Genomic DNA, 144,179 nt, shown 5'->3' on the forward strand with positions numbered 1-144,179 from the left:
AGTAGAGAGATTTAAGCTGGGAAATGATATTTTTATGAAAATCTGGTCTTATGTGGAAAAGAAAACCCCAATTAAATGAAATTTAATCCATTTTGAAAATTTCAAGTTTTTTTCACCAAAAGTGGCGCCTAACCGTGAAATGGGCCATATGCAAAACAAATCCTCTGGTAATTGTCAATAAAATCCCCCAGTAAAATCCACCAGGGAGTTTTGCTGAAATGTAAATTACCTGGAATGGCCCATTGTGCAATTTTATGATCAAGCTTATCAGCTCCTAAATATTTTGTAAACATCATAACTATTATTTGTGTTTTAAAATAAAGCTTTTTTTAAGCTCCTAATTTGGAGCTTCTTTCGGTTGAATCTGTCCAAACTAGCCCTGTAACGTAAACATTATTTTAAGTCCTGCCACTCTCTGTGATTACCATGGAGTGGTTTACCCCTGGGTGTTCATCAATCTGGTAGTGAAAGCAATATTGTATATTCAGTTACAAATAATAATATAGTAAATCACACTGATTGTTTGACAAATTGAAATATGAAACTCACTGTTTCTCTTTAAAGGGACATTTGGAAATTTTGAGCTGAACATTTTTTGCACAATTGTTGTATAATTATGGAGACCAGTACATGTATAAACATTTAAACAGTTTAGGATGAAAACAGATCATTTTGACATGTTACGGATCATATTTTATGTATAGGGTTGTAACTACATTATATATCATCTTTGATTTACTTTCAACTTACTTCAACTTAAGCCTAGTTTCAGGGTCTGCCAAGGTGGCAGCCATGGCTGGAAGTTCGCCATCCACGGATTCCAGTCTCTTGGGCAAATCTCTGGGCATCGATAATGCCTTCCATGAGTCAGTCCAGTACTTATGCCTATGGTATAGCATTAATACAAAGTTTGGGGAATCTGATGTCATTGATGAATGTGATGGATGTGGCCATAGTCAAGAATTGATGTACATGTACGTATTAAACCAAGCCAAGTGTTTTCTGAATGTGGTCATTCCTTATCCTGTCTCTGCGACTAACTCCAACGATTTTTCATTCAGTTATTTTATCTAGCATCAGAGAAAGCTTGTAATACTTAAAGTAGCCAAAAACCTTTTATAGACCAGTATACCTTCACATTTGCTTGCGTAGTGTGTAGGACAGAGATGCACAACTAGCGGCGCACATCACTTCTGGCACATGGGTGCAGTAACGCATTCCTATGGGCGCAGTACTGCATTCCAAATGGCTCACAGGAGCTACATTGTAGTACATTGTAAGTGGACAAAAGACATCTTTTTTGATTCTTGATTACTTGAGAAATCATCTTTTTTTAACCTTGGTTAATCAAGAAATCATGTGCAAGGAGTGTCATCTTATTAAGCCATATAAAAATGCTATTAATCCAAGAGCTTCCAGGGGCATTGCCCCCTGGACACCCACTGGGGAGTTACCCGTGCACACCACCAGAGGCCCTAAAGTTGCCCCATGAACCCCATTCTTTAGTCAATCCCCTCTGCTCTCATCATGTAGTGTTGCTTTAGAATTCTCTGCATTTTAAAGCAGCACTTCAAGGAGTTTAGTTTAAGTGTGTAGGATCTGATGAAAAATTATCAGATACAATAATTTTCACAAAGCTTGCCGTTTTGTGCTTTTGTTATGTTTTTGCAACTTGGTATTTTGTGATAAAATATGTACCACATCCTGAAGTCAAAATAAAGGTATACAAAAATTCAGATGACCACCTGTACATGTCAATGTCCCTTTAATACATGAAGCAGTTGGGCAAAAAATACCACTTTGTGATTTGAAACGGAGCTGATAACACCATGGGTAGATACTCTGGGCATTGTTGGTTGTGTTGTAAACTCCCATGCTACATGTATGTAGGAATAGCAATGGTTTTATATGTGGTTTTCTTTGATTGTAATAATCAAATGACTGTTAGTGGACAAGACTTTACTGAGGAGGTTGAGTGTGAAGGAGAAGTTAATGATACAAGATGCCACATGGAATGCTCATCCAACTGTACCTGTGCCTTGGATAATGTCACCATAACCAGTAATTGCATGGATGGAAGTATCTTTGTGACTCAAGTGTTGTATCCATACGATGATGTGAATAGTCTCAGCTGGGCGGGCAGTACTTTACATAGTATTAAAGCGATGGCATTTGCAAGGTTTGCTGAATCATTAGAAGAATTGGATCTGAGTGATAATTCGTTAGGTGAGTTACAGCCTGGTGTGTTTGAAGGACTGACATGTCTGGAGAAGTTAAACCTGGAAAACAATTCATTGAGTGAGATACAACTAGGCCTGGCATTTTCGGGTAATTTTGTACCCGGGTACCCGCCGCAATTTTCGGGCGGGTAACCAGGTACCAAATTGCAAAAAAAAAAAAAAAAAAAAAAAATTTTTTTTTTAAATTTTTTAAAGTTTTTATTTTTCGGTTTTGTAGTGTCTCTGGACCTAGACCTAAATGCCAGGATCATTCATGGTTGACCTAAAAAAAAAAAAAAAAAATTTCAAGATATTTTGTTATTTTTTTTTATATGAAAATTGATAATTTGTATTCATGTCATAGTCTATTAATGATTTCAAAATGTATTGAATTTGAATGCATTTTGAAATCATTAATAGACTATGACATGAATACAAATTATCAATTTTCATATTAAAAATAACAAAAAATATCTTGAATTTTTTTTTTTTTTTTTTTTTTTTTTAGGTCAACCATGAATGATCCTAGCATTTAGGTCTAGGTCCAGGGACACTACAAAACCGAAAAAATAAAAAAAAAAAAAAAAAAATTTTTTTTTTTTTTTTTTTTTTTGAATTTCAGGTACCCGGGGAGGTATTTCCTACCCGGGTAATGTTATCTCGGGCGGGTACCCGTTTACCCGACCGAAAATGCCAGCCTTAGATACAACCTGGAGTGTTTGAGGGACTGACAAGTCTGCAGGGGTTAGACCTGGATAACAATGTATTACGTGAGGTACAAACTGCAATTTTCGATGGACTGATAAGTCTGAAGTGGTTAGACCTGGATCACAATACATTGAGTGAGATACAGCCTGGAGTGTTCGACGGACTGACATTTCTGGAGGAGTCAGACTTGGATAACAATACAATACGCAAAATAGCTGTCAATGCCTTTGGATCATTGAGAAACCTAGAAATGTTGTGGTTATCCTATAATGAGCTAACCTTTCTCTATCCGGACACTTTACATAACCAAACCAGGCTTGAAAATCTGAGACTTGATCATAACCAGCTTCATAATCTTCCAGAAACCATATTTTACTCCCTCACTCACTTAAAGTATTTAGATCTGTCTGAGAATAATTTGCACCAAATTCCAATGTTATCAATGTGTACATTGTTGAGAACTATTAACTTGAAAGAAAATCCACTGCTGTGGCTACAGAGTGAAGCATTCACAGGCTTAAATGAAACAGCCAACTTGACAGTGACCACTGCTGCGATATGTTGCTATGCGCCATCTATTCAATGTAATAGTGATGAGCCACCCTCTCCATTCCTGACGTGCAACCACATGCCAAATCTGAAGCTAGTGATTGAGCGTGTAGTACAACAGCTCTCACACCTCCTCATTGTTTTTTGTTTCTGTGCTGTTTCTGAATGGAATTTTGAACTAATTTTGGAACCAGTTGCTCACTATAACATCTAGCATCTACTGGACATTTTATATGTGATATTTACAAGTGGATTTGTGAGTTTTTTAGCGTTTTTATGTACTCTTGTATAACTTTGAGACTATAATACAGTAATTTTTTAAATCTTACCATCCTCACCACCTCCATTCCCAAGGAGTGGAAAAAGGCAATTGTTTCACCCATATTTAAAGCGGGGAAGAAGTCAGATTGCAGCAATTACAGACCTATTTCGGTCCTTCCTGTCATCTCTAAAATTCTTGAGCGTGCTGTCCACACCCAAGTGTACGAATATCTTCAACATAATGGGCTCTTAACAACTGCGCAATCTGGCTTCAGACCCAAACATTCTACACTTACTGCAATAACTGATGTTACTGACTATATTTTTAACAACATGGATAAAGGTGAAGTTACTGGGGCTGTATTTTTAGATTTAAAAAAAAGCATTCGATACGGTGTCTCATACTGTTCTCCTTCGCAAACTCTCCTGGTATGGAATCAAAGACACTGAGTTGGGATGGTTTTCAAATTATTTGAAAGGTCGTGAGCAAACAACTCTAATTGATGGTGTGCAATCTGATCCGCAACCAGTAACAGTCGGTGTGCCTCAAGGCTCAATATTGGGGCCCCTTCTTTTTATTTTATTCATAAATGATCTTCCCAACGCAATCAACAAAAGTAAGGTTGTCTTATATGCTGACGACACTGCAGTTTTGTTTAGTTCAAACAATAAGTCTGAAATTGAGCATGGTTTAAACCAAGATCTAGACCATATTTCTAAATGGATGAACACCAACAAATTAACACTTAATGCCTCTAAAACAAAGGTTATGACTTTTGGAACACACCAAAGAACTAGAAAAATGGGTGACTTGGAAATAAAAATCAATAATGAAACTCTTGAGAATGTGAATGAATTTAAATATCTTGGTATGTGGTTTGACCCATAACTTAAATGGGATAAGCATATTGAAAAAATGGCTGGCAAAATATCACAAAAACTTGGTGTTTTAAAAAGGTTAAGTTGGTATATTGATCAATACACTCGTAATATTTTATGTAATGCTATCATCTTGCCTCACATCGACTACTGTTGTACAATTTGGTCAACTGCCATGAAGTAAATATATTAATCAGATTCAAGTCTTACAGAACAGAGCAGCCAGACTGACTCTTGGGTGAACAGTTAGGGATTTACATGTGAAGGATTTGTACAAACAACTCAATTGGATGAAGGTAAATCAGCGGGCTGATTATTTTAGAATTATTCTCATGTATAAGTGTATTAATAATGTGGCTCCTGAGTACCTGAGGGACAACATTCACTCACAAATAAACATTCACTCATACAACACTAGATTTGTTGCAAATAAAAATGTTTTTCATTCTTCTGTTCATACTGAAACTGGTAAACGTTCCTTCAGGTACTCTGGAACAACAGCATGGAATAACCTCCCTGACAATTTAAAACAAATAAGCAATATTATTAACTTTAAAAAGTCGCTCAAGGAGCACATTTTACAAACCTAAACCAGTCTATCCTGTTTATAGTCTCATGTGTTTTAATCTTTTAAATATTTTATGGTATTACTCTGTATATATTATGTAGTTTGTAATTTTATAATATTTATTTGTTTTATAATTATCTTGTATTATTGGTGCAATGACTTTCTAAGTGTATTTTACATTTATTTCCTTGTAAATCATTTGTTTATGTTTTATTGTATCGAGGGCCCCTGTGGAAAGCAGTGCTTGCACTGATCAGGGTTTACCCTCGTTAAAGATGTCATTAAATAAATAAATAAATAAATAAAAATGCTGAACCTCAACATCCTTCGTATTATTATGTGGTTCATGAGTATCTTGGGCATTCTTGGAAATGTATTTGTTCTCTATGCAGGATATAGACATAAGAAACAAAGCAATGAGGTCCAGTTTCTTCTTATCACAAACCTCTCAATATCTGATCTCACAATGTGCTTATATCTGATCATTTTACTTTCAGCAGATGTGTATTATGGAGATTTTTTTCCAGCAAATTCAGAATCCTGGCGAAGAAGTGCATTGTGTAGATTTGCAGGAGCCTTATCTGTATTATCCTGTGAGGCTTCAACTTTCTTGATAACACTGATAAGCGTCGACCGTTTTTTTCTTTTAAGTACCGGTACCCATTTGGAAGCCGCCGCTTGAGTCCATCTCTAGCTCAATTACTGTTAGCCCTATTGTGGTCAGTAGCAGTCAGTTTCAGCGTTGCTTCTTTTGTATTAGCAGGAACAAATTCAGATTTATATAAAGTTTCAGAAGTTTGTGTGGGACTTCCCATCACAAAAAGTAAGCTTTATAATGAAAGCAAAACATTACGCAGTTTGACCTTTAACACTGAACATGATTACTCATACATATTAGAAGAATATATATCAATGAATACATATGATCATAGCAAGATTTTCATGTATCTATCCATTGCTATGTTCGCTGGTCTTAACCTTATCTGTTTCATAGTGGTAGGTTTCTGTTACATGGCCATTTTTATTAATGCTAGAAAAACCACCAGGAACTCTGGACAGTCTCGAAAATCAAACACAGAAACACGAATGGCAATAAAAATGTCTCTCCTTGTCCTTTCAGACCTATGTTGCTGGGTACCAATTGGGGTTTTATCAATTCTTGTCCAGGCAGGTGCAGTTGTTGTCAGCCCTACTGCTTATGCCTGGATAGCAACATTTGTGTTACCTATCAATTCTACCCTCAATCCATTTCTGTATACTTTTGCTGGGTTTTCGTTTGACAAAGTAAAATGCCGATGTTGTAAATGTAATGAAACTCAAGAAGAGAACATCCCAATGAGGGAAATTGTTGGACAGAGAGATTGAAAGAATCACAACTCACAGACAAGGACAAGGTTGAGGTCACGGTGAACAGTTGTTTCATATTTTGCTTAAAGGGGTATGACCTGATCAACAGCCTCATTCCCCAATTTTATTCATCAAATTTGAAATTTTTGTACCACAAGAAAGCTCTATATTTTCTCATTACCCTAGTAAAATTAAATGCCCCAAATATGTAAGGGTAAGGGTCAGTGTTGTAGGGTGACGCGATGGTAGCGTAGGGGTGGGGTAGGGTGTGGGGTAGTATGATGGGGTAGGGTGGTGAGGTAGTGGGTTCCTGATGTAGTGGGGTGGTAGGGTAGTGATGGGAGTAGTGGAGTGGGGTAGTGATGGGTGTAGTGGGGTTGGGTAGGGTGGTGAAAGTATGGAGGTGGGGTCAGGGTGGTGGAAGTAGGGATGTGGGGTCAGGTTGGTAGGGGTAGTGGGGTCAGGATGTGGTCGAGTGGTGAGTGAGATAGGGTGGGGTAGTGGGTAGGGTTGGGGTTGTAGTTTTAGTGGGGTCTGGGGTGGGATGGGTGATGTGGGTGGTTAGGGTGGTGTGGAAGGAGGTAGGGTGTGATAGGGTAGAATGGTGGGGTATTGTGGTGGGGTAACGTTGTGGTGGGGTAGTGGGTGGGTAGGGGTGGTAAGGTATGAGGATGGGGTAGGGTTGTAGAGGTAGGGTGGTGGGGATAATGGGCTGGGGTATGGTGCTGGGGTGGTAGGGTGCTGGGGCAGAGGGTGTTGGGTAGGGGGATGGGGGTAGTAGGACAGGATGTGGTGGGGTAGTGGGCAGAGTATGGTGGTGGGGTATAAGTGTAGTACAGGGTGGTCGGGATAAAGGTGGTGAGTAGTAGGTCAGGGTGTGGCTTGGTAATGTAGTTGGGGAATGTGGTAGGGTAGGGTAGGATGGAGTATGGTGGTGTGGTAGTGGGGTCAGGGTGTGGTGGGTACATGTAGGGTGGTGGGGTAGTGGAGGTAAGTTGGTGGGGACAGGGTGTGTGTTAGGGTAGGGTGGTAGTGGAGGAGGGTGGTGGGGTAGTGAGATCTGGGTATGGCAGGTAGGATGATATGGATAGGGTGGTGGGAGTAGTGTGGTAAGGGTATGTTGGGTTGGAGTAGGGTGGTGGGTTAAGGCTTGACCAAAATATTTAGTACAAGTCATCAACACAATATATACCACCTTCACATCTAGAAGAATAAGACTGAAGGTTATCAATCGAGAAAGTGCTGGTTATCAATCAAGAAAGCAGGTGATTGCAAAAGCAGACGAGACTAGTGGTCCGAGAACTGCCTTGTTATACTCCCCTGTATACAAAATTTGAGGCTTCAACTTTCAATGTTCAAATATTAAATGTATTTTAATGTATGTATTTGATTGTTAATATTTGCATGGGCTTTTTACATTTTGCTAATATCTATTCTTTAAAAGACGAGTCGGAGTGGTGCATGAGGTAGCGGTATTTGTGCTCATTTTGCCTTTTGGCAGGGGTAAATTTACCCCTTGCTCCTGCTTATTTCAATCCTTGATATTGAGATAAAAAGATTTGTAAACCCCAACTGCATTTTTTGATAGATTTTATTTCACTATTTCACTTGTGTTTGCAACTCTTTGTTGAATCAGTGGGGCACACACCCCAACAATGCATCACACCAATATCAAACATTTTTTTTATGTTTCAAAGAAACAAAAAACATACAAAAAAATTTGGAAAAGTATTTTTTTGTTATAATGTACCAAATAAAAGTTGCAAAAAATCACTTTTTTGTTGTTTTCTCCATAGTTATTGTTTTTACACCAAATCTATATTTATATTTAGATTCCTTGAAATTTTTCCCTTTAAAAAATCTACACTTTTATATGTTTTCCATGAATAATTATGAAGTTATGACACTTTAAGTTGTCTGAGAATGCACGGTTGCCTTAATGTTAATAATGCACATATATTCATTCATGTATTGTATTTATAGTTTTGATGTTTTTCGTTTGAACCGTATCGTACAGTGTCGTCACTGAGGGTATAAAACAACAACTAATAAATGAGCAATTTAAAATTAAGAGGACAAATGGTTGCATAAATGTTTTTGACTGATTGACCTCTTTCTAGGGCTTCTCCCTCAACAACTATTCTTGATATATTAGATTGATAGGTTGCATGGCTGTGATTCCAAAAACATATACCCAAACTAATTTGTGATTATATTTATGTTCCAAATTATGGGAAATTCGCCCAATTGTGGTAAATGTTTACAAATTGTAATTAAAGGAAGTCTCCGGTAATCACGACATTATGCCTTTTATGTTAGAAAAATAATTATCAAGCATGAATCACATGGTTTTATTTTTAAATCAAACTCATATTGACCATAAAAAAGTAAATAAACACAATCATATCTCAACTCACGATATTCAAAATTCCCTTGTCGAAATTGTCTAGTGCAATGACATCATGTTTATTTGTGCTCAAATGTCGCCACCCTCCATTGTATTAAGTACTGGGATGCCATTGCACTAGACAATTCCATTGCCTGGGAATTTTGAATACCGCATGTTGAGACACTGCTTTTTTTAAACAACACTGTCAAAGAATCTGCATTTTCTTGAATTTTTGGAAAATATTTTCTTAAAATACCCCATCTCTAAACCAGTTTTCTGAAAATTGCAACCCAACATCATACCAAAAAGCCTAAAAATGCACGCCAAATCTGCCGCACATCCCCATATCCACCTTTTCACCATCATAATGAACCACTAAAGCATCAGAATAAAAAAACTAAGTGAATATATATGTAACACGATGGGGGCCAAAGGCGGCAAATTTGAAACTGAGATAAAGGTAAAAATGTGGAGCAAAAAACAAGAAAATATATAAGAAAATAAAACAGTAAAAAACTTCATAACTTTAGAACCAAGTATGCTATACCTTGGGTGTTTTCAGTAAATGATAGCCTATTGTATGTATAATGTAATAATTACAGTAACTCATTTTTCAAAAGTGCCTCCTTTGGCCCCATGGACCAGGTCGTGTCACATATATAGACAATAATTGCCTGCTATGGACTCCACTCCAGTGGTGTAGCTAGGATTTTTTACAGAGGGGGCAGCCTGTGTGGAGCAGGGGCCCAAATCCACTGAAAGCTACCAAACAGGGGGGAGGTAGTTGTGGGTGTTGCTATGATCCCCCTGACAAAAAAGTCCACTTTCCAGAGTGAATCAAAGCATTCAAAGAAGAATTCAAATGAAAAATTAGTTATTTTTTAGTGTTACATAAAGACCACTGATGGAAATTGTCTTGTGCTTTCACCAGCGGGATCATCAGTTGATTGCCACCTGTCTTGGGGAGTTTCAGCCCTTATAATCAAGACACCTTCGAGGTGGGGGCCGGCAGTGAAAAACACCACCTCCCACTGGTGAGCTAAAACTAAAACTATGCTTCTAGCATCTGCTAAATAAAAAATCTGCATCTCAGAAAATGTAACAGGCACAGGCCAGCCAACCAAAAGAAGAGATCAAGCACCAGTTAGCACCCATACTATGTCAGCTTGTCAAAGTAAAACCCTTTGCCCATATTGGGATACGCCATCATTGATCAACGTCAAAAGGGGAATCTGTGTATTTGTACCCCAAGAAAAAGACCTAAATTATTATGTCACCCTAGTGTGACCCTCATAAACCAAGTAATTTTTCAGTTTTTTGCCTTTTTCTCAAAACTGCAATAAATGATTTTAAAAGTAATTCAGGGTGATGATATGTTCATCATCACCATATGTTATTCCAAAATTGTTTGGTGGGGAAGGATTATGTTAAAGAGGAACATTGAGGCAACGTGCAAATACTATATCTTAGTTTCAAATACATACATATACATACATACATGAGAGCTTTTGTAACATGCCATTTCTAAAGATCACAGCGTGAAAAACCAAAACATGTAAAATATATACAAGAAACAATTGAAAAACAAAAGAAAAATGAAGCAAGTAAAATTATGTTTGCGGAAACAGGTGAGTTTTAAGGCCATTTTTAAAAGCCGAGACTGTTTGAGCACTTTGCACAGAGGACGGTAAATTGTTCCAGATCAAAGGTGCATTGTAGGTGCCTTGTCGGCAGTGGATTTGAAAGTCCAACCAGTGGCGTAGCGTGGGGACACGTGGGGGGCAGGGCGTGCCCCCCAATCGATCTGAAATTTTAAATGGCCGAAAAATGGCTTGTGCCCCCCAATCATACCCGGTGCCCCCCAATCAGACCTGTTGCCCCCAATCGGATGACCCACACTACGCCACTGAGTCCAACAACATACAAATGACTTAAGTAATACATACATTTGTGCAGCATGGTAAGAATTTTGTCAGAGATTATAGCTACGATTAATAAAACAACTTTTGCACACGGTGTAATAAAAAAAAACATTAAAAAAATTTGTAAATTAGTAATAGATATTTCATATTTTTTGTTTTTTTCCAGGTGCTATGTTTCTGAAAGGAAAAATTAAATGGTGCTTGATAGGCTTCCTTTTGGTTGCATTGTCACCATGCAAGGCATATGAAGGTGAGTAGATTGAATCATTAAATGTAAATTTTGACTTACAGATACTTACTAAATAAATATCTAAATTGATTAGAAAATGCTGTATGCATGTACATGTATGATAAATTTCTGTTTGTGTTTAGAGGGGAATTATTATCACTTGTTGGGGATAGTAGCAGACCTGCCAACTGTCCCTCATTTTGGGGACTGTCCCTCATTTGGGGTTTACCGAAGTGAAAATGAGGGACAGTCCTGCTTCCTGAAAATTTCAGTAATGGCAAATTTAAATGTAAAAACTTGTAAGAACAGCAGAAAATGATGCAAATTTCACTTTAAAATTTTGCTATAGCATTCTCTTTAGTCTGTTTTGATAAATTTAGACCTGCAAAACCTTCCCTGAATTCTGAAAGTATCGCACATCTCAAATCTTTGAAGGGTACCTGGTTTGTGTACATGTACAAGGTTTTGGCCTCAATGTCCCTCTTTCTGACTTCGGTAGGTTGGCAGGTCTGTAGTAGGGGTGAAAATAGTGCCCAAGTCACAGGGAATAAGACATCTGGCTGGCTTAAAGAAGCAATCTGGATAAGGAGCAGAGGTCATAACACCATGAATAAAGACGAGGGGACATACAAACTAGACAAGATTTAAAATAAATCAGCTCATAAATTAACAGGAACCAGGAAGTTTGGCTATGTCATTAAGACCGGACAGTGTTGCTGTTTCTACTAACTTCTAGAAACTCCAGAGTGATCAAGATTCCTATGATACAAATTGAAATATTTCGAGTATCAGTTTTTGGATCTGTTTTCTACTTAACAGTGAAACAAGCCTTAAAAGCTGAAGCGCTTAAATTTTAATTTTTTTATTAAAAAATTGCTTTATTAAACACGTTAACTTGGATTTTATGAAGAAAAAATTATATGGTTCAAAAGAGGAGATGGTAGGTATGATTTCCAGGTATGATTTTTTTTATTATTTTTTAATACCTTCCCCTTCATGACTATTTTTGGGCATACAGTAAATTTGTAATTGCTAATGTCAGCCTCATCCACTGGCGTTAAGACACATAAGAAATACTCCTATAGAAAACCGATATTAATTGGCCTTCATTTTGTGATTACAAGCTCTGTTATGATAGATAGCAGATACATGGTGTATTATTGCTTTGGGAAATGTACTGTGAAAATCATTTCCTGGCGCAGACGCCACCATGGGTAAAATCAATTCTTGTATTTCCATTTGACATTTTCTTGCCTAGATGCTAAAAATTCTATTCAAATTATACAACAGTTGTGGTTCCTGAGGAGCTCAGGAATCAGTGATGTTAATTGTGCAAGAACAATTTATCTCAAAAAACACAACAAAAATAAAGAAAAATAGAAAAGAGAAATCACTTTTTGCTTGATCATACAGGACGCATTATTTGATTCTATGGGGGGTGGATTTTTTTCAATTTCAATGTATACCTTTATACAGAGTTGTGTGGGGGATTTTTTTTTACTCATCATAGTTAGGGGAAAAAGTTCACTTTGGTGACCACTCTCTGGCTAGTAAGGTTTGACGATTGATTCGACTTCTATGGACCATTTAGACAAAAAATAGCCACCATGTCCCTCGCGAAAATCCCGGCATTTTTCGCTAGAGGCCAAAATCCAAAATGGCCGCCACCACCATTTTGAAAATTTAAGTTTTGAACCAGAGCACCTATAATCATGTACAAAGACACTTTTTCGGATATGTCGAGTACAAGGATTCCGATTCTGACATTAGTTTGACATTACGGCATCATTTTCACCCAGAAATCCAAGATGGTGGCCGGCACCATCTTGAAAAATTTAGTTTAGAACAAGAGGACCTTAAATCGTGTACAAAGACACTTTTTTGGATAAGTCGACCACGAGGATTTCAAATTTGACATTACTTTGACATTACGAACTCATATTTACCCAGAAATCCAAGATGGTGGCCGCTGGCTACATCGTGAATAACTAAATGTTTTGAACCTGATTACCTAAAATCGTGTACAAAGACACTTTTTCCGATAAGTCGACCCCAAGAAATCCGAATCTGACATTAATTTGACGTTACAAAATAATTTTTGCCCAGAAATCCAAGATGGCCCCATTTGGTAGAGCGTAAATGTGATTTTTGAATGAAAGCAGAAGCATAAATGTGTCATTTCCGCCTTATCTGGGGTTCATGTCCCTTATATGGGGTTTAAACTGCCTTATCTTGGGTTTACATCCCTTATCTAGGGATAAGGCGCCTTGCCTGTGGTTTAGACGGCCTTATCCTGGGTTTACGTTCCTTACATGTGGCTAAGATGCCTTAACCTTAGCATATCGCAGTCTAAACCCAGATAAGGCATCTAAACCCCAGATAATGCGCCGTAACCCCAGATAAGGGACGTAGACCGCCGATAAAGCAGTCCAAACCCCAAACAAGGCGATTTAACCCTAAATGAGGAACATAAACCTAAGATAAGGCATCTAAACCCCACATATGGTGCCCAAACTCTAGATACGGGTCGTTAACCCCAGATAAGGGTCGTAAACCTCAGATAAGACATCTAAACCCAAGATAAGGCGCCTTAACCCCAGATAAGAGACGTAAACTCAGATATGACAGTTTAAACCCCCGATAAGGCACCGTAACCCCAGATAAGGGACGTACACCTCAGATAAACCAGTCCCAACCCCAAATAAGGCGCCTTAACCATAAATAAGGAACATAAACCTAATATAATAGAAGTAAAACCCAGACGGCGCCTTATCTGGGGTTTAAACTGCCATATCTGAGTTTACGTCTCTTATCTGGGGGTTAAGGCGCCTTATCTTGGGTTTAGATGCCTTATCTGAGGTTTACGACCCTTATCTGGGGTTAACAACCCTTATCTAGAGTTAAGGCACCTTATGTGGGGTTTAGATGTCTTTTCTGGGGTTTATGTTCCTTATTTAGGGTTAAGGTGCCTTATTTGGGGTTTAGACTGCTTTATCTGGGGTCTACGTCGCTATCTGGGGTTATGGCGCATATCTGGGGTTTATATGCCTTATCTGGGTTTAGACTGCGATATGCTAAGGTTAAGGCATCTTAGCCACAGGTAAGGAACGTAAACCCATGATAAGGCCGCTAAACCACAGATAAGGCGCCTTTATCCATAGATAAGGGATGTAAACCCAAGATAAGGCAGTTGAAACCCCATATAAGAGACATGAACCCCAGATAAGGCGGAAATGACACACTTATGCTTCTGCTCTCATTCAAAAATCACATTTACGTTCTACCAAATGGGGGGCCATCTTGGATTTCTGGGCAAAAATTATTTTGTAACGTCAACTTAATGTCAGATTCGGATTTCTTGGGTTCGACTTACCGGAAAAAGTGTCTTTGTACACGATTTTAGGTACTAGTAATCTGGTTCAAAACTCATTTTTTTCAAGATGATACCATGCGCCACCATCTTGGATTTCTGGGTAAATATGAGTTCGTAATGTCAAAGTAATGTCAAATTTGAAATCCTTGTGGTCGACGTATCCAAAAAAGTGTCTTTGTACACCATTTAAGGTCCTCTTGTTCAAAACTAAATTTTTCAAGATGGTGCCGCCACCATCTTGGATTTCTGGGTGAAAATGATGCCGTAATGTCAAACTAATGTCAGAATCGAATCCTTGTACTCGACATATCCGAAAAAGTGTCTTTGTGCATGATTATAGGTGCTCTGGTTCAAAACTTAAATTTTCAAAATGGTGGTGGCGGCCATTTTGGATTTTGGCCTCTAGCAAAAAATGCCGGGATTTTTGCGAGGGACATGGTGGCTATTTTTTTTCTAAATGGTCCATAGAAGTCGAATCAATCGTCAAACCTTACTAGCCAGAGAGTGGTCACCAAAGTGAACTTTTTCCCCTAACTATCAGTGAGGCAAAATGATTTTGTCCTCTCACTAGTGGGCTAGTGCAAATTTTTCAGATTTTAAGTTTTTAACAGCTCACATTTTTGCAGGGTTTACTGTGATTACACTAGGAAATCACAGTAGTGAAGCTATGTTTTTATAAAAAAAATGGTTATATAACTTTGATCAGCTCGTAATCGGCAGGAATTATTAGGCTTTTACCACTACGCTGTAAAGTAGACCTTGATTTGCCTGATCTATATTTTGTGTGTTAAAGAAAGTAGACAAAGTATAGGACTTAATTTGTAATACTTCTGGAGAGATGTTGCAAGACAATTCTCCAAATAAAATATAGTGATATATTTAATCCGCGATGTTATTAAGCCCGCCGACTACAAGCTGATCAAACTGTAGGTTAATGATAGGCCAAATGGTCATTAGGCTGAAAACCCAATAACTTAATTATAAACCCTAACACCTCTCCTAACCCTAACCCTATAAACTTTACCCTAACCATAAACTATAACTTAAACCCTAATCCTAACTGTAAACATACCTTAATGCGAAACTCAACTGATAAACTCTAATCCTATCTCTGACACTAATCCTAATGCTAACTCTATCCCTAATCCTAAACATATCACTAATCTTAACATAAAATGCCGTAAACCCTAACTTAAACCCTCTTTGGAGTAAAGATCCTTCGGACTAATGGGCTATTCCCAAAGCTATGCTCTTCTAATTTACACTAGCATGGGCTGCTATTAGGAACTACATTATATTTCTTCTAAAATCTTACCAATATCTGTTATCATTGTTGTGTGTGATGTAAATAATTTCATGAAAAGAAATTAGATCATTATAAGATTATAATTTTTATCATGGAAAGAAATAAGAATTAAAAAAAAAAGATATTGAAGAGTTACCGCGAAAAGGTCCTACCTGCAACAGCTGCCCTATAGACATTTGACAATTTCTGCATTCTATATTGTACACATATATAAAATATGACAACTGGCAGCTATTTCAGATGATGGAATTTTTTGGCACTAACCGCATGATACATGCATCTTGTAAAAACCAAACAATTCAAAATTTTACTTCTCCTATTTTAGCATCATTATCACTGGTTTCAAATATACTTGATGATATTTTTAGGTACACGCAATACTTTGGTGTCTATTCGACACAAGCCATGCAAAAGATTTACCAGTAAAATTTGCCAAATAAGAATTTATGGTGAAATGAGATGGAAAAATTACCACAAGGTTTTAACTCAAAAAGCTTAAATTCTATTCTAAGCCAAGTAATAAGTGGAAGTCAATAGTCAATTTCACCTGCGGTAAAAACATGTGACTTAAGTCTGGTTCACACAGTGGTTGTGGGGTTGCTAATCTCTAGGTTAACTATGGCTTAGGCATAGCTAAACTTGAGTGTTACTTTGGCTTAACATGTGTTGATGAATGTGTGCACAGTGTTTAGCTTAACAAAGCCTGACTTTGGGTTTATTTACAGACCCATTCAGTGATCCCAGTGCAAGTGTAAAAAATATATAATTGTTTATAAATTGCTTAAAGGTGAAGGATAAATCATTCAAATTGTCATTTGGTATTTTTGAAATGAAAAATTTAGCAAAATAAAAAGAATACAGCTGTTTTATCTGCATAGTCAGCATATAAATGACAGTATATAAATTACAGATTGCATGTAAATGCCTTATTTTATCTTAAATACACAGCTTGCGGCGGAACCACTAGCAGGCTATGTTAGCACATCTATGACAAAGACAAAGGTACCAAAATCTGAATTTGCTGAATCTGAGCAAATCACTGATGGGCCTTTAAGGCAAAGACTGCAACCAAAGAAATAAAGCGCTTACCCAGCAAACACAATACATTTCACAGAAAATGTTTAAATATTGGGTAAAGAGGCTATAAAATGTTTTAATAACATTACTGCAAAGCATGCTAACATAATGTTATTCCAGTATTGGCAAAATATTTTGCAAAAACGTTTGCCAAAATACTAAGTATATTTTACAATTTGACACCATTTAAAAAATTTTGTTGTAGTGTTTTTCTGCCGAAAGCAGTATGTATTCGAATTGGAACATGAAACACGACTATTGGGCGAAATAATGGCCGGATTGCCATGACAAATCATTCTGTCAAGTACATTTGGGCTACGTTTTCCATGTTGCCACGAAGTTCTTACAGTACAAAATGCTCAATGAGTCTGCATTTCGGCTAATGAATTATGCATTAGAAAAAAAAAAATGACAGGGACGGTCATAAATTCTTTATAATGGGTTGTAGTAAAATGTTTGCCTTGAAGAGTGATTATAAAAATGTTTGACTTGATTCTGGACTTTGAAAAGAATATAAAGCTTTGAATGTGTAAAGTTTTTATTGTTTTAAAGAAGTTAATCTGAAATAAGGTATCTGTGAAGGATTTTAGGGATATTTAAAGGGCCTGCACCCCGTCTTACAAAAATGTCGAATTTTTTGAACGGTAGCTAAATAGTTCAGCCTGAGACGAATATTTAGGGAGATCGGGGCAAAGTGGAACACGGGCAAAGCGGAATCATCAGTCGGCTGCGGAGCAGGTGACTACAAGCTCCTATCTTTGGCTGCATCCTTTTTGTACTTTGTGTACTTAACCCTCTCTCTCTTTAACCAAATATTCCCCAGAGTGGTGCGAGATATGTCAAACTTTTCCTCTGGTCATAAAGAACAAAAAAGTCAGTGGTCACATCTCTGTAGGATCATTGGTTGATGAGATATAGTCACTTTTTTTCTACTTTGTGCATTTAACCCTCTATCTTGTTAACCAAATATACCACAGAGTCGTATGCGATATGTCATACTTTTCCTCTGGTCATAAGGAACAAAAAAAGTCAGTGGTCGCATATCTGTAGGATCATTGGTTAACGAGATATAGTCACTTTTTCTACTTTGTGCATTTAACCCTCTATCTTTTTAACCAAATATACCACAGAGTCGTGCGATATGTCAAACTTTTCCTCTGGTCATAAGGAACAAAAAAGTCAGTGGTCGCATTTCTGTAGGATCATTGGTTTATGAGATATAGTCACTTTTTTCTACTTTGTGCATTTAGCCCTCTATCTTTTTAACCAAATATACCACAGAGTCGTGCGATATGTCATACTTTTCCACTGGTCATAAGGAACAAAAAAGTCAGTGGTCGCATATCTGTAGGATCATTGGTTGATGAGATATAGTCACTTTTTTTCTACTTTGTGCATTTAACCCTCTATCTTTTTAACCAAATATACCACAGAGTCGTATGCGATATGTCAAACTTTTCCTCTGGTCATAAGGAACAAAAAGTCAGTGGTCGCATTTCTGTAGGATCATTGGTTTATGAGATATAGTCACTTTTTTCTACTTTGTGCATTTAGCCCTCTATCTTTTTAACCAAATATACCACAGAGTCGTGCGATATGTCATACTTTTCCTCTGGTCATAAGGAACAAAAAAGTCAGTGGTTGCATATCTGTAGGATTATTGGTTAATGAGATATAGTCACTTTTTTTCTACTTTGTGCATTTAACCCTCTATCTTGTTAACCAAATATACCACAGAGTTGTGCGATATGTCAAACTTTTCCTCTGGTCATAAGGAACAAAAAAAGTCAGTGGTCGCATATCTATAGGATCATTGTTAATGAGATATAGTTACTTTTTTGTACTTTGTGCACTTAACCCTCTATCCTTTTAACCAAATATCCCAGAGTCGTGCGATATGTCAAACTTTACCTTTGGTACGTGAAGACGGCCCGATTGGCGCGAGGTTCATATTGGTGCGTATGCACCAAATATGTATCTTGTAAACCTTAAATTTTGCCTTGCCTTCCTTCGTAATCCTGATTGGGCCACAAAAAAAAATGTGTTCCACTTTGCCCCGGTCTCCCCTATACTAGGTATATTCGTCTCGGGCTGTCTCCGGTTTTAAAGCATCCCTCGATGGGTTAAGCTTTACTGATTTTCTTTATTTTAATACTAGTATATTGTAAAAAACCAAGTAGCTGTGGTGTTAGCTCAATATGCTAGGAAAATATTATAACCGATGACTTCATGTTCACTTTGGCTAAATCAGCTGTATTTTTGCTGATAAGGGTGCATAAATTAGCATTCGACATGTTGGAGAAATTCGCGTCAACTGTTTCACTATTGAAGTAGTAGCACTGACAACGTTCTTCTTCTTCTTCTACCGGTGAGTACGCGAAATGATTGCAAATTTACACATTTGTAATCATTTTGACCACAAAATATGATGTGAAAATACCGGGAAAATACAGGTACCCCGGTAGGCCTAAGCAATGAGAACAAGTCCTCAAACATTTGAAATTTGTAAGCGTTACTATAGGTATGCCAGGCAAACCTTAGTTAACACATTTGCTAGTCAGCCAAATTCGCCTAGAACACACTACATATATTTACATAGAAATATAAAAGAACTGGCCGGTCAAGGAAACCTACATAAATATGTTGTCTATATTTCACTTAACCCATATATATGATTTTTTATGGTGATAAGTCACTCGCACATGGAATTTTAGAGGGATTTTGATAGCAGTTCCATTAAAAAAGCTGCTATCAACATGAGGTCTAAGATCTAGAAACACCACCGGGAATTTTGCTAGATGAATCTTTTTGATGAAAGTCAATCTTTGACAAGATGTAACTTTACTATGGAAAGTGCTATGAAAAAAAGGTTTTCAGTTTTGGCTTTCTTTACTCAAGGGCTTTAATTTGATATATAAATTGATGCAGTTTGATGGCAAATTTGAATTCACCTGGCATACCTACTTACTACAACCGGAGGCTGAGGCTTTTGAATGAACGCAGGTTTCAACAGCTGCACTCGATCCAACCGCGATCGTATATCGCGTATTTCAAACTACAACGCGAACGCACGACCTTGGATACAATGCTAACCAATCACGAGTGCATTCCCAGACAAACGAGCACCTAGACCAGTGACTTTGACTCGCGTGAGTGAAGCGGACACTGCTTAGCAACGACTTTGACACGGACGCATACCTGGGCGCAAGCAAGCAGATATGTTCGCTCTGGAACATGTTATGTATTTGATGCGAGCGATAATGGCGCTGGAATCACACAAACCAGCGCGCTTTTCTCTCCAGTCGCGTGTACAGAACATGTTGCATTTGACACGCAGTGATAATGGCGCAGCAATCACGCAAAGCGCCGTCTTTCTCTCCAGATATGAACGCTTTTTTTCTCCGCAACCGACCAAAATCACCTTGGATACGTGGCTTCACCTACTGCCCTGGTTAGGGATGGGCACTCATAGGTCTAGGTGGTATGTCTATGAGTGCGTTGGCATGGTTGGATTCACTTCGCGATACTCACACACAATCGCACACGCTGGCGTATATCGCGCAGTGTACGCAAAAATTCGTCACGCTATTGAAAGTTCATTCAATTGGAATTCCCTCAGCCGAATTCCTACTGAAGACATAAATCATCTACACATGTCAGATGTATATATTTTATTAGCAAATATCCACAAAAGCATTCATTATAAATTTATTTTGATGATTTGTCATATTTTATGCCATATATTATATCCCTAAAACTAAGGCCGTATAAAATTAATGTTTTGGTTCTCGTCCAGAGGATTTTCATGAATTGATGAGGGAGGGAGGTGTTTTTTTTTTTTTTTTTTTTTCAATGTAAAATTAGCATTGTCAGTAGTTTTCGGACTTCTCCAACAGTGCTCGAGGAAACGATGAGGCCCTTTTTTTTTTTTTTTCAAATGTGAGATTCTGAGGATAAACCCCTAGAGTACCACAAAAAAGACTTGGAAGTGATGCTTGTTCTCTAATAAACTTATTTATATGTATGAAGATTTCATAAATCATTCCAAAGTCTAAAAAATTGAAAAATCTAAAAAAAAAAAAAATCTGACAAATCCCAGAAATTGAGGAGGGAGGGGACGAGAACCAAAATATTAATTTTACACGGCCTAACCGGTGGATTTGCGAACAATTTGTCGACATAAATGACGTTATTTTTAGTAATATGCAGACGAATGGCCAAATTACCTGTTGTGATAAATTTATCTGTACAAATTGTCGCACTCTGAGTGACATATAGTACGGTATATTTGCAACCCTGCTGTGGATATGTGAACAATTTGTCGACATAAATGACGCTTTCGGAGAAATTATTAGAAAAAAAAGGTTTTTTTTGCCTAGGCCTGTCCTAGGCCTATGCTAGGTATGATCATCAAATTTCTAAGTAGCCTTTTTAGTACTTTTTTTGGTCCTGGTGACAACCCTGCAAGTAGGATATTTCACATTGAAATTGTTTTGTTTAGAAAGGTGATTATTTAACTTGGGCAAATGTATTTTTCCCAATTCTGTGACCATCATTGATGGTACCTTACAATGAATACCTGTACAAAAAAGCAAGTACCCATTATGCAACATTTTTTTTCACAGCAATCAATTTTACAGAAAAGAGATTTTATTTGAAAAAATCTTACTATCACTGTATGATAACTTCTGCTGTATAAAGGTGTACCAATTGACACTTTTTGACTTTCAACCTTAAGTTTCTGGTGTCCAAATTTCAATTTGTTTGTATTTCCTACACAGTTATTAAGCTATTTCTGTGGTCACAAGTTGGGAGTTGAAGGAGGCCCTCTATTATATATAAGCATCCGGGGCTCATGATACGTGATTATAGCCTAGTTTCCTTGTGTGTAGCCTCAGTACGAAGGCTACAGCATCAATGTATTGAAAAATGCAGGGTCCATCGATCATGTCAGTAAATGAATAGGGCCTAGGCCTATTTTGTTTTGGGACTGATTATTCGGACTACCACCCGGCATGCAGGTATTCCTACATTAAATACAACAGAATTATTACCATTGCAAGATGGCTTAAAGCTAGCATTTCAAGTATCTCTTATAAGCTTATAACAAATGGTGCCCGCTGGAATCTCTTGAGGCATTGTCTTTTTTAAAGACATTTCTTGTTTCATATAACATTGTCATAATTTTATATCTTAAATAGTGATTAGTCTCAGTCATCCAGTTGTTATATGTTAAAATGTTTTGACCAAAAACAAAACAATGACTTCAGATGCAGACCCCCACAATATTTTTCTTGCCCCCCCCAGTTTTCCACCCACTTTGGAGGCAAAACCCCGAAATCACATCAATTTCCACTTTTTATGGCAATTTTGCCCCCCTGAAATTCACTTTGCCCCCGAAAAAAAATCCTGGCGCCGCCACTGCATTCAGCACTGACACACAACATGCAAGCTCATTAATTTTGCTCAGTGGTAAATTGCAAAGTAGTTAATATATTTAAATTGGAGTATGAAGCATTTGATTTTTATTTGCTCTAAATTTTAGTGAAATGTCACATTTTTAAAATTATGCCAAAAAAAATTGTCTCATCTCCCATGGGAATTTGAAATCGAATGTGGTATGCATTTATTTTTTATTTTTCATTTTATCAATAAATCAGGTGTTCGGGGGGGGGGGGGCACCCCTTGAAAACTTACCAGTTTGGACCCATTATGTTTTGCCAATGGCAATTTTTTGAAAATGAAATAAAAATTGTGAAATAAAATTTTATTTTTGAATGTTTTCACCATCAGAAATCCAATGCGCGGGGGACATGAGAAAAATCTATTTTTGGGGGGCCTGATAATCCAATTTACTCTGAAAATTGTACAAAATCTCTCAAATAACATTTTTCAAAATGAAATTGTACTTCCAAGTCATTTCTTACATCAAAGTTTTATTTCCCCTTCTTTTTTTTTTCAACAAGCAATCTCTGTCTCACTTTCTCTTCAGTTTTAAATTAAAGATAAAAGTGCATGCAAATACTTCTTTAAATACATCCTGATAAACAACTAAAGCAACAACCATAGCAATGATATGGGGGGATAAGGCTATTTTCTGAATAAAATTAAGAAAATTGTGAAAAATGGACCGAACCATTTAATAAAATTGGTTTAGAAAGAGGGGTCTTTGATATATCCAAATGTTGAAAATGCTACCCATGTTTGCAGCATGTCCTCGTATGGTCATTTGTACTGATGAGTAGCCACCCCAACAATCTACAGAAAATTGGCATATTAATCAATTAAGGTAATATTGGTATAGATTACATGTCATCTCACCCCATCCCTGGTTATATGAGAGGCAGGTCTGATTAGTGTAATTTGAGGACTTGATGGAGCATGTAAAATGAATTACCTGTTGACAAGTAGGGCTGAAAGTGATCATATAATGCTATAAGCATGTTTGTACTGTTTTCCTGACACTTCTGTGGGCTCTGGAGTTGGTAATTTTTATAGCCATCAATTTTTTCCTGTTTTTGTGCCTACATTTGTTGTTTGGGTTATATGCAAAGGTCTGAAGGATAAAAAAGCAAGAAAAACTAAGGGCTATTCCAGTTAAAATCTAAACACTCCATATGGAACATACAACCTAATCTTCCATACAGGGAGTGAGGTTTACAATTGGAGTTACCTGAATGGCTGACTCCCGGTACAATTACCGAATAGGGTGCAACTTTCTATACTTGAGTCCAGTCCTCGTTTACTGAGTTTAGGGTTAGGGTTGGGTTAGGGCAATCTTGTAATAAGACTAGATAGACTATTCAATCACAGGATACCACAATATGCACAGGCCTTCCTTTAACCCTAATGCTAAAAGTGGTTTTTGGCTATCCGAAAGGAAAGAAGGAACAAAAAAGGAGAGAAGATGAACAGAGAAATTACTTGGCACACCCAAGGATTTGAACCTAGACCCCTCGGGTGCCAAGCAGACAAGCACAAGATCAACGACCGGTAGCCACAGGCCTTTCGCTGGCCCGATCAATTTACGTAATTGTGAATAAGGCCATTCACAATTAATTTTTAGTTTACTATTTAAGATTTTATTAAATGCACAAGGTAACTTTTAATTATTTATTATTATTTTCTTTATTTTGAAACGAGTGGGCTCAGCCCAATATCAACAGTACATTTTGGCACTGAGGTTTTAATTATATTGCAATTATGGTTGATTTTATACATTGATAGTAATGCAGGAGTGTTCTTTGTTTAAATTAATGTAATTAAAATGTCATTTTACAGAGAAAATGCCAAATAAAAAGCAAATATTTAAATATTTTGCAATTCCCAATTTTGGATGCAGGAGGGAAACAGTAAACTAAAAATCAATTGTGACAGGCCTAAACAGGAACTATCAGGACATCCTCCTGGTCATCCTGTATTTGTATTATAGCCATATTGGGCTCTTCCAGAAATTAAAGTCACCCCCTAAAGAAGACATGGGATTCCCCAAAATTTTTCACCATTTTTGCTCTGGGAATTCCCCCCAAAAAAAATGGTCATTATTTTCACAACCCTAAAGAAGACATGGGAATTCCCAAGAAAAAGACACCTTTTTATTTTAGGCTTGGGAATTCCCAAAAATGTTGGCAAAAATTTGCCTGTCTTCTTTAGGGACACTGGGAATTCCCACTTTTTTAATCATTTTATTGTCAAAATGGAAATTCCCATTTGTTTTTGGATAACATTTTGGTCTTGGAATTCCCAAAAATTTATGGTACAAACTTACATGTCTTCTTTAGGGGGTGGGGTGCCATTAATTTCTGGAATAGCCCATTGACCACATTTGCTGTTGTATAGGGCCAGTCCACACTTTGATAGTCAACATGTTCGAGTCCACAATAGGGCAAAAATCACACATTTGTGTTTGCAGGTATATTGGAAACTGCAAGTGCCCATGATTAGGCCCAAAAAAAAAAGTTGTTTGTTTGTCCTCCACCGCCCGCTCCTCAGATTAAGGCCTGACCAATATTTTTTCTTTCTATTTTTTGTTTTTTTAATAAAAATAAGTAAAATTCAAAATTTTTTTCAGATCTGGAGTATCTCTGGACCTAGCTAGAGCTAAATACTAAGATTTTTATGGTTGAAAGTAAAAAAGCCCCCCAAAAACATTGTGTGTCTTCAATATGCAAAGTTATAACTTGTGTTCATGTCATAGTCTATTATTTTAGTGACTTCAAAGTACATTGGATTTTAAATCATTAAAAGACTATGACATGAACACAAATTGTAACTTTAACTGCATATTAAAGAAACAAAATGTTTGTTTTTTTAAGTCACCATGAATGATTGTAGCATTTAGCTCTAGCTAGGTCCAGGAATATGCCAAATCAAAAAAAAAAAAAAAAAAAAATCACATTTTCACGTCCTCTTTCAAAGCTGTGGAGGACAAACAAATAATTATGTTTTTTTTGCCTTAGTGGTGTGTGGGGTGATGTGTGCTACCTTACAGGGTTATGAAAAAATATGTATCCTATATTTCTTTTGTCAATTTGCAAAATAACTTCGTAACTTTGAACAAGACTGCTAAATGAAGGTACAATGTATTTAAGCAAATTTAAGCTCATCAATTGCTTTTGTGAAAAGTACATTGATGGAACTTAACGTTGGTATAATTTACAGTCCAACCTTCTTTTATGTGGCTATGACAGGAAGTATTACATGGCTAGATTAAGTGTAAAATCTGAATAAAGTGAATAAGTGAAATATTAATTTTGAAGTGTTTGAGACAAGAAGAAATCCCTTCATATGGGGTGATAACACTGATAATAACTGGTATTTCAGTATAATGGTGTACTAAGGGGGTGGGACAGGGTTATAGCTAGCCCAAGTTGAGCGCCTGCTAATTTTACTATTCAGTTAGAGCGCTGGTTCGGGGCACAATCTGTTTAGCGAACATGAGGAATCGGGGAATAGGCTAAGGGGTATACCCCCAAATTTTTTGTTTTTGTTTTTTTACTCTTTTTATGATGAATAAATCATTTGTGAGGAAAAAAAGAAAACAAAATTGAATTATTTTTTTAATGCCAGTCGGCGCCTGTCCGTGCCGGTTACCCCCAACCAACGTGGCTATAGGATGTGACATTGAGGATTTGAAAATGGACCCATCTATATACAAATTTTCCCAAGAAATTTGACCCAGGCATCACTATACAAAAAGTCAATTATTTGGTTCAAATTTAATTAAATTGCCAACATTTTTGGCACATTTCGAACACTTTGTCTACAGTAGTTCAAATTTAATTAAATTGCCAACATTTTTGGCACATTTCGAACACTTTGTCTACAGTAATGCAAAATTGGGGTATTTGGCAGAAAATATCAGGGAAAGTTTGAAAGTATTACCCATCCATAAAATACTAAAATTGGCCCAGGCAAAATGGTGTCACAGCATTGAAAAGTATGTTTTCCTTTGAAGATTATTTGGCTGATAATGAAGAAATCTGTATAAAAGAGGTAGGTCTGGATAAAGGGGGTTGGACTGTATTCTGTTCCTGGCCCCCACACTCCGTGCATCCGCGGGTATTCATGCTCGTCGCAAATTTAGCAAGTAAGGGGTGTTTTTCAGATGAAGAAACGCGATTCATGAAACACACAAAAAGGGGTGTTTTTTCAAACCATGTTCAATCACGAAATTGAAAAAAGGGCATTTTCATCGAGCATCCTACGTGTTTCTGCCAGAAAAGGGTATATTAGAAATATCGTTTCGCGTTTTAGCAAAAATAGGGGTATTGTTGAAGGGCAAATAATTCACGAAATCGCTAAAAAAAGGGTGTTTTTCCCCTAAAAACTTCGCGAAATGAGATGCAAAAGGGGGTGTTTTTAAAGTTCACTGAATACCTGCGGATGCACAGAGTGCGGGGGCCAGGATTCTGTTCTGCTCAAATGGGCAGTTAATGACATTGGGCTATTTATTCCATTTAAAATCTACACTACCCCTGTGGAAGATTTAGCTAAAGCCTTTCACACAAGGAGTATGAGTTTTGAAAAGAATAGACAATTTGGTAACTTTCATTTGAAATACTCACTCCAGTTGTGGAAGATATAGGTAAAACCATAATACAGGGGGGTTTCAAAATGACCCTGACCAATTACATTTGAAAAATATACTCCTCCTGTGGAAGATATTTCCAAAATATTCCACAGGGGTAATGTAAATTTCAAGTGGAATAGCCCATTCATGGTCTTCAATAGGACTTAAGGCCTGTTTCAAAAAGACTACTCTTGATCTTACGATTGAATTAATACTAGGGGATTAAGGGGTACTACACTCCTGCCCAATTTTGTGCCTATTTTTGCATTTTTCTCAAAAATTATAGCGCATTGGGGACAAGTAAGATATGTATATTATAGGGGCAAGGGCTACAACTACTGCACTGGACATTTTATTTAAGCACAGACAACAGTTGTGGAGTTACAGTCAAAAATGAGGGAAAACCAATATTTGATCAATAAATCAATAACTACTTGCTTTGAGTTGCTGAATTTTCAGTAAAGTAGTTGTAGTCCTTGCCCCTATAATATACATGTGCTATAAATTTTGAGAAAAATGCAAAAATAGGCACAAAATTGGCCAGGGGTATAGTACCCCCTTAAGTGTGGTAGATTAATTGTAAGATTGATCACAAACCGGCCCTGTTTTGTCAAATTTAGAATAGTCAACAATAATTATAAAATAATTTACACCAATTCACAATAAAAAAAATACAAAGAACAATATTGAGCCAATGCACACTATACAGAATCAGCCATTTTTATTTATTGATTGGTGACTAAGTATTGATATAAATAAATAATCTGAAGTAAAAAAACACCAACAAAACCAACAACAACATCACATTAAAGCGAATCACTTGCTGATGTGGCATCTACCAAGGAAGCCACACCACCTAAAAACTTGTTGTATTGTCATCGCTGCATCATGATTGGTTTATTGTCTTGTTGTGCACTCATCTTTCAGCCATTCAGGAATTAACACACACACAATGCAATCACTTGTCCTCGCTACTTAACACCATGCCCCTGTCATTTACTCACTACTCAGCAGCAAATAAGTTCTTGCTTTATACCATTCTCATCTATGCAGTATACTTGGTTTGTTCTCAGATCCGCCCTTACCATTGTGCGGTGGTAATGTCACGTCAGCAGACTCGGACATTGAGTCCCCTGGATACCCTCATCCCTACCCAGGGGGCATTAAGTGTGTGTGGAACTTCTTTTTGGATGAGGGGACGCGGGCGTACCTGACGTTTGATGATTTTGAAGTGGATGGTCCGGAGGATGTTGTGGAGGTGTATGATGTTTATAATGAAACTGTGACGGACTTTATTGGGAACTTTACTGGAAATAAAGGTGAGAAAATTTGCTTTTGTATGTTTGTTTCTTTATTTGTTTCTTTCTTTGATTTGTTTCTTTTTTTCTTTTCTTTTTTTTAATATATAATTTCTTCAATGTGTTGCAGTTCAATTCAATTTGAAGGATGTTCTTGAATCATTGCCTTGCAGTGAGGTGAAAATAATGCAAGAAAGGATGGAAGCATATCATTTTGGTGTAGTTGTGCTCTTGAGTCTCGATGATCTGCTTATGGGTAGACGAGGTATTGTTGGTCAAAGCAGCCAACAAATTTATTTTCATTATCTAAATATATTATTGAAAAATAACACTTTGATGTTTTGCAAAAGTTCATTCTACAAATCATATACTTCAAAAACTTTGATTTATTGTTGTTAATAAGTAATGTATGTTTTAGAAAAGTGTTGTTGTTTCAGCCCTCTTTACAACATAACTCAAGAACCACAGGACCTACAAAAGTATATCTATGATATTTGAATCTTCTACACACTCGCTATGAAATGATCAATGCAATATTTGCCAAAGCTCATTACCATTGGCAAGATGCTGTGAACTACCAAATCACAACAATTTACCAAATCACAACAATTTAAAATAGATACTATTAAACCTTAACAAGCTTAAGGGATCTAGAATGAGCGTTTATGGCGTTTTGACGGTATTATTTGTGGGACATGAGAGCACCTCAGACGTATCGAATTGCATTCTGAATACGAAGCATGTCTTTCTGATATCAAATAATTGTCATTTTTTGAAATTCACGATATAATACAAATTTTATGACAAATTATTAAAATTTGATATTTTTCAAATTTTGATATATAACAGTCCTCGAAATAAATTTTATAAATCTAATGATATATTCTTAAAGTGTATGTAGCTGGGAAGAAAAGCTGACGATCAATTGAAAATTTGGACCTTTTATATTGAAGATATGGATTTTTTCCCAAAAAGACCTATTTATTTTTGGGTGTTTTCGGAAAAAAATCCATATCTTCAATACGAAAGGTCGGCTTTTCATCCCACCTACATACACTTTAAGTATAAATCATCAGATTTATAAAGTTTACTTCAAGTACTGTTAAATATCAAAAATATCAATTTTAATGATTTGCCATAAAATGTGTAATTACATTGCGAATTTCAAAAAATCAAAATTATTTGATATCAGAATGACATTCTTCGTATTCAGAATGCAATTCGATATGTCTGATGTGCTCTGATGTCCCACAATAAATACTGTCCAAACCTTCATACCCCTTCCCTTAACATTTTCTCTATGCAGTTAGCAAGCCTTAACTGTTGATGTTTATGTTTGATATTTCAGGCCGATTTATCATAATTTCTAGTGGGACGAAGATGCAAGTAACATTTGTCAGCAGTAACACAAGCAGTGACAATCTTCAGAGACGGTTTCATGCTATACTTTCAACTAAAGGTAAGCCTTGGGATGAATGCATTATATACGGTCCACAACTTATAAGTTCCCCCCCTAATACTTTTTAGAATAAGTCAAGAAATATTTTACAAAATGTAAAAATGTAAAAAGATATGTATAGCCCTATTTGTTTTACACATGTGGACCAATTTATAGTGTCACACATCAGGTTTTCTTTAACAAACACATGAATAGACCTGGCCTACTGTATTGTAAGAGCTGACTCCTATGGACTCAGATGCAACTTTTAACACTGTTAAAACGGTCTCTTTTTTTACATAATGAACCATTGTGACTGAACGCAATGACGTGTGACGCTATAATTTGGTCCATATGTGTAAAACAAATACGGCTACCCATACCGTTTTACACGTTTGCATTTTGTCAAATATTTTCCGATTAATTTTAAAAAGTATTTAGGGGGAACTTATAATATGTGGACCCTATACTTTGTATATCACATCAAGTTTAATAGTGATGTATTTTGCAAGTCCCAGTTTTGAATTGTGCACCCTAGCCAAATCCCACAGAGTGCATACACAGTAGCATTGCCAGGATTTTAGTGTGAGAGGGCAAAGAGAAATTTTTATCCCCCATTTGTAATTTTTTTTGTCCCATTTTTAGTCATTTTTCGCATTTTCTCTTTGCTGTCCCCATTTTCTTCCTGAAAAATTTCTGTTGGTCAGCTTGCTCCCCCTGACTACACTTCTGTGCATACACACATTTAGAAGGGCGGTTTGTGGGATACTTGGCTTACAGTGCAACCGCATAAAAGCACTAACATCACTACAAAACATGAGGTAAATTGAGTAGTAGAGGTGATTGTTTGTAGGATTGTATAGGGTGTCCCAAAAGTCTTGTTACCATTTTGAACCATCATATCTTTCACCAGGATTGGCTACAGGGAAATCAAAATACATACATGGAAAGAGGGAATTCATGCAATTATTTGGATAATATTTTCCTTCGTTATTACGACAAAAAGTTTATCAAAAATACACTTTAAATGCGAAATTTGCATTTCTCGTTGAGAATTGTGAAATCAAATTTAACACTTTGCTCTTCACCTTCTTTACTAGTGAAGTGTTATGATATGGTTGAATAGACGATGATAGATTGAAATCATTTCTTCATAGAATTTCCAATCTAACAACGGTTAAAATAGTCAAATAGCACTTTCGCCCCTGGCCCTGGTCATACTAATGATGAAGCACCAACTGAAGATCAAATTTGACATTTAATCTTTAGAATATGCCTAGACTTTTGAAAACATTTAATGGAAAACAACCGATTGTATCCTTGAGCTTGCAGCTACAATAAGAAGAATGGCGATATGTTCATTGTTGACATCCTCCTTGCCCACTACAAATTATTGAGAGTTATATCTTGACAGTTTTAGTGGAGAAGTCTTGTGACAGAGCAGAGAATTGAAGGATGGAATATTACACAACTTCAGAAGATAGTTTTTCTGGCTTGATTTCTGAATTAAATCAAAGCATTTAAGTACATATTTCTTGGTGATGAATATCATCTTGGTAGTCTGTTATTATAATATGAGAACTTTTTGATATTGAAATTGAATTGAATGAGGGGGAATTGGTCTAGATGTTGAGAGTAGTTAGTGGATACTTGGATCGGAGATGTGTTTTAAACTTATTTTATGGTTTTGTGTGTAATATGGCCCGGGAGGGGGGGTACTCAAGTTTGGTTTTGGTAGGGACGTGCCGCTGAGATTTTGGAAGTGGACCCATAATATACCAATTTGTCAAGAAATTTGGACCCATTGATATATCAAAAATCAAAATTTTCGGCCGAATTTAACCAAAATTGTCTTAGTTTTTACAAAATTTACAAAGTTTTTACAAAAATCACCGTATGGTCATTTGTACCCCCCCCCCCAATATGGCCAACTCTTTCACCATAGATTGTTTATTATATCTCTGGGCTTATATGTCAAATTTGTTGTCAGAATAATTGCACGAGTTTTCTCTGTGCAAATATATACCTTCATGTTTGTGGTCGATTGCTGTATAGTACGTAGAGTTATGAACATTTAAAATGGTAACAAGACTTTGGGAACACCCTGTATGTGTCCCGGTGGGGTCACTCAACTTGCAATACTGACCGCACGATCGTTACCAAAATCAAGGAAAAAGGGGTCGTTTTTAGGGCATGTCCGCGGACAAAATTGTCCGTGAAATTGAAAAAATAGGGGTGTTTTATTGCACAAATGTCTGCGAAATTGAAAAAGGGGTTCTATATTATTTTCTCCTGATCCCGTGGCCAGATAAAAAAATCACAGGAATAAATTTGGTTTCCTACTTTGTACTCATCCCGTGATCAATATTGTTCTCGGTTCTGATTTATATGCAAGGAGTACTACTTGAATTCTGTGATGCCCTTGTTAATTACTGAAAAAAAAACCATTCATAGGCCTAAAAATCCCTTCCTTGAAATGTTGAAATAGGGTCAAAATTGCAAATGTGTCCTCGGAATCTAAAAAATAGGGATGTTTCAGAGTACCATTTTGTCCTTGTTTTGGAGTAAAAAAGGGGGTAAAATTTCATGATTTGTCCTTGAAATCGACTGCAAAAGGGGTAATTTGTACTTGTGGTAACGGTCCTATGCGTCCCCCCTGCCAGGGAGTGACCCCACCGGGGTATGTGTATGTGTGATTTAAACTAAAGTAAGACAAGCAGTGCCAATGCTCAAAGATGGTTCCATGCTATTATACTAATGTAATCCTTATGATGACTATTTAGTTTATTTTATTGTTCATATGTATATGGCTCAAAATATGCTAAGGTGTCATATTATAGCCATATATTTTGACATCTTTTTTTTAAAATAATAATTATAGAAATGGAATATTTGCTAGTTTAGTGGCAAGTTTAGGTAGTAAAGACATAGCATACACAATTTAAGTAAAATCCTTTCACTCTAAATAAAAAATAAAATAAAAAATAGCTGTAAAAATGCCTATTTTTACACTTTTATTTGTAACATGCCAAGAGACGCCTTTTTTAAACAGCTTTTATTTTTTTTATGGATCCTTATAGAAATTCATGTGACCTGTTTCCCAAAATGGTGCAGTAAAAAAAAAAAAAAAACAGAAAGAGGCATTATGAATTATAAGTTAACAGATCAAAAAAGGATTTAAAAGTTTGCCTTTATGTATGTTACTATTGTCTGTCAAACTTTTGATTGATTTTGAAGTCCCTCAGTGTTTTATAAACAAAGACTTGAAGCATAAACTAAAGGGTAAATCTATTGTAAATAACTTCATTTCTCCATATTATAATCAATTTGTAAGTGGCTGCCATCTTTTTTGAACATATAACAATTTTAAAATTTTTCTTGAAATGTCTGTCAAATAGTAACATACGCAAGACGGTGCTGTAATTCCTGCTAAACTAGGGTGATACAGCTAATTATGCTACATGACATAGCATTTAGCTCCACCTAGCTTTGTGGCACTATCACTTTGTGAGGAGAAGCTTTTTGATGACACAATCCATTGTTAAGTGTTGTCTGTCAAACATTTGTACGCAAGTAACATACGCAAGATTTGTATGTGTCTGTCAAAAGTAACATACGCAATACGTTTAAAAAAATTAAAAATCACTTGATGTTCGCATTATGATGATAGTTTAGAGTTTATAAAAGTATTTTAAAACATGTGAATTATAAACTGCATGTGATCTTTATTCAATTTCCCATCTTGAACTACTGTTTTTGCCAAATTATTATTCTGTATGTTACATTTGACAGACATATTATGTATGTTATGGCTTGACAGACACACATATTTTATTTATAACAATTTATCCTCCTTATTGTAATATTTGGACACATTTTTTTCCACAATCAGTTGCTGTAGGTCCTACACCTAAATAACCACAAAATACCTTATGTAATACTTTATAAATTTTATTTGATTGCAGAAAATCATCAAAATTGTGTCTGTCAAATATAACGTCACATAAGGGCTAGAAAATTAAATTTGTGAAGTAAATGGTCTATAACTTATCTTTCTTTTAGTGTATTATGAACGATATATGTGCATACTATAATTTAAACCTGGTTGGAGACCAAAAGAAAAGAGCTGGAAAAATAATTGTGTGTTACACTTTTATGACACCTTAGCTTATTTTGAGCCATATGATCGTGCACGTTAGCATTGGTATACTTTCGAGAACTATACTTGAAGGCATTCCAGGAAACCTTTAACCACCATTAGAAGACACACAATATGAGCAGTCAAAGCTGATAACTACATTGTATACTGCGCAAAAAAAGTATCCTTACACTTGGAAAAATAATCACAATTTCAAAACTGAACCATATTGGGGTAAATTTGATGCACTATTTATTTCTGCACATTATGACACCATGTTTAATCCAATGTGACCTCAAGAAGTAAAGTTACAAGCAATTGAATAGATGAAGGTCCAGTTTCAAAAGTGACAAATTGGCCTATACAAGGCGCAAAAAGATGCCAACAACTGCAACAAAGAGACAACACAGTTTCTTCAATGAAGCTTTATTTAAAGCAGTTTTTATTTCAGTTTTTACTTCTCTGTACTTTTCATAACTTTCATTTTATTTATCAGTTCTTTTGTTTCGGTTTTCTTTTGTTCCGTTTGTTTTAAATTAAAGCCATGCATAAATTAGCCATTCACCAGTCTCAAACCAGATGTCTAGTCTGTGGAGTTTTGAATAGGCCAGTTTGTCACTTTTAAAACTGGACCTTCGTCTAATCAAATGCTTGTAACTTTGCTTCTTGAAGTCACATTGGATTCAATGGGATCTCATAATGTACCAGATTAGATAGTGCATCTATTAAAATAAGAAATTTACCCCAATATGGTTTTGAAATTGTGATTATTTTTCCAAGTGTAAGGATACTTTTTGGCGCAGTATATTTACAAAAGTAGTTATTTGCATTGTATCATGAAAAAACACCATAATTTATTCTGAAAAAAAATGACTTATTTGGGTAATTTTATCAATTTGTGAAGCAGACTGAAGCAAAACTGATTTTTGATGTAAAAACTCATTGATAGTGTCTTTAATTAGGCTAATTGACCAGTATCAAATTATGCGGATCAAATGTGCTCGCTTGAGCGCATTAATCACACTCGGGATTACCCATTGTGAGAGTAAGTTGATCTCAATTGAGATCAGATTTATTCCCTTTGGATACCATGTTTTCCATTTTCGCTAATTGGTGTATATCATGTTTTATATTTATTGGACATGTTTTAAATGAAGATGGATCAAAGGTTGTTTGTAAAAACTACTTGCCATGAAATGTTATGATATGATGAAAAGCAAACTAAACAAATGTATGTACTCACATTTTGGTTGGAAACGTTAAAGGGAAATTAAAATAGACATTTTGTGAATTTTAGAATGTAAAGCGTTGGAAAATAATCCAAAAAATAAGTTTGGTCACTTTTAGCAAAGTTAAAGTCCTATTCAATGATTTAGCCCATCCAGAACACTCTAACATTCATAAAATTTCAGATTTTGGCATTTTTGTAACATACAGCGTGTTTATACTGAGCATACGGCTTTTTGACCCGCTATTTTCCGGGCACAAAATACCGATCACAATCCGGCCACCGTTACCCAGCTTGTTTCTACTGAGACCAGAAAGCCGTGTCTCGCATACGATGCACGGCATTTTTTCCTGTAAACCGAAGTACGGAAAACAGATTTGACGGTTGTATCCTAAATTTAAATGTCTCACGCATGGCAGCTCATGGCATATGACCTACAATCACAATTTAGTGTTTTCGTAAAATCCAAATTGCATTAATTTACCAGTGGATCTAGTAATTGGCTATTATGATAATTAATTTACAGCCAAAATATAAGCAACTCATTAACTATAAAGTAGACCTAGACTAAGTAAAGTCATATCCATTTTATTTCATCAAGTTCATGCGAGTCACACATGAACATGTGGCCAGTGTATATAATATCAGAAAGAAGGAACCTACTTCTACATTATAGGCCTAGGCTAGACTATAATACCGCAAGTAGAATATAGATCGCGTTATTTTTGCAACACGCATGACCTCGACCCGGCAACCGATCACACGGCTCGTTTCTACTGCGCGGATTACACGCTTTGACCGGCATGATCCACCTCAAGAGGTGGATCACGAAAAAGCGAGCACATGACCCGGCATGACACGGCAACCGATTACCCAGATCGTTTCTACTGGGCTTGTTACCGGTATGACCCGCACGGCACGGCATGGCACAGAATTTGGCCCTCAGTAGAAACACGCAGAATGTTGTGTTAATTAACACACATAGCAAGCATGAATGAAATCCAGAGCTCTGAATCTATCTGGTTTAAATCCGGTATAATCAAATGTAAGTACATGTAATAATAAGTACATGTATTTCTACAATATATACACAGTGAAGCCTTTCAGTATTTTACACTTGCTTGCAGTCTTCATTAATGTATTCAATTATTTCCAATACCACCGGTATATGACTGGTTGCAAGCAATCAAAATCAGTTTCACAGGTTAAAGATAGAACATTTTTTGTTATAATAATTGCAATGATTGTGCAGAAAGCTGTGTATAAATTGGTGTGCATTAGTGGTTATACAGACAGATATTTTTAGTCTATCAGCTATTTGGGGTCTAAAGTAGAGATGGTTGAAAGGAAAGAAAAAAAGGGTGTTTAAAATATTTGCATTGATTTTTTTAAATAATGAAACAAATGAGTTCTTTATGGCATAGGGTATACCAGCATCAAAATAGTTCACTGTTAAGTTCAGAGATGTAAGTTGTGGCAAAAAAACAAAACAAAAATCCGGAAATGTAGAATTTTTTTTTTTTTAAACATTTTCGGAATTGGATGATGATAATTTGTCATAAAAAGAGCAAAAAAACCCTTTTTTTGGTGGGGGGTTGATACCGTGCAGCCTATTCCCCGGACAAGCCCCCTTGCACCCCCGGAATTCCAGAAATTTGGCGAGGTGCTCGCCTTAGGCTCGCATGTTTTTCAGGGAGTGGATCATTACCTCACTTACATCTCTAAGTTGGTCTTGTGCTTTTTGCAAATGGCTTCAGGATCTTTTATCTTACTATAAATAGGGAAATGTTGTGTGTTTGTGAGGGGGTGTACTCGTGTGTTTGCCCATCAAAAGGGTTTTTTATTTTGATCTAAACATAACGTAACACACACAAGAAGAAAGCTTATATTAATGGGAGTAACATAACTAAGGGTGTGCAATATCGCACTAGGCAATAATATTGTGAAAAATTATTCATTATCGTGATGCTATAATTCTCACTGCTACATTGATGACCCCACAATAAACTATAGACTCAACAACTCCCAAATAAAAGCTGAATAAAGTTGCCAATTTGGCAATAATATTCCAAGTTTGTTGTCAGATTTTACCTTTCTAAATATAATGAAGCACTTTTGATGTACCTAATTCCTTCCATGAATCCATTTAATATTATTTCAATTATTAGTTTTGTCGAAAATTGCATTCACATGGACACCGTTCGGGTTTCCTGGTCTTAATATTTATCACAATATGATCGATATTGTGATAAATTTTGCTGCAATATCGCGACATGGAAAGCCTTGGCGATGCCCACCCTTAAACATAACATATATTCGGTTGAAATCGGTAAAGAATTGGAATTTTTTGAGAAATAATGAGGGCCTACAAATGTGTTGCTATTCATATACATGTGTCAAATGTTCAGTCATTCTTCCCATTTTAGTGATCGCTCCCATTTTCTCAGCTAGCGGGCATTCCGCTAGTTATAGCAACATAACAATCTGAGGGAACTAACTAGTTCTACAATCCTGGAAAAATAGATGGTACACTTGTACTAAACAATTGAAATGTGTGTCCTATCAAAATTGGAAAGGCAAGTAAAACTTGCATGCAATATGTGCACACATAAAGCACAGACTCCCCCCTGTATCTCACCCAATTCTCACTCCCATCTTTCAATGTTGGAGGGTCTCACAGATATGTTGGCAAGTACAGCTTTGTCCAACGTTGAATTGGGGGAGCGGGGCAGAGATATACCAAAAGACAGGCAAAGTGTGCCAACTTTTTTTTCCAGGATTGTAGGCCCTTGGGCGACGGGGGGCGTACACATTTTACAAGCTGGCAACTGTCCTTTTTGATTTACAAAGCTTCTGATCATGCTGATATTTATTGTACATTACTGCCACAAAGAGGGCCTTACTTATGAGTGTCTGGTATATAATAACAATGACCCCCTTTTGTTGGTCAATTTTGTAAAAAAAAACCACCCAATTTTACTTAACCTAACTGGAGTACAAATTAAAAAAAATTGTGTTAAGTTTGGGCAAAAAGATGAGCCCTAAGGCATAAATATGAGTCCATTTTCTTGGAAAATTGATATAACATGGGTCTACTTACAAATTCTTGCTCCATGGGCAGTCAACATTAATGGGTATATTTTCACAGGAAAATTTTCTGGACACATGACCAATGCGTATCAATGTGAGTGTGACCTCGAGCCTGATCTCTGACCCCCGCCGGTGACCTCCCTATTCAAGTCTTAGTAATTTTGAATTGGAATAGTATTCTTGGCTGCAATTTCGATAGAAATTCGTGTATTGCAAACAGGGTTCGCAGGTTTTTTTGCCAGTTTTTGAAGGAAAAATGGCAAAACTAAAAAAGTGATTTAAAGTTCAGATTTTTTATCTCAAAACAAATTGTAACAAGGCCATATTTTGTAATTATAAGTAACATATTAAGAAATTAAAGGCATGCGTTTTCATTGCTCAATGGCGCATAACTGAAATGTGGCATATCAAATTCAAAACTTTTTTATTTTAAGGACTTGATGAGACAAAAAATATGTTGAATGATTCATTAAAAGTTGTATGTTTACTGTTATGAGCTTTCTGTGTACTTGTAACTATTTGAGTGACTATATATGACACGGTTTCAGATTTGAAGCAGGTTTGACTGCCAAAAATGGCAAAATATAAAGTTTCAAAAAATATTGTTTTAAATATGTTTTCTAGACTGAAATTTTGTGCAGAATTCATTTCGAAGTCAGAAATGCACAATCTGTCATTGTTTTCCTGATATGAGCATTACAGTAGAGGCATATGCTTTTGACGGAAATAAAAATATGAGATCCATAAGTGACAACATCATCACAACATATTTGAACTCTATTGGCACACTTATAAAGGCTCTGCAAGGCTCACATCATGTTGTAGTGCAAGTCTGACATCTGATTGGTGCACACACATTGAATATAGGTCACATGATTGTGCAATATTACAGGTACTAATTGTTCCCGATTTTGCTCAAAAATGGGGTGGCGAGTCAATTTGATAAAAAATTAGAACTTAAAAATATGCATTTTAGCACAAGTTTGATACTATATCCCTGTAGTACTGTATCATGGGAATAACTGATTAGTTTTTCTGAAGTCAGAAATGCAAAATCTGTCATTGTTTTCCTGATATGAGCATTACAGTACAGGCATATGCTTTTGACGGAAATAAAAATATGAGATCCATAAGTGACAACATCATCACAACATATTTGAACTCTATTGGCACACTTATAAAGGCTCTGCAAGGCTCACATCATGTTGTAGTGCAAGTCTGACATCTGATTGGTGCACACACATTGAATATAGGTCACATGATTGCGCAATATTACAGGTACTAATTGTTCCCGATTTTGCTCAAAAATGGGGTGGCGAGTCAATTTGTTAAAAAAATTAGAACTAACCAAATATGCATTTTAGCACAAGTTTGGTACTATATCCCTGTAGTACTGTATCATGGGAATAACTGATTAGTTTTTTAAACATGTCGCCTCATATATTTTTTTTTTTGCGATTTTTTTGAAATGCCGAATTTTACGTAATTTACAGATGTCACAAATTGTTAAAAAAATTAGAAAAGAAAATTGAGAAGGAATGGAAAGATATTAATGTCATACCCAAGTAGGAACTTATACTGTGCATAACTGATTAGTTTTTCAAGCCTATAGCTCTTGTAGTTTTCTTGTAATCCCGATTTTTATAAATGGCGGGAATTTTTACACACATCAAAATGTTAAGGGGTAGGGGAAACATTTTTACATTTTGCAAGTTTTTCCCTTAGTTAAAATGAACAAAGTTAGGTATCAAATGAAAGCCCATTCAATACTGCATAGACTGATAGGTCAACCATCACTGTAGCTCCTTCCTATCAAGAGTTATGATTTTTCAAATAAATTTTTTTTGCCGAAAACAGCTTATTTTGGCATGTCAATTGTCACGAGGCATGTCATATTTGAATGATTCTGGCACGCAAATGATTAAGTCAATCACAAAACAAATACCTGAATCCATCAAATAGTACCCTCAGCTGATATGTTAACATTTTAAAGGGCCATATTGTAGACTCTATGAGTATACAAAGTTGGCATGTGAAAATTTTTGTCACCCAAAAAGTGCATTTTTCGGGCAAAATCGGCCACAAATTAACATTTTGTAGCAAAACGATGTACGATGTACGCGTTTTGACAAAAAAATCATGTTCTACAAACAATTTTACCCTAGAAAAGACACCTTAGAAATTAAACATAGCTATTTTTACTCTGGAGTGAATTTTTACACACATTGGCAGTGAAACCTGCTTCAAATCTGAGACCATGTCATATATGAGTTTTTGCCATTTTTGCCGGTTTAAACCAGGCAAAAACTGGCAAAAACGGGTTTTTGCCAGTTATTGCCACTTTTCCGGCAAAAACCGAACCCTGATTGCAAATTTATTGAATATCATGCAATATCATGCAATTTATTCACAATATCATCAAAACGTAATTCCAAAAATATCTACCTACGGAAAAAAATATTTATCTACGGAAACTCTTACCATAATATTATCAACTTGCGACAAGTTACTTATTTTGCCGCAAGGAGGGATTCTTCCTATTCAAATACATTGGTAGACCCGCCGCTGTGCTCAGGGTTACATTCGATAATGCTAATATGTCTGTGCCCATGGGTGTCATGTGTCCAGAAAATTTTCCCGCAAAAATTTACCTATTAATTCCGACTGATGGGGACACCACTATTCTGTCAATTGACAGAAATGCATGGCTAAATATAACCAGTATTTTGTCATTTTGTTCAGAAATATTATGCAATTTTTTCAACAATGAGTAATTTTTAGATGCTTTTACTTTCTTACAAATATAGAATCCCTTAATCTATTACATACACTTCGTTGATTTCAGGCTGCGGCAGTACTTACAGCGATTCAAAATCAGGAGACATTTCAGCACCAATATACAACAAGCAACGCATGCCTGCAGAAGAGGTGATGTCATGTTCATGGAAAATAAATGGAGATACGAAACACAAGGTGGCGCTTTCCTTTGACGATGATGATACCAACCTTGGTAACAGGAGTTATCTGGAGGTGAGAGACGGGTTTAACGAAAAAGCGCCACTGCTGGCAAACTTTTCAGGTATGTTGTATGTCAGTAAGGTTAAGAAAATAACGGTAGGCCTTATGTCTCAAAGCCAATGGCAGTTGAATGCGGATTGTGATTTTTTTAAAGATTTTTTTGTAAAATATTTTTTAAACTTAATATTGAATTAAGGGCTTTAAAAAAAAAAGCGCAGTGATTTATAGTGCGCTACGCACAGGCACAACGCCTAAACGTTGATCCACAAGCCTCAGCACAGGTTGTCGCTGACCACTACGGCCCACATCATTCCACAAACCATTAAACAACAAATCGGGGACTTTGCTGCTTCAAGAGCGCACACCCTAGACATTCCACAAATAACCATCGCAACCAGGATCAGCTCCCGAGTTTAAATGAGGGTTACAACGAGACAAATTAGCAGTGAGTTCCTTGTCCAGGGGAATTTCAAGCTAACTCAATTTTCTTTCCACGTGAGCGTACTAGGCACCGCCAGGGTTCGAACCCACAACCTCTCGCACCACAGTCGAACGCCTTATCGATTGAGCTAACTTGACTGATAGCAACGTTGGCACAGTAATTTTTCTAGGACATCAGACATATCGAATTGCATTCTAAACACAAGGAATGTCCTGATGATATCAAATGATTTAGATTTTTTGAAATTTGCGTTATAATACAAATTTTATGGCAAATTAGTAATTTTTTTAAATTTTTGATACAGGGTCTTAGGCAGGGTTTGAAGGTTTGGGTGTGTAAATTCAAAAAACTGGGTGTGTAAATGTAAGATATGTGTACAAAGTATAGGCCATGTGGGCAAAAACTGGGTGTGTATTTACAAATTTGGGTGTGTAAAACACTCCCTACATGGCGGGCTGCCTAAGCCCTTGTTTTGATATTCAATAGTCCTCGAAGTAAACTTAATTAATCTAATAATATGTTCTTCAAGTGTATATAGCTGGGAGGAAAAACTGACAATCATTTAAAACAGGGGTAGCGCTAGGTTGCTTTTTGGGGTCCCGGACCCACCAAAATAGAGTTCGGACCCCCTGTTTTTAAATTTTCTGCAAGTTTAGGGGTCCTGGAGACCCTCAGTTTTTCAATCTAGCGCTATTGCAGACATACTATTTATGTTGCATTTGTGCAACCCGGACTCGCCAAACTCTACTCCGGACCCCCTACTTTTTAATTTTCTGCAAGTTCGGGGGTCCCTGCGGACACTGGAGTGTTTAGTTCTAGCGCTACCCCTGATTTAAAACTTTTGACCTTTCGTATTGAAGGTACAAATGTGTATCTACACTGTATGAAAAACCTACCCCATTTGGGCAGCATGAAAGTAAACCCCCGGTAAACTGGCTTAGTCAGTCATAATCAATTATTGCTATTAATTAAGTTTTCAAACCTGTCATACTCAGTTCACTAAGCTTATAATGCAATGAGAAGAGACGAACAGTGAATGGAATTTAATGAAAGGGAAATGGGATCCAATCATGCAAAAGCATGATCAATTCAAATCTAAAGCACAAAAGATAAAGTCTTTCAAAATTATTTTTTATCAATAAAATTCACCTATGACGTGTTGAAGTTGACTATTGTCCACCTTTAAGAAATTCATCTGCCAAACTTCCATTTTGAAGATTTCAGAATGACATTTTCCTGAAAAAATCTTTTTGAAATATTTCATTTTAGTGTTTCAGATTTGATCATGTTCAAACATAAATGGGATGTCAAGAAAATCAATTGTCATATACTTCCAGAATAAGCATATAGGTACTGCGCTATTCCACATGGTGTATCCTTAAGGGGGTACTACACCCCTGCCCAATTTTGTACCTATTTTTGCATTTTTCTCAAAAATTATAGCGCACTGGGGACAAGTAAGATATTTATATTATAGGGGCAAGGACTACAACTACTGCACTGGAAATTTTATTTCAGCACAGATAACAGTTGTGGAGTTACAGTCAAAAATGAGGGAAAACCAATAATTGATCAATAAATCAATAACTACTTGCTTTGAGTTGCTAAATTTTCAGTACAGTAGTTGTAGTCCTTGCCCCGATAATATACATATCTTACTTGTCACCAATGTGCTATAATTTTTGAGAAAAATGCAAAAATAGGCACAAAATTGACCAGGGGTGTAGTACCCCTTAAAAGGATACGATACACAATTTACCGACAAGTGACTCATTTCGGAATGCGATTGTGAATTTTGAAGAAAAGAAAGAGCGGTCTTTTCCGCTCGGCCACGGAGGCAGATGAACAGAATAATGTAATAATAAAACATAAATCTCATAATGCCATCTTTAGCCTTTTGTTTACATAAAAATGATGCATTTTGTAAAGATAGATTGGCCGTTTTATGCATAAATAGCACGGACGTTTGGAAAAGGTCTCAAACAAATAATAAAGACACTGATATGGTGATGAAATTACATAAGTCAGGGAATATCTGCGTCCGAATATTTTGTTTTGATTTTAGGAACTTGACCTTAAAATTTACGAAGTCAAGACATTATCATTCAAAATCAACAAAAGATATTTCAGCAGTATATGACCTAATTCTTTCTCTAACAGTGTTTTGAACATGTATATGAAATAGCTTCAACAATGGTTCGCTGCATAAAGGTAAAACAGCCTTGACCTAAAAAAGGGCGAGAGGTGCCATATTTACGGATTCAAGCTAAATTCAAAATTGGTATAAAACCTTTGGTTTTTGATCGATTACAAAAATTAATTTTTGTCATTAAAAGAAATTGTGTCTGCCGTGAATTACACTACAGTTTTTATTCCTAGGGCTCTTTGATTTCTTCAAATATTTTTTTATAATGATAGAGTGAATCCCCTGGCCCTCTATAATTATGCACAAAAGATCACCTCCCCTTAATCTTCAATGCAGGAAGTATATCAAATAGGGTTATCTGAATGGGTGACTCCATTTGAAATCTAACATTCCCTGTGTGGGAGATCATAGACCCTAGAAAGAACTTTCTAGGGCCTATGGGGAGATTAATGTTATGTCTTCCATAGGGGGTGTATGGGTTCCAACCGGAATAGTCCATTAGTTGTTGACATCTTTGCTTATTTATTGCTATAAAAGATGCTAAAAATGTAAATATCTGAGACACTTTTGCTTCAATTTTTTTAAAACAAAATGTAAGTTTGTATCAGTCAGTGCAACTATAGACGAATCCAATTTCACGCATTCCTACACCTCAATGGCAGCCATATTTGGGTCCCCGTCGGCTCCGTCTCACCTAAGACAAAAGAATGCTGAAAGTTTACAACACAATACAATATAACATCGATTTTTAAGCGGCTTTAATTCACGCAATTGGGCAGTCATAACACCAATTTGGTGCTGCGGGGACCCAGTCATGGCCGACCAAATCCTGACCATTGGCTCGTTGGATTTGTCTATAGGCACAAACCCTAACACTGCATTTTTTTTGTGATTTGCTTTGCTTTTTTTCATTTAAAATTCTAAGACTGTAAATATCTGGACTGTTGAATATCAAAAATATCAAATTTTAATAATTTGCCATAAAATTTGTTTTAGGCCTATATCACAATTTCAAAAAATCAAAATTATTTGATATCAGAAGAACATTCCTCGTATTCAGAATGCAATTCAATATTTCTGATGTGCTCTCAGGCTAGAGGCCCCACAAAAAATACTGTGCAAACATCGCTATCTGATTCATTAAGACAAACAAACTAAAAATATGTGCAAATTAATTATGTAGAAAAGCAGAACTTGAATGGGATCAATATCTGATTAAAGAGAGTCTGAACTGCATTTGCTGAAGATCCCATAACAAAAAGTTTCATCCATATCATGTGTTATAGAGCATGGCAGAAAAGAATTAATTAAATATATAATTTCCAAATGCAACACTCATCATCATGATATAAGTGAATTGTCAGTTTACAAGTGCAGACATTTCTATTCAGAGTACATCTATGTAATGCACTCTGAAATATACCCTGCAATTCTAAGAATAGGTCCCATTAACTTTTTGTTTTGTTGCTCATTTCAAGAAATACCAAGGTCGTACTTTCCCGATGACATTAAAACAAAAGAATTCATCAAAGTATTTTCATGGCTATTAACTCAGGTCAATATTTGGTAAATCATGTGTAAATTAGATGGGTTCTTAGCAACTTAATGATAAAAAATCATGGTGGAATTGTATAATAATATTCTACATTTGGGTATGAGGTTTGTTAGAACCATTAAATCATCTGTAAGTATAATAGCAAAGTATAGTGGGTGCCTCAGAACAAAATTTGCTAAAACCTGAGCATTTTTTTTTCAAGATAGTATTAGGGGGAAAAGGTCAAAACCTATAATTTTCTCATCCTTTTATAAAATGGCATGTGATTGGTGTGACAAGTGCAGTCTGCAGTTCTGCTGCTATCCTCTATTGTGTTTTCCTCTAGCAGTATACAGGTATAAGACTGATGCTGAGACTAGTTGGTTATGTTATATTCACAACTTTCTACACCAGCCATTTTTTACATCCATGATCAAATAATCTGATTTTTTAGTGTAATATTAATAGATGATTTGGTGAATAAAAAAGTGATAGGACTAACCAAAAACCATGCTATAAAGGTTGAGTTTTTCACAGCATGTGCAATTAAAAGAATGAATCATTCTAGCTAACAAACTTTGGTATATGCAATATGCTTGAATATATGCCTTGTAAGGGCAATACTATATATGCACTGGTGCACATTGGTGAAAATCCACTTTCACTTGCACTTGCAATAAAATCAAGGAAAACAAGAAGAGTCTTTCAAAAAGACACAGTTCACGGATCAGGTGTATAGTAATTTGTTCTATAACTTTCCATTCTGCACTGATCTTACAATAAATTAGTGATTTGAGGCATAATGACTCCTACATCCTGACTCCTACATAACTCTCCATCCAGCAAGAAACTCATTATCACTATCATAGGCTTATTGAAATTCAATTAATATACCATGCAGATAATAACCTTGGCCCAATAATTATTTGGGATCCAATTAAGATTAGCAAACATTACTGGGTAGATAACAGGAATTAAGTTTTGTCAGTTGGAAGGAATTGAGTAAATCGCCTGTATCAAAATAGCAGTGTATTTTTCATATATGCAGTAAGATGCTCAGCCTTATCACAAAATAAACAATAGCATTGACCTTACCCACCAATCAGTAAAGCATATTATAATCATGTGATGACTCAATCCAATAGTAAACATGCTTAGAAAAAAGGCAAAAAAATAGTCCTGACTGCCATTGTCTCAATACAAGATAAGATGTGCTAAAAAGTCATTGTCATGTGGGGCCGGATTAGATAAAGGGATACAAACCTGGGTATGAGGCATTAGGAATTATTTCCTAGCCTCATAACCACAATGTTGATGGGCTGCAATAGTTATTCAAAACACAGTGTATGTAAGGGATAAACTGTGCATATGAGATATGGGTTCAAGTGGGGGAAATGTTCACTGCCGTGAACAAAAAGAGTGCCACTTTAAGCACAATTTGCCAATCAATCTTCTGCATGCCTGGCTGTGTCATCATTGATATTTATGATGAAGTATAAAATTACATTCAATTTAGGGTATCTTATGACGAGGTTAATTTGTGATAATGGAGATTAAAATGTGTCAATTTAACTTTTATCGTAGATTGTGTTTCTGGAATGATCCGGCTTGTGAATATGGCAAAGTTATAAAATAGCAATTTCCTATTCTTTCAATCCAGAGTATCATAGTCTTAAGCTGAATTTATACTACATTGCCAAGCGCTTTTTGTTGCGTTGGGAAAAGCACGCTACCTCATTGGTCAAATACCAATCGCTCGTCGCTCATGGAGTATAAGTTCAGCTTTAGTCTCTTTCTTTCAAGAGTTAATACTTTGTGTGCTGGCCATAGACTTTAACATAAAAAATGTTTGAGATTCCTCAAAATTTCAAAAGCTATTTCAAGAACCACTGAACTAATGCTGGGCTTGTTTGTACTCATTCTAATGCATTTTTCCATTTTGATTCCCAATATAGTTATGTAAATGTACAATTTTGAAATTTTTGATTTAGAACTTGTCGTCTCTGCAATAGACACCCGCGTGGACAGGGTTAAGGAGACTAAAGGCCTTCCACTTGTTATTTTAAAAGTAAAAATAGTGATAAGAATGAATTTGAAGGATGTTTTGTTGGCAATAAACATGATAAATGAAACGATAGCCGTGTCTGTAAGTTCTAAAAAAATGAATGTCATTAAAAAAATGTAAAAAGGAGAGGGAATTTATAAAAACACTAACTTTTCATTTTTGTATCACTATATTTTTTTCTTACCAGGTGACTACCTTCTTCCAGATGTCATATCAACGCAAGATGATGTCTTTGTAAAATTGACCTTTCAACTTGGGTCACCACCAAAAGTTCAAGCTACTTTTGTTGAGATATCATGTGAGTGCTCTTATATTTTGCCGCTTATTTTTTGCCAGATCACCTCTCTTTGTTTTCGCATTATGATCCCGTGTAAAGAATCATGTCTTCCCAGAGAAGATATCTCACACATCCCACAATGCATTGCTTCCATATCAATGTTCTGTACTGATCCAGTGCAATGTGGGTCAATAGTAACAAAAGGTACCTCAATGAACAGAGCACATCCAGAGCTTGCAAATTATGTTTATAGTATGACTATCAACCCATGTTTAGCCAATCTATTCTCAACTTGAAAACAACTGGAACATGTACAAAGTAGGAGTGTCATTTGCGATGAGGTGACACGTCATGTTTCAAAAGGATTCTGGGAAGGGTATGATATCTTCTCTGATGTCTTCCCATCATGCCTAGAGTATCTCTATAAACATTAAATTTCAGGTATATTTTATTAAATGTCATAGCAGTATTAAAACACTGAATTGCGACACAATTTACAATTTATAAACATCAAAATTTACACATTAATTAATACAACATAAAAATATATATCTATGTACAATTTCAAAGTAATATATTACTACATCAAAAAACATATTTAAAAGAAAAAGGGATTATAAAAACACAATTTAAATCAAATTCATAAAAAGTCAAAAGAGATAAGAGTAGTGCACTGGTAGTGTTAGGCCTCGTATCCATAGGCTGTTCCCTTGTGGCGTGTGCCCTTGTTCCGTGTTTACTTTTGCCCATGTGACCTGCCACACAGACAACCTATGGATACGGCCACTAAGCAAAACAAAGGTTCGTTGTCTGTGTGGCAGGTCACATTGGAAAAAGTAAACACGGAACAAGGGCACACGCCACAAGGGAACAGCCTATGGATACGAGGCCTTAGGGAGCTCAATTATTGCACAAAAACATTTTATATTGATTGAAATGATACATGAATATTGCACTGTTATGGTGAAAGGTTTTCACTGAGCATATACATTACAAGCTAAACTGCACTTTAATAAAATTTAAAAAGACATGGATGAAAATCATGCAAACAGCTAGCACAACAAAAATGAGTGATTTAGGAAGTATAGGAGGGTAGTTCATTTAAAAGACTGGTAAGATAGGGCAGTGGGCTGTTCTTGAATCTGTCAGTTTTGAATCGGTATGGTTTGAATTTTGCTTGTTTCCGGAGTTGCATACTTGATCTGAACTTAGAGCAGGGGAACCACCTTGAGAATCTTTCAGAGCTGCTAGCTTTGATGGCAAATTCCTTGCAGATATGAATTCTGCGGTCCACAAGAGAAGGTTGAGAACTTCCAATGCATCAGAGTAGGTTGTATAATCTGATGAAAGGATGCAACGGCATACGCGCTTCTGAATCTTCTCAAGGTGGTTCACCTGCTGCTGAGTGAGGCCAGCACTCCAGAGTGGTGCAGCATACTCTAGACATGGGCGGACATAACCTTTGTAAACGGTAAGGAGATCTTCTTTGTCAAGCCTGGCTCCTTTCAGTTAAATTTGAAAAACAAGACAATTATTGGTTTGACTGTTGCGTTTATACAGTAGTAACATGCACAGCCTATTTGAATTGGTTGATGTTCAGTAAACAATGGGTATCCTATTTAGCCGAACTTAATATAACGAGGCTCTGACAGGGTGTGGTTTAACCATTTCGCCATGCAGCATTGGTAGGCACACTTTTCTGCTGTGGATACCAGTCCATGATGGCACCAATTTGTGTCACATGAAAGTGAACCATTTTGACATTCTGCTGACCATACATGGTAATTTGGTGGGCTGGGCTGAGGACCCATTAGGACACAACAATGGTTCAAATGGGGCTAATTTTGTATGATATGATGATTTTGACAAAAATGGGGCGGGGAGGGAGGGGGACTCTCCCTGGATATGCGTCTTCTCATATGCTACTTTTATTACCTCCCCTGCCCAATATTCAAATTAGTGCACTGTGATTTGTTCAAATGCATCATGTAAGGATACATTAATTTCAATAATATATCCCTATTGTGTCTCAAAGACAATAAAGCATTCTCCTCAGAGCATAATTTATGCGCAGTTATGCACACTATTTTTCTACGATAGGCTTCTCATTTACCATATTGTCTGTAATTCTTTCTCATAAAAAATAACCAATATGCAGTGCATGGCATATCATGTGAGCATGAAGATAGTATAGAGTATGGACCACAATTGCCTCATTCCAGTGGCATAGTTCAATAACCTCAATTAAACAATCATAGTGCAAAATTTGACCTCATGTTGCAGAGTATGAGTTTTTGAACTCAAATTTTCAAAGGTCATTCAATGAATGTATAAATGTATTGGGGTTAAAGAACTGTACCCCTGATAGATGAGCAATGAGCATGTTGTGGATCCTAGTGATAGTAGCTTTATGTTGTGAGTATGGTTAAAACTAGCATTTGCTGACTGTAACAATCACATAAAACATGGCATGGACAAAACGTATTGTAAAACGTCAACTTCCAGTTCATTGCCAAATTATTGCAGAAATTTCATTTAAAGAACTAAGCGAATTTTTGCATGAAAATGCATTTACAAATGCATTTTCTTAGTGATGACGTTTGGGTGTCAAAGATATTGGAATTTTCAGACAGTGCAAACAAAATAGTTTACTACCCAATATAATTGCAGCAAAAATTAATTAAGTAACATAATGTAAAAACATTTCAACAAAATTCACATGAATGTAAAACAAATGTAATTCTAACACTCTTAGATAGCGATAACCAATCAGAGCAAGTGTTAGTAAAATGGAAACCATGCTTTGATTGTGTCTACAACGCACAGTACTTTCGGACGTGTTTAATTTTTTTTGCAGGTTGATGCATTTATATTTGCTTGTATTTTTCAACACTTTAGTGACAATTTTGGTATAAAAATAGCAGAAATCATGGGATTTTTTTCTTGTGTATGAAATAGGTTAATAAATGCGTATCACTTGTTGCTTGAGAAATTGTACAAAATAATGCACCTTCGGGGCTTGTGCATTAGACGCATCAATAGAGTTGGGCGACTATCACTTTTTTCCTAGTCGACTAGTCGGCAGCAAATAGTCGCGACTACGACTATAGTCGCGACTATCTGTGGTTAAAATTGGACTGAAAAATCGGGTGAAAGATTGGTGGCAATTTAGTATTTATGCATGATTACAGGACCCGTGATTGCCGGCATCGCATCACAGTTTGCTACACAAACCAGCACTGTTGCGATACAAATTGCTACACTGTATCGCACGTTTGCGATGCAAATGTTTGACTGTAAAATGCTGTAATATAGGCCTAACTTTTCTGTTCAATTAAATTCACTTGCCACTTTCCAGCAACAGCACAAGAAACTTCATATAATTTCTCAAACCTTCAATATTCCAATAGCGATCTTCGTTCGTTTCCATGTTTTGCTGTGCATGAAAATATGTAAACATGCCGGTACGGCAGTGCATATTTTCCATGGTATACTCATGCATGTACGATTAACTTTCACCTCCGACCTCGCCACCTGACTTCATCTAGACTACTGCATTTGTCGCTTCTGGGGTGGCATTGCAACATTACGACTGTTTGTCAGCTAATTTGTTTATTTTCCTGTTGCTTTCTAAATATTCTGTTACCACAATAAGCATAGCTTTTTGAAATTACGTGAAAAGTACTTTTGGAAAACACTTCTCGGAAGTTCTCGCTGTTTCTTTCCAAAGTTAAAATAATCTCATACCTTCAGTAGTTGGTACAAACACCCAACCTGGGTCTGTACATGCACGCTATGACACTGCTACACCTGTTATCGCTGCATAGATTATAATCATAATGAGATGTTCGACAGTTCTAAGTAATTTGAGTTTTTTGACGGCTTTTATCTTGTGGGAAAGTTGTTCGACAACAAGTCAATAACACCAATTTAATGATGATTTATGGACTTTATGATTACTTGTTGGTTAGTGTTACTATTGGTAAGACAATGACTAACATTTTTCACATTTTTCGTAGTTTATATGTTAGTATTTGGTTGGTTTTGGTGCGAATAACTGGCACTTTTAAAGCAATTTTTTAACACAAAAATATACTTGCATTAGTCGACTTTTGGTTTTCAATAGTCGTAGTCGCGACTATCAGTAATAGTCGCGACTAACGACTATTGGCGACTTAGTCGCCCAACTCTACGCATCAACATCTCAGTACGCATGCATTATTTTGTACAATTTCACTCCCAACAAGTGAAACACATTCACTAACCTATAAATATAGCCACATTTTATGCAAATGTTTTTATGTTTTTTATCAGGTCCAGAGGATGTTTAAAGGCATTCCCACAACCCAATGGGGTTTCTGACCTTGTATGTCTGGCTTTTGTACACATGTGGTACAGTTGATCATACCTTGCATTGGGCTTGTGTGCAAATATCTGGTGTTTTCATCCTATTATTTAACATTCAAAACATCGAGACTTAGGAATAAAATTAATGCAGTGGGACAATATGAATGTTTGCTGTTAGAAAATCAAATATCAGTCATAAGTCTCAACTATTAACTCGTTGGCTGCAGTTTCAAAATTACCATTTTGTGTGTGTGGCAATGGGGACTTTGCCTTTAAAATTAGGTTATATTGATCAAATTTCCCAATCATAGTGCATTGTAGGAATGCCTTTAAGCCTCCTCTGATCAGGTCATAGCTGAAATATGTATGATCATAAATTATTAGATCTAGACATGGGTTACTCTATTTAATGATCACTTGCTGCTGTGAGTGCTTTTATGGGAGCGCATAGTAAGAGTAGTGTAGATACTAAACCTCATAATTCATAATTTATGCTATTATACTAAGATTGCTTTTGCTAAAGTGGTAGTAGCATATACCCTTCACATACATTGGGCTATTAAATTTTATATCCACACTCCCCCATGGAAGATTTAACAATTAAGTCTTCCACAGAAGGAGTATAGTTTTCAAGTAGAATAGAAAATTAGGTAATAGCGTCCATGTAATAGCGTCCATTTCCGTAATCAATTCAAAACAAAACTGATCTCTAAATATAATTAATCTTTTTTGTGAGCACCCCCCCCCCTTCCCTTGTCTTTTGGTTATGTTATGTGATGTTGATTTATTTTGTTAATTTCATTTGATTTCAGGGAAAGGCTAACTTTCAGACCTTTTTGGTCTTCCAGCCTTTTCCTCCATATGTACCGTGTTTATATATGAAGAGCTTTGTTTCAAAATTACATCCACTTGCTCATTTTTGAGAACACAAAAAAAATCATCAAAAAAATCACTGATATATGGGGGTTTGCAACAAAAGCAGTTTTTGGCGGGATGCTTGGGTAGGATGAGCATCCTGCCAAAACCTGCTTTTGTTGAAAACACCTTATATCAGTGATTATTTTGATGATTTTTTGATGTGTTCTCAAAATTGAGCAATTGGATGTAAGGGGTTTTGAAACAAAGCTCTTCATATATTTTTTATGTAATGTCGTTGATTTTGATGGAAATAAAATATGAATGAATGTAAAATGCTTGCTAAAGTTAGGGAATATATAAAAGTAAAGCCAAATACAGGGGATGGGTTTCAAAACAATTAACCCTAGCCAATTCCTCCTCTGTAGAGGACTTTTGTTTAGTCTTCCACAGGGGGGTGGCAGATTTTAATTGGAATAGCCGATTACTTTTAGGAGTGTCAACCTGATGTGATTTATAACCAGACACGTTTACAAAAAACATCAGGTTTTTCAAGTTGAAAAACAAAACGTTTATCTCTTGGGTGATGAAACATATCATATGAAATGCATGAACTGCTTGGACCAATCACAGGCTTCCACTACTTTGTGTAATTTGAAACGTTTGAATCAAATTTTCATCAAATTTGCACAAAGCTATGGTCCAATGAATGGCTGCTTAAGCAAGTGATTGCAGCCTCTTACAACCAACATTGACCACTTTAGGTTTTCCAGTAGTGTAATTGGAAATATTTAATCATGCATACACAAAGCTGTGCTGTGGTCTCTTGCATTGGTAATTGAAAAACAAAAACGATAAAACACTCACATGTTTGTGGTCACTCTTAGTGAGTTTTGTTAAAAAAAGAACAAATGCGTTGTTGCTTCAGTGGGTCAAAGCAGCCACTCAAAGGACACATTAAGAGAATAAAAGATAGAATTTTGTCTTTTGCCTGTCCAATATCATGTCACTACAATATTCTCATTCTCATTCAGTTTAGTACAATTTTTATAAGTAAAACTGCCCTTTTTTCAGAAAAAATAAAGTTACTTTTGTGAGGTCATCCCCGTTGTTTTAAATGAATGAAACCATCACGAACATCTAAGCCGCCGAAATCTTAGTTCGCGCACATATATTACGTGAACGCATTATCGTTTAGGATCTATAAGCGTGCTGCCATTGCGTGTCGCAGTGTCGGCGCACGCTGTCTTATATGGCTATCCACTATCGTGTCATAATGCATAGGTGAAAACCAATCAAATTGCATGTATTCTTGACAAGACCACCAACTGAATTAGAATAACCAATAATACCCCCCCCCCATAATATGTCTCAAAGCTTTTGCAGTGCACATTTGCCTCAGAGTAATTAGCCGATTTAATTTTTTCCATTTTGTTTTGCGCAAATGTTGGTAAAACATGTTTTAAAACCATTTGTTAGAGGAATTGTGTCATGAACACTTTAAATAAGTAAAAATATTTCATTACAATGTATGTGTTTAAGATGTAAGTTTGAAAGTTCCAAGCATCTCAACTTTTTTCAAACTAATTTGGACTCGCTTTAAGTTGGGGGGCACATTTCACATTGGATTTTCAACAAGGTTTCAGACATACTTTTTAATTTGCCTAATGCCTTCTAATACTTGGTGTAAATAGTTTATTTACAATTTTACAAAGTTATAATCTATTGCATTTACAAAAAAGCAGAAATAACGAGTTTCATCATTCATGGTAAGTGTTGAATTGAAAATAGTGAGTGGTTGCTTGAGCAAGTGATTGAAGTCACTCAAGAAAATATTCACCAATCATGTCCTCCAATATCATTTGAATCACATCTGTACATCTACACATATGTGTAGTCTGTTGTATTGGAAATTAAAAATACCAGCAACATGTCATGTATGTTTGGTGTCTCTTAGTGTGTATATTAGTTATTGACAAATGATGTAGTTGCAGGAGTAAATGATTGCAATCATTGATCAATCAATGCTTCTCAGTACATTGTGTAATATTTTATTGCATTTGTGCAAAGCTGTAGGCAATTGTATCAGAAAATACAAAAACTGTTTGGGTTTCTCATAGTGAGTGTGTGAAAGTGAGAGCTCACTTCCATGGTGTAATAAAGATGAAAATAATCAGTGATTGCTGCCACTCAAGAAAATATTGACCTATCATGCAAATAAAAAAGTAAGGGGATAATTTTGCATTGACTGTCATCAGTGTGTGTAATTTAACATTTTTTATAGCATTTGCTCCATTTTTTTCACTTTTGCACCATATTTTATCAGTTTAGTTTCATTATGGCTAAATTCTTTGTGTGCTTCATGTGCATTTGTGCCATAAACTTATTCTGTCACCAAAAGGGACTGGATTCACTATATTTCAAGAATTTTTTTCCAACCCTATCCCCCCAATGTCAAAAAGAAATCTACACCGCTGCATTCCACTAAAAATATTGTTTGTGAAACCATTTTTTTAACCATGTTTATGTGTTTTATCTCAATACCCTTAAACAGGAACTACACAAATATTGTTGTATTAAGTGATCAACTTGACTTGTTTTTCTTGTTGTTGTTGCTATTTGCTTGTTTCACTGAAATTGAAAGTCTAGTATTAAGTTACACATACTAACACTTCGTGATTAAAATTGTGCATTTCAGTGTGCAGTGGCCGCATACTTCTGACACCAGCCAACTCCTCCATACAAATCCAGAGTCCACTCTACCCATCTCCATACCCTAATAACCTGGACTGTAGATGGCTGATAGAAAGCAACCCTTCGGGATCAACATTAGTTGCCATAGCAACATCATACACAGTTGAAGATATAAATGATGTGTTGGTGGTACATGATGGAGTCAGCAGATCGTCCAATCAGCTGTGGGCATTCAATGGCAGATTGAAAGAGAAAGGTAGGAAATTACCAACGAGGTAAAATCAAAGATTACCGACTTTGCCGTGTCTATGCGCCTGTCAAATTTTCATTCAAGATGAATGGCTGCTTGGGTGCACACCGGTATTTAATAGTCCCCATTGACTTTCTGTACAAACAGGGTCCAGGAAAACATCATTTTCTTGACTTGAGGGCAAGTCAACTCTTCAAAACTTACACTTTCTGCAAGTTGAAGGTCAGATAAAGATAGCCAGTGCAGAGAAAACATTCAGAGTCCAGTGACTTTTTGCAGGAAGTTGCTGACTAGCATACAAATAATGACTGCTATGAGGGGCATGATTAAAATTATAGGCCCAAGGTGATCTCAAAACCATGCTATGCATAGCATGGTTTTGAGATCACCGCGGGCCTATAATATTAACCATGACCCGAATAAAGCAGTCAATATTTGTTTTTATATACCTCATATATAGATTCCTCTCATCTGATTGGTTAAAAGTGGAGTCATTAAAATAGCTGTGCCCCTTTTTCTATCAAGATGACGTCATACAACAACTGTGCCCGGGCACAGTTGATTCTATGCCGGAAAATAATTGGATATTCGCAACCCGAATACACAGATCGCTCAGATACATTGCGCACCCACTATACGGCCGGCGTTGATTACGAGTGTTGAGACTATCGCGGTCACAGTTCGCAATGAATTTGACCTCTCCTTGACGACGATCTTTCACCGGCCGCCGTGAGTGCAGTGATTGTTTACATTCTGTTACATGTCAAGGATTTATACCTGCCAAATGTCACTTTTTAGACAAATTACTACGACCTGGAGACTCGGCAGTGTGTGATGTTAGCACAGAAACGGTAGGGTTGTTTTAGATATGAAATCGGTAGATATCGGTCCAAATTCTGCACCCTTGCTCTTGCATGCACTGTGTGCATTTAAGCCTAAGGCCTATGCAGTTACAAAGCTTGTAGGCCTTGTCAGTCAGGAAATCTTTTAACCAATCAAATGAGAAGAATCTATATTATTCGGTATATAAAACAAATATTGACTGCTTAATATTCGGGGCACAGTTTAAAATTATAGGCCCTCGGTGATGTCAAAACCATGACTATGCCCTCAGCTTCGCTTGGGCATAGTCATGGTTTTTATTCACTTCGGCCTTTATTTTAACTGTGCCCCTCATAGCAGTCAATATTTGTATAATATACCTCATTAATATAGATTTTTGTCATCTGCTTGGTTAAAAGGCCTATTTTATTGTTCATAGGCCATGGTAAAATTTACAAAGAAAGTTTTCCGTTATGAACCGATCGCGTCACCGCAACTGGCAGGCAGTGCGTTTACGCCACGTGCGTAATGCGAACACGCCATCGCGCGCATAGAGTTTGATCGGGACGCACACCAATGATGTGAAAATGACTATGCCCGGGGAATAGTCTATTTAAAAGACCATTGCCCGGGAATAGTTCAGTTTATACGTAATTCTTAAAAAGGAGGGCATAGCTAATTCAATGACTGCACTTTTAGCCAATCAGATGACAGGAATCTATATATGAGGTATATAAATCACTCTATATGCCATACAGCTTACGTCAGCATGAAAATAGCATGGTGTTTCTGAAATGTAACACATTTTGAAAGCTTAGCCAAATCTTCATAAAAAGTCAGATCCTGCTCATTTTTCATACACAATCTGATTGCTAGGCCTAAATAAGGCTTATATAAGAACCAGGGTCTAGTAGTTGGGTTTTAAGCTTTTTCTTATGTATTACATTAAGTTCCATGGTACATATCCTCATTTGTAACACTGATTTTTCATACAAAGGTATAGAAAATTCCTATTTACTGATGTGCACTCGTTTATGTTCTGCATGTAATACATTGTGCCAAGTTCTATGTATGCAAACGTTTGTAACGTTCAAGCTTAAAGAAGCAAATTATCATTTGATTCAGGCTTTTGCCAATGAATACTGGAGGTACATATCTCCATGAGTGAAAAACCAAGAAGGCAGATTTACCATAACGTTACACATGGTGCAATGGTAATCTTTAGGTATAACATATTTGGAAATTACTAATTTCTCATTTTTTGTCCCAAAGGCTGACAGTGACAATGTTCATGTGATTTGTATGGAGTGACTGTGACATTGTTTAAGATCCTTGCTCTTCATCTTGTGTTTCATGCTATAGACTTTTTAGCCTAGCTGGAGGATTTTGCATGAGCCTAGTCCGATCAGGACCTAAGTGTGTCTCCGGGGGGTGGGGGGGTACTCAAGTTTGGTTTTGGTAGGGACGTGCTGCCGCTGAGATTTTGGAAGTGGACCCATAAATATACCAATTTTTCAAGAAATTTGGACCCATTGATATACCAAAGGTCGAAATTTTCGGCCGAATTTAACCAAAATTGTCTTAGTTTTTACAAATTTTCCCAAAGTTTTTCCAAAATTTTGGCTAGATTAAGGAAAAATTGGGCTGTTTTGAAAAAAGGACCCATTCATATACCAAAATAGGCTTTGAAAAGGGGGTCATTGATATACCAGAAGGCTGAAAATGCTACCCATGTTTGCGGCATGTCACCGTATGGTCATTTGTACTGGGTCCCCCTCCGGGTGTGTCTCCAAATTTAGAGACCCTTCAAACAACATGCAACATACACTACCCTGTGTTATTTTCCTATTTATATTGTATCATTGTTAACAATATACAAATACTATACATGGTTTATATCAGGGAAATAGAAATGTTAATTTTGGTCATTTTGCAGGAGAATGTTTTTTGATATTTCAATTTGAAATTAAAGTTTTAACTTCAACATTACACTATTTTACGCTCACCTGGAACGTGATAGTGTAGTGTTGAAGTTAAAACTTTAATTCATTTTATCTACCACTACGTATGAATATCCACTCGTATATGTTTCAATTTGTTTACTTTTTTTTAACACTTTAATCATTAAGTTAAAAAATAATCAATTGCTTCTAAAACTTACTAAAAATGTGCATTTACCTACAGTTTAATAATCCATTAATAACTCAGTTTTGCTAAAAATGGTGCATACAACTAAATATTACACTCACCCATCAAAATAAAAGAAAGAAGGATAGGATGGAAAGAAAGAAGGAAGGAAGAGCAATTTTTTATGCATCAAATCCTGTCACATAGATGTGCTAAATAATATGGTATTTTTTGTATAATTCCAGATATACCTTGGCTGGTTTCCAGTGGTCAGTCTCTGTGGATCAAGTTTGCAACTGATGAAACAGGGAACCAAGGCTATTTGAGTCTCAATATTAGTATGCAAGGTAGAGTGACAATTTTGAAAGTTTATCAATGATAAAAAAATGTTTTATTATTATTTGTCTTACAGGGTTAAAATATTAAAAGATCTTCAAAATAAAAGGTTCCAAAATTCAAGTTTCCTGGCTTTGTCTCCATTTTGGTTGATCAAGTGACAAAGAAGGGCCACCACTTTTTAAGAAGTTAAAAGACAATCAGCTTTAAGATAAAATCAGAGTCATTAGTGAGCACCTAAAGATACAGACTACTACATAGGGCTATTCCAGTTGCAATCCATATACCCCTATGGAAGACATGATCATACTCTTCCACACAGAGAATGTGGTTAGACGCTATTAGAATCTACACCCCCTGTGTGGGGCCATGTCTTCCATAGAGGGTGTATGAGTTTCAACTGGATTTAGCCCATAACAGTGAACAGAAAATCTATCCTCAAGAAATTGGAACTAATCCCACTGACAACACCAAAATTGCCACTTGGCCTTACCACTAGCTAATCCTGACAAAACTTCAGTGTTTTGTACTTGTGTGATAGCAAATCCTAATTATGTAGCATTAACCCCCTGAGCACTACCTGTCGATCTAACATTGCCTCTGATTGGTCAATTGCATGATATCTTCACTTTAATCACCAATCAGAATGGAGCTTTGCAAATAATTCACCCCAATTTTTTGGTGTGGTGAAATTATTCTAACAATGTTGCTGATTGGTACATTTGATAATGAAAACTTCTTTTTAACCAATAGGCAGGTAGTTCTCATCCGGTTAAAACCTGTTATGAAAGACTCATCCAGCAATTTCCTTCACAACATTTTGATTTCAGAAAGTGGTGGTCTTGTCACCAACCATACCGATGCATACTTCCCATCATCAGTACCAATGACTGTCTACCAGTGCTTGGCACCTGCCGGTCATCAATGCGTCCATTTAAATGTTAAATACTGGAATTGCACCTTCAACAACGCAGGTGCTAGAGTGTCTTTCTATGAAGGTCAAAGGCCAGACGAAGATAATCTTGTCCATCAATATTCTGCCAAATACACTGCGTGGAAAGAGGAAGCCACACCCGCATTTTCTAATGGACGAATGATGCTGGTTGTTGCTGAAAACTTGGGGTATGGTGGCAACTGTGTTGGATCAGAGATTGTTATGTTAAAAGGTAAGAGACAACATGGATAGTCAACATTAAATGGGTAAATTTTCTCGGGTAAATTTTCTGGACACATGACCAATGCGTATCAATGTGAGTGTAACCTCAAGACTGACCCCTGGTGGTGACCTCGCTATTCAAGTATTAGTCGAGGAAGAGCAGCGTCACCAAGATGAAAAAAGACCTCAACTGGCCTGACTTGGCTACACGTAGGAAAGTAGCCCGTCTTAATCTATTTAATCAGGCTATTGGGGGTCACCTTGCCATACCAACTCAAAATATCCTGCGTCCGGTCCAACGGTCAACTAGACTAACTTCACCAAACTCAAGAAACTTCACACCAATTCAAGCAAATAAAACAGTTACTGTTATAAACAATCATTCATTCGAAGAACACTGATTGATTGGAATAACCTGCCCAAAGAAATTACTACCATAGAAGAGAAACAAAAGTTCAAATCACCAGTCAACAAATTGTATAACAACACGGAAGAATAGCATCAAATAGCACTATACGCGCCCACCTAAACCTGCTTGAGTGACTCCTGCAAAGGGGTGTTAGGCAGTATTCATCAAGACAAGAAGAAGTCATTTTGAATTGGAATAGTATTCTTTGTCGCAATTTAGATAGAGATTCATGCCTACCAAATTTATTGAATATTCAGCAATCTTAATTTTTTTCACAATATCATCAAAATGTAATTTCAAAAATATCTATCTACGGAAAAAAATATTTATCTGTGGAAACTCTTACCATAACATTATTAACTGGCAACAAGTAACTTATTTTCCATCAAAGGAGAAATTCTTTCTATTCAAATACATTGGTAGACCACCCGTTGCGCTCGGTCACATTCCATTATGCTAATATGTCTGTGCCCATAAGTCTCGAAATTTTCCCGAGAAAATTTACCCATCAATGTTGACTGATGGAGCTATTCCTGTTGAATTCCAAACATTATGTTAGATTGTTATCCAGCAAGTTTTCAAAAATATTATTAAAATGTTTTATATACCCTTTATATAGGCGACCATATACATTAAGGTTGTGTTTTCTATAGGGGTGTATGGATTTCAACATGTATAGCTCTGTACGATTAAAATGGTTTATTGTTACCTGGGATCCATCATTAAGAGAAAACCACAGTGATATCTTTCATGTTGAACAAAATAATTGATTAATGTTTGTAGCTATTTTTCTTATCAATGAAGTTAAATGTTAAATAAATGTTTTATATAATATATTCTCTTTGTCTCTTGCAGCTAATAGTTTTCAGCATTCATATGGCACAAGTGGTTCACGTATACAGCTTTTTCCTGTGGATACTTTATACAATGGCTGGGTTATCCATTCTGATCAACTTATAGGTAGGTCATCATTAACCCCATGAGAACTACCTGCCGATTGGCCAAAAAGAAGTCTTCATTATCAATTAGCCCAATCAGCAATATTGTTAGAATAATTTCACCACACCAAAACATTGGGTGAATTATTTGCAAAGCGCCATTCTGATTGCTGATACAAATGAAGATATCAAGTAATTGACCAATCAGAGGCAATGTTAGATCGGCAGGTAGTGCTCAGGGGGTTAAGTAAGGATGAGATGGGGTCATATGACTTGGTCACATGAGAGGTTTTTATCACCATGAAACGTGTTTGTGTTACAATCATATTATGGTGCACTTTTTTGTTGTAATATGCACCCCCATCTGGTCCACATTGGTCAAAGGCGGCAATGAAGGCAAAAATATGGAGTAAAAACAATAAAACACATAAGAAAATAACATCACAAAACAGAACCAAGTATGCTAGACCTCTGGTGTTTTCAGTATATGATAGCCTAATATTTGTATAAGGTAATGATTATAGTAACTCAATTCTTAAAAATGCCTCCTTTGGCCCCCATGGAGCAGATCGCGTCACATATGATCATGTTGCAATCATGCTATGACAGAGGTACAATAAGCCATCAGGAATAGTAAACAAAAGCAATTCAGGCAACCCCATTTGAGATTCACACTACCCTTGGGGAAGATTAAGTTCATGTCTTCCATGGGGGTGTACAGGGTGCAACTGGAATAGACCAATGGCAGCCATGTTGGCCCAAGTATTTCAGAATGACGATTTGCCGTTAGACTTGAGATGTTGCCATTTGATGCCGTACAGATGTGCACATCGATTGGAGAACATCGTTGCTGCACTTTTGAAAGCTGTGAAGTGTACAGTAATGATGTGTGCATCATCTTATTGTATACAAAGCACAAAGACTTTGACTGTTGGTGCACTATATGTAGCTCTTTCACATGATTGTGTCTTATAATAAACGAGTGAATGTTATTAGTCATCCAGTAGTTTTAACAGAGTTTTGGAATTAAATCTAATACTGGAACTTACTTTTTGCAACTTTCTACATTGCACCTGGAACCACCAGACTTCATCAGGCAACTGACCTGATATCTAGCTGCAGTGTTCGAAATATGCCTCAAAAAGTTACAGGCCAGCCGGGCTTGACCTTAAAAAGTTACCGGCCAGCCGGGCCGGCAACTAGATGCCAGTCAGAAAAGTTACCGGCCAAGCTTAAAAGTTACAGGCCAATGGCCGGCTGACCGGCCCTATTTCGAACGCTGCCTAGCTGTTCATCACATGACCAATCTAGTCGCCTGATGAAGTCTGGTGGCTCCAGATGCAAAGTTACAAAAAGTAAGTTCCAGTATATTAGATTTATTTCCAAAACTCTATGTCTCATAATATTCACTTTATAATCCTTTCACTGTTTGCTGTTTCAGGATCACTTGTGCAGATTTCTATCCTCAAACTGGATTTAATAGATAGAGAATGGCTCAGTTTAACGCAAATGGTTGGTAACATGCTACAAGAAGAAATCAGCATATACGAGGAGTGGAATGGCGCCCTCACAGCGTATATGACATCAAGTTTACCAATCACAATAAAGTACTATGACATGCCAATTTTGGAAGGCAGATCAGTGGTGTATTCAATAAGCTACATGATGTTACCAGGTAATGACAATAAGCCCAATCGGCATTGGAAGTTTGCAATGCATTGTAGGACAGTTTTTGCAGTTTTGGGACACTTTGTCCTTTGACCTTTCAGAAAATTCAGAAATATTGGGTTTTTGTATGCGTACAAAATATAATCTAAAATGTTTTACAATATTTAAAACAAATATGAAAAATATTATTATTTTATAAATTAATTATTTGGTATTTTTAATGATCAAAATTATGACAATAATAAGAAAATTAATAATAATTACGTCAATTTTCACGATATGTCAGAGGTCAAAGTGTCCCAAAACTGCTCTCAAAAACCGGAAGTTAGAATGGCGATTGGGCTTATTGTTATAACTATTTTATAAATTATTTGAAATTAATGTTTGTGTTGTACATAAGAAGCACATACAAGCCATGATACATAAAAGTAATTATTTTGTGACTTTATACCAGTTCGGGGGCACTCATAATTCACGGACGTCTCTGATATCAAATACTCTTGAAGCGTAATGTCACATAACAGTATCATATTTCAGAGACGTCTCATAAATCACATAGTCCCTAGTTTCAAAACCCAGTCGCAAACGATATAAGTAATTTTGGTGAACGTGCCGGCCGAGTGGGAATAATTTTGTGAGTAGGCCTTATCAGGGTTGTTGCTAGGCCAAGTTGAGTGCCTGCTAATTTTACTATCCAATTCATGAATTAGAGGGCAGGCTCCAGTACTCAGGTTATTTTTTACTTCAAAGCATTTGATTTTGGCCATTGCAATCTAAGTGTGTTCTGGGACCATTTATCAGAATTTGCACAGATAGATATAATTTTTGCACAGGTAGATATTTGCTAAACATAGGAAAGCTTATTCTAATATACTCAGCTTCATTCCGATGTGCTGCATCGAGTGCCCAGCTGTCAACAAAGCTCGACGTATGTGATATCACAGACTCCTCGTATGTGAAATCACTGACCCGTCTTTGAAATCAGAGACGTCCGTGAATTACGAGTGCCCCCGAACTGATACAGTCAGATTAAAGTGGTTTATATTTGAGGATCCATTAAAGTCAGTAAGCATTGACCTATTCTATTTGAAATCCATACACCCCTATGGGATACATGACTTTAATCTTCCACACAGGGGGTGTGAATTTCAAATGGGGTTACCTGTATGGGCTTCTCGATTTGAATTCTACACTCCCTGTGTGGGAGATTAAGGTTATGTCTCGATATATAGGGGGTGTATGGATTTCAACTGGAATAGCCCTTTGAAGGGCACTGAGCTTGCCCAAATCAAAATATCCAAAATTCATTTGGTTTATCTTACTGTGCGCATCAATAAAGTCCCAACTTACTATTGTGTAAATGTTCAAAAGCCTGCATCAATCATAAAACACAAAGTGCCCTTATCAGGTGGTACATTGTACTGCATGTATACATCAATCTACGATGTTATGAGTATCGATGGATACCAGTTGAATACTTTATTGAGCAACATACTTCACACCATCATCAATATGCATCATGAATATACATCATCAATGCACAACATCAACATGCAACATCTTGTTAGCATTTTGAACAACTTGCAAAATATCTGCTCCCATATTTGTATTGTGCATAGAAAAGGTTTATTTCTATTCACATCAGCTTGTAATTTCCTTCCTTTCCCACCAGATTGCATGAAGCACCTTAATTCAACCAAACCAGATTATGTAACTTCGCCAGACTACCCAGGCCTCTATCCGTTGAATGCACTCTGCACCTGGGAAATCAAAATTGATGACAATCACCTCCTTCATATCATCTTTGAAGACATGCGCATACCAGATGAGCACTATCTTAGCTTCACAAGCACATCACCATCCCAGGATCAGCAACAACAGCCAACAGATATGGATATGAGGTTCTCTGGTGATGTCGCACCTAATGATGTCATCATCACTAGCAAGGAATTGTGGGTAAATTTCAACAGCACTGCCAAATTCACCTACCCTGACAGAGGGTTCAAGTTCTTCTATGAAGCAATAGGTATGCAGTTTATTAGTAAATGGGTACAAGTTTCTTTTTAAGAATTTTGTATAACCTTTTAGAAATTGACCTTTGACCTCCCCAAATATATTCCTCAACTTCTGGCAGATTTCAAGTTCATCTATGAAGCAATCTTAAAGTGTGATATGGTTTGTTAGTACCAATTGGTCAAGACAAGACCTTGCATAATACTGAACTTGACCTTGCAAATTCAGTCACAAGTCCTGACCAAAATTTTCACAAGTTTGATATTATTTATTGATATTACAGATTGTGGTGGTTACTTGACGGCTTCATCAGGGGAATTCAAATCACCAGGTTACCCTGGAAACCTCTCCCAGGATGTCACCTGTATGTGGATATTGGATCTGCCATCAACAGGAGACAAAGGAAAGCCAAATGTCGCTCAGCTGCAGTTTGATTACAAACTACTTAATCTGCAGACTGAATCGTAAGTAAAGATCATCATTTGAGTACTATATTTTTTCTTGTTATACCCTAAAGATTCGCCTAATAGCGCACTTGGGCTCCTTTGCCTTGGGGTAAATTGCATGTGCAAATAGAGAGCTCCCTCCTCTAAAATTCCAACAAGCATTAAGGTTCCGTGCCCTTATTTGCTGGTGGGAATTTTACGGGAGGGCACTTTTAGGTTGTGCCTAAAATTCCACTCATGTCAAGGAAGCCCATAGCTCCATTAGGTGAACCATTACGGTATTGCATTAACATTAACTGAAATATATGCCAAATATCATATCAGGTGACAGGTGAACTGCAATTCTACAGCCTGTCTCAAAAAAAAGTGTGCAAGTGAAAAGTGCCCTCTGTGGCAATTAGAAAATACCGTTGTGAACTTGTGACATAATGCTTACATCAATGTCAGGTGCATAGTCTTAGCTCTCAAATGCCGTTTAGTCTGTTCAATTTGCTTGTTTTAATCTCGAGATATGCTTAACAACGAAAGGGTAAAAAATTGATTTACATGTACGATCGAACAATTGCGATTTTACCCTTCCGTTGTTAACTAAACTTATCTCGAGATTAAAAAGAGCAAATTGAACAGAACAAACGGTATTTGAGATATAAGACTGTGCCCTTGACGTTGATGTAAGCTTCATGTCACAACGGTATTTTCTAATTGCCAAAGAGGGCGCTTTTCACTTGCACAATTTTTTTTGAGACAGGCTGTAGTTGAGTACTTGAAACAGGAAAGTTGTGGAAAACATCAAGATGAAGCACCATGTGTTGGTCAACCATGATGTACCCCGGTTTTACCACATCTTCTTCCTCTGATATAAAACATCTACAAGCCAGAGTGTTACATCAGAAGCAGCTGACACTAATTGAGTTGATGGCATCGTCATTGTCTTCTGGTTGAGTTACCACCTGTCATGTCTTGATTCATTATGATATTAGTCAATGTATAAATCAAACATGCCAGTGGTAGGTCAATCAGTACATTCATCTAGTCACCCATGTAGGTGTTTGGAGACACCAGTGGTAGGGCAATCGGTACAATCATCTAGGTGTTTGGAGAGACCAGTGGTAGATCAGTCTGACCATACATCAAGTCACCATGTGAGATGCTTACAGAGATCAGGATAACTTGCAAATATATGTCTTCAGGACTTTTTCATTTCATCATTGTATTTCTCTACCTTGACAATCTCTTGTGTTTTCACCTCATATTTAGAGGGTGGTTGAGTGTCGAATCATGTAACGCTAACCCTAAAAACCCCTAACCCTATCCTCTAACTCATAACCCTAACTCCTATACTCTAACCCCTAACCCTACCCTAACCTCTAACCCTAACCCATTGGTTTAAACATTGCATGATTTGATACTCGCCCATGGTGTCAAGTTACCCAACCATGTCTGTTCTGCCAGGTATGTTACCTGCAGTTTTTGCATCATCATCATGGACACGCATTTACTATCTAAGGAGATGGGAGGTATGGATGGAAGCATTTCCTATCTGGTTTGCTATCTACAGTGTTATGATCTATTGTCATGTACATCAGGTGTAAATCAAACACTCCAGGTGGCAACTCAGCTAGGATTGACTCGCTTGATTGCTTGCTTGATTCGAGTATCTTCTAAAACCAGAATAGCATGCCATATGCTCCAAATCAAACACTCGAGGTGACCACTCTGCTGGGATTGACTGTCGCTTGCTTACTTGATTGCTTGATTCGGGTAGTGTTCTAAAACCAGAATAGAACGCCATATGCTCCAAATCAAACACTCCAGGTGGCAACTCTGCTGGGATTAACTGTCGCTTGATTGCTTGCTTGCTTCACTCGATTAGTGTTATAAAACCAGAATAGCACACCATATGCTCCAAATCAAACACTCCAGGTGGCAACTCTGCTAGGATTAACTCGCTTGATTGCTTGCTTGATTTCAGTAGTCTTCTAAAACCAGAATAGCACACCATATACTCCAAATCAAACACTCCAGTTGACAACTCAGTTGGGATTGACTATCACTTGGTTTTTTATTGATTGTCTGATTGGAGTGGTGTTATCAGAGTGGCAACCCAGCTAGGATTGACCATCGCTTGCTTACTTGATTGATTTGAGGTGTGGTAGCTGCATATTTGGCCCCCGTCCCTCTCTCTTCAACAGAAAAGAGTGAGAAAAGAGAGTGGAAGAGAGAGATGCAAATAAGCAGAAAGGTGCTGAAATGCTAATTGCACAAAAAGTGCCTATAGGAGCAGTCAATTGTAAATTAGACAAGTAAAAATAGAACAACAAAGTTGAAAAATGGGGTTGAAAAGGTTGTGTGACATGTTTCTTGTACATGTATTACGTGCCTAATGAAATCAGTAAAATGGAAAAGCAATTATGTACCCTTCTTTTACCAAAATCTCATTATCATTATTGTAGTTAGTGCATACGCTTTTAGAAATTACTTCAATTGCCATATCCAATTATTATTAATTTGAGTTTCTCAGAAACAAGATGGGAATAATTTTTCAGTCAATAAAATAAATGTGTTTTTGTCATAAATAGTAGCACAAGTACAAATCAATCAGCATGCACAAATGCAATTAAGCCTAATGAACCAGACAGGGTTCGCAGGTTTTTGCCGCAGGTGGAAAAAACCATGGTTTTAACCGCGGTTTTAACCGCTTGGCAAAAACAGTTTTTGCCGGCAAAAATGGCAAAAACTAAAAAAGTGATTTAAAGTTCCGATTTTTGATCTCAAAACGAATTATTACATTCAAAAATTAATTTCCATTTACTGAAATGTGGTATATCACATTCAAAATATTTTCATTTTAAGGACTTGATGAGACAAAAAATAAGTTAAATGATTCATTAAAAGATATACGTTTACTGTTTATTAGCTTTCTGTGCACTTGTTAACATTTGAGTGACTATAAATGAGTTTTTGCCATTTTTTGCCATTTTTGCCGGTTTAAACCAGGCAAAAACTGGCAAAAACAGGTTTTTGCCAGTTATTGCCACTTTGTCGGCAAAAACAGGTTTTTGCCGGCAAAATCCGAACCCTGGAACCAGATGTCCATGAAACTCATAACAAGATTAATATTTTATTTTACTGTTTTCAGCAAAATGACAACTGCATTTTTAGGAACCATATGCCCAAATTTGATGGTACACAGCATATCATCAAACCATGCTTAGTGGTAAATATGCTTGATAATAGCACATATAGAAAACATGGGTATGCAAAATGTTAAATTTTTAAGAAATATAAGATATTTGAAATGAAAATATACCAATGAATTAATTTGAATGTGCATTTCAAAAAAGTCATAATTACAACTTTCTAAAACCAAAGGTTTTGAACTATGACCTCTTGAAAAGGTTGGCATAAAGTACACGTTTTTGGCAGTTTTATAATTGTAATGCTTAAACATATGAATTGTTTCAGCACCCACAACTGAGTGCTTTTTCTTTAATTTGGTTTAGTCAGTGATGTGAATGCGCATTTCTTTTGTGCACAGCTTCAATTTGTGAGCCTTTACACAAAGTCATCCTGGCATATACATGCACATGTCTAAACAATGCTGCATATCCATAAACCATTTTAAAATAACAACAATGCAGCTGAGAAAAGTGCACACTGTAGAAAGTTACATTGCACTTTCGCAGCCAGGATCAGCTCCCTGAGTTTTATACAGGTACACATTGACAAGTGACTGCAATTGCTTTGTCCAGGAGAATTTCAAGCTAGCTCAATTTTACCATAGGAGCAGACCGGCAATACTGGGGGCGCTCAAACTTGCACCATCATGCATCAGAGTCTACCACCTTGCTGATTGACCCAACTCTACTACTAACAAGGGATTACGTGACTGCTAACTCTAGCAAGGGAAACATTGGTCAGCGGTGCAGCCAGAGTCTGTCTAGTCCACTTGCCACCTGAGGTGTTGTGATTTATTGAAATCAATAAATTATAAATCAAACACACCAGGTGGCAGGTTGGCTAGAATTATCACCATGGCAACTAGGAACATGGCATCTTGGATATCAACATAGCTGAGACAATCTGCAATTTCTGTATCAACGCAACCAGAATATATCCTTTGCTTTGTAGTTGGTTAACCTTGATTAATTATGACTTAATTTTATGGCATTGGGCTATTCAAGTTGGAATCCATACACCCCCTGTGGAGGACACAATCCTAAATTTTCCACACAGGGGGTGTAGATTTTAAATGGAGTCACCCATTCAGGCAATCCCATTTGAAATTCACACTCCATGTGTGGAAGTGGAAGTTCATGTCTTCCATAGGGGGGGGGGGGGCATATGGATCTCAACTGGCATAGCCCATTGCTATAGACATAGTAGAGACAGAATAGTTTCAAGACACTAGACAGTACTGGGTGATCAAAATGAGTGAATATGTAAAATATGTGATGACACATGATTCTGTTGTAAGCAATTATTGGCACTCCGGAATGGCACCAAATTGACATCACATGTTAACATAACGTGTTCATGTTCATTTACTTAGTGCTGTCTACTGACTCGTATGTGCTTGCTTTAGCATCATGAAATGAAATCAAATAATTGTATTTGTAAGTATTTGCTTAAATGTTACCTTTTTCAGAGTCTTGGTTAGCAGCGATGTAGCTTGCGACACCATCATTTAGTGTAGTGTTTACAATCCTCCGGTCGCATGACCAGCTGATTGTAAACACTGTCACTATAAAGCTGAATGAAGATGCCGTGATGGTGTTGCAAGCTACGTCTCCGCTAGACTCTGAAAAAGGAAACTTTTTAAGCAAATGTCAAAATGACAGAAGTCCAATATAAGTTTATGTATTGTAGCAAGTAACTGTTTTTCTCTCTTCAAGAAACAATGCCTTGAAACATTCTTTAATACTAATAACAAACCATTTGATAGTCAACAAGTGAGTGCTGCTTATGTATCCATAATAATGGCTTCAAACTATAATAGATCAATTTTCAACTAAATCAATCTTAACATTTCTTTTTTGCTATCTGCAGGAATTGGTTTCACATTAGAGATGGGCCAAATTCAGATTCCCCGCTGCTTCAGGAATATGGTGAACCTATCAATGGTACAAACACAACTACTGTCAACATGCTGTCCAGAACAAATAAAGTGTTTGTGTCATACGTCTTCAAATCAGATGATACCAATTTACAGGCAGGATTTCCATTCAAGATGAAGTACACTACATACAGTAAGTACTAAGTACTTAGGTTTGGGGCATCTTAGGTTAGGATTATGGTCAGAAATGAGGTTAGGGTTAGCATTAGGGATAGGGTTAGGATTAGAGTTGGGGTCATGGTCATGGTTAGGGTTAGAGTTTTGTTTAAAGAGGAAGCCCCATCAGAGCAGTTCTTCTGGGGTGAATCAAACCTGCTTTGTTATCAAATTAATCAGTGACAAGGTTATCTCTGAATTTGCCAGGTGCTAATTGATACTATAACATTAAAACATCATAAATTCAGAGATAACCTTGTCACAGATTAATTTGATAACCAGGCAGGTTTGGTTCACCACAGAAGAACTGCTCTGGCGGGTCTTCCTCTTTAAGGTTAAGATTAGGGCTTAGTTTGGGTAAGGATTAAGGTTCATACCTAAGTTGTGTTTATGGAGTAATGACCCTTTAGACCAGGGCTCCGCAAATAGCGGCGCGCGCGCCACATGTGGCGCGGCGTGGCTTCCCGAGTGGCGCGCGGCGCCGTTTAGATATATATAAAAATAAAATAACAATGCGATTCCCATGTTATCCTTGTAAAGACAGGCTAAAAAAGTACAAAATGTTGCACCAAATGACGTCATTTGCACCTCAAATTAAAAAAATCGATAGCTTCAGAGGGGGGAAACCACCCTTTGACTCCCCCCGCGAATTCGCAGCCATTGAGTGGCGCTTTGCAGTTTTTTTTAATTTCATGTGGCGCTTTAACAAATCTATTTGAGGAAGCCTGCTTTAGACTATCGACCTGTAACAGACTAAGAAGACCTGAGCACAAGAAGACCGTAAGTCCACTTGGCCCCTCAACATGTATACACTAAAGTTGCGTATAGTTTCAGATAGTTTGGTAATGTTTTATACATGTTCAGGGGCCAAAACAAATCTTTCACAACCTTTCATGATGTTTTCACCCTGGAACATGTATTAAACATTATAAAACCTAAGAAACTATACGTAACTTTAGTGTATACATGTTGAGGGGCCAAGTGGACTTACAGTCTTCTTGCGCTCATCTTAGCATCCTCTTTTTATTACATTTTTCAGTAGATGTCCACAAAAAAAGCTTATTCCCAAAATTCCAATTGATTCCGATTTTGCGTTTGCGAGTTATGCATGATCAAAATGTAATTTTGTTCTGGTGCACCAGAATCACAGGGGTTGATGTACATAGACCGCTCGATCACTTGTTCAAAAAAGTTCAAAAAAAGATAACTAAGTCGAAGCCAACCAATTTGCATGTACTATATGAACGATAATTGTACAAGGATTACTTGGCGACTTCAAAATTTGAAGAAAAAATTGGTCTTCGGCTTAAAAATAAGGTAAAACTTGAAAATTTATGAAAATTCAGCTCAAAATCCAAGATGGCGGCCGTAAAGTGAAAATTGTCAGAAGAAGAAAACTAAATCGAAGCCAAGCCATTAACATGTCTCACATGATAGGTAATTGCATACAGATTAATTGGGGACTTTAAAAAATGAAGAACAAATTGGTCTTTGGTTTCAAAATGCACAAAATGGCAAAAATCCAAAATGGCCGATATACGAACAAATGATCAGGGCCAACACCTGTGGAATATAATTCAAATTTGACGATATATTTGCTAAACGAATTATCTGCAAGATTTTTTTATACATAAACATTATGTAGCCAGAGGTTTCCAGTGGTATAATCTCAACTTTTTTTGAGAAAAGTGGGGGGATGAGGCTGTGATCATGAAATTCCCCCTTAAAGTTCATAATTTTCATTCATATGTAATTTTGTTTGTTATAGCTTGTGATAGACAGTGCAACAATGGTTTATGTCTTCATCCATCTTGGTGGTGTGATGGGTTAGACCAGTGTGGCGATAACACTGATGAAATAGGATGCTCTGATCCTGTACCTGATTGCGATGCATATCGGCGTCATATGGGTAAGTGGTATTGGCTCTTCCACTTGAAATACATACACACCCCCCTATGGAAGACATGAAATTAATCTTCCATACAGGGATTGTGAATTTCAAATGGGGGTAACCTGAATGGGTGCAAAAACAGGTACAGGAAGCTGTACCAAAAAGGGAAGGATTAAAAAACAGATAAAAAGGAAAAGAGCGTGAATAATGTTCCATTAATATATGTATTCATACTTCTATTTCATGTTGGTATTTTGAGATTAAAAAATATCATCAACTTCTGCCAAATTAAACACAGCTCAGTCCTAATTATTCATTAAGTACTAACCGCAAATTTCACAATTTGGTCAAATTTATGAATTTAGTGCCAAAAACATGCATTTTGAAGGTGTTTTCACAATTCTCTTGATCGGGGTTGTTCCATTCAGTGCACTTACCTATTTCTCACGGCTGTCAAAGGGGACAATTGGTTTGCTCTGCGTAAAAATTCCTCTGATAAGAAATCAAACTTTTTGAATTATTTCACCAAGAGGTATTTATTTTATGACATGTTTTGTGATTTCCTCTATTGAGTACAATGGTAAGTGTCCCCTTCATGTCCAAGTGCGCAAGAAGGAACAGCCGAATCTCGGCAAAAACAACCAATGGGATGCAGCGATCTATCGCAAGTAACATCATGCCGACTGACAGAATGCGGTGACAATTAAGTCTAAAGATTTGTACTAAGTCTAATTTAAATTTATGCATTGTAATTTTTGAAAAAGCCATGTTTCATTCTTATAACCAATCATTTAATGAAAGTAACACACAAAAAAGTGAAAATTAAAGCAAATTTCAGAATATACTCAAGATTTTTAATGAAGTTTTTTGTGTCTCGATTGTCAGAAAACATGTTGAAAGTACATGTTTTTGGCTCTTTTTTTAAAGTGGTAGTGCTCTATATAAATATGTGGCTTTTGTGTGCATGACAATGCCAAATATTGTATGGGTTTTTTTATCCATGTGTTTTTATGGCATATGTAAAGTAAAAGATGGTGATCCACTAATCCAGTATTTGGTTGTTGTTTTTTCCTCTTTACAGTTGCTACCTGGGTTCTTGGTTTATCAATAGTAGTAGTATTCATCGTGGCTGTAGTCGCAACGTTACTAGCATTATTTTACATCAGGAAATACAGAGGGCGCTATGGTGGTGACAGGTCACTATTGGTGCAAGAAGATTGACACGGATGGGGTGGATGGTTATATTCAAGAGTGGTCTAATTCTCTCTGTCTCTCCCTGCAGGCAGGCAAACTTCATTTCATAGAATTTAATTTTAAGTTTATAGATGAAAGTGTTAATGTTTATTGTATGGTTGAGAGTACCTTTCAATCCAAGTATCAAGTTCACAATTTGTTAGTTAAAAGAGCTGGCATAGTGACCTGCCTCATTTTGATCTTGAGCTCATGTTTAATAGCTCTCCCCCTCTCTTTCACCATTCTCTTTCTATCTATCTCACTGCCTCTCTCTTCCAATATCTGTCTACCACTGCCATATTGTGTCTTTCTTTGTTATCACTGTCTTTCTTTCTTTCCTTCCTTCCTTTCTTCCTTCCTTCCTTCCTTCCTTCCTTCCTTCCTTCCTTCCTTCCTTCCTTCCTTCCTTCCTTCCTTCCTTCCTTCCTTCCTTCCTTCCTTCTTCTTTCTTTCTTTCTTTCTTTCTTTCTTTCTTTCTTTCTTTCTTTCTTTCTTTCTTTCTTTCTTTCTTTCTTTCTTTCTTTCTTTCTTTCTTTCTTTCTTTCTTTCTTTCTTTCTTTCTTTCCCTATCTCTCTATCTCTGCCCCCCTCTCTCATCCTCTGTCACCCTCTCTCTTCAGGTCTTCAAGTGTTGTTCTCCTAACAAAGCTTACCCTCAGCATAGATAAGCTTAGCATGGATAAGCTTAGATAAGCTTACCCTCTATCTATCTATCTATCTATCTATCTCTTGTCTATCACTCTCTTCTTTATATGTGTCTCTTTGGTCCTTATGCACAAAACAAGTTAGACCAGGTCTAACATTAGACCTGGTTTAACTATGGAGATTCGTCCTATGGAGAAGGAACTTTTTAGTATTTACATACCTTATTCTATATTATTGCAGATCCTAAAGGCATATATATATAACTCCATATTAGATGACTGCAGTTTTACTTTTTGACTCTACAAGAAGTAAAGGAGGAAAAGAAATAAGTAAAAGGAACCCTCCCTAATTCTAACCTCCATGGTTAGACCATGTCTAACATTAGACCTGGTCTAATTTGTTGTGTGCAAATGGACCTTTGTCTCTCACTGCCTCTGTGTTTTGTGTGTATGTCTCTTACTGCCTCTCACTGTTTCCATCTCAGCATATGTGTGGGTGTGTGTGTTTGTCTGTCTCTCCTCCCTCTCTCCTTGTATAGCTTACCCTCTTTTCACTTCTCTTTTTTGCAAAAGAAATGTTGACCATCTTTTAATTAAGTTATGTACTTGGATTGAAAGTTAAAGTTCCAATTTAAATTTTATTTGTATTTTGTTTCATGACAAACTGTTGCAATAAGAGTTTGAGAGATGTTGCTGGCTTGGGTGTTAAGACAGTAGCATAGTGTGGGACATCATATTGGGGGGCACCAACCATTATTGGGGGGCACCAGGTCTGATGGGGGGCACAAGCCATTTTTTGGCAGCTTTCCTATGGGATTTTCTAAATTTTGCAACCGTTGGGGGTGGGGGTGGCATGTGGGCTATGCCACTGCGTTAAGAAGACTCATTGGTGGTCTGATTTGACCCAATGAATCCAAAGGGGGCGCTTGTTAAAAAAAAAGATATATTATTAGAAAATTGATTTTGTAAAAGCTTAAAACATTCCAACCAAGTATGCGGCTGTTATGTGAAATGTAAGCAATGACACGATCACTGTGCAAGTTGATGTCAGCAGTTGCCTCCTTTGGCCAGCTTGGATAAGATGTGTCACATTTCCAACATGCCGGATAAAACATTTGGCATGTATGTAGTGTGTATTATATCAGGCCAAACCAAGGTACATTACCGTCAATTAAAACATAGGGAAAACAGGTTATATATTGTAACATGACAACAGGAAGGCAAGATATATATTATATATATTGCTGAAATATATCATGAAAGTTGTATGTTAATGAATCATGTAGCAATTAATGTATTGGGCTATTCCACTTAAAATCCACACTACCCCTGTGGAAGATGTTGGAAATATCTTCCACAGGGGGAGAATGAATTTCAGATGGAATTAACACTTTGGGCAGCTCCATTTTAAACTCATCCTCCCTCTGTTGAAGATTCAGGTAGAATCTTCTAAGAGGGTGTATGAAATTCAAATGAAGTTGTTTAATGTGCTCATTCCATTTGAAATTATACTCCCCTGTGGAAGATATTTCCAAAATCTTCCACTAGTGGTAGTGTGGATTTTAAATGGAATGGCCTATTGTGAAAGAATTCAGTTGTAAAATGCGATATATCCAATACCTGCACTGTGAATATTTAAATTAATATTGCTATTTTATGCAATGAGATGCTTTGTAATTGCCAATTAGAGGTCACCAATTAGTGTGAGTTTGGTATTGAAAGCTTGGGATCATTATACAAGAAATGAACACCAGTAGCACTATCAATAATAATATTGATTTTAAAAATGGACTCAAGGCAGCTATGCCATATATGGTATTTTGCATCTAAACTCTTCATATTGAAATAGCTGGTAAAGGTATATGTGACATGATCAAGATTTTGAGATATTGACAAAAAGGTGTTAAAATTCTTTTGCTTTATACTGTTTTCAGCAATTGATAAATTGAGGTAATTTCGCAAAGAAAAGTCGAATCAACATGGGGTTTTCAGTTTCTGAAAGCTCTAAATGTCCTCTTTAGAAAACATGTAAAACTCATTTCCAACCAGGGTCGACATGTGACTCATTTCCCTTGATCATGTCACATATTTGTATATTAATGAAATGTCAGCAAAACAAGGTATATATATATATGCTAACATAAAAGCATGGTAACCTAAGGTCTAATGCAAAACAGAAAACACAAGGTATGTAATACTCCATGTGCACTATTATCCTTGCTTTGTTGTTTTGATGTGAAGTGTAAATGAAAATGGTATATCAAAATGGTAACACTAAGTACTAAGTATATAAAAGTATATTACTGGAATTATACAAATATTTTGAAACATATATTGAAACATTTGTACTCTGATCAGCTCGTAATGGGTGGGGCTCATAACACCATGGATTGATATAGAATGGCGTACACACAGCTGTACAGCACCTACGCAAACTGTGTGTTGCATGACTGACGCGCGCTTTTGTGAATTTATGTGGGCGTAGGTTTGGACTTTATTGACTCGCGCAGTGACAAAAACCGAATAATTCTTGCCTATTACGAGCTGATCATAGTATAGCTAACACATGGCAAAGTAATGTATATATTGACTAAGTGGGGTATATATCAAAAAGGAACACAAGGTACATATATAAAGCATGGTAAATGAAGGTATGACAAGGTCTAATATTGAAATTTTAATATGAACATCTTATGTAACATGATATAGCAATATTGTTGTGAATACTGCCAGCGCCACATCCAAATTGGGCTATAACAGTTGAGATCCATACACCCCATATGGAAGACATCACCTTAATCTTCCATACAGGGAGTGTGAATTTTAAATGGGGTTACCTGAATGGGTGACTCCTTTTGCAATCCTACACTCAATGTGTGGGAGATTAAGGTCATGCATGTGTCCCATATAGGGGGTATATGTATTTCAACAGGAATAGCCAATTAACAATTAGTCAATTCAATTAATTACTAGTTCACAAAATAGGGATAGATCAAGCACTGGTGTTTGATCCCAATATAAAACCAATTTGGATGCTGTGCCTATAGGAATATTCAGTGTTGAAAACAAGGTGTCTTATTGTAACATGACTGTTTTATTTGCATAATATGGAGTTTAAATATGTCGAGTTAATGCTTTCTTATTTGGGTTGCATATAAGTATTTATATTTCATTTGTTTTATTTTTTTGTATGTAGGTGCTATGATTAATGGAGTCATGGTGATGTAATAAATATTGTATTTTATCATGATTCCATTATGTCATTTATTTCAAGGATTTTTCAGTTTTGTTCTGTTAATTTTTTTAAACTGTACTGCAGCTGTGGGATGGATCACTCTGACATATAACATCCACTCTGAATGTACCCCTCCTATAAATGTCTGTAATTAGCACTCAGTGGCGGTGCCAGGAATTTTTTTCCCGGGGGGATTGCGGGGGCAAAGTGAATTTCAGGGGGTGCAAAATCAACAAATTTTGCATAAAATTGCTGCAAAAAAATCGTATTTTTGGTTTTTAGTGGGGGAAACGGGGGTGGCAAGAGTTCTGACTGGAGGGCATTTGCCCCCCCCCCCCTGGCGCCACCACTGTTAGCACAGTGTAATGCATACCTGCCAACAGTCCCTGTTTTTTGCTTTCATTCTCCAGTTAAAGACAGGGACTGTCCATGCAGATTTCTTGAAATTTGATTCAACTCTAAAATGTCTGATGTATGATAAATTTCTTCAGCAGACACTCAAATTTTATCATCAATTAAAAATGTCTAGAAGACTGCTCTGAGAAGACCACCACTGAGAAGATGTTGTCTGGTGTCCAGATATTTGACTTCTCAATGTTGGCAGGTATGAATGGCTGTGCAAGCTATAATGTGTCTCATCTGAAGTTGAGAGTAATGCCATGTATTGAAGTCGCAGGGCATTACAATTACACAGTTGCATTGCCAGCATACTGAAAAACCGCACTTCTACGTGTGTGTATATGCCTCACAGGATTTGGTTATAACATGCGCAATTCAAATCTGCTATTGCTACATCCAACATGGGGTTACTCACAACTTGAAATGAGACATGCTATATCATATAAAATGTTACTGGCAGAATTATCTGCCTCTAAAAACTAATTTGATTGGTTACAAACAGGGCTATATCTCGTATTGAGCCAATCAAACATGGTAAGATTAGTGAGTAGGTCTAAAGGGGGTTAAGCTTAAAATTGCAAAATGATGTAAAAGCTCTATTTTGATTGGTTACTCAGATGATTATATCATGTTATTAACCAATCGGGGGCACTGTTATAAAAGCATGGGGTTAAATTTCAGATTAGTATCGTTGTTGGGCAGAAAAAAAATGTGTCATTGGCCTCTGAAGCAAAACCTCCCATGTAACTGGTTGGCAGTTTTGTTTTAAACATGTTCAGGGGCCACAAACACAGGTTTTTCCTGCCCAACGATGGATGATATGTACCTAGATTTTACAAAAACCTATTGTATCTCAAGTAATCACTATAAAGGCAAGAGTTGTCTGTATCCATGGTAACATAGATTAATTCCTGTTATGAATCCCAATCACTTTGATGTACATTTATTGAATACTTATCTCCTTTGTGAAATTGAACTATAATTTATTTGAGATACAATGTGTCTATGGAGCATTGTAAATGAGCTATTCGAGTTGAAATCCACACACCCTGTGGAAGATATGGCTTTAATCTCCAACACATGGGGTGTAGATATCAAATGGAGTCATCCATTCAGGTAACCCTTTTTGAAATTCACACTCCCTGTGTGGAAGATCATAGAGGGTGTATGGATTTCAACTGGAGCAGCCAGTTTAGTGCAATCCACCCCTTGATCCATAATTTCTGGAAACATTTGATAATCTAGTGAAGTGTTTTCCAAATACGTACGGCATTGTACTAGTATATCAAAAGATGAAACAAAATTGATAAAAACAAGATCTGGTTTTGGAATAAGATTTGCTCATTGTGTTATAGCAGACTTTTGTGATCTGCTGTTTCTTTTCAGCAAATAAGATATTTATTTGTTGTACTAATAAAAAGCAGTCAAGTTAGCTCAATCGGCCTAAGATTCCCATACATTGGTGTTTGTTTTGGGTCATAATTGTTAACTAATTTGTGTAAAGTGTGCTGAGCCTTGTGTATATATGCCTGTGAATAGCGCACTATAAACCTGTTCCTTTTCTTCTTCTTTTTAAATGTATATGCGGGTTAAATGGTGTAAACACTGCCCTCTCTAGAGGAAGTGAGTTATTCCATTTGAAATCCATACACCCCATGGAAGACATGACCTAAGATTAAGGTCATGTCTTCTGACGGGGGTGGATGGATTTAAATGGAATAGCCCATCCAGTGTGAGCTGATCAAGAGGGATGAATCTAATGTCGCTAATATTGATTTGAAGTTATTGATAAAACCAGGTGATATATTCTTATGTTTTCCTTAAAACACACATAACTTTGTAATTATTGGACTATACTTGTGCATTTTTAGCATGAATAATGGACAAAAATCTAAATTTAAAATTGTTGATAAATAGACTCATTCCTCTTGATCATATCAGATTTTGTAATTGGGTATTTTTTTCCTTGTCAAACCATGTATAAGTACTGTATTTTTAAATGAGTATCATGAGTTGAAACATTTTTGAGCCAAGTTGAACAGTATAAGTCATTGGGTTGTATTAGATTTAGAAATGCCTGTTTGTAGTTTTGAAATTATATTGATATTATCTGGCACATGACCAGTAGGCTGGTTATGATTAATTTGCATAATTCTGTGCTCGGAATTGGAGAAAATATTGAAATGAAGTTTTTCAAGCTCTCTCTTTTATGATGTCTCATCTCATATTAAGACAAACGCTGTGTTGTATGTATGTACATCAGAGCTCCAGCCAAAGGGGTGCAGGGTACCTCAAAAATGCAGATCAAAAAATGCCCATTTTTGTCTGAAGAATAACATTGAAAAAATCAAATGAGCCTTTTTTTGAAGGACAAATTCACAAAAGGTTCACTTTTAGCATCCCCACCAATAATCCTATGGGCCTGATGTATGTATTATGTTTCATAAGAAAGTATGAAATTAAATGATTAAATGGCATACCCTAATCCTGTTGATTTAGTGGATATAGTGAACTACATGAATATTGAAACTACATAATGCATTAGTTGTTATTTAATTAGTTCTCTATTTTGTACCAAAAATGTCATGCATTGTTTTGTATGGTATCAATTACATCCGTCAGTTTAATATGTTAAAAAGTCACATTCCATTTAGTCATGAATAATTCTGACAAATTCTGAGAGGCGTCATGCCATATGGTGGTTTAATAGATAACATTGATTGAATATTTATAAGTGTGATTAAAATCTCTGGCTTTTGATATTAAAATTAAATGGATTGCATTAAATGCACATTCCAACAAATCTGAAATATTATTAAATATATATTATCTTGATACAATCACCAGTTCCACTTGAGTAAATGGGACGTTCGATTTCAGCTTATAGACATTGTGTGCTTTGGTGCCTTCCCAGCAAACACAATCACATTTTTGAAATGTTTCGAAACATTTTTTTTTGGTTTTGGTCAAAACAATTTAAAACCATTAAATGTCAGGTTATATAAAAGTAATCAAAACTTTTAAAACATTAATTTTTGCAGGAAAAAAACAAGACAACGTTTTTAATATGTTGTCAAAATGTAATTGTAAACTATTTGATTACAAACATTTTTTTGCAACATACTGTAAAACCTCGTCTACCAGCATATAGAGTGCTTCTGACGAAAGCTAAATAATTAATCCAGGCGCCATTGTGGAATTTGAGCAAATAAATTACAGATCCAAGCATATACAAACAAATAGTATTGTAAGATAAATCTATTTGATCTATTTACGCATGTATCGTATTAATTCATCAAAAACACTATATACATATGCTTGTAGACAAGGTTTTACGGTATTTTGTCAACATATGACATTATATTAGAATGTTTTGTAACAAGTTTTCAAAAATATTTTTGAATGTTATAAAACATTTTAGACCCTTTATATAACCTGACATTTAAACGTGTTCTGGTAACCTTTTCAAAAACGTCATGTGTTTGCTGGGTCAACACCCTCTCTAACTCATATGGAACTGGTGGGTGGAACAAGTATAGAAAATACGGAGACAAAATTAGGTATTCTTGTCTCAGGTTACATGTAGTTATTACATCCTGTATACTTAATGGTCTTAGATAAGGATTTCTTGTTTCTTGGTACTTATTTATTATGTATGCAACATTAACCAAGTCTGTGCAGTATTTTTAGCTCAAATACAGCTATTACTGTATTCGTTCCATTAACCGCACATGCACCAATAAGGGTTGCCACAATTTAAATCCAAACGATTTTTTGTAATCGCTGATTTAAATCGGGTTTTTTTTAGTTTTTTACCATATTTGATTAATGTAAGTTAATTTATTGGAATAAAAAAATCGATATAAAGATAGATATATAGATAACAATCTTTATTCAGGGTATTTCATTCAGTTTACAAAAACTGGTCTCCCATGAGACCCTGATATAATTATTAATTGTCCGCAGTTTCTTTATCATTAGCTGTGATTCCCTCATTAGATTTGACAGCATGAACAGAAGACTTATTGTCAGGAATCAACTTTTTAATAGTAGACCACAACTTTTTAGAATTATTTACATTTTCATTAATAGCATTATACAGTAGTAACTCTTTTTCAAAGACTTATTCATATTATTAACCTTATTTAGCAATTTAGCAGTCTTCCAATCTTCAGGATTGTTGGTTTTGTGTGCTTTCTTGAAGTAGTAATCTCTATCTTTAGTTAATTGAATGAAGTCCCAAGTAATCCATTCAGGAAGTGGTGATTCTTTCACAAGCTTTTCTTTTATAGGTGCATGATCATCACAAACATCATTGAATAGTTCCTTCCAAACACTTAATGCATCAGCAACATTATTACAATTTAAAACTTTATCCCAATTTTTACCCTTAATAGAGTTAACAAAATTTTACAAAAATCTGATTTAAATTGAATAAATCAATTTTTTTTAAATACATTTTTTTTTTTAATCGCCAACCCTGCATGATCCTCTTTCATTATGTGTGGATCCAGACACATGTATCAAACACAGAACCGTCTACACATAAAATCTGTATTTTGGGCCAATTTTTACATATGCGATTATATGTAAACAATATAAAAAAGCACCCACCCAAAATGAATTTGTTAAGCACCCTTTGTTGTTAATGGAATGAATACAGTACTACTTATTCTAATGTTTTGTATATGTATATAATTTGGGCTTAAGGTGGGTCGAAGGGGAGCATGACTTATGAGAGTACACATGACATAAGAGGATCAGGTTTTATAAAGGAGATCCCAAGGCTTGATTTGATATAAGGGGTGTCATTTCCACCCCATGTTCATGATTATTCTCTGAAAGAGAAAATTTCCTAAAACTTTTGTTTTGATATATTATTAGCCTTAACTCAAGAAGCGAAAGACTTATGATAATATAAATGGAAATATTGGCTTCCTTAACTCATTTCCTATAAGATTAATGTATTAATTTTAAGAAGTGCAAAACAGAACAAAATGTGACATGGTATATCAAAAAGAGACGCTTTTGGGCAGGTTATCAATTTTGAGTGTTTTGCATATCTTGAATATGATATTTTGCTCCACAACGCCATTTTCCCCAATGAAATCGGACATTCCTAAGCGAAGATATTGAGTTAGTAAGTAATGGTATTATAAAATTGGAAATTGAGATATCGGCCTTTTAAAATATTATTGACAATGTTGAGAGTAGGAATGACCTTGAAAAATGTCTGAAAAAATCAAAGATGCCAGTTATATTCCGGTCAGAAACTATCAGACAATATTTTAAACATTATTAACATCACAAATTTGCAGCAAACTCAAATTGTGAAAAAATTACCCCCAGGCAGATTTTTTGCTATTTCTCCATTTACAATCTTGCCCAAAAGTGTCTCCTTTTCATACCACGTCACAAATATGGTTCCTGCCCTCCCACTCACCTTAAATGCTTGTTTGTATGTCTGTTAGTTGTTTTGCGTTGTTTTATGCTAAGAGCATTTTGTCATGAAGAAGCCCAATTTAATGTGATCAAGCTCAATAACAGTATGAAATATTTATATTTCCTTCAGTATTTATATATAAAGTTTTGCATGTATGTGTCAGTACTCAGTTATACAAAGTAGGCCCTACTGATTTTTTGTCTTTGCATATTTATTGATACTGAGTATTGATCGATCATACATAGTATGACCTGATCAGGCCAAAGTCAGAAATTAAAAAAATAAAAAAAATAAAAAGTACCACACACACATCCCTACTTGTAAACACAGTAAATGGAAACTTAGGATTTCTCACTCAGCGTAGATCCCATGAGAAAATATTGCAACTTTTGTTTTGCTTGGGTTAACAGCAAGATTCCCATGTTTGACAATAACTGTAAAGAGAATTGAGTGCATTTTGAGGAACCTTGTTCACTCGGCAGTTGTATTTCTAGATGCACTCAATCCTTGGTGCTGTGGCTGTGATGTGGCCACTTTTGTAGGTAACATACATTGATCTGAGTGGTCTGTCCAATTTGTATGCCCGCTAATATGTAATAGGGCTACCCCCGGGGCCTACCACTCAAATATCCAGCTATATTATATAATTTAGTACAAAATATATATTGTAGGTTTAACTTCTTGCTCAAACATGCAGGAAAGTAGTTCTTGTAATTATCAATTACAAATTATTTGCACATGATTATAACATGATAAAATGAACATGTTATTAATTCATTCCAAACTTCTCACTGCCTTGATGGTTGAATAGTTTTATTATGTTACATTATAGCTGATGGTGAATGAGCTATGCCATTTAAAATCCACACTACCCCATTGGAAGATTTTGGAAATATCTGCCACAGGGGGAGTATGTTTTTTCAAATGTAAATGGTCACAGCTAATCATTTTGAAACCCATACTCCCTCTGTATTATGGCTTTACCTAAATCGTCCACACTGGAGTGAGTATTTCAAATGGAAGTTACCCAATTGTCTTTTCTATTCAAAACCCATACTCCCTCTGTGGAAGACTTTAGCTAAATCTTCCACAGAGGTAGTGTGGATTTTAAATGGAATAGCCCAATACAAGAAGCTGCAAACTGTTCAGAACAGTAAAAAAAAATTCATGTTAGGCCAAACAAAAAAAAGGTTTGTCTCAAAGCTTGCTCGCACTTTTGTAAAATCGCGCGATTTGAAAAAAAAAAAAAAGAAATGTAGAAATTTTTTCAAAAACAAAATTTTTTCCGGAATTATTCGGCGAATTTCCCAACCAAATGCTAGAAATACAGGGTTTTTCAACAAAATGAAACTTGTAAATCATCCACTACACGTTTTGTGATGCTGAAAAACCCATGACTTTGGCCAAAATGGATGAAATAGTTCCATTTTATTTGTAAATTAGCAACACAATAAGCAATAATGATATAACAGTATTTTTAATTTTACCAACTTGTTAAAAAAATTAATCTGTGACAGTGACGTAGCGTCATAGGGGCACGGGGAGATGTCCCCCACTCCCCCCATCTGAAATTTAAAAAAATCTATGATGACCCACACTACGTCACTGAACTGTGATAATGGACAGAAATCAGCCAGTGGCGTAGCATGTGTCTTGGGAGGCAACGAGCCAACGACCATGATGGGTGGGGGAGGCACCGGACCTAATGGGGGGATGCAAGGTATTTTCATATGGCATTTTTTAATCATGATGCTACGCCACTGAAATCAGCTGAAAGTGTTTGTTCCATCTGTTATCATTCTTATTAATATATGCAATATGATTATCTAAATAATAGTACTTAATAATGAATATTACAATTATAAAAAGTCGTTATTAATCATACATCTTGCCGTAAAATGTACCCAAAAGAATATTGTCATGTTTCCTTTTTGAAATAAATTAATGTTCCAAACTACATAAGAAATTATTGAATTGATTTTGTTATAATGATTTTTAAGATTTTTAGGCCTTTTTAGTATTTTGTTGACCATTTTCGTCAAAGTTTTCCCCACCCCCTTAAAAGTTATCTCCCCCTTTCCCCCTTTCCCCCTCCTTTGTCCACCCTCTGAAAAAGTGCTGGCTGCGCCACCCTATATCTATGCTGCAAAATCAAAAACGTGGCGTACGTGGGGGATAAGGCTGAGCTCTAGTTGTGAGAAGTTATTTCAGTTCAACTGTCAAACAATACTGCGGATCTTGGTCATAATATAGATCTTGGAGGATCTGTGGTTTGGTGAAAGTATGACCCATTTATTTTGATGGAGATTTATATATGCATGTCTCCTTTCTTTCCTACATGTATTTCAAACTTGGTAACATGATTCTGATTTATATTATTCATACCATTTCGCAGCAATATGCTGCATTACATGGAAGTTTCATTTAAAAAAACATCATAATTGCCATTAGGCCTATTTACAACACATATTTACAATAATATTATGAAGATATTTAAATGTAAAATGACTGAGAAACAGGTTATGGTAAAAATAAAATGTGGAGATATATAAATGAACACATTGAAAATATAATGAAAATACCATATTGCACATAAATAACACTCGTGACAAACCCAGTTTGTCCACAATGCAACCCATTCTTACCCATCTACACGTACACCTTCGATGAAGTTCTCCCCTCATGCACCCTTCACTCAGTGGCGGCGCTACGGGGACATCCCCCTCACTATTTTCTCTCTACCCCCCCACTTTTGATGCGAAAAACTCAAAATCACACAAATTTCCACTTTTTGCGGTAAATTTGTGCAAAATTATTGGTTGATACCCCCCCAATTCACTTTGCCCTCCACCCTGAAAAAAAAAATCCTGGTGCCGCCACTGCCCTCACTCATAAAATAATCCCAAAACGTATTACACACAGGTAACAAACCCTTTACAAACCCGTGTTATGAAGACCCTATCCCACTGACACCTTTCCCCCTGCCAGTGAAAATTATAATCATGATAATGGCCCAATTTTATTTCAGTGAAGTACACCAACTTTCACGGTGTCTAGTAATAATATGCTCTCGTGGAAAAATTGAGTTAGCTTGAAATTCCCCTGGACAAGGAACTTACTGCTAATTGTCTCGTTGTAACCCTTGTAACGCTTGATTGTTGTATTTATATAAACTTTACGGATACTAAGGTTAAAGTGTCTGGCAACACACAGAGACACTATTTTTAGCACAGGTATTTCACGGATATAAATATTTCAATGCTTGAAATTATTATTTTAATCGAATGCAAAAAACTGCGTATTTATCAGTGCGGTATTTTTTCATTAAAAAAAAATTAAACGTGTGTAACAGAGTCGTTAAACTGCTGATCGTATAACATTTTCTAGCTTCTTTCGTGTCTTCTTTTCCCCTTTTTTTCTCTTAAGGAAGGGGTATGAACGTTTGGACAGTATTTATTGTGGGACATTAGAGCACATCAGACATCGAATTGCATTCTGAATACGAAGAATGTCCTTCTGATATCAAATAATTTTGATTTTTTGAAATTCGCAATGTAATACACATTTTATGGCAAATCATTAAAAATTGATATTTTTGATATTTAACGGGTGAAGTAAACTTTATAAATCTGATGATTTATACTTAAAAGTGTATGTGGGTGGGATGAAAAGCCGACGATCAATTGAAAATTTTGACCTTTCGTATTGAAGATATGGATTTTTTCCCAAAACACCCAAAATAAAAGGTCTTTTGGGGAAAAAATCCATATCTTCAATATAAAAGGTCAAACTTTTTAATTGATCGTCGGCTTTTCCTTCCAGCTACATACACTTTAAGAATATATCATTAGATTATTTCGAGGACTGTTATATATCAAAAATTTGAAAAATATCAAATTTTAATAATTTGTCATAAAATTTGTATTATATCGTGAATTTCACAAAATGAAAATTATTTGATATCAGAAAGACATGCTTCGTATTCAGAATGCAATTCGATACGTCTGAGGTGCTCTCATGTCCCACAAAAAATACTGTCGAAACGCCATAAACGCTCATTCTAGATCCCTTAAAATAATGAAAAATTAAAAAGTCATTTGCTCAATCTTGGAAAAAAATGGTCTGAAATTTTGTCTGCTTTTGTGCTGAGTCCATCTTCGAAAAGGGTCTCCCCCAAGAATCTCCCCATGTTTCGTCCCGGGTTTTGTCTTCCGTTCGAATTGCATGCACATTAAACATGTTAAATCCAAGTTGTTTGCATATTTGCGGCATCACAAATGTCAATATGTTTAATTATATATAATGGTAACAAAATAATCATTTTTACATTCTCTTATCATGCATATTACCTATAAAATAAGAGTATCATTTTTCAAATGTAAATTTAATCTTGTGTTTATACCGTAATTGTTTTTTGTTCTCGTCCTCCCGCCTTAATTTCTGGGATTAGCCCGATTTATTTTTCTTCTATAGATGTTAAAAAAATTAAGACTACGATACTTATTTACTTTGCTTTGGAATGCTTTAGGGAAATCATATTTTATACAGATAGTTAGTACCGTACTGACGCGAGTATAGTCCCACCTTCGAGTAAAGTCCCACCCCCAAATTTTCGAAAAATTTCAGAGTGTGACTATAAAAAAAACAAAAAAAAAAAAATTATGCTAGGATCATTCATGGTTGAGCTAAAAAAAAAATCAAGATGTTTTGTATTTTTAATATGAAAATTGATAATTTGTATTCATGTCATACTCTATTAATGATTTCAAAATGCATTCAAATTCAATGCATTTTGAAATCATTAATAGAGTATGACATGAAAACAAATTATCAATGTTCATATTAAAAATACAAAACATCTTGAAATTCTTTTTTTTTTTTTTAGGTCAACCATGAATGACCCTAGCATTTAGGTCTAGGTCCAGGACACTACTAAAACCGAAAAAATAAAAACTTAAAAAAAAATAATTTGAAATTCGAGTATAGTCCCCCCCCCCCCAATTTTGAAAAATGTTCAACCAAAAACGGGGTGGGACTATACTCGCGTCAGTACGGGTATATTAAAGAACAAGGATCACTTTCAAGTCTGCACTCTTGTGAGTTTATCCTTCAGAATCTCACATTAATTTGAAAAACGAAAAGAACAAGGGCCTCCTCCTTTCCCTCGAACACTGTTGGAAAAGACCGAAAACAAAAAAATGCTTATTTTACATGATAAAATTAATTACTAAAGTATATGGCTATATAATGAGTATTTAATTTCCAATTTCTTTCTATTTTCGAATATGATCATTTTGTCAATGTTTGAGGAATCCGAAGTCTTTCGATATTCAATACCTACAAGTTTACAAATTACTAGTATAGGGAAATTGAGAGATTGATTTCAAACAGCGTAACTATAAAAATAAAAAAAAGGTCACAAACAGGCTAAAATTAAATAAAAATGGGTTCTAATGAGTTATTATTATTTGAGAAATCCAGCAAAAATGACAAAACTGTTAATGATTAACATTTTTTCTGATCATTTTCCGTTTTGTTTACAGGCACTTATCTATCACTATAAATATCCTGAAAATCAGTGTAGGCAATCTCTCAATTTTCATATCTATTCCACTCCGGTGATTTGAATGACAATATAGGCCTAATTATATTTGTGATTTTTAAGCATACATCATCCTGACTCTTAAAAATAAATTTCGCATTTAGTTTTTCCAGGCCACCTATACAAGACTCAAGAAACAATTGAATTTCCAGGGACATTTATCATACAATGTGATTATTTTTTGTATTTCGTGAATAACAAAATACATGACATAATTAATACAATACATGCAGAATTTATATTGCAGCATTCCGATGAGACCCCTAGTATCCATTTTCTGACAATCTGTCACAATAGTGACATGCGAATCGTATAACCTATCTGGTTTAGTCAGTTTTAAGTTTTGAAATTGAACACATTCATTTAATTCCCAACTCATGTATTTATGTATGAATGTCTGGGGAAACATGAGCTAACGCTAATGTCAGTGACGTAAATTGTCTGAGTTAATATGCCAAGAGCAAATTCAAGTAGCTCCAGAACATTTCTAAGCTCAATAGTGAATTGCCATTCCTGCGTTTGACGTTTTATTTATTTATACACACACTGAGCCGCCGGCAAAAGGTCTCGATACTGATGCCGTAAATGCGCATGCGTCATATCAAAAAGGGATTTCCCCGTCGCATTACCTATTCTTGATTTAAAAATCAAGGGGGTGTCCCTTCTCAATCCCTGGGAGTAATGTATCATTATTATTAAATATTCTGAATTGGGTTCTCGGTAGAGAATGACTAAAAATTAAGTTGTCTACTACTAAGCTGTTTGAATGTAGTGCTCTCAGCACAGAATATGCATGTTAGTTAGTGACTAAGAAATGCTGTCTTTTTTTCGACCGATATTTTTGGTCTTTCTCCTCTTACGGTTCACAACAGCCTGGGTGATACGGACCGTGACTACCATGAGCCCAGTGTTGGTCGAAAATGCATTTTGGATATCTTTTACAATTAATATGAGCACGATGTTTTTCTTTGTATGCCGTGGCTGCGTTACTGGGGTTACAAGAAGATTTTGTGATCGGCCAAACGACTATCGACGGGCCCTGTATGTTCTACATGATAACAAGAAATGGTACTGCCCACGATTGTGAGTATTCATATCTACATTTTTTCATTCATTTATCATTAATTCAACATTATCATTATCATCATTAGTATCATCATCATCATCATCATCGTCATCATCATCATCATCATCATCATTGTTATTATATATTATTATTTTAGTATTATTTATTATTTATTCATTAATAATTACTTGATTGTTTATTGTTGATGTATAAATGCACTGTGATTCAACAGAAAATTATCAAACGTCTATTTTGTAAGGAGTACAATACGTCACCTGTGGCAAGGCTGAACGTGTAAGGTGAAGGATTTCCTTTGATCCTAATGGTTGGAGGAAGGTTTTTGTATAAGGACAATATACCGCGCGCAAAATGCAATTATTTAAAATGACACGGGATTATTTGTCAGCGCTGCTGCTTTTCCATCTATTTTTAGAAAATATTGAATAGATATTGAAAACCTCGTTTGTTTACATCAATTTGTGAATCGTTCCATACATGATAATTCTATATATAATTTGACCAGGGAAGTGACGGGTTTCTAGTGGCACTTCTCTGATTTGACCGTAACGTTTGAAGTGATTGCACTGACAGGTGATTGGATGACCTACCGGTGTTTGCACTCAAATATTGAGACAAATAAAACTGACATACAAGAGGAAAGGTAGTATGACAAGGACCATGATGGGGGGGGGCACACAAATCGTTTTTCGGCGATTGCCCCGTCCCCTATTAGTTAATTAAATCATTAATTAATTAGGTCCTAATTAATTAATTAGGTCCTAATTAATTAATTAGGTCCTAATTAATTAATTAATTAGGCCCTAATTAATTAATTAGGCCCTAATTAATAAATTAGTTAATTAATTAAATTAATTCACTCTGAAGCCATTCTGATTGTTTCTCAGAAGAACATCAACAATCTTAGAGTATCATCATATTAAAGGTTTTGGTTACTATGACACGGAAGTTACATCCTTTGCTTAGGAATACTAAGGTCTAGCCTTCAAACACGAGGCTCCTGACATTTAGAATAGACCACTTATCAGGCATTCTTACTGTAAACAATGATTCCTTGGAAAACTCTAGTACTATAGGGCGAAGCGTCCAAACAAATCCCTTTTGTGTAAAGGTAATCCCTTAGCAAATCCCGAAAGAGAAATCCCTTATAGAGGAATCCTCAAAATGTTTGTTGAATCCCTTACCTTAATATTGAGTTCAAGTTATACAATAGCTACTTGAGATGGTCAGATATCCTAAATGTTATCAAGTGGCTGTAAAGCCAGCTCCCGGGGAGCAATTCTATTGATCGTGACCACGATGGAAATTATAGGGGCTCATGTTTACAATCGATCGATAATGGGTTATTTTCAGTGCGTGTAGGAAATAGTCAAACAAACTAATCAAAAATATCAAAATTTTGCGTGTTTTTTTTTATCATAATCGAAATCTACATGAAATATGCAAAAAAGCTCAAACATGCTTATTTTTTTATGTGTTGCAAATAATAATTAATTTTTGGTCACTGGGTAAAAATTCAGAGTAAAACCACAGTGTTGAGAATATGTGGTAAAACTTGCAGTAGAACAGTGATATCGATCTTCGTCATGCATTATGAGTCGCCAATTGTGATCTCTCAAGTGGCACTTGATGGCCGTAGATAGGCCTAATCAATTCCCGACATGAAAGAAACTCTCAAGTGGTCATAATTGGTTCGATAACGGATTTCTCGGTCGAGTCCGCGAATATCTTGAGGATTCGTATCAAGTCACACAGCAAAATCTTCTTCTCAAATCCGTTGGATTTTTTTTTCATGTCTGTTATGCCTAAGGGATCTGACAAAGGGATTTCCCTTACACAAAAGGGATTTGTTTGGACGCTTCTCCTGTCGTCCCCTGGTTCGTCCACACATAGGCCTTCAATATTACATCTCTTCAAGACTTCTAGTGCGATGCTGTCTTCTCCACTTACTCTTCCTTTCTGTCAGCGCTGTCTTTGCCATTGTATATTCTTCATGGCTGAATGGTCCAACTTTAATAGTGAGATCACCTGTTATGTGCTTTATTATATCATCTTCGCCCCACTACACTCAGTGGCGTACCGTGGCCGCCCCTTACCCGGGGGGCTGAAGAAAATCCAATTTTGCCGCCCCTTTCTCAACAGCCCGAAAAGGTTGCCCCAATTTTTTTACGGTCGTTTGAAAAGTGAAGAGCAAAAAAAAAAACATTTTCCCCCGTTTTTTCTTTACTAGTTCTTTTTGCCGCCCTTTCTTCTTCCGCCGCCCCTCTTTTTTTTGCCGCCCCTTCTTCTTCCCGCCGCCCCTTCGATTTGGCCGCCCCCTGCGCGCATGACACTGTTAGAACACGTGTTAGAGTTTTAACCAACATGGATTACCAGGTGAATCACACAATTGTTGGTTCAAATTGTAACCAACAAGTTTAAGGGGCTACTACACCCCTGGCCAATTTTGTGCCTATTTTTGCATTTTTCTCAAAAATTATAGCGCATTAGTGACAAGTAAGATATGTATATTATAGGGGCAAGGACTACAACTACTGCACTGAAAATTCAGCAACTCAAGACAAGTAGTTATTGACTTATTGATCAAATATTGGTTTTCCCTCATTTTTGACTGTAACTCCACAACTGTTGTCTGTATTGAAATACAATTTTCAGTGCAGTAGTTGCAGTCCTTGCCCCTATAATATACATATCTTACTTGTCACCAATGCGCTATAATTTTTGAGAAAAATGCAAAATAGGCACAATGAATTGGGCAGGGGTGTAGTACCCCCTTAAACTTCTGTTAACGTGGGTTAAAATGTTTAAACGTGTTGGTTATCGTGTGGTTCACCCGGTAATCCATGTTAACCTAAAAAACTTTAATCCGTTTTCTAACAGTATATTTGGGAATCGGATTAAGTATGTTGAAATAGGTTTAACCAGAGGAGATGAGAATCTTCTCTGGTTTAACAAAATAGTATTTTAAGAGGTCGGTCACTCACCTTAAGATTTATGCAATTTACTTTACGAGGACTGTTAAATATCAAAAATATTTAATTTTCAATAATTTGCCATAACTTCTATTTCTCAGTATGTTAATTAATCCGATTAATTACGTAATTTCGCCAGCGTATGATATATCAGTACTAATATGTAGGCCCAAGGAGGTTAGATATAGAAAGAAGAGGAAATAGATTACGTATCGCATAGGGGAGGAAGAAAAAAAGGAAGGAGGGGGGGGAAGGAGAGAGAGAGAGAGGAGACCGATGGAGTCACAGGGCTCTAAATTACATAGGCGTAGATCGGGGGGGGATAAATGCCACAATATTTTGCCAGGGGATGGTCAATATAATCACCCCCAATATTGACGCCTGTGTATTGGTTTGTGTCGAAATTAACCTCATATTTGGCCATTTTATAGCCACAGAATGCCATTTTTAGCGCTTTGCGCGAATTTATTCCACTTTTGTCCCATATTTCACCAGTTTAGTTTCAATAGGCCTATGCTAAAATTTTCGCGCGCATTTATACCATAAGGTTCACTGTACTGGGTACTTTAAAAAAAATCCTAACCTAACCTAAAACATAACTTTAACCCTTAGATTGGAGCTCTACCAGAAGTAAAAATATAGATAGTGAACGAATTTAGTATTTCTATATCTATGTGAGAATGATACAATAGAGGCCCTGCATGAAATTATTGATTGGCTCCAAACAAAGGTTTTCAACCGGTGTCCTTCACCGTAGTTATGGCGGAGTGCAGTCCATTCAATCAAATGTTGTCATCAACCTATTTGATCGTAGTGCAGGATTATGTGTGTGAGACGAACTGTCACGGTAGATTGCAATCATGCTTTTGTTGAATGCATTTGAGTAGTCCGCCATATTTACGGGATGATACGTCGCATGCAAGGCCTCTATATGACATGATGAACATAGTCATTGATGCATCAGTTTTAAAATAGACTAGGCGGTTACCCATATTTGGCGGTTCTCGTCTGGGCGCGATTACCAGGCTGATGGTGACATGCCCATATGACAATTTTACTAATTTGACCTCAGATGACCCCAGGGTGACATTGGATGACCCCAAAATGACCTAAACTTATAACTCTAAATGTTGACTGTACCTACCAAGTTTCATGCCCATATATGAGATTTTACTAATTTGACCTCAGATGACCCGTGGTGACCTTGGATGACCCCAAAATGACCTTCAAAAAATGCTGCTTTAAATGTTGACTGTACCTACCAAGTTTCATGCCCATACGACACTTTTTAGTAATTTGACCTTAGATGACCCCTGGGAGGGGGCCCCGTGGTCGGATGACTTAACGAACATAGACATCTTCTTGCCAGGACAGAACTACACCCACCCACCGAGTTTGAGCCCCGTAGGACCTAGTTTCATGCCCATATGACAGTTTTTAGTCATTTGACCTCAAATGACCCCTGGGAGGGAGCCCCGGGGTCGGATGACTTAACGAACATAAACATCTTCTTGCCAGGACAGAACTACACCCACCCACCGAGTTTGAGTCCCGTACGACCTAGTTTCATGCCCATATGACAGTTTTTAGTCATTTGACCTCAAATGACCCCTGGGAGGGGGCCCCGGGGTCGGATGACTTAACGAACATAAACATCTTCTTGCCAGGACAGAACGTCACCCACCCACCGAGTTTGAGTCCCGTACGACCTAGTTTTATGCCCATATGACAGTTTTTAGTCATTTGACCTCAAATGACCCCTGGGAGGGGGCCCCGGGGTCGGATGACTTAACGAACATAAACTTCTTCTTGCCAGGACAGAGCTACACCCACCCACCGAGTTTGTGCCCCGTACGACCTACGACGGCCTCACATTAGCAGTCACAGACAAAACCTAAATCTACAGAATATATCCATTACTCGTCGATACTCGAAAGAGCTCAAAATAAATAACTTAGAAAATTTTCTTGATGTCCTTTAACATGTTTTCATAGTTAACCATCGTTAGCCATGGATATCTATCATGAGAACTGACCGGTGACTAAGTCCGATTTATTGGGACGTTTATCGGCAGTCAACGAGTAATGATATTGATTCAGATAATTAAAATCGATTTTTTTTTTGGCTGCTTCGACCAACAATACCTTGTGAAACAATAATGCAGATAAGGCATTTAGGTCTGCATCGGTGGTCGGCAATCATTTGCACAGGAACATTTTCCCACGATTTTAAAAATATGGGTCGGTCGTGCCCGTAGAACCTATTAGTAAATTTAGGTTTTGTGATTTGTGATTTTAAAAAATACCAAAGACTAATTTTAATGACCTTGTTCAAAAATCGGAACACTTCAAGGGAAGTTGCTGAAAAAGACTTCCTGAAGTTGTGCAACACTATGCGGATGACTTCCCTGTCTTGCGGTCGTATTTGACAATATACTTCCCTCTCACATGTGTCATTTAGCTTGTCATTTAAAACAACAATGTAAGATTTCTGAAGAAAATAAATATATTAATATTTTGGTATATAAATCAAAAGCAATGTTCTTTCCATGAATAACATTAGGAAATGAATTGGGAGAAAACCTTCTGTTAATAAAATACTATGCTGAGCCACCAGCCTGGGTGGCTCACGCTCCAGTAATTTCAGATGATTGAGCTCTGTAATACATCAAAGAATGTCTTCCAATTCATGAAAACAAATAGATAATCAGCTTATCGGATTAAAAGCTTAGAGGAAGGTCTTGCTGCTCAGCGAGTGTTTGTAATTATCAGAAGGTTTTCTCAAATTCATTCTCTAATGGTAAGATTAGGCTAAGCAATGTGGTGGAAAGTGTCACTGGCTTATCAATGGAGGTGTCACGGGCATTATTAAATGGTGACATCGCGCGCGTATTCTTTGCAGAATACCTTTCTAACTAATCAAACAATATGGCGACCATTCCGAGCATCACTGATTTAATTCCCGATTTAATTATTCCGGTATTTGTAAGCATTGCAATACGCGCGAGATGTAACCATTTAATAATGCCCGTGACACCTCCATTGATAAGCCTGATGAGGTTACTTTCATGATGCAAAGAACATTGCCATTTATATGATATACGAATGTGAAATGGACAGGATATTGCATGAATGTTCATCGTACAATTGCCGAATAATTCTTCTGATAATCGCGCTATAGCGGTCGGTGTTGCAATACTTTTGACTAGATGTGTAATGCATTAAATATTGGTCACATAGCGAGAGTAAAATTTGGAGACGAGAAATGTTAAATCAGTGAAAGTCAGTGATATGGTGAATTACCAGAACTCATGATGGCAATGTAATGAATTGCGGTTTTAATTCAAAAATTCACGTTTCATTTAAATTCAATACTTCCGTTTTATCTTTATTCTCTCTGCGGTCATGCTCATATCGTGTGCAGCCTAGACTACCCCGTAGTCCACTTGCCCATTGTGCATACTCTGGATATTGTATTTAAGCTTAAAACTCTGATTTAATTAATGTGTGCACAATTGATAGATTTTCACATCTGATCAGTCACCTACTCCCTCTGTTTGTTAGCTTCCCAAGTGAAATTTCGGGGTTCGCTATCAATAAACTGGTAGATTCCAAAATCAGAATTGTTCAGTATTAAAGTGAGCCGTTATAATTATGCAAGATAATGTTGCATTCAATTACTTTTATTGCCACTAATCGTCTCATATTTTTAACTCTTTATGACCATTTTACTATTGAATACTTTAATTTTAATAAACATCAGTATAATTTTGAGTTCAACGAAATGGGTTCATCATGACTAATAATAACATATTTTTAATAAAATTCGACTATGGCATAGTCTATGTGCAGCCGGGCGAAAAATATCAGAATTTTGATTTTGTTGGTATTTGAAATCTTCATAAAAATGACCTATAGTAATGGTTTATTAATTGTTCGTAGACTGTCAATTATGGTTGTATTGAATTTGACGATTCTTTCCCATTACTGATTTTATTTTTACTTTGGGCTTCACTTTCTAGCTAGAATACTTTGATCAAATATCATGTCATCCCGCTCGGGTGTCATCCAGAAAGAATGTCTATTGACTATCACTTTCTCTCTATTCAAAATGATTACGGAACCCAAACACCACATAATGGTAGTAATTTGTCAAATATTGAGGAAGTGCATGTATTCTGTTTATTGTCCGTATCAATCATGGCCTGGGAAAAAAATCTCCGGAAAAAATCACATTCATATACCTAACCCTGATATCGTCCTGCTATCCGGGCCTTCTATACAAAAATTACGAGTGGGGAGCCAATACAGGAAATTATAACTTATGTGTACGAAGTATAGACGAATCCAACGAGCCAAGTCATGGTCAGGATTTAGTCGGCCATGATTGGGTCCCCGCAGCACCAAACTGGTGTTGTGACTGCCCAATTGGGTGGATTAAAGCCGCTTAAAATTCGATGTTAGATTCTTTTGTGTTGTAAACTATCATCATTCTTTTGTCTACGTGTAACACGGGTGATTGAATGCAGTTTAAAATACCCTCCAAGGCCGCATCATTTCACATTTTTAGGTGAGATGAAGCCGACGGGGACCCAAATATGGCTGCCATTGAGGTGTAGGAATGCGTGAAATTGGATTCGTCTATAGGCCTAAGGTTAATAAACGCGTATCACTTATTGGGAGTGAAAATGTACAAAATAATTTACGATGCTGATTTGTATAACCCCGCAGGGTGGAGTGCATTATATTGAACAAATTCTCGAGCAACACCTATTCTATACACCAGATAATAATCCCGTGATTTCTTTCTATTTTTATTACAAAATTGTAACTAAAAATGTTGGAAAATATGAGCAAATAAAAATGTGATCAACCCAAACAAAAATGAACGAGTCCGAAAGCACTGCGCGTATCAGCATAGTGCGCGCCCGTGCATTAATACACAAACAATGCATGGTTCTCATTTGTCTAACGTATGTTCTGATTGGTTCTGGCTATCTGGTAAGAGTGTATGAAAACATGATGATGAACCCATTTAAAGCCATATTATAACATTTGCTGAGGAGGACGCCCTCACTGAATTTTTTAATTCATTTTTTACACGATTAAATTGTACTTTATTAAACCAATATAGCCTGCAAAAATCAAGACTCTAGGTGCTGTAGTTTTGTCAAAATCAGAGATTTTGAATAAAAGGCTGATTCAGCCAATTATTATTACGATGGAATTGTTAGTCGAACGTATACACGATGTTCATAACACACAGTACTACGCAGCGTGCGCGACGGTGATATACACAACAAAGGGTCGTACCACAACATGACCGAAGGAGTGGTACGTATTGGCGACATGTGCGCTGGTAGTAAATTCCAATTTTCTCTGCTTTGAAGTAGTTTATCGGCTTAAAAATAAAAGGGATATATCTGACAGTAAAAGCTAACATTTTATGGCAAAGAAATGCTAATCTATTTTGTTTGAAAATGTTATAATATTGCTTTAAGGGGCACGTTCCTTGCCCGGTGGTAGAACTTCGAACTGACAGCATAAAATGAATGGGAATTGAACCAGCACTACATCGGCCCTGTTCATATGTCTGTCGTCATCACAGAATTTTTACGCCCACCTCATTAATATTCATGAGCTCATGAATATTCAACATGCTACCAGAGCCAGGTATACTACTGATACCAGTTGTAGTCATACTAATGGCATAATTGGATGACCCAGAGTTATCCCATATTTGCAAGACTATACTCATGTTTATATACCTGGCCATGATCTGGTCTGCTATCTGCTGTTTTCCTGGGAAACAAGCATTCCAATTTGGACCTTTAATGACATGTCAATGTGAGCTAATGTCCCGGGGGGGGGGGGGCACTCAACTTTGGAGGTGACACGTATGTAGGGCTGTTAAGACCCCCTTTTTCAGCATCGCTGTCACCCAAAGACCCCATATTTTTTTACGACCACATGCTCGCTCCGCGCTCTGTCACCCGAAGACCCCCTATTTTTCCATTTGATCTGTCACTCAAAGACCCTTACAAGTTCAATTTGAACAGCAACTTCCATTTATCACTGATTTTGTTACTTATTTTGAAAAAATAAAGAAATTTGAAGCCATTTAGAACTAGAAATTCGATTTTCGAGGTTTTTGTGGCGCTGTTTTAGTTCTCACCCAAAGATTCCATTTAAAAAAAAGGTCATGTTCTCACCCAATGACCCCATATTTTTTACATTTTGCTCTCACCGAATGCCAAAAATCATGCTCTCACCCAATGACCCCATATTTTTTACATGTTGCTCTCACCGAATGCCCCTTAGTGCGAAAGCGCCAGCCCTACACCTATATCCATTTCAAATTGAAGTGCCCCCACCCCCGGGGGCTAATGTGGTCAATTGTAAATGTTAGTGCCAGATAAGATCTCTCGTGGTCAAAAGGGAAAATGCCAAGAAGCATTGTATTCCCATGTTTGTATTACTGACATGAGACAATGACTTCCTTTATCGCCTGATGACAAGATAACAGCTAGTGCCTAAAGGTTTGCCATTGTCTTGTTAAGTTTCATAGTTTGTACTTAGATTGTACTTTGCGGCATTATTTTAAGAGATTCCATTTCTCGTCTTTCCGCCCATGGGTAAATGCTGACATTTTGAAGTGACGTGCTTCGGATTTTAAACTCCCACATAATTACACAAACTGAAAGTCTCAATAAAAAAACGTTCAAAGAAAGATGCTTTGGTCTTTAATACATATCATATGATAGGGACGTACATGTACTTGCAGCCCAACAGCTAATGGATATCTTTGCCGATTATTGTTTGCTGCATCGGGTTGGTAAAATTACCAAATTTTTGTCATGCCCGACTTACAGGCCTATTGCTGCAGAATGATGAACGCTTGTATTTCCCCGGAAAAGCGCAGACATTGGCACAGATGTAGGCCTATTTAGCTCTAGATATAGCCTATTCTGACAAATTTGGTCAACGGGCCAATCTAATTTCTTTCCCAAGATGGCGGGAAGTCATTAGAGTTACTTTACACAGGACCCAGGTGTCAAATTCAAAATTGCTCATTATCTTGTTCAAACCAAACTACTCTTGTAGTCACAGTTTTACCTCTCTGTGGCGTAATTTAGTAATAAAAGTAAGGTCAAAGGTCATATTTTGACCCCCACAGGCATGATGACAGGGGTTAACTCAGTGAAAATGCTCAGATTGTATTCAGATGGTCTCAAATTGTTCCTCTCGTAAAAGCAATTCAAATAAAGAATAGTTTGCAACATCTAAGATGTATAACATTTCAAAATAGCTTACGGGCAATGGGGAATTACAGGGATTGACCACGTCTGAATAAAAACATTTCGGAGTATACCAAACTTTCGGAAAAATAATCTTTGGAACAATAGATACTCGCGAGTAGGCTTCAAATGGCTGACCGTTTCGGACAAACGACCATTTAAACTTAATACCTTTCGGACAAAATTGCCCTTCGGAACAAAAACGTTTTGGGTTTATGACCTCATATAGAAAAAGAGTGTTTGGTGTTGGTCCTTCGGAAGATCATATTTAAATAATTAAGATTAATAATTAAAATTAATAATTAAATTATTTTAAAGCTTAGAAGCTTGATCCCAGGCACTACTGAAGGCCTATGCCCATTGTCCCGTAATATAATAGAGTCGCTCCCCTGTCTTACTCATTACACGGAAATATATACCATATGAAATCATGCATGAGTGCATGGCACTTCCCTGGTAACATATGGCAAAAAACTAGAAGAGAATTATTAAACACGTACAAATTGAGCTATAAAATAATCCCGTGATGACGCAATTATTCCACACAGATTAATTTATTCATGTTTTCTAACGTATTAATTAAGTCCTGCAGTAGGCTATACCTCTATGGACGTAGGGCCTACGTGCCTTTATATTTGAATATGTGACGGTAATTAGTAAAATTACGTTTTCGTAAGACATGTAACTTGGGGTGGCGTTCTTGCTAAATAAAAAGCCCCTAAAACAGGATTGCAAAAAATCAGGATATAGCTTGGTTTTCAAATAATATGTTTCCTTGCGGAGGGGTATAGAAGCTGGTACACTGCAAAAACAGCAGAGCAACACTTAAAGGAGTATTTCGTGATCCTAGCATCCTCTATTTATGTCATTTTTCATTAGATATCCACGAAAAAACCTATTCCCAAAATTTCAGATGATTCCTATTTTGCGTTCGCGAGTTATGCATGATTATGTGTATTTACACTGCTCCATAGACAATGCGTTGTAATTTCGTTCTGGTGCACCAGAACGAAATTCAAATTTCACGATATCTTTGCTAAACGAATTAATCTGCAAGAAATATTTTGTACATAAACATTATGTAGCCAGAGGTTTCCAGTGATATAAAAATCTCAACTTTTTTTTGAGAAAAGTGGGGGATGAGGCTGTGGATCACGAAATGCCCTTTTAATAAACACTTTAACACTTCATAAACACTTGTTTGTACAGTGAAGGTATAGGGGTGTTAATTTATAAACACCAAAACACGTTTAGAAATATGAAGATGTTTATGTTTTTTAACACAAGATAGTGTTTAAATACAAACAAGTGTTTATTAAGTGTTGCTCTGCTGTTTTTGCAGTGTAGAAAGACATCAGGCATCCAGACATCAGCACCCGGGGTGTTAAATCCTCCTGGATAGACACCTTCTGTGTATATGGTGTGCAGTCAGCATGCAGACATGCGATGATGTCACTTAAACATAATGTTAAAGTGACATTCAAATCGGATTCGCAACCAAAAAAACCTGAAAATTATCTAAAGTCGCTTAACAACAATGGTTGATACCGGTGGAGGTCACTTAACACAATGTTAAAGGGACATTCAAATCGGATTCGCAACAAAAAAAAAACCTGAAAAATTATCTAAAGTCGCTTAATAACAATGGTTGATACCGGGGGAATTACATTGCGAATTTCAAAAAATCAAAATTATTTGATATCAGAATGACATTCTTCGTATTCAGAATGCAATTCGATATGTCTGATGTGCTCTAATGTCCCACAATAAATACTGTCCAAACGTTCATACCCCACCCCTTAAAATAATATGATCGTGGAAATGGTTAAAGTCAAGATTTTTAATAAGTTTGCATGCCTTTAATAAATGTGGATGCGCGTTTTATGGGTTACTTTTCATGCTTTTTTTTAGTAAATATGGTAAAGAATAATGTGTCAATATAGAGGTGGAATATGCATGCATGCATGCGGTTGGTAGGCAACATGGATGAAAACATAAAAAATAGAAACAACAAACGGTGACGTGATCTGGGTATATAAAGAAAGAAACAATTAATTTTATTGGTGTTTATTCGTGTCTATGTAATAATAATCATATGTTTCTTTGTGTTGCTGGGTGTGCACCTTCAATATCTGGTTGAAACATGCTGGGGTGAACATGTTCATGCATGTTATGTGTATGCGGTTTATGTACTGATATTTTTAAGTTTTCTTGTGTTTCTGGACGTGTACCTGTTTGGTTGATAGTGTATTCTGACTTCAAAACTAGACGAAAATCAAGACAGTAAATAAATAAAATATAGCATTATTGTTTATGAGAAGGGGTTCCTTGTTTTTGGTGTGCTTTATCGATGGATAGTTTTCAATTTCAATTAATGCAGACCAATGCCCTGAAATGGGCGCACTTTGGGCAAAAGCTTCAAATTTGGGCAATGCTTTTTGTGAAAAATTGGTTTACTGATGGATTACAAAAACAGCAAAAAGTAGCTAGGTAAATGGACTTTTCCAAAAAATAGATGCCACACCCCCTATTTAGAAGTTCGGATTTTCGGAATTTTTGTCCAGTAGGCCTAGTTCCAGTCGTGATTATCCAGACTTTTAAAGTGTCTAAAGGCTAAAAATTCCAGCAGAAAAATAGTTCAAAATCAGCAATCCTCAATTTGAGGGCTCATTTTGGATATTTCCATGATTTTTCATTCATTTTATTGCATTTCCAAGCTTTTTCAACTGCGGAATTCCAGTCGTTAAGAAAGCAAACTTGGAAATCCAGACATTTCTTTTATTGGAAGTTACTCCTCTATACTAGGGTAGCTTAGGGTGCACTTATTTTTTGGAATAGCCCAATATCGTAATGGATGTAAAAATGCTACATACATACACGGCCAGATTCTTGTTGCTGTCGCCCCGAGGTACACCGCGCATGCAGCTAGGGCCTACTTCATTGGTACTCTATGTTAGAGTACCTATGTGGATACTCAAGAGTACACACATTGTAATCACACGTACAGTACACACACCCCTACTGGACTGGTACTACAGTATTTACCATGATAAAATCATTGACGTGCACATGTATTTAATTTTACAGCAGAATGTGAAATATTTATTTGTCTTTTCTGTGGAAAAAGAGAACCATTTACCTGCATCATGATAAAATAGTAAAAACAGTAAAAAATTGTATTGTGTAATTGATGCATTCTTTTGATTTCACGAAGGAACTCTTGATAAACTTGATGCTATCCCTGATTTACATGCAAAGCCCTCTTCCCTATAGTAAAAGTTGCATAATTGTGATTTTACCCTTTCTTCGTTAACTAAGCATATCTCGAGATTAAAACAAGCAAATTGAACAGAACAAACGGCATTCGAGAGCTGAGACTGCGCCCGTGACGTTGATGTAAGCATAATGTCACAACGGTATTTTCTAATTGCCAAAGAGGGCGCTTTTCACTTGCACAATTTTTTTTTGAGACAGGCTGTACACTGGTACGTTATGAGAGTAACCAGTAGCTGGGCAGAGGTGTACCTCTGGGGCGGCGGCAAGTGTACTATTGTAGAAAACGTGGTAACCGGGCGTTTGAATGCCTATACCACATGAAATACAAGATTCACGTGTCATTTTGCATTAACTAGTGACATGACTATTAAATATGTTAAATAGACTGAAGTAAGTATTCAACATTTTAATGCAGCTTAACGTGATAAAGTCTAGTCATGCACCTGGTCGTTTTGATTTACGAGCTCAATATATATTAAAATAAATGGCAATAACAAGTTTCATTATCTCTTGCATAGATGTATTATTAAACGCTTCATAAAAATCGTAAAATTGCACATATACATCTGTCAAATGGATACAAATCATTGTGATAATAATACTGAATATTCGGTGGCGTTGAAAAGAGCCTTTCAACGATACTGAATATTCGGTGATGTTGAAATAGCCTTTCAACGATACTGAAAATTCAGTATCTTCAGTATCGAAGATTCGGTGGCGTTACGATACTGAAAATTTGATGGCGTTAAAAAGAGCCTTTCAACGATACTGAAAATGCGGTGTTGTTGAAAAGAGCCTTTAAACAATACTGAAGATTTGGTGGTGCTGATAGAGCCTTTCAAGTGGACTGAATATGGGCACTATATGCTACTCTGCAGACAAGAGGCATACATGCATAACTCTTAATCATGTGTTTTGTCCTGGAGAAGTTTTAAAAAGCTGGACCATGTTGGCAGTTTCAAACTTGTCCGACAGCGAACCCGACGGTTGGAACCTCACTATAATCTGTATAAAATGAATATCCGTCGTAATATCCTATCGAGCAATAACATATTTCTTGTTGTATCTTTTCAGTATCGTTACTACAATACAGAGTGTGGTCCTGTCGTTACTGGGAGTGGTCCTATTATGCCAAGGAACAGTTTTAGATAACCCTTTCTATGGATTAGACCAACTTTCCCGAATCTGTTTTGCGATCAACATTGGTTGTTACATATATCGTATTGTCCAAGATGTCATCTTACAACGGGACTTAAACAAAGTCAGCGTAGATATCGTTCACCATTTTGTTACTGTAGTCGTGTATATCGTCTTCCTCTCTTACGAACAGAATCTTCTCTTCGGAGCACTCGGTATGTTATTCGCCGTTACTACTCCTTGCATTGAAATCCGACGATTAATAAAAGCTGCAGATTTAGAACACTACGTTCGAGTTTACAGAACTAATCTATTGGTTTGTTGTATTTTAACCTTACTTGTACGTTTGCTAATACCAATTGCTCTGATCATTTGGTCCTTAGTACATGGATCTCCACTTACTATGGACGTTGTGGTTGTAGCGATTTACTTCTTAAGCGTCATCTTCTTTGGAATATTGAATATCTGGCTCGCAATTACATCTGTTACGTCCATTTATAAATGTTGGTATAAGCAAAGAACGGACAAACTTCAACGGGTTCTTAATGCTGGAGAACCGCATGGGTTAGAGATCCAAGCTTCCGATAGAAGCAAATATACTACTAGAAAAAATTATATGAACTACATGATGCCATGCTCAAATGCTAACATTGCACCGCAATTAGAACTGCCTACCAATGCACAAAGATATAACTTGCCTGGCAAATCGTACCAAAAAGCAAATATGATAGAGTTATTTGGGACTCCAACACAAGCTGCTGCGTTTTCATCTTACGATAACAGAAGAAGAGAATCGAGTTCCCGCGGCAGTTCTAGCTCTGATGGATTAATTCAAGGTGCTACTGAAACAAATGTAAATGTCCAGATTAATGACTTTGAACGAAGTTCCCTATCTTGGGATGACTCAAGTAGTCGTGTAAGCCTTCCACTCCCGACTGTTTCAAATCTGGACAGAAGTCGAGAGTCGTCGAGTACGACTAGTGACGTTGAGACTTTACACGGGTATGGACGGTCTGATTTGGGACAGGTTGATGAGTGTGCTGCTTGTGATGAATGTCTTCCTGCAACAGAGACTGATCACTTATTTTTGCAACGGAAACCAAGTGGTGAAAGAGGCGGAAGCGCAGTGGTCTTTCCAACAACGCGAACGAATCGCATACCGTTGACAAGGACCTGGAGTGGCGGTGCTTTAGATCAGAACTCCAATCATATTTACAGCATGCAAATGGCAATTATGAGAGAGCATGATGTGAATTTACCTAACAATAGTTCTGTTGGTGCTATTAGACATAACGATGTAGAATCACGTGATGTCAGTATTAACCAATCACAATCACCATCACCACGCAGTTCACGATGTTCTGACGTCAGTGACGATAGAAGAGCGCGAAGTTTTAACAGTGCCTGACGACAGCGTGGTTTGAATATTCTTGTGACGTTTGTGTAAATTGCAATAATGTAAATTGTCTACAGAAAAGGTTTATGTCTATGCAAGATTGTATTCATACATAGAAATTATAATCGGAGAGGTTTAAGAGGTTTAATATAACGGAAACTTTCTCAGAAATAGTTTGAAAGATACATATATAGTGTTACCCAGAATGAAAAGTGTAATAAACTTAATTAGTAATCAACCAATAATGATTAGAAATCAAAGAAAGAAAAAAGTGAATCAAAAATTGATCAGAATTCAGAAAGTTTATATGAAGCATATAATTTGTAACTCTGAAACATCTGTGCAGGTTTTGTGTAAATAAAACTAAAGCACTTTATGAAACTCGGGCAAGCAAATAGAAAAACAAGGGCAAGCCTCATTACCGGTAGAGAGCTATAATACCACTGGACTATTTGAGTTCACAGTTATATATGGGTATTTTAACCAGTTATATATGGGTATTTTAACCCATTGACCGATTGAGCCTTAAAAGGCTCAATCGGTTTCTCTATACCTGTGTCTTACAATGTCTAAGCGGCATATATGTTGCTTCACCCTCTAGCAGGGCGTAAAACTAAAGCAATTACTTAAAAAATAAGTTATAGTATTTCTCCGAGTACGCCGTCAGTTACCACAGTACCGATGCAGCCAGTCCCTGTGTGAGTGGTCGAGCTTGCGTCAGATATGTCAGATGTATAAGCTAGAGACAGATCTGACGAAAGCTCGCCCACTTAGCTGTACCGGTACTGTGATAACCGACAGCGTACTCGTAGTAAATACCATAACACATTAGAGAATGAATTTGGAGAAAACCTTCTGATAATTACAAACACTCGCTGAGCAGCAAGACCTTCCCTCTAAGCTTTTAATCCGATAAGCTGATTATCTATTTGTTTTCATGAATTGGAAGACATTCTTTGATGTATTACTGAGCTCAATCACCTGAAATTACTGGAGCGTGAGCCACCCAGTCTGGTGGCTCAGCATAGTATTTTATTAACAGAAGGTTTTCTCCAAATTCGTTTCCTAATGATATGGATTTCCGTCGAGAAAGCCTATCTGCTCATTAGAAACAATCAACTAAACCCATAATCTTAAGCAAGAAGAGATAGCATACCGTAATAGTGAAAATGATAGTTTTATGTTACATAGTTTAATAAGGAAATTAATAATCGGACCTATGTGACACCGTTCCTACGAACCTTTGCGGGTTCATGCATTCAACACCACAAAGAAGATGCGTTCATTACCACAGAGAAGAAATATAGAAAATAGATCAAACCAAGCTGATATTCATTATATAACACTAATTTGTTCACAAACAACATCAATGATTAGGCTTGCAAATCTGTGCTTCTCTGTACGTAATGTTCTCAAAATATATAAATTCGCAAGCCATTCGATTATACGTTGCTATGGTTACATTTGGATTAAAGATGATTGACATTTCCGTTACGACCAAATATTTGTCTGCGTTTAAGGTTATTAATTATTTTAAATTGTTGTGATTTGGTAGTTCACAGCATCTTACGAATGTTAGTGAGCTTTGGCAAAAACTGCATTGCTCAATTCATAGCGAGCGTGTAGAAGAATTAAAATATCACAATTACTTTTATAGGTGCTGCGGTTCTTGAGTTACGTTGTAAAGAGGTCTGAAACAACAACACTTTTGTAAAACGTACATAACTCATTAACAACAATAAATTAAGCAAGTTTGCAGAGTTTGTAGAATGAACTTTTGCAAAGCATCAAGGTGTTAATTTTCAATAATATATTGATCTAGATAATGAAAATCGATTTTTAGGTTGCTTCGACCAAGAATACCTCGTTTACCCTTAAGGTTTCTATTCATGTAGCACGTTTAATTGTTCACAATATTTCACACAGACCATGGTTATGCACGTCGCACACGCAGCGTTCACACCCGCTTTGAAATACATGATACTGCGAGCGCAAAAGCTATATTCCGCCATTTTTGAATTCATGAAACTTCTCTCATTTAAATCGTATTATACTACTATATTGGGCAAGGTAAATATCAAATAACGCTGAAAATGCTTTTCCCCTGCCGAAATGGTATAATTGAATTTGATTAAAAAAAAAAAAAATCCAACAAATTGCGTAGCTGATGCACGCACTCTGTAAAAAAAAGGTTCTAGATGCATGGTCTATATACATGGGTTCTAGGAAAATTATTGAATATCAAAATGGTTCTTTCTGGTTTTTGCAGACCGTATGTCTAAAATTTCTTTCTAGCCTTTGCAGAATATTTTAGTTCTTCATAGACTGCCTTTTGAGGAGAGCAAGAGCAATCACTCTCTACTGCTCTCCTTAAATCTGATATAGGGGAGTGATTTTTAGCTCTTCTTGGCTGACCATTCTCTCCTTACATTCTATTGTAAATGCTCTAAACAGCTCTCCTTAGTTGACAACTAAGCTCTCCTTAGTTGTAAGTGCTCTAAACAGCTATCCTTGAAGGCTCCAGAAGAGCAATTTAATGTTCTCCTGCAAATTCCAAAAGACAGTCCTGGTTCTTCATAGAACTATAGGTTCTACAAACAGGACTGCTTAAGAACTGTTTAGGATCTATTTGAACCCCGTTTTCTAAGAGTTCAGGAAAGTAAGCCGCAGACGCAGGTCGTAGGTTCGAATCTGAAATTGGCAGGGGAATTCCCTAATAGGTGAGATAAACATGTTGCGTAGTTTCAGGTTTATATGAATGTTCCGACAGATTAATGTCACCTTCATTTATTTATTTATCTTCAATTGGTTCCTATTATTTTATGTGTTAACGCTTTGCTTCCAATACTTATATATCAAAACCAATGTTTCTTGCTTACAAGATAAGTTATTGATAATATTTAATTTGACATCATGGCATTATTTCTTTTATTATATTTTATTTATTAGCAGAAACCTTTTTTGTACTACCTCATATTTATTAGCGTTTGCAAAAAGGCTCGATATCACTCACTGGCACAGACATTAAGGACAACCCACACACACCCCCCCAAGTTGTACTTTAGCAAAAGATGATTTTCGGTATAAATTGCGCTAAAAACCTGGACATGCTGATCAGCCGCCAGTATACCTATAATTATTTGCCTTTTCAATATTTCGCCTGCTCAATGCCAGAAGTGGGTAAGTGCAATAGCTGACATGTATAGCTGATATGTGTAGATGAGTACAATATGTGCATGTGTAAGTTGTTTTTTAATATTTGCCAAATGTTCACAGGGCAGTTATTGCACCTACCCGCTTCTGGCACTGAGCAGTCGAATTGTAGTCCGGCGAGTAAGACCTGATTTTTTTAAAGCCACATACCATCTGTATTGCCCAATAAAGATGAACCACGAAAGTCCACCAACCGCGAACCCTTATTTTTCCTCGGGTTTCGCGGTTGATGGACTTTCGCGGCTCATCTTTATTGAACAATATCATAGATGGTCTGTGGCTTAAAAAAAACAGGTCCCACTGGTCGGACTTTCGAATTGCTCTAAAAAAAAAGGTAAATTCGTCATTTAGCTTCAACATTTTCGTACCCCTTTCAAGATAAATTTAAATTAATGTCTTCTAAAGATAAGTTTAAATTAATGTCTTGTAAAGTTTTATGATCCTCACGGTTCGTATAATTAATTGGACAATAACTAGCGCGGTTAATGAAACTTTTTCTTAAGGTTAGCCACTATTTTAAACTGTTGCGATATGGTAGTTCACAGTAACTTGCGAATGGTAGTGAGCTTTGGCAAAAATTGGATTGATCATTTCATAGGGAGTGTGTAGAAGAATTCAAATATCACAGATATACTTTCGTAGGTCCTGTGGTTCTTGAGTTATGTTGTAAAGAGGGCTGAAACAATAACACTTTTGTAAAACGTACATAACTCATTAACAACAATAAATCAAGCAAGTTTTCAAAGTATATGATTTGTAGAATGAACGTTTGTAAAACATCAAAGTATTATTTTTCGATAATATTGATTTAGATAATGAAGATCGATTTGTTGGCTGCTTCGACCAACAGTACCTCGTGTACCATTAATCATCTTTTGTTACGTGTTTGTCTCTCTATAAACCCATAATCATATCCATATCATTGGATATTATTAACAAGATATCAATTTTAATAGGCACTATCAGTGATAGGCGCGCTAAATCAGAAAGTCTAAAATTAATCACAAACCCGATTTGTAAAAATACATTAGAGAATGAAATTGGAGAAAACCTTCTGATAATTACAAACACTCGCTGAGCAGCAAGACCTTCCCTCTAAGCTTGTAATCCGATAAGCTGTTAAAGCTGATTATATATTTGTTTTCATGAATTGGAAGACATTCTTTGATGTATTACTGAGCTCAATCATCTGAAATTACTGGAGCGTGAGCCACCCAGGCTGATGGCTCAGCATAGTATTTTATTGTCACCAGGTTTTCTCCAAATTCATTTCCTAATGAGTATACTCTAAAATTTTTGGACGCCTGATAACACCTTTTTAAACACGTTTTTGTAACAGTTCACGAACACCATAATATGTTCCACTATTGAACCCTGGTGTTCTAAATATGAACGGCAGTGTTCAAGGTGGTATCCTAGGTTTGATCATCCAGTGTTCAATAGTGGAACAAACCTAGAAAACCACCTTGAACACTGTCGTTCATATTTGGAACACCACCTTGAACACTGCCGTTCATATTTGGAACACCACCTTGAACACTGCCGTTCATATCTTGGAACACCAGTCTTCAATAGTATCAAGATTAACTGTTACAATAAAGGTGTTCAAAACGATGTTATCAGGCGTCCAAAAATTAAGAGTGGGGGTGTACTTGTGCTGACATACCCTGCAACTGCAAGTGCCTTCGTACACGGAGACTTTATTTGCAACAAGACAAAAATGAATAGAGGTTCACTTATATTTTTTATCGCTGCTATTTTTCACATCAAAACAATACCGTGAATACTAAAAATTATATAGACTTTTAAGTAATTTATAGGAATAGCTGAAAAATGATTGATTTTAAAGCTATTTCTACATATATCCAATGATCACTGATACGGCCTATAGTGCTTTTAACCCTCAGTTAGTAAAATATACAATAACAGAACAGTATGATTTATATTTGATACACAGAAATCAACGCAGTTTCATAATTATTATTTTCTTTGTAACAAGTATGCTACCAAATAATACATTTGTTGATTATATATTGATTTGTAATTGTAATCCGCCGAGCCATAAATTGGACTCAGAAACAAAGTTTAAATTTGTTTGCATGTGAATTATTAAATTATATGTCGTTACCTCGAAATTTCTTTTTGTGTCGAAGTTATTGTGCATCAATAAAGGATGTGAAACTGAATACGCATAATGCATATAAGGCATATACTTTTCAATTAAAATGGCGGGTAAAATAAGGGGAATTCCCATAAATCCTTTCAAAACAAAAATCTTAGACAGTGTTGTTGTTGTTATTGTTGTGAAGTTTGCTGTCAAGAATTTTCTCCAGGGATGTTGTCACGTGAGCAGAGGAGCTGCATGTTGATAATGACAAGCTAAATATATCAGTAGCGAAAATCCGACGGCGGGTTTACCGACCAATGACAACGAAGCATTAGTGCGCGGGGCTTTCCCCTTAGTGTTTAGTAGTGCTTTTATACTTTTTCTAATGTATTTCTTGTCCCTCTGCTGTTGGCAATACACTGTTAGATGACATATTAACATTTAATCCAACACGAATTACCAGGTGAACCACACAATTGTTGAGTAAAATTTGTAACCAACCTTCTGATATTACGTGTGTTAAAAAGTTGAAACTATATAGTTGGCTAAAATTTGAACCAACAATGTGTGGTTCACCTGGTATGCCTAATCCGTGTTATGCCTGGTACGGGCCTGGTATGCCTAATCCGTGTTGGTTGAACATTTTTATCCCGTGTTCTAACAACAGTTGTTTTAACAGTGTAAAGCATGCCTATGTTCGGAATTATAACGACGAATGTTGTTGCACATGCATTAAACGAGATGCCTTCTTGCTTGTCACTGTACCTTCCCCATAATTTTCCCTTTGCATGTTTTTGTATTTGTAAAGTTGTCATACTGTTAAAAGCAGAGTCAGAAATAAAAAGACCATTTCGCGTATCCGTCAATCAAACTCCTCACGGCCCGTGATTGGTTAGTATCGCGAAAATAAGGAGGTGCTTCCCGAGCTACAATCCAGGAAAAAAATTGTTGGCACACTTGCACTAAACAATGGAAATGCGTGCCCTATGAGAGGCGAGTGAAACATGCATGCAATATATGTGAAGTACAGACTCCCCATATATCTCACCCTTCCCCACTCCCCATCTTTCAATGTTGGAGGGTCCCACGGACCTGTTCACAACATGGCTTGGTCCAACATTGAATTAGGGGAGCGGGGGCAGAGATATACCAAAAGACAGGCAAAGTGTGCCAACCTTTTTTTTCCTGGATTTTAGGTCGCTACTAACAAATCACGTATTATGAGGAGTAATTTGATTGACAAATGCATCAGGCATTCATTCATTCATTCTTTTATTTATTTGGCAAAAAGCGACACAAACACAAACATACATAAATTAACACAACGAAAACTGCACACCAAAAAGACACCAAAATGCCGAATTGCTGCAGGATGACCCATAAAGTCTAGCTTCCTGTGTAGACTTAATTCCAATGGGGCCCCACAAAATATTTCTGACTCCAATACCTTAGATTTAAGTAGAACATTTCCGAGCGATATTATTTTCTTTTTCTTGAATGATTATGGTTTCAGATTATAGATGTAACAATGGTTCCCTTTTATTCTAATGTTATTTTAATATGTAAATATTTCCGCGCTTTCCCCCATCATGATGACAATTAATGATGTAATGATAATTATGTTTCATTATTCATGTTTAATATCTACAATGTTTCCCGTTTTTTACCCTGTGATGTCATTTTAGCGGGAATTAAAAGTTAATGTAGTAAAAATCCAACCAATGACAGCGAAGCACGTATGGATTGAAGTTGTTCGAAGACGTACAGTAACGTTAACAGCAAGAGTATGCTTTTAAATTCGTATACCACAAGTGCGCTTGCGCAAATAATTGAAAACTATTGTTGCTTTATTGAATTCACCGCAAGCCTGGTATGGTATAGTATCAGAACCGGCGGGAAGTGTTTTAATGAAATAAGGGAAAGCAAGGGGAAAACACCCGTACCCATTTAGAATTCAACAAAGCCTTCTCAAGTTATATCATCCACACATAAAAATTCTAGACAGTTCATTGGTCGATTACCATTGAATATTGATATAGTTCTACCATCCATACGACGGTTATGCCGCGCAATACGTTATCGCGTGCACAAGTAGGTAAGAGGCTGCTTAGCGCGACTTGTGTGATGGCCTCTAGTCTTAGAGACTCGCCGATTTTAGTTGTGGGTGAATTATTGGAAATATGTTATGCCAAAATGATGAGTAGAAATATTCTGGAAAAGTTCATGTTCATGTATAAACAAATATGAACTGTCTCAGTTACATTTAGATACAAATGATAGAAATAACTATACTTGGTTTGCTCATTTTACCGGCTCATGAAATAGAACAGGCATGCGAGTTGGCGCAGCGGTAGTTCCCTCGCCTTGCACCACTGAGGTCCCGGGTTCAAGCCCCGGCGCGGCCCAAGGACTCATGTGCACTTGGTTTATCCCGATTCCATGCTCGCTCTCGCAGGTTTTCTCCGGGATCTCTGGTTTCCTCCTGTATCGCAAAAATCGGCGATTAGTTGTTTGGTTATCAAAACTTCCTTCACCCAATGGAATTTGGGGAGCTGCACAGATAATTGGTGGATGTTACAATCTAAATGCGGATAGGTGTGCGCCGTTCGGCAGCAACTGGCCTAGTTGATGCGATCTGATTGTGATGATTCACCATTGCAGCGAAATTACAGCGCTTTGAGTCCTCTAAGATCAGGAGGCTTTATAAATCCAAAATTTATTTATTATTTATTATTATGCTGTCACCTCGTGAAAATAAGCATCGCTTGCAAATGTCTTATTAAAATCGGAACAAAATATGCTCATCTCCCTGTAAATTGTAACGCTTCCACCTCCACTATCGATCTTATAGTAGGCCCCTATTATTGTAAACCAAAACTTGGCCGCTTGAGTGCCTTCCTCATCACGGTGAGTTTGGGGCCTCCAAATTTTGGCCTGGCCCAGGGCCTCAAAAAAGGTAAATCGGCCCTACACCCCACAAACCATATCCACCAACACACACCCCTACACTCCCTCCCCATGCACTCTCAGGCTCGCCTTGCTTCAAAGTTTATCGACCATCATTAATTTTTATCAGTGATAATGCAAAGTTGTTATCAAGGTTATCTTACAGTACCGGGCGCTTCTCACAAAATCAATTTCATGAACAATATCATAATTATATCGCGGTATCAGGTGCGTTTGGATATAAATACATCATATCACAGCTCTTTGTGACAGTAAAAGTAAAGTGTACGTATATTATTGAATGCAAAAAATGGCATAATTATTTATAATGGTACTTCAATACTGAACAATTCTGATTTTAGAATCTACCAGTTTATTAATCACGAAAGCCCGAGTTAAAACCCACTTGGGAAGCTAACAAACTGAGGGAGTACGGTGACTGAAAAGATCAGATGTGGAAATCTATCAATTGTGCACAAATTAATTAAATCATGGTTTTAAGCTTAAGGTCAAAACGTTTTAATAACATTAAAATGTCGGATTATATAAAGGTAATGATAACGTTTTAAAACGTTTTGTATGAAAACACACTACAACAATATTTTTAAATGTTTTCAAAAAATGTTATTGTAAACTATTTTTACAAACATTTTTGCCAAATATTGTGTCAATACTTATAACATTATGTTAAATTGTTTGAACCCAGCAAACACAGAAATGTTCTTAAAATGTTTTTTTCAAAACCTTTGAATAACATTTAAATGTCGGGTTATACAAAGGTCATGAAAACGTTTTTTAAAACGTTATTGAAAATATTTTGGGCAAACATTTTTCGCAAAAAATATTTTTTCAACCCCAAAATAACATTCTGTTCAGAATGTTTTGTATCAAGTTTTCAAGAATGTTTTTGGAATTTGGAATGTTATTAAAACGTTTTTATACCCTTTATATAACCCGACATTTAAACGTTTTCTGTAAAAAAAATTTGTTTGCTGAGCAGTAGATTATCAAAAAATGTTTTTTAAGGTTATGAAAACATTTTATCTCTTACCCTTTATACACACTTAAAACTACGGGGTCAAAAATGACCCAAACGGGGTCATTTTTGACCCCAGCATAGTTATCAACTAAACACCATACCACTAACGGGGTCATTTTGACCCCATTGGTCGGGGTCATTGCAATGACTACGTATTTGGGTCAAATAGTAACCCCATTGGGGTCAAAATATTACCACATTTCGGGGTCAAATGAAATGACCCCTTCAAAAGGGTTGCCTTATTGGGTTACTTAATGACCTCATTTCGGGGTCAAATGAAATGACCCATTTGAAAGGGTTGTTTTATAGGGTTACTCAATAACCACATTTAGGGTTGTTTGGATTTTTTAGTAGGCCTATGGTCATGCTGGTCCCACCAGGACATAAGTGTGTTTCTGCACAGAGAAAGCATTACATAAACAGCAAACTGTAAAATGCGTCTGTGTATCACACTCACACACAGTCAGTCATCGCCTATGACAGTTCACGTATTATAAGCTTACATGATATAAGCTTATAACAACTGCAGCCAAGACACCGGCCACGACAGCATGAAATTGGAATGAATCTGCCTGCATAGACAAGGGTCTATGCATCCTTGCAGTCTCACTTTTCAACTAACTTTTCATATTCCATCATGCAGACAAGCACACACGACAATCCGCTGAGCTACACAATCAGAACAAATATGGCGCTGATGTGACCACGTGAGCCGATGCACACCGTGTGTGCAAATAGTTCCGAAATGCAAGTCATTATAATGTTGACAAATTGGGTAACTTCGGTCAAAACATTAGTTTTATTTATTAATCAACAAACATTAATTGCAGCTCATGTTTAAACTCATTTATGAATTGAGATTTTCAAAGCGGAAGATTGAAACTGATATCAATGCGCGACGGTATCGGCAAAATGACCACTAAGTTTTTGACCACGTTCGTCGTGGCTAAAATGACCTCGTGAATGTGGTCAAATTAAAACAGTACAACCCCCTTGAAGGGTCAAAATAACCCCAAACGTGGTCAATTCAAAATGACCACGGAAAATATAACCCCGTAGTTTTTAGTGTGTATAACCCGACATTTAAAGGTTTTCTGACAACCTTTTATAACTTTTTGCGAATGATGTCGAAAACGTTTTGTGTTTGCTGGGAAGCACAGAAAAAAAAGTCTCGCAATTCAAAGAACATTTTCTTGGGTCTATTTTATTTCTTTATTCTTCGGTTTTGCAAGGAATAAAAGCAGCCAAATAAACTCGTCAAAAGTATTTTCTGTACATGTATAATTAATATAATAGCTATGAGCCCGGGCTGGGGGATGAACACAACGGTCTTTATTTAATTTCAGTGCTAATAATGTCCCGGGTTAAATGGTTAATGTATTACGATATTTGAAAGGCAAGGGCCATAATATAAGTCTAGATAAAAAGAAAAGGGGAAACACGACAAGCTCATATCACAAAAAAGCACCATTCAATCAATAATTATCATGAGGCGTGGACTGATAATGTATTTGTTTTTCTTTGGTGAAATAATTTTTTGGTACCGCTTCCTCGTTCTTAGGGTGACATGTTACTTTTCATTCGTGTTAATTTTACTGAAAAATCGCAAGATATAACTTGATTTAATTAGAAAAGTTAGGGATTCTAGTATTGGGATAGTATTGTTTTTTTTGTTTTTTGTTTGTTTGTTTGTTTGTTGTTTTTTTTTGCTTCTCGGTTTATTTTTATCCAGATCTCTGTATGCATGTCTTGTACAACTAAACTGTAAATATATCGAATAACGTCTCAGTTAGCAGTCAAGTTAGCTCAATTGATAAGTCGTCCGACCACGGTGAAAAAGGCAAGTTGCGGGTTCGATCCCCGGTGGTGGTTTAGTACGCTGCCGTGGAAAAATTGAGTTAACTTGAAATTCCCCTGGACAATGAACTTACTGCTAATGGTCTCGTTGTAACCCGTATGAAACTCAGAAAGCTGATCTTGGCTGCGAAGGTCAATTGTGGAATAGGTGTACTGCTTCAAAGCTCATGAAAAATGTCGGTTCATTTTCGCTCAAATTAATATTTTGCCCACATCGGACTCTATTGGCCATAGGGGAGCCTGAGGAGGTAATCCCATGGTAAAAGAGGTGTTTTTTCCCCTTTTTTAGAGGAGGGGCTTGATCCGACCCCGGCTCTGTGGACACGAGTTATCAGTATTGAGTAGGCCCCCTAATCGACAACACGTTTATATGTCTTTGGGGAGGAAAACAAACCCCCATTGCAATTAGCAAACTTAGGCCCGGCTCATACTTTGTATTCGCGACGTCAAATAATTATTCGTTGACGTAAAATCGATAATATTTTTCCACAAGTTTGATATTTCGGCAACAAACATTCGTTATATTATACATTAGGCATTGGAAAAAGGTTCAAGAGCATCGTACCACGACCCCGGGGGGGGGGGGGGCACTTCAACTTTGGAGGTGACGCGTATGTAGGGCTGTTAAGACCCCTTTTTCAGCATCGCTGTCACCCAAAGACCCCATATTTTTTTACGAACACATGCTCTGTCCCGGCTCTGTCACCCGAAGACCCCCTATTTTTACATTTGATCTGTCACCCAAAGACCCTTACAAGTTCAATTTGAACAGCAACTTTCATTTATCACTGAATTTGTTACTTATTTTGAAAAAACAAAGAAATTTGACGCTATTTAGAACTAAATATTTGATTTTCGCGGTTTTTGTGGCGCTGTTTCGGTTCTCACCCAAAGATTCCATTTCAAAAAAAGGTCATGCTCTCACCCAATGACCCCATATTTTTTACATTTGCTCTCACCGAATGCCAAAAATCATGCTCTCACCCAATGACCCCATATTTTTACATTTTGCTCTCACCGAATGCCCCTTAGTGCGAAAGTGCCAGCCCTACACCCATATCCATTTCAAATTGAAGTGCCCCCCGGGACCACGACCATTGTCCGAACTAAATAGGTACGAGATAGTATAATAGTATGGAGTCAGTGAGCCTGTCAATAGTAATACCTATTCAAAAATAAAGGTTACTCAAAACGCATGTGGAAGTTCGTATTATCCAGAAGCTAAAATGAATTGACAACAGAGTGGCAACCGCTAGTTATGGAACAAGAAAAAGAGGCCTAGAGGAGGAAGACCTCGAGCCCGGGCCTCGAGCTAGATAGAGATCTATAGAGATTAGCTGGTCAGCTACTTGGGAACAGCAGCCTGGAAAGGAATTATTGCAGGAGAAATTGGCCGAATTTGGGAGAGGCCTTTGCCCAGCAGTGTGACGATATCGGCTGATGATGAGAATGAATTGAAATAGATTGAACATTGTTGAATACCGTATACGAATACTTGTTGCATCGGATATGCGACGTCGAGTACATGGATTATGAAGTAGCCTTTATAGGCTTCTATGGTTTGTTGAATTTTCATGACTATTTTGGAATATTCATCTAAATAATCGTACTAGGCCTATATCAGCTTCCATTATGCAGGATGCTGCTATTTTATTCATTTATACAAATTATAGTGTATTTATAGAAACAATATTGATAACAATAATTTTGATAATGGATCCGGGAACTGGTGGGGAGAGTAGGGGAGAATCGTATGCGTGGAAATACTGTAATGGTTAAATTCCTTTTAAAAATCCTTTGCGCATGATTTAACTTCAGGAGGATATACGTTAATCATATAGGGGAAAATTGCACACCAAATGCGTTAATAACAGAATATATGCAATGGTTAAATTCCTTTTAAAAATCCATTTTCATGCGCATAATTATTTAAGGGGTACTACACCTGCCCAATTTTAATGCCTATTTTTGCATTTTCTCAAAATTATAGAGCATTGGTGACAAGTAAGATATGTATATTATAGGGGCAATGACTACAACTGCTACACTGGAAATTTTGTTTCAGCACAGACAACAGTTGTGGAGTCAAAAATGAGGGAAACCCAATATTTGATCAATAAATCAATAACTACTTGCCTTGAGTTGCTGAATTTTCAGTGCAGTAGTTGTAGTCCTTGCCCTATAATATACATATCTTACTTGTCACCAATGCGCTATAATTTTTGAGAAAACACAAAAATAAGCAAAAAATTGGCTAGGGGTGTAGTACCCCCTTAAATTAACGTGGATTTATGTAATTTTGATTTGATCAAATATATTTCAAAGTCCAAAACAAAAGAACTAAACTTTGTCATACAGTTGAGGCTTAATTTTACGATCCCGCACACATGTGAACAATAATTGGCCGTGTCCACGGATTGCAGGGAACTTTCGCTAAAGGGCAGTTTTCAAAATGGCCGCCAAAATCAAATTATATAGAATTTTAGTGCTTCAAACAGTCGTCAATGGATTGAAATGATAACATTTTAAAGTTTTCTTTTTTTAAACAGCTTTGCATTTTTACAGGACAATTTTTGGTTGCAACATTATGGGGGGGTATAAGCGACAATCGGGACAAATTTCCATAGACGACACCAATTGAGTCTGCGAGGCAAGAATGATGCCCACACCTCACGCCTGTCTCAGTCACCTGTCATGAATATTATTTTCATAAATCTTTGATCTATTTATTTGAGGAAGTTTGTTTCGTAAATTATATAATAAAGGAAGTATAATAAAATTAATAATTATAATTGTTTACACAAAATGATAGAGATACAACTGAAGTGTAAAACGAGCTTAATTATCACATGTAATGCTCCCAAATACTTTTGGATTCCACGTTTTATTTCATTTTGTTTCAAGTAATTTAAATATTTTGTTTTCATATTAAGCATGCTGATTTTTTAAATAATATCAATGTAAAATATATTTAAATGTAGAATAATCAAGAACGCAAGGTCTGGTTACTACAAATTGTTATTGAATACTTGATGTCGAATGTTGTGGTGTAGGCCTAAAGGATTTTCTAAAATGTAATTTGATCGATTATTTATTCTGACATTTGGTCAAAACCCAGAGGATGATTTAAGCACTCCCCAGCAAGTCTTGCGGTTAGCACAGCTGTGTGAGTGAACATGACACCACTGCCCGCCCGCTGCATACACACGTGCATGGTTAAATTTGAATTTGGGCAGATATATTTACAATAAAAACACCTTCTAAAGGTTGGTCGATTTCACATTTTATGTTATCTACAGAAGATGCGGATTATCCTTCATGCATACATCACTTTAGATCTGAAATCGACCAACTAATAATGACACACGGGCAATTCTAAAACAACATCTTTTGCACAGAGTTCAATGGGATTTGAAAAGTAAAGTGGCAGTTGAAACTCTAGTGATAACACTTTTACAGTGCATGATGGGGCTTCCTTAAATCATCCTCTGGTCAAAACCCTTGGTCAAAAACGCGTTTCTTCATAAATTGAACATTCGGAATATCGAATGTGTTTATGGTTTCAAGTTTTTATTATTATTAATGTTGTTGTTGTTATCATCATCATTCCGACATGTCCGAAGGGTCGTTTTGCCGAAAATTGTGGCAGAAAAGGTGTTTCTTCAAAAATACACCGTTCAGAACAAAAACCATTCAAAGTTTTTTTCGGGAACACGATCTTTCGGAGAAAAAGCAAAAACTCGTCGAAAAAAAACCCAACCTTTGGTCAAAACAAAACGCGGTTGGAATCTTTTTGTTTGTTTGTTACCGTCTGCAGCTCAGCAACTGTTCGATTGATAAATCATTTATTTTGACGTTATTCTAATGGTGATATTCTAAAGAAAAAAAAAAAAAAAAGTAAAATGTGATCAGGCTCGGGAATACTGCAACCTATTGATCATTTTGTAGGTCTTGGACTTTTTAAAATAAAATGTCACATAAGTGCCAAAAAGAATGGGTTACTCCTGCATTCAGCAACATGTTAACATCTACAAAAAGATACGTGCAGCAACTTCCACTTCACTACTCAGATTGAAAAAAAAACAGTCAATGTCCAAAATCACATAATGCCGTTTGATCAAGTTCACAATCTCAATACAGAATATAGTCCTAAAGGGCCTGATAAACACGCAGGTACGTGCCCAATTCATGAGCTCAATGATGCAAGCAATTAATAAGTGAAAGTTCCCTATTTCTGTATAAAGACAACAATAGAGTGATTTGTTTTGTGGCTTTGGACTTGTTGTCGGGAATTTCCCTTATATTAGTCGATTGTCGGATTGAACGATATAGGACATTTGGTAATGGTGTGAAACTGTATTCAACGAATATAAAGAAATGCACGTTTATTTTTATATTTTACACGTAAAAGTATAGGAGGCGTTACATACGATTAACACCATAATACGTTTATAGAGGTTTTTGTGATAAAAATATAACACTCCAACACGTTTATATCACCGATATAGACATGTTAAAGTGTTACTAATCCATCAATAAATCCTTTTATAAACGTGTTATAGTGTTAAGTTTCTATTATTGCGTTTTTCTGTACCAAATGTAGAAAAAACAAAAAATATATGGTAATTTCTAGACCAATATCCCTTTCAATTGCAGAAGTTTCTATCAATATGATTTCCCACTTGAATTTTCAACCATGAATTTCATGCAATTTTCGTTCTAATATTTTTGTCCAAAACATGCACTCAGCATTAACAAGGTACGTATATAAATGAGGGAAAATCCCGGGGAAGTCAGCAGACTTATTGTTTATTGTTTTCTCCTTTCAATTAATGCTTTGCAACCATTTGGTATCGATCAACAAAATGCGCCAAATTTTAACATCTTCTGAAGACACAGAGACATGAGGCCTGTCACAAGAACCAATGTACCAGTTCCATGCATGTTTGTACTCATTTGAATGCATGTTTCTCGGAAATATATTTTGTTTCAAAATATATTTTCTTTCTTTCGTTCGTTCGTTCTTTTTTTTTTCTTTTTTTCTTTCTTTCTTTCTTTCTTTCTTTCTTAATTGATTGATCGAATCTCATCCTCCCCCTCCTCCCTCTCTCTCTCACCTTTTCTTTCTTTCTTTCTTTTTCCTTTCTTTCTTTCTTTCTTTCTTTCTTTCTTTCTTTCTTTCTTTTTCTTTCTTTCTTTCTTTCTTTCTTTCTTTCTTTCTTTCTTTCTTTCTTTCTTTCTTTCTTTCTTTCTTTCTTTCTTTCTTTCTTTCTTTCTTTCTTTTTTTGCGTTTTTCTGTACCAATAAAATGTATAAACACAAAATATTCTAACGTAGTTTCTAGACCAATATCCCTTTAAATTGCAGAAGTTTCTATCAATATAATTTTCCACTTGCATTCAATAATTCTTCCATCGCATGCATAAAAACACGATACTATTCTTCAAGTGTATCATCAAGTGTACCACTCCCATTACCATTACCACACACTATAATACTGTCAACCATGAATTTCATGCAATTTTTGATCTAATGTTTTTACCCAAATGCACTTAGCATTAACAAGGTAGGTATAATGAGGGAAAATCCCGGGGAAATCAGTAGACTTATTGTTAATTGTTTTCTCCTTTCAATATTTCATGCTCTGCAACCATTTTAGTCTCGATCAATAAAACGCGCCAAATTTTAACATTGTCTGAAGACATAGAGACATATGCGGCCTGTCACAAGAACCACTGTACCAGTTCCATGCATATTTAATTTGTAATCACTTGAATGCATGTTTCACGGAAATACTACATTCTGACTATTTAATATAATTTTGTTTCAAAAAAAATATATTTTACACTTACACTGGTGTATCGGTACGATGTAGGGGTGTACTTTGGATCTCAAGTATAGGTGTGCGGTGTATGTTTTGGTTCTCGTCCAGAAGATTTTCATGAATTGATGAGGAAGGTTTTTTTTTTTGGTTTTTTTTCCCAATGTAAAATCAGCATTGTTAGTATATAGTTTTCGGTCTTTTCCAACAGTGCTTGAGGAAAGGAGGAGGCCTTTTTATAATGTGAGATTCTGAGGGGTTAACCCCTAGAACACCAAAAAAAAAAAAAAGTCTTGGAAGTGATCCATTATCTCTAATAAACTTATTTAAACGTACAAAGTTTTCCTAAAGTATTCCAAAGTCTAAAAAAAAAAAAAAAAAATCCCAGTAATTGAGGAGGGAGGGATGAGAACCAAAAAATAATTTTATACGGCCTTACGTTAAAACATAATTATTGTATTATCTTTTTCCTATTTTTATAAAGCTAGTGATTTACATGAATGATATTATCCCTGTTAATGCTAGTTGATGAATGGTAAAGAGTCATAACAAGTTTAACGTCAAAACAGTATGATGACATGATAAATTGGCATTTTAAGGCGAGTCGGATGCCTGGAGCCAGTTATTCGATAGGAAACGAGTCAAGAAAGCCAATAATCGCATTTATATTTCCAATGTCTTGCGCTTTTTGCGTTCAGGCCAATATAAGAACAAAGGTTTTAGGTTTTTTTCCCCTTCCGAAGAAAATCATGCGCATTGTGTGGAAATAACACCCTCAACATATCAATTTGTAAGCGCTCTTTTTTTAACAGTCATAGTTCATTGAATTTACAACCGTATGACAAAACAGGCGAAAATAGTAACTTTTTGCACAAGATTTGCAATTTAAAGAGAATTGACCATTGCTCATTCTAGTGACTCTAGTATATGGACAATATAAGTGTGCTTTTTTTATTTTATTTAATGACATAAAATTTGAAAAAATATTGTAAGGAACACTTGAGGTTTTGACTTTTAAAACCTTTTTGGTCAAAAAATGTGCTTGGATAGGTAGTTTTTAACAGATTTTCCACATTCGCCTTGTGTTATCTGTTGACCTAGTGACGAAAAGTGTTTTTAGGGGGAAGTGTTAGCTTTCGTTTGATATAAAAAAAAATTCTGATTGGATGAAGGAACACTTGTATGAGGTTTCGACAAAACCAATCAAAGAGGCCCATTTTTTAGCTAGAAGCTTCACAGCTCCTACATTGCTATGCACTCAACCGTGTGTAGTGTAATCAAAGACTGTGGTGGAGATATTCACAGCTTGTTGTTCTCTGCTTGGAAGCTCTTGGGACGAAAATGTGTGATCAGGTGTATTGAGGTGGAAACTGTGCGCATGATGGTTTATAAGAGAATCGTTTTTGTATAGAAACCTTTCCATATCAAGGTTATCTCCTTTAATGCTCCACGTGCTATCCATAGGCATATGTCCTTCAACATAAAAAGTTCAAGTTTTGAATATATTTTCAAAAATTTTCAGAACTATCTTAAGAACCACTGAACCAATACTAGACTTGTTTGTACTCATTTTAATGCATTTGTCATGCTCATGATCCCAAATATGATCATTTATGAATTAAATAAACAAACATTTGAAACTTGTCTGCAGAGTTAAAGAACACATACCTTTCTTCTTGTGTGTCAGCCTTATTTGTCTTAATATTCAAGTGCAAACATCTCTAGATCATTCTCCCCTCCGACCCGCCTTTAGTCTTTTATCTTCTTTGCTTATACTGGCTTAGTGTTGTAAGGTTTACATATAAGGCCACAGTAAAATTGTTTGTCCATAGGAGCGCCATTAATCCTTGGGATCTTGGGACAGAACCCATACCATTCCTCTTGTGTGCGGTGCCCGCTTTATTTGTCTCAATATTTGAGTGCAAACACTACTCCCCTCCGACTCGCCTGAATAATTGAACGAAACACATGTTGTGTTAAGGGCTGGGGTATGAACGTTTGGACAGTATTTATTGTGGGACATCAGAGCACATCAGACATATCGAATTGCATTCTGAATACGAAGAATGTCATTCTGATATCAAATAATTTTGATTTTTGAAATTCGCAATTTAATACACATTTTATGGCAAATCATTAAAATTGATATTTTTGATATTTAACTGTACTTGAAGTAAACTTTATAAATCTGATGATTTATACTTAAAGTGTATGTAGGTGGGATAAAAAAGCCGACGATCAATTGAAAATTTTGACCTTTCGTATTGAAGATATGGATTTTTTTCCCCAAAACACCAAAAAAATTAGGTCTTTTTGGGAAAAAAATCCATATCTTCAATATGAAAGGTCAAAATTTTCAATTGACCGTCGGCTTTTCCTCCTTCTACATACACTTTAAGAATATGTCATTAGATTTATATAATTTACTTCGAGGACTGTTATAATATCAAAATTTGAAAAATATCAAATTTTATAATTTGTCATAAAATTTGTATTATATTGTGATTTTCAAAAATGAAAATTATTTGATATCAGAAAGACATGCTTCGTATTCAGAATGCAATTCGATAGGTCTGAGGTGCTCTCATCTCCCACAAAAATACTGTCGAAACGCAATAAACGCTCATTTTAGATCCCTTAAGGTTAGCAACTATTTTAAACTGTTGCGATTTGGTAGTTCACAGCATCTTGCGAATGGTAGTGAACTTTGGCAAAAATTGCAGTGATCAATTCATAGCGAAAGTGTAGAATTGAATATCACAGATATACTTTTGTACGTCCTGTGATTCTTAAGTTATGTTGTAAAGAGGGCTGAAACAACAAAACTTTTGTAAAACGTACATTACTCATTAACAACAATAAATCAAGCACGCTTTCAAAGTATATGATTTGTAGAATGAACTTTTGCAAAACATCAAAGTGTGATTTTTCAATAATATATTGATTTAAACAACGAAAATTAAATTTTTTTTGGCTGCTTCGACCAACAATACATCGTGTACCCTTAGATGCAATGGCGAGGTAATGCGTATTACTCAAGAGAATCTTCAAATAAAAAAATGTAGGTCCCAATGATGTGACACACAGTGGTACACTTGAAGAGTAGTATATTTATTTACTGTGATATTTACGGGGATATTTATATCATAATGTTTTATGCATACGATTGATTTACGATGATAAGTGGGATGGCAAATATTGAAACCTGTGTCCTTTAATGTAAAGGGATATCAGTAGAATAAAAGAAAAAAGAAAAAGAACAAATAGAAAGAAAGAATAGGTCTTGCGCTTTTAGCATTCAGGCCAATATAAAAAACGTTTTAGGCGTTTCCCCCTTCCGACGAAAATCATGCGCATTGGGTGGAAATAACACCCTAATAACAAGCCTTGTTATCTCCTTTAATGCTCTACATATACTATATAGCCATAGTTATATAATTTATGCTTCAAAGACATAAAAAGTCCAAGTTTTGAATATATTTTCTCAAAAATTTTCAGAACTATCTTCAGAACCACTGAACCAATAGACTTGTTTGTACTCATTTTAATGCATTTGTCATGCTCATCCCAATTATGATCATGTACATTTTACAATGTTCAATTCTGGAATTTATGAATTTAATAAACAAACATTTGAAACTTGTCTGCAGAGTTAAAGAACACATATCTTTCTTCTTGTGTGTCAGCTTAATTTGTCTTAATATTCAAGTGCAAACATCTTTAGGTCATTCTCCCCTCCTTTAGTATAATATCTTTTAGTGTTGTAAGGTTTACATATTAAGACCACAGTAAAATAGTTTTGTTCATAGAAGCGCCTTATATATAATATCCTTGGGATCTCTTTTACAGAACCCATACAGTTGAAGTTTTGAAATATTTTCTCAAAATATCAAGAGCTATCTTAAGAACTACTGAACCAATACTAGGCTTGTTTGTACTCATTTTAATGCATTTTTCATGCTGATTCCAAATATGGCCATGAAAATATACATTTCTGAAATTTTAAAATTTTGAATTTTATTTAAACATGTCGTTAACAGTCGACACCCGCGTGAAGAGAGTTAACGCGGCTGTGTACTCTAGACATCGTTTCTTTCGCGAAATTGAGCTTTTTTGAAATGTATTTACTTTGTTATGTTTTTTATAAATACAAGGAAAGAAAATCCAGATTTGTTATCTCCAAATGCTCTATTTTATGGATTTTATTTCACTATTTCACTCGTTTCCGCAATTTAAAAGGAAAGAAAATCTTTGTTGTACCATCGGGGTATACGCTCGCAACAACGCATCGCGTTTTGTAGACGCGCAATTTGTTAACGCACAGATACTCTACGCATACGCAACGCTTATCTGCATGCGCGGCGCATCTTATGGAAGCACCACGGAAGCACTGATTTCATAAAAACCTTGCGGTCAAATGGCTCCTTTTTAGCTGATAAAATTAATGTGAATTTTTTCAAGTTCTTTCCCCCGATTTAAACACCAGGATATGAATAGATTTCGCCCAAACTTCTCAAGGGGCTGTGGATTTACCCGATGTTCACGTAATGTAAGGTAGAAAAACGAGAACTGCCGCATTCTCCTGTGAGCTTCGATCAAAGTGCAAAATGTGACCTCTTTAAACTTCAACGGCCTTTATTTCAATGTTCATTTTCTCGGTAAAATGACGATTTAGGTACACGATAACTCAATAAATACAGCATCTATAGGTAAGCAATTATGCTCATCATAAAAAGCATGATCGACTTAAGAAACGGTTTTCTCATTTTTTTATATTTTGGTCTATTTCCGATTTTAGGCATCATTTTGTGCAAATAGGCGTTTGTGAATTTTAAAAAGTTCATTTTGATGCCTTATATGGTCAATATCTAAAAAAATAAGGCCAATATCAAAAAAATTAAAAAACCGTTTTGGAATGATGTCTGAAGATTAAGAAAAAAACAAAACAAACATGTTTGGAAAGAGTGTTTTTTTGTTATGATGTACCGAACAAAAATGGCCAAAAACTCACTTTTTTGTGATTTTCTTCATAATTGTTGTTTTTACACCAAATCTGTATTTATATTAAGATTCATTGATGTATTGCCTTTATAAAAATGGATACTTTTATATGTCTTGCGTGAATAATTACAAAGTTATGGCACTTTTACTACATGCATGTCTGAGAGTACACAGCTGCCTTAAAGATGCAATGGCAAGGTAATCATGGTAGTGCGTCAGTTTAAAGAGAATCTTCAAATAAAATAATGTAATGATGTGACAAACATCGCATGGTACGGTACGCTTGAAGAGTGATAGTGTATTTATCATAATGTTTTATGCATTGAATTATGAAGGTAAGTGGCATAACAAATATAGAAACCTGTCCTTACTTTAATGTCCTTTAAAAAGAAAAAAAAAAAGAAAGAAAGAAAGAAAGAAAGAAAGAAAGAAAGAAAGAAAGAAAGAAAGAAAGAAAGAAAGAAAGAAAGAAAGAAAGAAAGAAAGAAAGAAAGAAATCAAAGAAAGAAAGAAAGAAAGAAAGAAAAAGAAAGAAAGAAAGAAAGAAAGAAAGAAAGAAAGAAAGAAAGAAAGAAAGAAAGAAAGAAAGAAAGAAAGAAAGAAAGAAAGAAAGAAAGAAAGAAAGAAAGAAAAAAAAAAAAAAAAAAAAGAAAGAAAGAAAGAAAGAGTGGAGTGGAGAAGGTGAGATTCGATCAATCAATCAATTAATCGAGTTCATTTATTCGTAATTCATTCGTTTACCTATATTCAGATAATACAAAAAAGTCTAAAAAGATTCAAACGTATTTTCTACTCGATATCTCTTTACATTAAGACCCGATTTATAATTCGACGATAATATTAAATGCAATAAATTTTATCGTTATGAATTCAGTAGACGGCCGAATCCGGATTCGGCTTTTGGTAAATTCACGTTATGAATTTACCAAAAGCTGAATCCGTCTGCTGAATTTATAACGATATACCGTAAAACCCCGTCTACACGCATATATAGTGTTTTTTATAAAAGCTTAATTAATTCGAAGCAAGCGTTAATATACAAATACAATAGATCGGTCTTAAAATAATACTTGTTTGTATATGCTTGGATCCGTAATTTATTTGCTCAAACTCCATAATGGCGACTGGATTAGTGTAGCTTTCATCAGAAGCACACTATAATTATGCTTGTAGACGGGGTTTTACGGTATTTGCATAATGAATGTTTGTTGACATAATATCGCTAATAATTATATTTCTACCAGACACTCGAAGTCAAATTGATTTTTCGTCAACAAACATTCGTTATAAGATCAAAATGAATTGAAACAGATTGAATAACGGATACTTGTTGAACGAATATTCGACGTCGAATAATGGAGTATGAATCGGGCCTAAGGAAAAAGATTTTTTTTGTGTGTTCCCAATTCTGTACGGTACTTCAATCAGATGCAAAAAACAACAACAACATGATCATGATGATAATAGGCTAATAATGTACCACTCCTTTTCTCATCCATAACTACATGAACAATAATGCTGTCAATCATGAATTTCATGCAATTTTCCATCTGTTTTTCCCCCCAAACATAAACTTTAATAGTATTAACAAGGTACCGGTACGTGCATAAACAGCTGATAAATTGAAATGAGGGAAAATCCCGGGGAAATCAGCAGACTTATTGTTTATTGTTTTCTCCTTTCAATATTTCATGCTCTGCAACCATTTTAGTCTCGATCAATAAAACGCGCCAAATTTTAACATTTTCTGAAGACATAATACACGCAGCCTGTCGCAAGAACCACTGTACCAGTTCCATGCATGTTTGTATTGATTTGAATGAATGTTTCACGAAGACTCAAAATATGATGAAACAATACTAAAGTTTTACATTTTTGATTTTAGTTTGTTTTAAAAATCCATTTTATACCTATTTAGGGGCCTACAGGTGTTTCTGTATACATCGTCTGGATCTCAGGTGCGCGATGCTTGCATTTTGCCTTCTTTTTCTAAAGCTTGTGATTTACTCAAATTAGATCTGTTGATACTAGTTGATGCATCGTATACTTTCATAACAAGTATGATGACATGATAAATTGGCACTTAAGTAAATGACGTGATTCCAAATACAGCGCGCCACCTACGATTACGCCTGGCTGATCTACTTCGCGCAGAGCATCATGAGCTATCATGGGTAAAAGTCGACATCATGACGCGTCGGCGATGAACCATCGACCAAGGAAACGGAAACGATTGTTGCTAACTTGCTATCGATTACTCATTACTCAAGCACTTTTGTTTATTTACGTTGATGATGATCAGCTGTTGATTCAACCCTCCGACGATTTTTTTTTTCATTTCTGTCTCCTTTTTAAAGTTACCGTAATTTCGACAGTCATGGTTTAGGCCTAGCTCTGTGAATGTTCAGAGTGTTAGGCCTATTCCCACACAAAATAATGGGCATCAATTAAACCCTTATTTTCAAACTTTTCCGAGCCCGATCCGAGGCGCTTGGGAAAATACTTTAGGCTCTCGTTTACAAGAAAAGAAAACACTGAAAAATATGATTTGGGATAGGCCTACTTTATATATCCTTTAAAAAAAAAACCCAATTTTTAAACCTTGTTCGTTTTAAGTAAAGTAGGCCTAATTCTCAATATTTAGAATAACGAAATATTCAATACATATTTTAACAGCATGGACAGCGTATTAAAGCATTTTTTTTAATATAAAACGTTTTCGAATTTCAAATGTACTCTATTCCTATTCAACCATCTACGGTTAAAACTCGATGTCAAAAATGTTGATGTCTCTAATCGACCATCTAGGCCTATAAACCCGATGTCAAAATGTCAATTTTCGAGTTGATAATAGCAAATGCTTTTGATGCAAGACAATTTCAAACAGGTAATTTAATCTAAAACTCGAATTCGTGCCTTTTTTATTTCTTGATTTGATAACTTTTCCCATGTAATTATTACCATACATATGATTAAGATAAAAGCGTTTGGTTTTCATAAATGTTTTGAACGCTTGTCTTATTTTTATTTTTATTATTTTTCTTGCTAACCTAGGCCTATCGAGATGTTTTACATTTATAACCTTTTAACAAACTTGAATAGATATTATAAGCATTTTCGTGTGACGTTTTGAAACGCTCTTTGTAGCATGATGTAGGCCTACTGTATGATCATGAAAGGTCGTAAATTTAGAAGCCATTTCCTTCTACAGGGTGTCCCAGAATGATCTGTACCGGGAAAGATGGAATTTTTTAGGTATGAAGGGCATGTTGAATGGTCATATTGTCTTGCATTTTTAGTTCTACATATATTTAGCTTTCTCAGATTTTTTAGATTTTAAAAATTGGACGTTTCTAGTAGAAGTTATAGAAGATTGCGTAAAATGGTGAATTCTAAGTTTTGACAACGCAACCTATTTTGAAAATCTGTAACATTACTAACCGTTCAGCACAAAGTTATTTGGAAAAAGTTATGCAGGTATTTTAGTTGTGCCCTGTTCATATTTCCACTAAATAGCCGATATCTAGGCCCTATCTATTATTTATGACGTTACGAAGCAATCATCATATGGAATTAAGGATTTGTGGCCTAATCCCATTCTCTCTTTGGCGGTAGTTTTAAATATAGTTAATGTGGTGTGAGGTCCATGTCATTTGAAATGCTTGCAGAGATCAAACTGGTTGTGGTACAGAAAAGACGGCTCCTCAATTTACTGTACAGTAGCGTGGATTTCTTTCAAAAACTTACTGGCAAACCGGCAGCTATGTTGAGACGCAAAGAAGATTCATTGGGCTATTCCAGATAAAACATGCACCCCCCTATAGAGGGCAAAATTTTTTTTTTCTAAAATGTCTGGAATTCCAAAGCATACTTGAGGAAGAAACCTGGATTTCCGGCCCTGTTTAGTGCATGTAAAATCTGGAAATCCATGGAGGGTATAGAGGGTTTTTAAAAATTGTCAAAAAAAGTTGGAATTTTCAATTGACTTACCAAAAAAATCTGGAATTCCATTGCCCTCTATAGAGGGTTTCTAAAGATACCCAAATAAAATGTTGGAATTTTTCAATTGACTAGCAAAAAGTCTGGAATTCCATGGAGGGGTATAGAGGGTTTTAAAAATTATCAAAAAAGTTGGAATTTTCAATTGACTTACCAAAAAATCTGAATTCCATCGCCCTCTATAGAGGGTATCTAAAATTACACAAATAAGTTGGAATTTTTCAATTGACTACCAAAAGTCTTGAATTCCATGTTAGGGTTTTAGAGTTATTTTAGGCGTGTATAGGTATTTATTGTTGTAAAGGTTACATTATATTTGCTTTATCTGCATTTATTCCAAGTCATCTATGATGTTTTACATGTATAGGCCCACCACCAAGGCGTGTGTTTGGCAGTAACCAGGCCCGTACGCAGGGGGGGGTGCGGGGGTGCGACTGCACCTCCCCAAATTTGCAAAAGTATACAAAAAGTCCCAAAATGGAAGCATTTGCGAGCGTAGCGAGCAAAAAATTCAGGTTTTTATGTTTTTTGGTCAAAAAAGGTCCAAATTTGGGGGGAAAAGTCCACATTTCACAAAATCGCCCCCCTTTGGAAAAAAGTCCACTTTTTCAAAATCAGCACCCCAAAAAAAAAAATCCTGCGTACGGGCCTGGCAGTAACGTACGCAGGTTTTCAAAGTCTGGTTCATTTCAGGGGTCTCGATTCTCTGACTGTTTTAAAATTTAATAACTAAAAAGTAAGGTAAAGGAGACGACCCTGTATAAACAGTGATCGGAGTGCCCATCTCTCTTTCATTGGCGATTGGGCCAGACTCCCTCCATGTAATGTTGCTATAGGGGGATCGCTACACCTCCTCTACAGCGAGTCTGTTACCTTCCCAGCATTTAAGAATGCCGGTACCCATTTAAACACCTGGGTGGAGAGGAGTAATCGAGATAAAGTGCCTTACTCAAGGGCACAACACGATGGCGTCGCCGGGGCTCGAACCCACAACCTTCCGATTATGAGTCAGTGCCCGTCCCGCTCGGCCACCGTGCTGGTATGTAGGCCTACTAGTTTCTATATTAGGCCTAAAAAATGTTTGATTGGCGTAACATAATTTTAACATTCTTGTTAAACCGGGTCTTTAGGTCCATGAACTGAACCACACAAAGGGATGCATACTCTGTCGGCAGCACACATTTCGAACTATAAAAGGATTGTATTGTGAAACTCAGTTTCTTGCTTCAGCTCTTTCTAAAAATTAATTAGGGCAAAATTCTTTCTTTATGTCCTTATTCTTTATTTATTCCTGTTCTTTCTTTCTTTTTTAGATCTTTTTACCCTACTTTACAACACGAATATTGTTGTATTGTCAATGGAAGTCCGTAGAACGTTCGCCTAATGGCGCTATGGGCCCCTTTGATATAACTGGTATTTTAGACACAAACTTAAAGCGCCCTCCCACAAAATTCCCACCAGCAAATAAGGGCATGCACACACCCTTAATTCTTGTTGTGATTTTTAGAGGAGGTAGCTCTCTCTTTGTACATGAAATTTACCCCAAGGCAAAGGAGCCATGTGCGCCATTAGGCGAACGTTTACGGTACATAAGAATTCAAACTTTCTTACTTTGGTTTGAGCTGAGACTAAAATACCTAAAGCCTCAAATGTTGTTTTTATATTAAATACATACCTGTAATTGAATGAAATAGATATATTTATAATAGGCTGCATGATAAATACATGAAGCCACATCAAGTAGAACGAGTGCAACCTTGCTGCAGTACCTTGTACTACGCAGGTGCTCCTTTGTTAAAAGGAATTCCCTGATTGGGGAGTGGACATCAAAGAGCTCATATCTAAATTCGTTGGGGACTGTTACTTTTTAAAGTTTCAACGTCCGTATACATACGACATGTAGCCTATGAATAAAATACGACATGAATCAAGTAATAATAAAGTGACCTAGTTCTTTCCTTGCCCTGTTATAGCTATTATTATAAGATGAGCTCAAAGTGTATATTTCTACATTTTGAGCTCAAAATATTTAATCAATGATAATAGGGATATCATATGTCCATACTGTGATGCACATGCGTTGTGTGTGGGGGTGTGGGCTGTGGGAGTGAGTGTGATGCTGTTTTAAACAAATAGGCCTATAAAAACAAAATCTTCGCACAAGCTAGAATGAAGAGTGAAGACCCAAGTCGGGCTGGGGATCACCATTGCAGGGGATGAACCTATCGACCCACAGCACTCTTCGTCATACATACATTCCCCCAGCCACATTTCCCTAACATAATATGAAATTAAAAAAAAAGGAAATTTAGTTCGGCAGAGGTGGGGCTCGAACCCACGCTGCACCGCTATCATGTATACAGTATCGACATATTACCAGCGCCTGTACCCTGTTTACCGCTCGGCCAACTGACTTGTTGGGGCCATCTTGAAAATTTGAACATATAATCACAACTTCAATTACTTCATTACTTCAACATACCACGTGACAAGCAAAGACAGAAAACGTCATACTGCAGTTACTGTCCATTTTCCTATACACATTACACAGTGTTCTTACCATTGACGCGTAACCTCTACAAATAGCGTACGTTAGAAGTATGGGTAATTGCCTAGTTAACGTCGGTGTGTGAAAAATAACCGGCCAATTCTAGAAAATATAGTTTTGTAACATGTCCTAAATTTTTAGCTAATTTAGATGTTTGGAAATATTCGTACTTTGGTGTTTTAGGAAGGATATGTAAACGACAGATAACACCAAAAATATGAAGAAATTATTTCCAACCCGTGTTAAGTCTGCAAACCACCATGCTTCTCATTTTCAAGAACGCTGGTTAACAATAAGCAGAGTATTGTCTCATTTCGTAAACAAAAGCCCACACAGAATTGTTCTCTAGCGTTCGCTTTATAATCGTTCACCCAACTGAAACTATAATACCAGCTCATTGCTCCATTGTACATGTAAAGCAGAAACATATGTTGTGTGTATTTAACCAGAGAAGATATGATTTAATCAGTTGAGCTGTTTTCAATGAGTGTTATCTTGGTTTAATAGCTTTTAATGGGGTTTAAGTCCTGCAAAGGTCGTGGTGAATTCCACTGTAGACATGACTGCATCATGTACCATATTTTGGAATTTTATCTGCTTAAAAACATGTGTAGAGCTACCATTAGGCCTATTAATATTGTTGAATTCTCAGGCGCATACAAACAATACGAGGGGCCTATGATACATACACAATTCATTTCGTGCATGCACGTGCCCTGCAAGGTAGGGAGCCTAGCCTACCATTTTTCTTGTAAGACGGTCTGGATTCGTAGTCCACGTGGGTCCCCAAAGTTCTTTCAGATATTAAAAGATTAAATTCCCATAAAGACGAAACAGTAATCTTTAGTGGGGACCTACGTAAATTTTACATAAAATTTCCGCCATCAATTCAGTGTTAATTTTTATTATTCAGAAAATATTTTGGCGTATATAAAATTGAAATAAATTCTCTGCTTCCTATTGGGTATCACGAATCGCTATATATGATGTACAGTTAATATTCAAATATTCTTTTACACATTATGATGCTTCAGTTTTTACACAAACAAGAATTTGTCTTTAAAAAAGATAATTTCACGGATCAGGTGTATAGTACATATACTTTGAGCTACTTTGGTCTAACATTTAATATTCATATCTAACCTACTCTGCACTTATTCGACAATAAATAAGTGATATGAGGCTTAATAATGATACCTGTGTCTTGACTCTGAAAAACAATATTTTTTTTAAACCTCATTTTGCATTTAATTTTTTAAGCCACCTCGAAGCCACCTATACTACAGGATCTCATTTTGCATTTAGGGTTTTTATTGCGTTGCAAAGTAGCAAAACTTTCTGGCCCAATTCGTGACTGGAAAAGGCTATCCCCTCTTACAACCTATCAACAGGTCTGATTTCTATAATGAGGTGTCACCGGGTTTCATGAGATAATAATACCAAATCTAAACACCATGAAATTCAATACATCACGACCAAGCTCACATTGGGCGCCCCATTCCTTTTTAAAGGAATTTTATTAAGCCACCTCCAGGAAACAAATTTGGCTATAAACTACGAAGTATAAAGTCTAATAAATAAATAAAATAAATAAAATAAAATGAAAATTGTACATGTATGCAAGTTGCCTTATTACTAAAGTAAACAAATTACACAGCCATTTGCTCTTGCTAGTTTTTGTCAGGGTCAGGGATATTTGTCTCATAGTCCTGCTTTTATGAACACTAATATTATACAGGTTACTACACTATACAAATGGGTTATTACAAGAGTCAATAAACATTTGACCAATTAACTATAGATCATGGACTTAGTTTTATGCAATGTAGTTACATTGAACCTTTTCTGAAGTAAGTCGCCTGCTGCATAGTTTTATTTACAGATGATATGTTTACTTTGTGATTAGGCCTGCCCATGACCTGCTAGTTTGATTAACCAATCAGTTATGTGCATTGTCAGCATGTGATGGCTATAAGCCAATTGCAAACATATTTATAAAAAAAGGCTAAAAATTCCTACACTGAGCAGACTCTTTGCTGGGTTTAAGGGCTAAATAGTAAGTTGTCATGTGGGGCAAGATTAGATAAAGGCATACAAACTGAGATATTAGGAATTATTTCCTAGCCTCTTAACCACATTAAAGGTAATCAGGCTTCCTCAGCATATCACATGTGTTATGGTATTATTTTGCGAATTGCCCCGTGGTACTTTATGGAGAGGAGACTTTTATTTAAATACGGTATAAAGGACGAGTGGCCAGTATTCGGTAGGGTCTACATAGCTTTACAAATTCAGAGTCTTGCAATTATGATTTTAGAGCCAAAGGGGTAACTATATATTATAAAATTATAAAAGGTTAGAAAGTCAGTATTAAAAGCAAGTCAGTAAGATACACCTCTACACTACAGGCTGCACTCCATAGTAGGCCCACAGCTAAAAACGACACTGACAGAAAAAAAACTTTAAAAAGGGAGAACTTTTTCATTTTATTTTTTCTACAATGCAAAATTTATCATTAAGAGGAGGAAGCAAATTGTATTGCCAATATGTTAACTTTAATTTTCCACTTTTATGCAAGAAATAAAAGAAGAAGATACACATTCCCTTTAAAAGGGGAAGCCAGCTTCAATGCAGAAGAGGTCTTGTAATTAGTTTAGGTGGAAGGCATTTTTAGGATCACTCTTTTTTATGATCCATCATGTTCCATGACAGTCCGGGATGACAGTCCACCAAACCAGGTGGTGGTCGCATTGCATTTTCATCGTCAACCGTGTAATTGAATGGGATTATTTTGAAAATTTAAAACGCTTGAAATTTCACAAACAAATAGGCCTATATGTTGATAAATAATATAAATACAAGCTAAAACCGTTGGGGTTCGATAATGAACCCCACAAAACTAACTGAGTATTTGGAAAATGCCATACGGCCGGGCCGTTTCACAAGCTGCCGGCTCTATCATGCCATTCGCCGCCTGCTCCAAACCATCAATGATAAGAACATGCACACAGAAAAACCAAACATTAACTCCTATAACTTCCTGTCAACTCTTTAATTAATTACTCCAAATTGTTCTGTCTTTTTTGTCTTTTCTGCCTTTTAGGCCACCCTTAGCTCATTATTAATATAAAGAAATACACTGCAGTTTTTAGCTGAGTTAATTGGCTAAAACCTGCCATCCTATTTGCCTTATACATGCACATTAATTTTATATTAATTTATATATTAATTCGCAATTTATACATAGCACATTATAAAATGTATAAAGACTGATATTGTTCAATAGGCCTACATGTATATCAATTGTACCCATATCAAAAATAGGCCTTGAAATTACATCGAATTTTTCCTGTTGAAAAGACAAAACTGATGTTTAAGATATCAATTATTTCATAAATGACATTTTGAGTCATTTTTATCCATAAAACGATACATACAGGATATAGGATATTTTTACTTTGACTTTTAGGTCCATAAAGGTTTTAATCAATATTATCAATACACTCACATCTCATGCTGTGTTGATCTCCAGGAGGTCTGCAAATGTAAATCTAAGGCTAGCTTCAGACTCCGTATTGTACGTACAATATTGTATGTACAATACTTTTCGTGACGTCAAAAAGTATTACACGTGCAATAAATATACGTGCCACGACGAGTTGAATCAGATTAAATAACGCGCTATAACCCTGACGGTTCATTGTTTGCTAAATCCAGCGAGGTCACCAGAAAATCTATGCAAGAGAAATTTCTACTGCTGCTGATGAAAAATCCTAGAGTGCGTTTGGAGGTTTTTTCTGCACTTTACCAGTAGCCCTAATAAATTCATAAAACAATAAAAATCAAATAAAGATTTAGGGCAAATGTTTTTACTCACTGCTCATCTGATCCACTTTCTCAGGAAACTAAATACCGATACTCCTTAGTTTTTCCCTGACTTTCCAGACATAATTATGAGTAAACATCAAATTTAATGTTTACAAAACAATCAAATAATATACCGTAAACGTTCGCCTAATGGCGCTATGGGCTTCCTTGATATAACTGGAATTTTAGACACAAACTAAAATTGCCCTCCCATAGAAACCCCACCAGCAAATAAGGGTACATACCCTTAATTCTTGTTGGGATTTTAAGAAGAGGTAGCTCTCTATTGTACATGAAATTTACTCGAAAGCAAAGGAGTCCAGGGGCGCCATTAGGCGAACGTTTACGGTATATACATTCTTTTGCATTTTGTACATAAATATTTATATCAATAATGTAGGCCTACAAACATTAAAAAAGGGGGCCTAAGAGTATGTCTATTTTTAATCATATACTAATTCCGCCATGCCCAAACATATCTTATTATGAAATCGTGTAATGGAACCCAAATTCCAATCAAAAATAAAAACAAATTTGTTATCAAATACACTAGGCCTATACATTGTATTATAGATGGTTCATTTTAATAAATAAATAGATTAACACGGGTAATGGACAAGAAATATTTGGCAATACCGGATTTACCAGAGAGCCAGTGGATAAAGAAATTAATTAAAATTAAAACAAATTAAATGAGAAAATGAAAGCAAGGTCATTTGGCGAAGTATTGTTTTAGAATTCGAAGGAGTCCTAAATGTTATCCTGGCCCCAGGACACTGATTAATGTAAATTCGACCCATAGTTATTTTATCTACTTTTGCCAGCATTCAACCTGTTCAATGTGATTTATGCCTATTTTTAATAAAATTCCGAAATCTGACGTATCAACGTTGTCTCATATCCCTGGTTGTATCGTGCACAAATTATGATTCGAGACTATTTCATTTGACACGGTTGTATGGATTTCAGAAGATCGGTCCTATAATAGATATCGATTAGAGAATTACAGCAAGAGGCTTTGAGGATGCCGTAATCCTCTTGACCATCAACCAATCAGAGAGACATGTTTCAGAAATAGATTCGTAGGGCTGAAACTCTTTCAACTCTGAAATATATATTTCAAGTAATCTCGTTTCACACTTTGGCAATAAAGCCACGAAGGGGCGGTAATGTTAATATACGATTTCAGTCAAATATTGGTGCAAATATACGATTTCGGTCAACTATTTGGCTATCCTTTGCCCAAAATTATGAAATGTTTATTAGTAACAACAACTCTTAGGAGGGTTTTCGAGTAATTTTAGCGAAATAATGAGGTTAAATAAAAGAAAACCCACTTACAATTTTGGACGCTTAACTGTGGTGTTCTAGGGGAATTAAAATAAATTAACGTGTTTAATTCAAAATCGTTGTCCTACAAGCACATGTTCAGATTGTGTGAACATTACAAATACAAACAATAAGGTTGAAAAATAAATAGCCATTTAAAAATGATTTTTAAAGGATCGTCTATTTTGTAGCTTTATGACACTGAATAGGCCAAATATCTGCCTCTGACGAAAAAAAATGTTTTCCATGCTGATTTGTTTTTGTAACAAGTACCGTATGTCATTTCAAAAGAAAGAAAAAAGGCGGATATTACTTTTAAAAACTCAACGCATTACTATTAATACGCCTATAATTAATGAATGAAAAAGTATAGAGGGCGTGGCATCCGGTTCTGATGAGAAGGGAGGGCACAAGCCGTTTTCGGCAGTTTTCCTATGGGATTTTCTAATATTTCAGATCAATGGGGGGGGCTTCCGTGCCCCTAACGCTACGGTTACTGCATTAACACGTTTATGGATGTATTGTGATGATCATAAGTAGGCCTATCATAACATGCCTCAACGATATCAATATGTAAAAAGGTGTTGCAAATTCATAACACAGCGTGTTATAATGTAACGAATGCTATGCCAAAACTTTAAAAATTAACAAAAATATCAGTATCAATAAAATCAGAACCAGAATAAATACAAAGGCCTACAAATAATACTTTTAAACTTTCTAAATCAATATCAGTAAATATCAGTATAAATGAATCTCTAAATCAATTAATCAATCAGTTATCAATCAATCAATCAATCAATCAATCAATAAATAAATAATTAAATAAATAAATAAATAAATAAATAAATAGGCCTAAATAGACAAATCTATAAATAAATAGATAAGATCTGAATGTGCCATTTATATTATTATTACAATTTTAATATTATTAATATTAGTATTAATACGACGTATTATTAACTTTAAAAAGGTGCCCATTGATTATATAATAATTCAAGTACAGTTGAATCATGGTAGGTATTATATTTCCTTCAAACCATAACTTTTGAAATTCTCACTCGTTTTCATTCGTTGAAACGGCAAAGCATACTTTCTTTTTCTTACAAATCGAATAACAGGTCTTACATATATATTTTCACCATAAAAAGTTCCGCAAAGTAATTCAAACCAATGCTAGTACCCCGTAATCTCTTTAGCAAACAAAGACGATCTCCGAATTAGATAGCCAGCTCTTTGCTGGCGAAAATCAGAATCCCTCAAAGAGGCAGGGACAAAGTTGTTGTTGTTGTTTTGGCCAAATAATAATTTTATTGTTTTGATTACGTTCGATAAATTTGGTTTTACCATAGACCATTTATCTTTCCTATTTTGGAGATTATAAAAGACATAGGCCCCTAATGTACGATTTTGGTAAAATTTTAATTTTGTTCTTCTTTTTTGTCAACATTTACTATGATTACATAATATTACTGCTACGGTCCTAGTAACACTTTATCTGTCAAGGTAGACTTCTCCGTAGTCCACTTGCCCAGTTTGCATACTCTGGCCATTACATTTAAGCATAAAACTCTGATTTATATTGATTTGTGTGCAACTGATAGATTTTCACATCTGTATCTGATCTTTTCAGTCACCGCACTCCCTCTGTTAGCTTCCAGGATTTTCGGGTTCGCTATCAATAAACTGGTACTTCCAAAATCAGAATTGTTCAGTATTAAAGTGAGCCATTATAATTATGCAAGATAATGTTGCATTCAGTTACTTTTATTGTCACTAATTATCTGATATTTTTAACTCTTTATGACCATTTTACTATTAAATACTTTAATTTTAATAAACATCAGTATGATTTTGTATTCAACGAAATGGGTTCATCATGACTAATAATAACATATTTTTAATAAAATTCGACTATGGCATAGTCTACTGTCAAGGGGGTCTTCTGATCATTTTAACCTGAGACTAGTAAACCAACAGTCTCAGGTTTACTAGTCTCAGTTTAACTAAGCGAAAATAATGAGGTAAAAAATAAAAAACCGACTTAGCCGCTTAACTGTGGAGCTTTGGGGGATCCCAGTTTTATTATAAAACCTCTAAATTTTACTTTGGAGGCTTAGTCCTTTACATGGTATTTCAGATAGTATTGGGCAATTACAATCATGTAAGAAGTGCAAATTTGAGCAAAATATGCAGCAAATGATAGCTTTACTGTAATACCAGAAGATGGGAGAAATATCTCTTTGCTGATCAAGCAGACCCCCCCTGATCCAAAACAGCCTGGAGTGACTGTGAAGACTGCATGTATTATAAACACAAGTGTGAATAACTTTGTTTGCCAAGTCATGGAACCTTTAATGTGTTTGAAGAGCATAATATCCATGGTTAAACAAACAACCATGAACAAGATCTTGTTCTGTTTAATACATGTACTGCTCTGTGGTTTAGGTTGTGCAAATTACCAGTTTCGTTTGATTTTGTTTACTTACGTTTTTTTAATCTCCATGTGTTATTCAACCTTTTTATGTTCACTCAGCATGCAGGAGAATTTTAGATGTGCTATAAAGAACATTGTAGGCTTTACAAAAGCAAAACTTTAATGATAATTATAATGAGTAGTAGAAACGAGATGCAGGGTATCTTAATATTTTAATGACATTATCAATCAAAGTTTTTTCCTCCATCCCCTATACACAAAAACCCAATGGCATATAAATATTTAAATTCCTCATCAAATTTATAATATGCTAATTAATCACATCCCGTGAATAATAAAATAATAAAACAATAAAATGGATGATATTTGATATTACCATATTTTGCATAACATCTGAGAAGATGAGCTCATCTTCACATGTATTTTGATTGAACATCTGCATTTTGTTCCATTCAAAGAACAGTAGTTTTAGCTAGTACGATATTGGATTCATATAGGCCTATCCCTCAGATGTTATCAACTCAGACAATCCATAGAGACAAATTCGTCTGACAATTGGTTTGTAATGGAACATTTTCCAAATGCAAAACATGTAAAAAAAAATCAATGTCCTGATTTTTTTAGACGGGGAGCATCATTTAATATAAATCATTTTTAATAATAGTAATACCGGTAATATGCACTTCTTGATTTATGCTTTTGGATTTTTAAATGTATATTTAGAGTCCCTCTTTCAAATTTTATATTTATGTGTAATCTCGCTATATCATAATTTGCTGATACTTTGGTCAAAATTTACATTAAAATGATAAGAAAAAACTATTATTGTCAAAATTTCTGTTTTGGTGTCATGTTATTTATTGTATTTTTGGAGATAAAAAAGAAAAACCCACCCTATTCTACGGGCGGACCTTTCCACTTCAAGTATAGGGTCGGGTGTTTTTGTACTTGTATTTCTAGAGAGAGGCTATCTTGAAATTACCCTAAAATATCACCAAAATCTGAAGAATTTTTTAATACCAACATATTTTCTATGATTTAAGCAAAATAAATGTGTTTTTTTTTAATTCTCAAAAACACAAATTCCGGGTTGGTTGGCCCCGTAGAGAAGGGTTTTTTCGTAGCCTTTGATACTATTAATTTTTTTTTAATTTGCAACATTTTATAAAACTTAACAAAATATTAACAAAAACTGATGCTAAACTTAAAATTTGTATCCATCATTGAAAATCAATCAATTCCGGAAATTAAACCTGTTATTAAAACCCCAAGCCACGATGGGTTGATTTGTTTTAATACACAGAATAATATTTTCCCTCAGTTTATTAATACGGTAGCTACCCAAATCTGCTAAAATAAAGCACACAGTAAATTTGGAAACAGATAACACTTTGTACTGCATGGATGAAGTGTGTGTGCACTATCTGTGTGTGCAATGTCCCATGAACAAACAATTACGTAATAGTATTGACTTTTGTTGAACTTGTGAAAGGTCAGTCC

The 144,179-nt window shown here is 36.1% G+C and overlaps 3 protein-coding genes and 1 long non-coding RNA gene across 4 annotated transcripts; all 4 read left to right on the plus strand.

Annotated features, from left to right (window-relative positions):
• Positions 1 to 1,937: 1,937 nt before the first annotated feature.
• On the plus strand, positions 1,938 to 65,656 carry LOC140172476 (cubilin-like). Its single transcript, XM_072195622.1, has 13 exons — positions 1,938 to 2,328; positions 11,009 to 11,092; positions 27,973 to 28,218; positions 29,546 to 29,656; positions 40,937 to 41,170; positions 47,484 to 47,594; positions 55,474 to 55,725; positions 58,914 to 59,015; positions 59,835 to 60,170; positions 61,425 to 61,529; positions 62,949 to 63,182; positions 64,848 to 65,201; positions 65,472 to 65,656. Exons 1-13 carry the CDS (start codon positions 1,938 to 1,940, stop codon positions 65,654 to 65,656), a joined length of 2,745 nt encoding a protein of 914 aa, XP_072051723.1.
• Positions 65,657 to 70,674: 5,018 nt separating this feature from the next.
• Positions 70,675 to 74,343, plus strand: LOC140136518 (uncharacterized). Its single transcript, XM_072158225.1, has 3 exons — positions 70,675 to 70,883; positions 72,675 to 72,815; positions 73,879 to 74,343. The coding sequence occupies exons 1-3, from the start codon at positions 70,781 to 70,783 to the stop codon at positions 74,016 to 74,018; spliced, it is 384 nt and encodes a 127-aa protein (XP_072014326.1). The 5' UTR covers positions 70,675 to 70,780; the 3' UTR covers positions 74,019 to 74,343.
• Positions 74,344 to 90,079: 15,736 nt separating this feature from the next.
• LOC140135659 (uncharacterized) lies at positions 90,080 to 107,052 on the plus strand. Its single transcript, XM_072157237.1, has 2 exons — positions 90,080 to 90,436; positions 105,057 to 107,052. Exons 1-2 carry the CDS (start codon positions 90,168 to 90,170, stop codon positions 106,525 to 106,527), a joined length of 1,740 nt encoding a protein of 579 aa, XP_072013338.1. The 5' UTR covers positions 90,080 to 90,167; the 3' UTR covers positions 106,528 to 107,052.
• A 28-nt stretch (positions 107,053 to 107,080) lies between these two features.
• LOC140135670 (uncharacterized) lies at positions 107,081 to 111,863 on the plus strand. The gene is made up of 2 exons (XR_011856552.1): positions 107,081 to 108,035; positions 108,395 to 111,863. It is a non-coding gene; the product is annotated as an uncharacterized lncRNA (long non-coding RNA).
• Positions 111,864 to 144,179: the final 32,316 nt, after the last annotated feature.

This window comes from Amphiura filiformis, chromosome 16, assembly GCF_039555335.1.
Source record: "Amphiura filiformis chromosome 16, Afil_fr2py, whole genome shotgun sequence".
In the NCBI taxonomy this organism is placed as follows: Eukaryota; Metazoa; Echinodermata; class Ophiuroidea; order Amphilepidida; family Amphiuridae; genus Amphiura; species Amphiura filiformis.

Bases quoted from the DNA above. Each gene is read 5' to 3' on its own strand.
- LOC140172476 (XM_072195622.1), top strand. From the start codon at position 1,938: ATGACTGTTAGTGGACAAGACTTTACTGAGGAGGTTGAGTGTGAAGGA. The intron at 2,329-11,008 runs GTAATTTTGTAC...GTTTTTTTCCAG, and splicing joins ACTAGGCCTGGCATTTTCGG to GTGCTATGTTTCTGAAAGGA. The intron at 29,657-40,936 runs GTAAGCCTTGGG...CGTTGATTTCAG, and splicing joins TGCTATACTTTCAACTAAAG to GCTGCGGCAGTACTTACAGC.
- LOC140136518 (XM_072158225.1), top strand. From the start codon at position 70,781: ATGCTGTCCAGAACAAATAAAGTGTTTGTGTCATACGTCTTCAAATCA. The intron at 70,884-72,674 runs GTAAGTACTAAG...TGTTTGTTATAG, and splicing joins GATGAAGTACACTACATACA to CTTGTGATAGACAGTGCAAC. The intron at 72,816-73,878 runs GTAAGTGGTATT...TCCTCTTTACAG, and splicing joins TGCATATCGGCGTCATATGG to TTGCTACCTGGGTTCTTGGT.
- LOC140135659 (XM_072157237.1), top strand. From the start codon at position 90,168: ATGCTGTCTTTTTTTCGACCGATATTTTTGGTCTTTCTCCTCTTACGG. The intron at 90,437-105,056 runs GTGAGTATTCAT...GTATCTTTTCAG, and splicing joins AAATGGTACTGCCCACGATT to TATCGTTACTACAATACAGA.